General features: G+C 38.7%; 4 protein-coding genes across 16 annotated transcripts in view; 1 reads left to right on the top strand and 3 right to left on the bottom strand.

Moving 5' to 3' along the window:
* The window catches only part of LOC117410769 (cytochrome c oxidase subunit 7A2, mitochondrial-like), an 8,198-nt gene extending 938 nt beyond the window's left edge, over window positions 1-7,260 (bottom strand). The window contains exons 1-3 of the mRNA XM_034017560.3: window positions 7,108-7,260; window positions 6,237-6,326; window positions 5,224-5,308 (exon numbers count right to left, since the gene is read on the bottom strand). Of these exons, the coding sequence (XP_033873451.1) occupies window positions 5,224-5,308; window positions 6,237-6,326; window positions 7,108-7,125 (193 nt within the window). The 5' untranslated portion in view covers window positions 7,126-7,260. The remainder of the gene's footprint in view (window positions 1-5,223; window positions 5,309-6,236; window positions 6,327-7,107) is intronic.
* Window positions 7,261-11,815: 4,555 nt separating this feature from the next.
* On the bottom strand, window positions 11,816-24,022 carry LOC117411362 (cell cycle control protein 50A-like). Its single transcript, XM_034018745.3, has 7 exons — window positions 23,475-24,022; window positions 22,473-22,592; window positions 19,836-19,943; window positions 18,695-18,782; window positions 17,355-17,501; window positions 17,061-17,267; window positions 11,816-13,191 (listed from the first exon to the last, which is right to left on the bottom strand). The coding sequence occupies exons 1-7, from the start codon at window positions 23,721-23,723 to the stop codon at window positions 12,998-13,000; spliced, it is 1,113 nt and encodes a 370-aa protein (XP_033874636.2). The 5' UTR covers window positions 23,724-24,022; the 3' UTR covers window positions 11,816-12,997.
* Window positions 24,023-27,290: 3,268 nt separating this feature from the next.
* On the bottom strand, window positions 27,291-82,041 carry LOC117411310 (filamin-A-interacting protein 1-like). 7 transcript variants are annotated; one of them, XM_034018611.3, is made up of 8 exons: window positions 74,358-74,398; window positions 70,433-70,546; window positions 59,411-59,692; window positions 52,672-52,845; window positions 52,008-52,186; window positions 38,940-41,754; window positions 37,622-37,848; window positions 27,291-29,154 (listed from the first exon to the last, which is right to left on the bottom strand). In XM_034018611.3, the coding sequence occupies exons 2-7, from the start codon at window positions 70,526-70,528 to the stop codon at window positions 37,642-37,644; spliced, it is 3,753 nt and encodes a 1,250-aa protein (XP_033874502.3). In that variant the 5' UTR covers window positions 70,529-70,546; window positions 74,358-74,398; the 3' UTR covers window positions 27,291-29,154; window positions 37,622-37,641. The 7 variants fall into 7 exon arrangements, with proteins under 7 accessions (XP_033874502.3, XP_033874506.3, XP_058881853.1 ...); XM_034018615.3 differs by having other exon boundaries at window positions 37,791-37,848; XM_059025870.1 differs by lacking the exon at window positions 27,291-29,154 and adding an exon at window positions 35,439-37,339 and having other exon boundaries at window positions 37,791-37,848.
* A 72-nt stretch (window positions 82,042-82,113) lies between these two features.
* LOC117411311 (sentrin-specific protease 6-like) lies at window positions 82,114-125,087 on the top strand. Of its 7 annotated transcripts, none has more exons than XM_059025872.1 (24): window positions 82,114-82,560; window positions 97,238-97,331; window positions 99,377-99,443; window positions 99,592-99,728; window positions 100,123-100,269; window positions 100,692-100,709; window positions 101,637-101,707; window positions 102,144-102,214; window positions 102,573-102,990; window positions 104,105-104,346; window positions 104,476-104,631; window positions 107,935-107,968; window positions 108,856-109,044; window positions 109,900-110,099; window positions 110,369-110,493; window positions 110,655-110,771; window positions 112,059-112,181; window positions 112,404-112,496; window positions 112,973-113,373; window positions 115,046-115,137; window positions 115,706-115,797; window positions 117,754-117,822; window positions 118,015-118,165; window positions 124,352-125,087. In XM_059025872.1, the coding sequence occupies exons 1-24, from the start codon at window positions 82,530-82,532 to the stop codon at window positions 124,556-124,558; spliced, it is 3,345 nt and encodes a 1,114-aa protein (XP_058881855.1). In that variant the 5' UTR covers window positions 82,114-82,529; the 3' UTR covers window positions 124,559-125,087. The 7 variants fall into 7 exon arrangements, with proteins under 7 accessions (XP_058881855.1, XP_058881856.1, XP_058881854.1 ...); XM_059025873.1 differs by having other exon boundaries at window positions 82,116-82,560; window positions 99,377-99,434; window positions 110,366-110,493; XM_059025871.1 differs by having other exon boundaries at window positions 82,116-82,560; window positions 110,366-110,493.
* Window positions 125,088-131,273: the final 6,186 nt, after the last annotated feature.

Raw genomic sequence — 131,273 nt, 5'->3', positions numbered from 1 at the left:
TATTTTCAACAGAAGAAGTATTTTAATTCAGAACTATACGATTCTGAAAATATCACTAGCCAAAAGAGAGGACACGTGGACCAGTCCTGCGCGGGTCCGACTTTTTACGGCCCACACCTGCTACTACAGGACTCGACCCGAACCCGCAACAACACCGTCTTCTTACTTGCGACCCAACCTGCTTTAATAAGACGTGCAGTCCAACCCGAACCCGCAAGTGTTTGTCCTTTACCTACTGCCTGTGCCAACTGACTCTCACATTAACACACAGATATCTCTACCATTCTCCACAGATACAGTGTGGTAGTTTTCTCTAGCGGTCTGGATACATTTTAATATTAACTATCTCTACTTACTTTACTACTTTACACATGTTCATTACTTTCCACACTTCTGATTTACCTCTCAGACTATTATCCACTACATGATATAAACCCTGCACAGACATTTTTAATATCACCAAGCAGACGTGATAAAAAGATCTTGCAACGTTTCAAACAAGCAAGAACAACACTGCTTAGTCAGCTGACTCCTCCCTAATCGCCTCCTGCTTCAGTGCTGGAAATACCGGTACATTTACCTTCTAATACAGTATTTGAGAAAGGGTTACAGAAGAGTACGCTGAAAGGACAGAAAATGTTTTTGGTGATTCAAATTCAGACACGAAAAATGACATTTTTTTTGACCCACACCCGAACAGCAAGCCACGAAAAAGTTCACATTCCGACTTGAACCTGACACGCTTTTGCAGGTCACCCGCGGGTACCCGACCTGATGCAGGACTCCAACATGGACTGTAATACAGTACACACTGTAGCGGGGAGGGGGGGGGGGGCAGCTGATTTAAAAGACAATGTGAGAATGGACCAGATTATGGATTGGGGAAGGGGATGGGAGTACTCTAAATAATGTGTGTTTGTAAACTGTTATTCTTGTTCAGATCTGTTAGCATTCTCTGTGGGTCAATTACAGCTGCGTACAAAGCTGTGGACTGGCATTTGTTTAGGTGTCGCCCACATTAAAAGGTGTAAATCACAAGCAGCGACAACAGGTGGGTATTATTTGGGCAGACTGTACTCGCCCAGCATATGAAGGGCTCTCGCAGTGGCTCCACATCATGAAAGCTGGTGTAGACAGTCTGAAAAAGAGATGAGGGACCAGACGACAGGAGAATTGAGAGAGTTGACAGAAGAGGTTGAGTGTGCGAGTGAGAGGAGAGGATTGACAGCCATTGTTCACTAAAAGCTAAAAAAATAATAATAAATACAGCGGTTTCCTACTGCTTTGAACCGCAACTGTTGTCTGTCTCATTATATCCTGGAAACCCCGCAGCTCAGCGCTACAATACTTTTAAATCGGTACGTATTGTAGCAGTCTTTTCAAATAACGAAGACAGAACAACTAAAACAGAGGCCAGAGAACCATTGGCAAAATCAGACCACAACATGGTCTCATTTGAAGTGATTTTTAAAACCCAACAAGTAATGACTAAAGCTAAGGTTTACAATTTTAGAAAAGCAAACTATGACGGTATGAAACAGAGACTAACAGAAGTAGATTGGAGTAAAATAGAGAAAACATCCACAGAAAAAGGATGGCTGTTTTTTAAAAATGTAGTACTAGAGGCGCAAAACAATTACATTCCAAAAGTAGACAAATCTAAAACTCAAAACAAAATGGGCAAAATAGTTTAATAGATCAATTTTAAAAAAGTGTTAAAGGGACTAGGAGCTCTTGAAATAAACAAATCCCCTAGGCCGGATGAGATCCTCCCAATAGTAATCAACGAAATGAAAGAAGTTATTTACAAACCAAGATCATGCAACAGTCTCTTTACACAGGGGTTGTACCGACAGACTGGAGAATTGCAAACGTAATACCGATCCACAAAAAGGGCGACAAAACCGAAGCAGGTAACTACAGACCAATAAGCCTGACTTCTATTATATGTAAACTTATGGAAACTATAATAAGATCCAAAATGGAAAATTACTTATATAGTAACAGTATCCTGGGAGACAGTCAGCATGGTTTCAGGAAAGGGAGATCGTGTCCAACTAACCTGATTGATTTTTTTGAGGATGCAACATTGACAATGGATGATTGCAAAGCATCTGACATGGTTTATTTAGATTTCCAGAAAGCTTCTGACAAAGTCCTGCATAAAAGATTAATTCTCAAACTGAACGCAGTAGGGATTCAAGGAAATGCATGCACATGGATTAGGGAGTGGTTAACATGTAGAAAACAGAAAGTACTGATTAGAGGAGAAACCTCTAAATGGTGTGAGGTAACCAGTGGTGTACCACAGGGATCAGTATTAGGTCCTCTGCTATCTACATTAATGATTTAGATTCTGGTAACGTAAGCAAACTTGTTAAATTTGCAGACGACACAAAAATAGGAGGAGTGGCAAACACTGTTGCAGCAGCAAAGGTCATTCAAAATGATCTAGACAGCATTCAGAATTGAGCAGACACATGGGAAATTAAAATTGAATAGAGAAAAGTGCAAGGTACTGCACGCAGGCAATAAAAATGTGCATTATAAATATCAAGGGAGATACTGAAATTGACGAGACCTAGGAGAAAAGACCTAGGAGTTTATGTTGACTCAGAAATGTCTTCATCTAGACAATGTGGGGAAGCTATAAAAAAGGCCAACAAGATGCTCAGATATATTGTGAAAAATGTTGAATTTAAATCAAGGGAAGTAATGTTAAAACTTTACAACGCATTAGTAAGACCTCATCTAGAATATTGTGTTCAGTTCTGGTCACCTTGTTACAAAAAGGATATTGCTGCTCTAGAAAGAGTGCAAAGAAGAGCAACCAGAATTATCCCGGGTTTAAAAAGCATGAAGTATGCAGACAGGCTAAAAGAATTGAATCAATTCAGTCTTGAACAAAGAAGACGACGCGGTGATCTGATTCAAGCAATCAAAATTCTAAAAGGTATCGACAATGTCGACCCAGGGGATTTTTTTGACCTGAAAAAAGAAACAAGGACCAGGGGTCATAAATGGAGATTAGATAAAGGGGCATTCAGAACAGAAAATAGGAGGCACTTTTACACAGAGAATTGTGAGGGTCTGGAACCAACTCCCCAGTAATGTTGTTGAAGCTGACACCCTGGGATCCTTCAAGAAGCTGCTTGATGAGATTCTGGGATCAATAAGCTACTAACAACCAAATGAGCAAAATGGACCGAATGGCCTCCTCTCATTTGTAAACTTTCTTATGTTCTTATATAAAATTCCCCATTAACGACCCAACAGCAAAATTAAACCAAAATGTTACCCATGGACAGAACTGCAGAAAACGTAAAAGGCAAATGCAATTAAGCAAAAGATTTTAAAAAATACCAGTTTCCAGTATAAAAAGTCAGTATTCAAAATTGCAGAATATAGTGCTGATAAGGCCATAATGTCACAGTTCACTTGCAAATGAAAATGCACAAAAGTAACTGAAGATCACAGATTTAAAAAAAAAAAAAGCATCACAGTATCTAAAACTGTTTAATGATTAACTTTTTTACATTACCGTAGCTTGTCTCGTTTGATTGGTTTTTGCTGCATTTTCGTCATGTGAAATTGGAGGAAGCGCTGTGTAACTGCACAATAAAGACTGATTTGGCATGCGATAAAAAAAAAAACCGCAGGCTGTGACAGATGAAAAAAAAAGTACACTGTAACACTGAAGAGATGGGCTTTGTATCAGAACACTGGTGACGGAGTGGGAAATCGTGTGTGACGGGTAAGTGCATTCATTTGTCATATTATAATGGGAATTGATTTTATTCTTAATACAAGGGTGATAAAAACGCAACTGACATGTATCTGGGCAACTGATATCAGAGTGCCGACTGTATATACAAGTTGTAACTGTTAGAAAATAAACAATAACATCTCCACTCTGGCACATCTCCACTCTGGCACGCACTTGCCGATTCTTCCTGAGCAACATCCGAAGAATCCGACCCTTCCTCACCAACTATGCTACCCAGCTCCTGGTCCAGGCCCTGGTACTCTCCCGCCTAGACTACTGCAACTCCCTCCTGGCTGGCCTCCCTGCGTCCGCCACCCGTCCGCTCCAGCTCATCCAGAACTCTGCTGCCCGCCTGGTGTTCTCTCTGCCTCGCTTCGCCCACGCTACTCCACTACTCCGCTCGCTCCACTGGCTCCCGATAACCACTCGCATCCAGTTCAAGACTCTTGTACTAGCCTACAGATGCCTTGACCAGACTGCACCCAGCTACCTCCAGACCCTCATCTCTCCCTACACCCCCACTCGACCTCTCCGCTCCGCCTGCACTAGAAGACTAGCTCTACCTCCACTACGCTCCCCTGCCTCCAGAGCCCGCTCCTTCTCCACCCTTGCTCCGCAGTGGTGGAATGACCTTCCTACAGATGTCAGGACTGCCCAGTCCCTGACCACATTCCGGCGCCTCCTTAAGACTCACCTCTTCAAACAGCACCTGTAGAACTCCTCTGTTTGTATCCTGGGACACTTCATGTAAATGTGCTTTATTTTGCTCTTATCTGCCCCCTATTTTACTGCATTTAATCCTGTACTTCAGAATACCCTAATCTGCCAAGTGTTTAACCTGTAGTACTTTGTATTTAATCATATCCTGATGTAACTATCACTATTTAATCATATCCTGATGTCACTATCACTATTATCTGCTGTATTATTGAATTGTGGTTTGTCACACTTGTACTTTGCTTGAACAAAAGTTATTGTATTTCTTGCTCTTATTGTATTACTTGTATTGTAACACTTGAAATGTATTTGCTTACGATTGTAAGTCGCCCTGGATAAGGGCGTCTGCTAAGAAATCAATAATAATAATAATAATAATAATAATAATAATAATAAACAGATGTATTCATTTCAAAGCACTACAATATTTTCACTACAAAAATATATTTTGAATAGCCTTGTGCAACTACATCTGCATATCGGAGCTGCAAATTTAAAATATGGCTAGGGAAGAAAGATCTCAATGTTCGTTTCTTCATATCTGCTGTGTGCCAATTACATCAAAACACAGGACACAGAACTGTTCCAGACATTTCTGTCAAATGAAATCCTTAAACCCAGATGTTTCACTATTAGGCACAGTATGTTACTGCACCGTTTAAATCTCATGTGCCAAAAAAAAATATGGAACATATTTTGCTGGTATAACAACCCAAAACTTAAATTTCTGTTTTCCTTACCCAAAACGGTAAGAGCCATTGTAAACCTGTAGAGGACAGCATCGCCAACACCTCCCTTTAAGTGAACCGGGATCCCATTGTCCTCCTGCAACAAAGGATGTTCAGTAACAACTTGCTAACCATTCTCTCACTTCTATTGTGTATTCATTTTCAATGATGTATATACATTCCAAGCAAAAGCAAATACATATCAGGGAATAGAATAAACTTTAAGAAATCGAACAAATCTATTTCAACTATTGGTATGTCTAAAATTCTGGTAAAAAAGCAAAAGTAAACAACCAACACAAACCAAAAAGGTGACCAATCTGCTGTCTGTTGCCATTTTTGTAGCATTTATATTTGCTTGCTATTTGTGCTCTTCTCAAAGTACTGTGACAGCTTTATACAAACATGTTGGTTGCTGGACTTTGCTTCACTTAACTTGCTAGTAATAAGTTTCCTAAAAGTATTTTTTGTCACTGCCTGGTAAGCACTAGTGTACCATAAACAGAAATTGCTTCTGGTTTAAAATTGGTTTTAACTGAATGACAACAACTTGACAATAGTTATTTGTTTTACTACTCAGGAGACTTTGTACTGTGTGTCACAAGCATATTTGTGAAGAATTAAAAGGAGGGAAATGAACAAGATAAGGTACAGATTATCCTTAATGTGTGTTTGCGCTGTACAGTTTAGTAGTGAAATTGTGCAACATAAGCTCTCTAGTGCTTATACTACACCACAAAACAGGAACAGACAGACACATTGTATCCGCTGGTTCAGATGTACTCTGTCATCAGTTCCAGTAACAGGTTAAAATTATCACAAAATCAAATCAGTATACGGGGCATTAAATTGTGCTAGACTCTAAAGGAGTTCAGCCCTCGCTGAATACATGAACCATTGTTGGAATCTGTGGATCCATGCAGTGTATCCACAGATCTTGGCCCGACACGGTGGTCAGTTAGGGTAGGTCCTCTTTGTGGCAGGGCAGGATGTTCCTCCACTACGCACTGTACTTCACTCCTTACCTGGAACATTTTCTGCTTCTCCGGCACCTTGTTCTGAACTTGCCTGCGGGCAGTGCTACTCAGAGTCCTCTGAGATATCTGCCGCAGCGCCTGGAAAGAGCACAACATTCTTTCAAACCTCTATTCATTTTCTTTAAAATATATGCCAGATTAAGTGACAGGATTTAAAATGCCATGCAATTTCAATTTCTACAGAATCTCACAGAAGACCTAAACACCAGGACGAGACTGAGAAGAGTCTGTGGCTTTGTGACACTTACCTACCTACCAAGCTTCAACTATATTGGTCCTTCACACAATATTTTAGCACGCATAATACATCTAATTTAATTTTCTCAAATGTGTTTTTAACTCTCCTACTGACGCTTTTCATTTATTGGTACAGTATTAGGGCGTGTCTCTTTTGCTTTCGACACCGCTTACTGCATTTATGCCTCCCACTGCTACCAACAAATGTGTCAATTTATTTTAAACCACTGCTAGATCTAGGCAATTCGAATTATAATGTATTATATTCAAGTTACTATTAGTACTTTATAATGGTCGCCTACACTTATTCACGTTTATTGGCGTTTATTATTTAGAGACCTTGAAACTGTAAAGGCTCTTGCTAAACTCAGAATCGTATAAATGAATGCCTTAATTATATTTGACCATATGTAATACCTTTCTCCATATGTTAATACATTTCTCGCTGAAAAAGTTTGACCGCTAGCACACAAGCTGACTACTTAAGAAATTACTCATCATTTGAAAGAAAATAAAAGATACAACCGGAAATACGAATCAAAAACGTTTATTTATTTGTACCCAGAATTTAAACAAACAAATGATATATTATGTAAAACATTAGAAAATATAATTAATTTACCAAAAGGTTTCTCATCATCTTCCTGGTTTCGATGCTTCCTCCACAGCACTAGCAACACAAGGACACTGTGAAGATCGAAAAAGGTTACTCTCCTCCAGTATCCCAACCACCACTGCGCCCGGTATCGTTCCTCCACTATCCCGTCAAACCTCGCGGCACACTACTCCGCCAGAATCCCATCATGCATTTAATTACAAAATACGCGGATAGATTTTGTCTATGGTTAACTACCATAAAGTGTTTTGTTTTTTTTTGCATATTCTTTTGTTATTTTTATCACAACTCTAAGGTCACGCCGATTGTTAAAGATCACTCATTTTAGGGGACTTACTGGCTTACATTTTAAGCATTCTCACCTAAACTTTAAATGCAATATTTTTCCAAATCTCAACCAAAAGTAAAAGGACACCAGCAATACTAAAGCAGTGTCATGAACGAATCATTTAAATGAAATACGATTGTTTGTTAAATACCAGAAAATGTGTATTTAGCTGTTTTATTTGGTGGTTCAACGTGCTTATTGCGAATCGCTTTGTCTGCGACTGTGTGACTTTCCAAATCAAGAAACCTACCTACTTACTCCCACTAGGCGGCACTGTACCGGCAAGCACTGAAGTGAGGACGGAAGTTTTGTGGCACCCAAAATAAACCACAACATGGATTTCATTTTAAAAGTAATTGTTTGTCTTTGTTTCGATTGTACAGATCAGCTCAGGGTACAGTAGTTTTTCCCTTTAGAACATATGCTAGAAACTTACAGCCATTGCTCTCTTATCATTTAAGTGTGAAATGTCTGTATTACTGCAGTGTCCTGATCTGCAGTGTCCTGATTTAAGTTGATAGTTATTCAGAAAGTTTTGCAAACAGCACATGAAACCTTAGTGCTCTGCACAGGTGCACATTTTTACGTATGCTCCCTACTAAAGGTGACGAGGGAAATATAGTCAACGCCACAGCTATGGCCATAATATTGATATTTTATTTAACATCATATAATCAAAGAAACTACTAAATGATATCGCAAAAGTCTACCAGAAGCCATAATAGCAGTACAGTATTTCATGTTAAACTTCAAAATGTCACATTTCAATTTTTGTCAGTATATGGAAAACTGCAAAGCGGTGTGTAATTCAGGATGTAATTATGCAGAAGGTTTCATGCAACTTTATGAAGCAGAATTAGTTAATTTTATAGGGTGATGCAAAACCTTTGGCTATGGTCAGTCATTTTGATTTGGCACCTCCATGAGCGTCATAATTTCCAGTTACAACAATCAATGGTTGTGTTGCTGAACTCCCATGGGGGGGGGGGGATTTCACGTTTTTCCTAAATGGGATTTTTCAGTGACATACACATACCTGGATCTGGTGATAATAATGTGGAGATTTACCTTTAAAGTCCCTGGTTGTACCGTCTCTACTGCAACTCATTCAGCGACCATGCAGCGACGACTGTCCTGTTGGGTGACTTCAACATCCATCTCTCCAACCCCAGCCACTCTGCTGGATTCCTCCCTCTCCTTCACTCCTTCGACTTCTGTCTCTCTCCGTCCCCTCCTACCCACAAAGCTGGCCGTCAACTGGACCTCACCTTCTCCAGGGCCTGCTGCCCCTCCAACCTCTCTGTCACCCCCCTGGACCTCTCTGATCACTATTTCATCTCTTTTTCTCTGTCTCTCCCCCCTCTCCCTGCTCCTCCTACCCCCACTGTCACCTCTCGCCGTAACCTCCGCTCTCTCTCCCCCTCTGTCCTTGCCTCCACTGCTCTCTCTCACCTCCCTCCTATTGACTCCTTTTCACAACTCTCCGTAGACTCTGCTACCTCCACCCTCTTCTCCTCACTCACCTCCTCCCTCGACTCCCTCTGTCCCCTCACCTCCCGACCCGCTCGCCCCTCCCCTCCCCATCCCTGGCTCTCCTCTGTGCTCCGCTCGGCAAGAATCACACTGCGATCTGCTGAAAAGAAATGGAAGAGAACCAAACTCCCTGCTGCCCTAGACCTTTACCGCACTCTTCTCTCCTCCTTCTCCTCTACTCTCTCCTCTGCTAAATGTGCTTATTTCCAATCTGTAATCCAAGCCTCCACTAACAACCCACGTAAACTATTCTCTACCTTCTCCTCCCTCCTAAACCCTCCCCCCCCTCCTCCTCCCTCCTCTATCTCCCCTGACGACTTTGCCTCCTTCTTCTCTTCTAAAATCTCAGATATCCGCAAACTCTTTAACACCTCTCCCTCCCCCGCACCCCCTCCTGCTCCAACCCCTACACCCACTACATCCCCTACTAACTCGCCCTCCCTCTCCACCTTCTTGCCCCTCTCAGACTCTGACCTCTCCTCCCTGCTCCAGGGTCACAAACCCACCACGTGTGCCTTGGACCCCCTCCCCACTCACCTCTTTCAAGCTGCTGCTCCTGCTCTACTCCCCTTCATCTCCTCCCTCCTCAACACCTCTCTACTTTCTGGCATCTTCCCCTCTGCCTTCAAAAAAGCCTCTATCACTCCCCTCCTCAAAAAACCTACCCTCGACCCCACCTCCCTCCAGAGCTACCGTCCTGTCTCCCTCCTACCCTTCCTCTCCAAAACCCTCGAGCGGACTGTACACCGCCAGCTCTCTGCTTTCCTGTCCAACCACTCTCTGCTTGACCCTCTCCAATCTGGCTTCCGCTCTGCTCACTCCACTGAAACCGCCCTTCTCTCTGTCACCAACTCACTTAAGTGTGCCCGAGCTGCCTCTCTCTCCTCTGTCCTAATTCTCCTCGACCTCTCTGCTGCCTTTGACACTGTTGATCACTCTATTCTACTATCATCTCTTGCTGACCTGGGGATCTCTGGCACTGCTCTGGCCTGGTTCTCCTCCTACCTCTCCAACCGCACTTACCAGGTAACCTGGCGTGGAGCAACCTCCACACCTCACCCTCTCTTGACTGGAGTCCCCCAAGGGTCAGTCTTGGGTCCTCTCCTGTTCTCTCTCTACACCCGCTCCCTGGGCCCCCTCATCGCATCCTATGGTTTCTCATACCATTTCTATGCTGATGATGCTCAGATTTTCCTCTCCTTCCCCACCTCTGACTCCACCATCTCCTCCCGTATCTCTACCTGTCTGTCTGCTATTTCCTCCTGGATGCACTCGCATCACCTCAAACTCAACCTCTCTAAATCTGACCTCCTTTTCTTTCCCTCCTCCTCCCCCTCCTCTGATCTCTCTATCTCTGTTCCTCTGGAATCTACCACACTCTCTCCCTCTTCCTCAGCTAAAAACCTTGGAGTCACCCTGGACCCCTGCCTCTCTTATTCCCAGCACATCTCCACTCTGGCACGCACTTGCCGATTCTTCCTGAGCAACATCCGAAGAATCCGACCCTTCCTCACCAACTATGCTACCCAGCTCCTGGTCCAGGCCCTGGTACTCTCCCGCCTAGACTACTGCAACTCCCTCCTGGCTGGCCTCCCTGCGTCCGCCACCCGTCCGCTCCAGCTCATCCAGAACTCTGCTGCTCGCCTGGTGTTCTCTCTACCTCGCTTCGCCCACGCTACTCCACTACTCCGCTCGCTCCACTGGCTCCCGATCACCGCTCGCATCCAGTTCAAGACTCTTGTACTAGCCTACAGATGCCTTGATCAGACTGCACCCAGCTACCTCCAGACCCTCATCTCTCCCTACACCCCCACTCGACCTCTCCGCTCCGCCTGCACTAGAAGACTGGCTCTACCTCCGCTACGCTCCCCTGCCTCCCGAGCCCGCTCCTTCTCCACCCTTGCTCCGCAGTGGTGGAACGACCTTCCTACAGATGTCAGGACTGCCCAGTCCCTGACCACATTCCGGCGCCTCCTTAAGACTCACCTCTTCAAACAGCACCTGTAGAACTCCTCTGTTGTATCCTGGGACACTATCACCCTTCATTTAAATATGCTTTATTTTGCTCTTATCTGCCCCCTATTTTACTGCATTTAATCCTGTACCTCAGAATATTGTAATCTCCCAAGTGTTTAATCTGTAGTATTTTGTACTTAATCATATCCTGATGTAACTATCACTACTTAATCATATCCTGATGTAACTTTCACTATTATCTGCTGTATTATTGAATTGTGGTTTGTCACACTTGAGAATTATTGTATTTCTTGTTCTTATTGTATGACTTATATTGTAACACTTGAATGTATTTGTATTTGCTTGCGATTGTAAGTCGCCCTGGATAAGGGCGTCTGCTAAGAAATAAATAATAATAAAATAATAATAATTTGTCAAACATATCTCCAGAGAACCGCTAACCAAATTGTGAGGAATTTTGTAATGTTTAGAAGTTAACAATATCTACATCTAGAGTATATGAAGGTACCCTCACATTTACCCTCGCAATTGAAATATTTTTCTATTGAGTGTATCAGGGGTGGTATGGCGGTATTTGTCCCTCTATACATGAATATGTGTGGAACAGGATGGAGGCTGGGTGCAAACAGGTGGCCATGCACACCACAAGCAAGCATCTTAACCAAGATGCAATACAGCCTGATCTCATCAGCACGAGATAAAATCCACAATAGCATTACAACAGCATATGTCAATGTAGGCATGTCATTTACTTTTTTGTGTGGTGTGGAAGATGCATGTCACTGACACAGTTGTTTTTTATACCTTTTTGTATTCTAAAACCCTATCTCCTATTTCACTTTATTGACGTGAATAATTAGACCGAGTCAAGATTAGTAGTTTTCCCATCTTTTATTAAACGGCATAACTTAAAAGTAATCTCTGCAGGATAAACTACTTTTTATAATATAGTAAACCAACAGCTATACAAAGCAAAGTAAATAATTCCAATTCTCAAATAAATAACAAGGATATTGCATGTTAAGTGACAATTAACTGGTGAATTAAGGTTGTGAGTATGCTTGGTGATGTAGTTTTGAAAATCTTCAACAGTAGTATTACTTAAATTAAACATGAGCCTAAAATCAAAAGCGGTTTCAGTGGTTATATTGGTCCGAGCAATCCTTGCATTCACCTCTATCAGATTGGAATAGTTGCATTAAACTGAGTTGAAAATATCAAGTGTGCAATCATGTTTGTGCCTAAACCTGGTAAACCTACGTAACCTGAAAAAAATGTCACAATTGTTCAAGGCATACTATAGTCTACAGCAACACACTGCATACGTTAGCAGAAGCAGGGTATAATAAAACTGAATAAAAATACAGATGCACCAGATTATCTAAAATTATTAAAAGGTCAGATTCTAACCAGTGCAGTGTATTGGAAAAAAAGCATGGGAAGTAAGTTCATTTAAATTAAAAACACAAAGACTGTATATTCATTCAACAGGTAACATGCTAGATCAGCTTGAAAGCATTTCAACAAGTACATCGTCTTCAAGGAATTAAATATTAACATCTATATTCACATCATTTGTAACACAGGTTTCGTCTGAGTGTCAAATACAATCCAGCGAATCCTTATGATCTAAACTAAAGTTAAACTAGAGATGGATCATGCTCTTTGGAAATACCTTAATATCCAAATTTTGGGCGCTGTTCACAAAGCTTCAACTCAATACAAACTATTTTCAACAGTTTGATATCCTAGACTGTACCGAGTCAATCAGGAAAGGCTTTTGGTATCCTATCAATTAAAGCTTTGTCAATAAATAGACTAAGGATTTAAAGTAAACTAGTTACTTTTAGAGGGTTACGCTACATTACACACATAATCTGAAACATGCCCTTTAGTTACAACTGCTCCATCCATAGGAATAAAATAAACCATTGCATTTAAAGGACAAACAACATGTACAACAAGCGGCGATTCTAAGCTTTATTAGCTAGTGGTCCAAGCTGGGCCCCTCTGGTTGTGCGCATGCAGAACAGGTGCTTTAGGGGTGTCACTCCTCCACTAGTTGGGGATCTCTGCGCTGTTGTTGCGGTTTCCATATTTCTGATGGATAATCAGCAGGACGACGCCCAGGAAGAAGCAGACGGAGCCGACAGTGATGTAGGCAATGCCCAGAAACGGGTTCTTGCCACCCATCCAGGAGATAGTGCTCAGGATCATTCGCTTCCGCCCATCAAATCTACGCACAGGGTAATCTGAACACTGTATAGGAAAACAAGGTGCTACAATATTTGATGCTACCTACAGTTCAGAGATGTGCTCTTCAGAGTTAAATAAACTGAGGATTAATACCTACACCACACTAGCACAGTTGATAATATTCCATTAAAGCTTCAATTTTGTTTTACTCATGGTAAACATAGGCAGCTATCTGGCTGTTCATTTTCTATGTAGCATTCTTCTGACTATCGTTTTAAAATGGCTTATAAAAGCATTCCATGCTATATTTTGAAGACATTACTATAGCCAATGCATGAAAGTATTCGTGCATTTTGGTCATTTCTACAGCCCTGTGTTTTTCACAAATATGAAACAGCACGAAAAAAACAATTTTGTGAGGTTTATACAAAAATACTTTAAATAAATGCTTGCAATCGTAGTTGACAAGGCTCAGCCATTACCATGGACACGGTCTGAAGGGAAACGGAAGCTCTGGTTAGCACTTGCACAAAGCTAGAATCTGGAGCGAGTCGTTTGGGAATTAATAGTGATGGAAGAGAAGAGATGTTTGTTTCTAAAATGCCTAAATCGTGCATAACAATTAAACAACGCTGCAAAGAATCTGAGCATGAGGGAATGTATGCAGCTAATGATGTGCAGATTTTGTAACTGTCGGCTGGAATGGGAGTCGAAAGATACCGTCGTTAAGCATTAGCTGTTTATTCCTTTTAAGGAAAATACGGCTTGTTTGCTTCTATTTTGTATTAGTATGCTAATTCTTTGTTTTATTTCAAATGGTGCAAACTTTGCACTGGAGCAGATGCTGTTTTGGTTTTGAATGAATTTGAATGAACCTGCTTTGCTTAGTGTTTAAATACTGAGAAACCCCAAGTGTGCTGTATACTGCTTCAGTGCACTGGGATTGAAATACAATTTTGCTTTTTTTTAAATGAGTGGGTTGTTGTATGTGCAATTATTATGACAGCCCCACAATAGTAGTGCAGTGTAAATATGCAATTGTAGTCAAAAGTTTACATACCCCAATGAAAATGTATAATTTCTAGAAATTTCTCAAAAACAAATAATTTTAGGAAAAATCTTTTGTAGCAAAAGTTTTGCTTTGTGGATGATGAAAAGAAAAAAAAGTTACAAGAAACAGATGTCTACAAATATTTATTTCCGTTTTTTTTTGGAAAACTCAAAAAATTCTAATTCAAAAGGTATTCATACCTTTTGATTCTATAAAAGTATTGTCTACAAGGAGCTAGAAATTTCAACATGATAATGCAGAACCTAATTCTAGAAAAGCTTAGAAAATGCTGGATTATAGATGAACATCCTTAAGAGTATAAAAGGTTTAGACATAGGATGATTGCTGTCCTTTAGAAACTGTTGCGCAAACGTCGTCTTGCTATCATTGGTTGCGTTCTCGTATCCCAGTCACAGAACTTGCTGCACCGGCTGTTTGTGGCTGCTGTCTGTCTGATGTCACACACAGCTTCTAGAGAAACGCATTCTGCAGACTGTGCAGCGCAGCACACAATTTTAAACGTCCTTTTTTGTCCCTAACGGCACCTCCTATTATACAGTCATGACGCCCAGCATGTTTCATAGAGAAACTATTCACAGTAGATGTGAGATTCAGCTCAGCGATTTTAGTATGTCAGTTAAAATGCCACAATAAACTGTCAACGAAATACAGTATTAAGAACAACTAATTCATAAAAGATAAAAAGGAAAACACGCATGGTATTACGCATGGCGTAGTATTATACCCCTTCGACGTAGCGCCGTAGCAGAACCTCCAAAATCTACGTATAGGGTATGACAGTAAGGACCCCAAGGGTGTCCTTCACAGTGCCATTTAATGTCCCAACCACACTTCAAGATTAACCATCTTGAAAATAAATTAACCATGCTATTTATGAATTAACAACACTGTTCGTAAATTAACCATCTTAAAAAAATAACCAAACTGTTTATAAATTAACCATACTGTATAAATTAACCAATGAATTATTTCCTGAACAGCGCCTCACACAAACCCAGCCTGTTAATTTGCCTTTTCCTTTACTTCTATGTAAATATATTGACTCACTTGTCACACAATCCTTTACCTAGTGCAGTAGTGCACAAACTTTTTACATGCCGCCCCCCTCAATTAGCATACATTTTGTTGCGCATTTATAAATATTGACACATGGTTTTAAAAGGGAGAGGCAGCTTTTTTGTGTTACCAGTGCCAATGCGCCCAACCCCTAAAAAAAATCTTTAGAAGTTATTTATTTTTTGCATTTTAGCGATCATCAACATTAATAACCCGCTTCCGCTCAGCTTCCATTTCACTCAGCTGCCAGCGGACTTGACAAAAACATCCTCAACACAGTGAATGGTAGGTGAGGCTGCTAGACTACATGCTAATAAATAATATTAGCAAATTATCAGTGTAGACACAAATTAATGCCTGCGCATGTTTATATTAGCAGATCAAATTTTACTTAAGAAAAAACAGCGTATCAGTAATCGTACCATCAAGAAAAATATCACCGTTCACCGTGTGAATCGGCATACCCCTACTAAATCAGAACTTTTTTTGGTTAAACCTAGGAAAAAATACACAACTTACATTAAAATATTCGTGGTGGTGTTTTTTTTTTTTTTTTTACACTTCGCATTTCAGCTCTGTTCACTGCAGTTTCACCGACACTCGCCACTTCAAACAATTTCTCCGGATCTACAAGCACTAGCGTGATCGTCAACGGCTCATTTGAAAGGTAATAACTTGGACGAATTAGCCATCATTTCTGTATTTAAAAATGTCTATCCTTTTTTTTCAAAAAATGAAGAAAAAAAACTACATTTTTTACAGAAATGCATCTTTAGTCATCGTCGTGCCCCCCTTATTGACTCTCCGCGCCCCACACTGCGCACAACTGACCAAGTGGACCAGGGTCTAAAGCACAAATCCACTGCATCTGGCGCCAGTTGGCAAATAATGACACTTAAGTCACGAGGCACAATGTTTAAACTGTGGGAATACAAGGACGACTGCTGCAGCAACTATTCTATAGGGCTCTGGGGGTATAGCTGCATACATACTCTCTGTGTTCAAAATCAATACTCAAAAATAGTCTAATTGCTTTAAAAGGGTTTAACTACTGTGTAGACATGGCTGGCCTCCATCTGACATGCACCAGATCAATAATGTACAGCACAGATGAACTGCGGACTCTCTCAGTTCTGGGTAACGGTTTTGCACAGTATTATACTATCAGAGGTTGCGCTAGCTTTTCTGTTCATGCGTTTCTGAAACACACATAGCCAAAATGTTGCATCCCATCCATCAAATGTACATTTTAACACAAAGGCTAAGAAACTCCAGGGATGTGCATTTTGGTACATTTTTATGAATGTTTAAACTCTATGGCATGTAGATATAAACATATACATATAAACACAGAGACACTTTTTTTTCTTTATTATATATACTAACAGACTGTTCGCATGACAACGAGACGGGATTCTAAGCACTGTTTGTTGCCTTCATCTACGTGTGTTTTAATATTTCTGAAAACACTTGAAGAATCCTATCCTATCAGGCAAATGCCTGATTAAGAAGAAGTCTTTTAGCGGCTTCTTACTTAGCTTTCTTTATTTTACAAGGTAGTCTGTTCCAAAGTATGACAAGCAAAAGTTATCAATCAAACCCTTAATAGACAGAACACCCAATATACCAATATAGTGCTACTAGACCCAAGCCATGTAAGGTCAATGGAATCCCTTTTAACCAATTAGAAATAAACTGTTTGTTTGTGTTTGTTATCCGGTGTGGATTACATATGCCCTTAAATGAATTCTAGATTTCATTCCCATCTTTCCCATGTGATTTTGATTGAAAGGATACTGTAGGTGATCTCCAGGGTGTAGTTTCCACGTTGCAGGGTTGGTATCATGTTGTTTTTCTTCTCAATCAGACGGTAGAGTTTGCGGAAGGTGGGCAGGGCAGCAGTGCGCATCCACACAATGAAGTCCTCGTTGATAAACCCGTTGTTCTCAGGGTCTGTGTCCAGCTCATACACAGGCTTTCGCCAGTTCACAGGCTTGGAGGTACCTATAGAAAAATGCATTGGATTAATGGCCCAGAAAGAACTAACTTCAATGCCAAGTAAATTACATTATTACTAGACAGAATAACTACCTTGGAAAACAGCCGTTAGGTTAAAGTTACTTCCACCTGGGTTTCTAAATTTCACATTCTTGTCTGTCCACCAGGCAATTCCTTTCTTTATCAATGGAACTAAACTTTCAGTGCCGTTCGGATTAATGTAGTACAATGTCAGAGTGTCTGGAGGGGGAAAAAAAGCACAAATTATTTTTTAAAAAGTACTGTTTGATTACACCTTTACAAACCACAAATATTCAAAGTCATAGAATTCACTTCACTGCTGGAACAAATATATAAATAAAGAAATATATAGTCAACCTCAGTTATCTCGACATCTCACTGGGATGCCATTTAGTGCTGACTTAGCCAAGGTGTTGAGTTAACCACGGGTGCACATGAGCCATGGCATTAACATGCATGTAAGTAACAGAAATCCAAGGTATTTACAAGTTTATTTTTAGTTAAATGTCTATGAAAACAGTTGAAAGCACTGCAGTGAATGAATCAATTACAGTATACAGTACTGTACAAACTCGGTACAACTCATAGTTCGATTGAAATAAGAATTAATAAAATAACTACAGCGTTATTTTTACGAAAACAATCTAACCATAAACTGTGCACAAACTGTTCATTCTTAGTTATTGGCTTGTACTGTTTAATTTGACAGCTTAAATAGCAAGTTAACAAATGTACATTATACAGAATTAACTCGGTGAACAAAAATAACAAACTACAGTTTCACACAGAAATCGGGCATTGTCGATTGTTTCGCATGCAGAAACACACGCTTTGAAAGTTCTGCTGACAAGCTTGTTATCCCGAATAACCCGAGCTTTACGCCAATTGAACTAGAACTCATTTTTTGCTTCTCACTCATTGTGAACTGATTCTGTAACCAGCTGCACTTGGTAGGTGAATTTATGAACGATCCGCTTCCAGTCAGAGGTCAGTCACGTAAAATGAATGTCGAGTTATGCACGTATTTTATATGAAGAAAATCCGGGACCAAGACTGTCTGTCGATTTAAGTGAAGGTGCAGTTATACACCAGATAACCGAGGTTGACTGTATATAATTGTACTTCTCATAGGAAAATGACTAAAACCTATTGCCAGATAATTGCATTTAACAACTTAAAAAAAAAAAAAAAAAAACAATTAAGACTTTCAGGGTTACACAACAATTGAGCTTAGATGGTGCTTTACCCAAGAAAAGAAATAGTAAGACCTTGAATAGGTATGATGTGCTTCTCCACTCTTAGGAGGGAAGACATATGTAATGAGCCAAAAATCTAATTTAGGAATGCGTTCTTATTTAATTTTGACCCCGACTAACCTTTGTAAACGTGTGTGAATCTAATAGGATTCTTACCGTTGAACAGGCTGTTAGCAATGGCTCCACAGGGGGCTATGGGTTTGTTATCACTGGTGCGGTATGGCTCACATTCCTTGCTTGGGCTCTGTAAAAAGACAAACATGTAAACAGATCACCTCAAGCCTAAGCATTCCTGATTGAATGGAAGTTTTACAACCTGAAAAGGGCTTTACTGCTGCAGGGGGTAGTTCCCCTCTGCAACACATTTCTGTTGATTGCCCAAAGCAAGACACCCTTCAGAAATCAAGTGTCTTGCGATAGACAGTCCATTCAGCACTTTGTTGACGAGATATACACAAACTACTGTAGTACAGTATCTCATTGTGAAAAGCTTTTTAAATGTTCAAAACCCAATGCAAGTTTAACAAAATTCCTAACACACTCTTTCATAAGACGGCCTTAAGTTTTATTTAAAAAACGTTTTTGTTTAAAATTTGCAACTTAAAATATACATGTCTGTTTCTTGGAAAAGGAAAAGTTTAAAAGAGCCGTCAGTTGAGCTCTGAAAAAAAACAAAGGGCATTTAAATATCTTTAAAGTGTAATAATTCTATGGAATTGGGTTTTTACTGTTTAAAAAGCTTTAACTCACAATGTGGTGTGTACATTTACCTACACCACAGGTAAACTCGTTTTGGCTATCACCTGCCTGATGGTCCTCAGAGTGTAAGGAAATCAACAGAAATGTGAAACATTCCTCTGGAGGTTTTAGCAGAGTCCAAGAACAGTAGAAACTAGAGATATTATACAAACGACAATGTTCACACAAATGATTCACTGCTAACTTGAACACAGTTCAGGTGCACTTTAATCCACCAGCAACCACTGAGAACAAACAAAAAAGTACAACATTCTAAAACAGAACAATTCCATTACTAAAGAGAACAGATAGTTTAAGTCTGATTTTTGACCAAAACATCTTACATACATCTCAGTACCCCATGATATGTACATTTCAGTACTGAATAGAACTTTCGAAACTTCTATAAATATAAAGATTTTTTTTTTTTTTTTATGAGGGCAAACTTACTGTAATAAGGGAGTTTGTAACACATGGCAAAATCAGCTGAAATGTATTTTCCAAAGCTGTATAAGTTGGTCTCTGTTGGAGAACAGAAGTATAATGCAGCACCACTTACAGTTAAGGAGGACGTGTCTCCATTCAGCTGGCTGTCATCTCTAGATTTGACGTAACGACGGTGGTTCTGGTAGAAATTGGACAGCCCATAATACATGAAAACATCGCTCTAAACAAAAAAAACAAAACACCTTTGTCAAGCAAAGTCATTCATTTTATGCCTGAAAACTACAGTAAAAATGTTCTTCAATAACACAAATCTCCTAAAGAGAGTAACAGAAAAGATATGCTGAAAGCATGAAATAAATAAAAGAACAGATAGGTGAAATGAGATTCAACTGATAACATAACTAATTACCATACAAAGAGGACACTGTGAAGTGAAATGTTATGCAAACACTGCAAAAAAAGAAAAAAAAACATTAAATGAAATGATGTTTATTTATTTATTTAGCAGACGCCTTTATCCAAGGCCACTTACAGAGACTAGGGTGTGTGAACTATGCATCAGCTGCAGAGTCACATACAATTACGTCTCACCCGAAAGACGGAGCACAAGGAGGTTAAGTGACTTGCTCAGGGCTCAGTGGCTGAGGTGGGATTTGAACCGGGGACCTCCTGGTTACAAGCCCATTTCTTTAACCAGTGGACCATACAGGTCCTGTCAACTACTCAAACACACATTGAGAGATAGCACCAAGTTTAATGATAGATTCGTTGGTGAGGTACCAGTTTAATGTTAACACCTGAGATATGTATCTACGTCATTACAGTACAGAATTATGGTTTACTTATGATTTTTTCACTATGTGCTTAATACATGACAGGCAGTTCCAATATGTACATTATAAAAAAATTAAATCTAATCACTATCATTATATTTACTTAACCTCCCATCCATCCTATTTATAGTAACTTAGCCAAATCACTTAAAAGCTATCCATAACAAAATCACATAGAATTGCTGAAATGTCTCAGTTTCCAAAGACAGGTACATTTAGCCTATATGATCAATACATTTGCTGCTAAAGCAGTCAACTTTAGAATATCCCCATAAACGTAGGGTACAGCCTTTAACAGCAAATGAGTACAGGTATGAAATAGATCTTTTTTTGTTTTGTTTTACTTTCTAGCCTGTGGAGTTCTGAAGAGCCCTTTCATACCTAGTTCATTTGGAGAAATTAATTCCCACTAGAGTTCAGTTAACACCCAATGTTGGTTCAAATATTTGTTTCGCATCACAGTGCGCACCAAATAAGGGGACAAGGATTCACTTGAAAAGGTTGTCTTGGCTTGATTGAGGGGGACTCTAATTCATTTCCCCCTCAAAGTCAGGCAGTGCAAAACCAACCGTATTTGAATTCACAACGCAGCAAAAACCAAACGTAATGCATAACCCCCAGTCCAAATACTCAAGTGTTTTTTGTTCTGTTTTATTATATTTTAGCCACGGGACATGAGCTAAGTTATTAAAAGAAAGTAGGTATAAATATACCGTTTTTCATATGAGGAGACGTTTCAGACAAAAGTGTGTCATGCAGAAACCAAAGCCATTTATATACGGAACATCTAACAACAATAATAAAATACGTACAAAGACTGTACACATACAACGCCTTAATGGTTTTACTGAGTCAGGAATTAACTGAAATAATTGAATATGCACGTGGATTTTGTGCTATATAAATAGGGCTTGAAGTTTTCCAGCACCCACAGAGCCGGTGCCGGTGTAAAATGTGTATGTGTGTAGTCTTTCTACATATTTTATATATATTGTATTATTATTTTTACATGTTACATATACAAATCTCTCAATCTCTCTCTCTCATTGACAGCTAGTACAGCGAGGCTGGGTCTGACACACCTTTGTTTATTATATACAGTGTATACCTTCACTGCATTGAACAGCAGTTTATTATATACAGTATATAGGGCAGCAGTGTGGAGTAGTGGTTAGGGCTCTGGACTCTTGACCGGAAGGTCATGGGTTCAGTCCCAGGTGGGGGACACTGTTGCTGTACCCTTGAGCAAGGTACTTTACCTAGATTGCTCCAGTAAAAACCCAACTGTATAAATAGGTAATTGTATGTAAAAATAATGTGTAAAAAATGATGTAACTGTATGGAAAAATAATGTGATATCTTGTAACAATTGTAATTCGCCCTGGATAAGGGTGTCTGATAATAAATAATAATAAATAATAATAATAATAATAATAATAATAATAATAACCTTCACTGTACTGAACAGTGATTTATTATATACAGTATATACCTTCACTATATTGAACAGCCGTCTGACAGCACATATCCAGACGATCAGGTTCACTTGCAAAAATTGCAGTGGAACGCAAACTAACTCTGGCACGATTACAGTAGTGAAGAACCCAGTAAAGCAAACTTGCATTCACTTGGAGGCGAACTGAAGTTCGTTTGAAATGTTCTGGTCTGAAACCAATCGAAGCAAAATGGCAACATTTCAGTTTGTTTTGAAGTGAATTCTAAATCTAAAACTGTTAAAGCTCTCAAGAATCATGTCTACACTCCAACGAAGCTGGAGCACCAGAGTGGAGCCATTAACCAGCCTCCCTTTGCAACTCAAACGAAAATTTAAGAAGAATACATTACTTAAGATAACAATAATTCACGTCCATGCTACAGTAAGTAGCTCTAAGTCTTGCTCTGGATGGAGGTGTTACCTCAAATGACTGCTCCAGTGTGAAGGGGACTTTACATATACAGGGCTTCGTGCTGTTCCAGGTCAATGTCTGAGAGCAGTTGTAGCACTCACTGGCTGGGTCAATACCAGTATAATCAATCTGTAACATGGAAAACACAGAGATCACACAATTAAATGACAGTACAATGCATTTATAAAAACAGATTGACTGCTGTAATCTCGTTTTGTTTAGATTACATAAATGTATTCATTTGGTAGCCTTCAGGGCCAAGACAGGCACATTTCAATAGTGCAAGTACATCTGTAAACTACAATCCAAATGGATTATACAAACTAAAATAAAAACGTTTCTAATAGCGGTTAGCTTGCATGGTGTATGGTCTACTCTACTGTATGTATGAAACACAGCTGTATCCCTAATGACTCCCACTATAACCCAACTTTGACTGTTGATACATTGGAGAGTGAATTTGCAATATGTAAACATTTCCAAAGCACTACATTTTCAGTATTTTGTGGCCAATGATGTAAGATTTATCGCTTTCTTTTCTTTAAATACTAAAAACAGTGAGTTTCCCTAGAAATGCACAAATGATTCATCGCGTGTAACCTAACTTGCAAAACGTTCAATACCATACTGAACTCTGCTATAGCAATGGGTTTATGTATTTGTGGACCACGGTTACAGTATGAGCAATTCACTGTATGTCTGCATTGCGGATGTTGAATCCTTTGATACACCGCATAACAACACCGTTGATACAGAATCAAAAATAAATAATATAATAAATGTGTGTTTCTCGCTGTAAAAACGGCTAGTGTTATTGTAATTTTTACAGTGCAATATTTGAATATTATTTTTGCAGACTGTCAGACACACAAACATAGTTCACTAAAAATAAAATGAAAAAACAACAACAGGTTGTAAATACGTAGTTCGGGTTCACTATGAAAAGCAACCACTTCATACTTTCTCCTAGAATTCATCTAAACGCGCTAATGAAGGTTCTGTGTACGGTACCTCAAATTCCTTGATGTTATTGGAAGTTACGAAGAGGCCGATTCCGATAGGAATGAATATCAGACCGATCACAAAGAAGGCAGGCAGGACGGTGCCTGCGGTGAGAATGGGCTGCCAGGCGGGCAGTCTCTGCTGCTTGAACGCGGTGTTGTCCGGCTTCTTGCTCTTCCCAGCCCCTACGCCGCCGGACCCCGCGGCACCAGAGAGCTGTCCGTCTTCTTCTTTCGCGTTGTAGCTCGACGCCATCATGTTGTTTGTAGTTTATTTATAATTAGGATACATGGACAGTGCAGCGCGTTATAAAACACAGTCCCACAGGATTCTGACGAACTTCAAAACACACAACACATAAACACATATAAATAAATACCTGCTTGTGTGACAGGGTGTTACTATCAGGAAATACAAACGCTGTTCACCAGAAAACAAGTAAGAAAGAAACACACGGAAGAAACCAAGGGAAGCAGCAACCACTGCACTACTGCGTGCTGACGTCCTCGTGATGTCAGTGCGTAAGTGTTGAAGCTGTGCAGGATGGAGTGATGGAGTGATAAGCACAGTTAGTCATTGCAGTTCAGTTTGAAATACAATATAATATTACAGAAAGCGATATTTCTTTGTAAATGTCTTCACCACTGTAATTTATGAATCAGTCCTTTTTGCATGTGATTGGTTGAAACCAAAAACAGATCCATCTATTGCCCCCGTGATGCTGTTTATGGAAAAACAGTTCTTTTTGTTTATTTGTTGTTTTTTGTTTGTTTGTTTTTATAAACGTCCTCAAATTAAAATCATCTCTCTGAACGTCCTTCCACACAGCAAAGCACAATGGTAGACAACAGAAAATGAATTTTCAAAATATACATGCTGCAAACACTAAAATCGTAATAAAACGTTCGCGTTCAGTCTGTTCTAACATCAATCTCTTTCCTACTTTCACCTGAAGAAGAGACCTTTAGGTCTCAAAAGCTTGTGATTAATTATGATTTAGTTAGTCCAATAAAAGATATCACATCTCCTTCTCTTTGTCTATTTTCTGACTTCCTAAAATCAAACTATTTGCCGCAGTGAGAAAGTCAGACGAGCAGTTCTATCCCCAAAAACGTAATGACTGCGCTGTGGACTTCATGATTTAAAACAAGTCTGGACTGCAGACCTCGGCTCATAGTGTGAAACTGAAGACCTCGGGAAGAACTGTATTTACCAGCCTGTAATCTGGATAACAGAGATCCGGATTTTACTTTTTATCTGGATTGTTTTGATGAGGTTTTTCAGAAATTGTCACTGCTGGATTACATTTATCCAGATTATAAATAATTATGATTACAAAATCTTTTTTTTGTTTGTTTTTTCTTTAAGTAATTTCGATCACAAAATATAGGAGTACAAAACCCAGATCACTGTTATCCAGATTAAACATTTTGAAAAACCGGCCCCAGGCTTCGGGCATTATAGTCCCATGTTGGTAGTTCTTCCCTCGGGAGCCATAGTTTCCCACTATACACCTCCTGTCCAGTCCATATTTACTATATTCTTGGTTTTTGGTTGTTTTTGAGCTGAAGGAATGGTTGGTCTGTATCGTTAAAAAAAAAGGTTGCTGTTGGTGTTAATAATATAGTTAAACAAACAGAACCCACCCCTGTGGATCAGTAGCCCCACGGTCACCCTGAGGAATGCATCTGAATTCTTGTCTGTGTCACGTCCTTCTATGGAAATACTTCCCTCTGGTACCTGTGGCTCTGCTTCCTCCATGATGTTTTATTATATTCTAGTAGTAGGGAAGTACTGTGAAGTGACTGCATTGGCAATGTAAGGGGTTAAAATGTTTTTTTAATATATATATATTTGTGGGGGGATATTTGTGTACCTTTAAGAACTGAAGGGGGAGCAATTAAAGGTGGGACTATAAAAAAAGGGAAGCAGGCAGCAGTAAAGGAGAAGAGAAGAGAAGAGAAGAGAAGAGAAGAGAAGAGAAGAGAAGAGAAGAGAAGAGATCTGTAAGACTTTCCGGGACATTAAATGTCAAAGTATATGATTTATTTATTTTTGTACGAAATGTTTCTGGTGTCCTGTTTTTTTTAAGTCAGAGGTGCGAACCCTACCAGAGTGGCGAGGTAGAGGAACGGGTGCCACCGGCTGTACTACAGAGAGAGAGAGACGAGATGAAAGGAAAGTACTCATTTGTTTGAAAACAAATATTAGTTGCACGCGGTGCCAAAGAGGAAGAATTTTGTGTGTTGACGATTGAAGTAAAGTGCATATTGAAGTTAGTGTGCAGACAGTAATTCTGTGCGTTGCACAGTGTGTTTGTTTTACAGCTCCTCCGTGTGCCGCTGACGACCAGGAGGGAGAAGACGACACACGCAGGAGCGGTGTGTTGCACCTCAAGGCTGGGCTATAAGCTCCATAAGTTAAGTGCTCATGTTTGCTGTTAAAGCATATTTGTGTTTGACTGGGGCTGTAGCCAAACTGAGGTGTAACCGTTTATGAAAGCTGACCGTGTGTAGAACCTGCAGTAAGGGCCGTGCTTTTCCTCTCTGTTCCAGCATAGGCAGCGTCACCAGGGGGAGCTGGACCAGCCAGAGACGGCTGTGACAACAGGAAGTAGAGCCATTCGGAAGTGGATCAGTGGACCAGTGGAGTAAAAGCAAGCCAGGCAGGAGACAGGGCTGTGAAAAGGAATCGGCCGTGTGGAGCCTACAGCTGCAGTGGAGGGGACCCTGAAGGACCAGGTTTCAAGGAGACTGGGGTGCTGGTGCAGCTGTGTTTGGGGGAGTATTATGAGCATTGACATTGTGTGATTAGTATATGAAATTGTGTGTTTATAGTTTTATAGGGTTTTAGTGAAACCAGTGCACCTGGTAGAAACTCAAATTGTATTGTTTTGGTGGTTTTTTTATGGTATTTATTGGGGAACTGTTTTTAGGGTGTCGTTTTGAGGGAGGGATTTTTTTTTCTTTGGGTTTTTATCACCAACCATGTTGGCTGGTAATAGGATTTTTATATTAACTGTTGAAATATTTCTGCACCCAATAAAAACTTGAAACGTGACGGTGTGTGGCATACTGTACCTCCTGCTTCAGTGACTTTGGGATCCGACGGTCAATAGAGTAACTACTGACCAGACAGTAATATTACGGAGAAGAACCCTTTTCAGCAACGTGTGGTGTGTGTGTTTTTTTTTTTTTTTTTTTTTTTTGGTTTAAAAGCTTTTGTACCTTGATTTGCATTTCATGTAGAATGAAAGGTCTCCAGGGATATTCCACTCCATAGTTAACCCTCCTCTTGTGTTGGGGTCAATTTTACCCAACACTGGTTTCCATTAACCTTAAATCTTACTCTTTCTTTCAAGTGCTTGTATATAGTCACAGACTGAACAATTAATACCTTAACTCTTTAAACTCGGCTGCTACGTCCGCCAGTTTTTCACTGTTTTCATTTATGTATGTTTAACTACTGGATAGTTTATACGGCATGCATGTAACATATCAAATGAAAGGCCACAAAACGTCCTTTCATATTATTTAAGTTGCAACAGGCATACTAGATGTGGTAGAGATGAGAATATATGATAATATATAAGATTATGGACAACTGAAGAGAAGTATTTACAATGTGACATGCTCAGGCCATGTCCCCTGACTTTCTGTGCCACTGTGTAAAGCAGTTCCTGTCTGACACAAGACACAATGGATAAAACTCTCTGTCTCAGTAATTATTGGTGGTTACTAATGTTGTATATTGTTCACATTTTAATGAAAGCTTCATATGTTGCCACTAATTTTGGGGGAGGAGGGGGTAAAAGACACAAACATACAGACTTTACAAACTTTTATTGTTTAAAGCATTTTGAGCAAAGAACACTATGAACAAAACATTGTGGTTATGTAATAGCGAGAGTCACGCATCTCCTTCCTGTCAGAGGTGAGTGAGTCAAACCTGTTTGGACATTGTGCTTTACCACAGATCAAAATCAGCCTAAGAAGTCGGCTAGAAAGGGCTAGGGTTCTGCAAAAGAACGGTAGTACTGACAAAACATTTAATAAGTAAATATTTGGTTTATGGATATTGTTTCATTCAGACATTGCAAAGGCATGCTTGCTGTGAGCCTAGCAGCTATTAAAATAGAATAACAATAGTCCAAAAAACGGGCCTGAAATTCAAAGCAGAACATTTGTGACCCGCCCATCTCTGCTCTTGCATTATACGATCTATATTAAAATGTTAAAATAAAAAATGTAGACTTCTTAATATAATTTAAACAGACAATGGTATCATAGTTGTAATAAACCCTGTAAGGATGTTCCTGTGTTAAGCTCATTGGTGTTATTTAATGTGTGTACGTTTTTAAAGGTTGTAATCAGTAGTCAGTGGCGCTGGAACCTTTTTTTATAGTGGGAGTGCTGAAAGCCATTGAACAAAACTGTAACTCCTGTATATGATGGAAGCCACGCTGTCCCACCCCCAGCGCCCTGTCAGCAGTAGCATAAAACTGTGTTGACCATGTTGGCTTGAGGCCTACAGCACGGCTTCATCCCACAGGATGCCAGGTGAAGTACTGGAAACATGGCAGCATCAGCGTCGTTTCATCGTGAGGGCATTTCCATTTGATCTGTAGCAATGCTTCATCGTGAGGGCATTTCCATTTGATCTGTAGCAATGCTTCATCGTGAGGGCATTTCCATTTGATCTATAGCAATGCTTCATCGTGAGGGCATTTCCATTTGATCTATAGCAATGCTTCATCGTGAGGGCATTTCCATTTGATCTATAGCAATGCTTTATCGTGAGGGCATTTCCATTTGATCTATAGCAATGCTTCATCGTGAGGGCATTTCCATTTGATCTGTAGCAATGCTTCATCGTGAGGGCATTTCCATTTGATCTATAGCAATGCTTCATCGTGAGGGCATTTCCATTTGATCTGTAGCAATGCTTCATCGTGAGGGCATTTCCATTTGATCTGTAGCAATGCTTCATCGTGAGGGCATTTCCATTTGATGTATAGCAATGCTTCATCGTGAGGGCATTTCCATTTGATGTATAGCAATGCTTCATCGTGAGGGCATTTCCATTTGATGTATAGCAATGCTTCATCGTGAGGGCATTTCCATTTGATGTATAGCAATGCTTCATCGTGAGGGCATTTCCATTTGATCTATAGCAATGCTTCATCGTGAGGGCATTTCCATTTGATCTGTAGCAATGCTTCATCGTGAGGGCATTTCCATTTGATCTATAGCAATGCTTCATCGTGAGGGCATTTCCATTTGATCTGTAGCAATGCTTCATCGTGAGGGCATTTCCATTTGATCTATAGCAATGCTTCATCGTGAGGGCATTTCCATTTGATCTATAGCAATGCTTCATCGTGAGGGCATTTCCATTTGATCTATAGCAATGCTTCATCGTGAGGGCATTTCCATTTGATCTATAGCAATGCTTCATCGTGAGGGCATTTCCATTTGATCTATAGCAATGCTTCATCGTGAGGGCATTTCCATTTGATGTATAGCAATGCTTCATCGTGAGGGCATTTCCATTTGATGTATAGCAATGCTTCATCGTGAGGGCATTTCCATTTGATCTATAGCAATGCTTCATCGTGAGGGCATTTCCATTTGATCTATAGCAATGCTTCATCGTGAGGGCATTTCCATTTGATGTATAGCAATGCTTTCTAAAATAAACAAATAAATAAACAGTTCAAAAAAGGAATTTGGGAAATACATAACAAACAGTTATCTATCATTGACCAGTTTTGCTCTTGTCAAGCCCCTACTCTTTCTGAATAATCGCAGTACAGTATATTGATTACATTAAAAAATAAATTAATCCTCATAGCCCCCCTCCTACTTTTGACCTAAATTCTGTTAATGGCTCTGTGGGCATAGACAAGAGTAGATCTGGTAACTTTTTCCTCCGATAGATTCTGATAGATGATACATACATTCTGAGATTAGTAGAGAACCATAAAGACAGACTACTAAACCTGGATGGAACTGCACTCCCAGATCAGTGTTGCCTATTCCTGGTCACCTAGGCACACTGCCACTTTACATTTGCATGATCTGAACTATTTTACATGGGATTTACATCAGAAAGACAAATAGACTCAAAGGAAAATTATGTACGAGCATGGAAGGAAAAGCATTCTGTAATTAAATGTTTTTTTTTTGTTACTTTTTTAACGAACACATTTAAGGTTGTGTTTTGTTATATGTTTTCTTAGCAAAGGTGGAACAGTAATTCAGCAGTGATTCCATAACTTCAAACAATCGAGATAGTGTGAGAGACAGAGCGAGAGACAGATAACGAGATTGACTGACAGAGCAACAGAGCGAGTCTGAGGTTACCTAACTTGCGGTGTGACAAATCATTAGAGAGAGAGGCTAGGGGGGGGCTGTGTTAAGGTCGGGCGCACGTAAGGAACGGGGGGGGGGGGGGGGGGGGCTACAAGTTTGTTATTTTGGTGGCATGGTTCTGGCCCAAACAGGGACTCGGTACGGTATTGAGTTCTGTTTAGCCCTGCACACCTTGTCTCCAGTGTCATTCATCCTGTTGAGCGCTCGAGTCGTCATAATATATTATGAGGGGAAAACGTGGATGTTGCAGGATGGATTTTTGTGCCAGAAAAAGAATCCAAGAAAAAGCCAAAAAAGAATAATAGAAACAGTGCTGTTCTGTGCAAAGCGAGGATTGCCGCTACGGGGTCACCTTGATGGTGGTAAACTTACTATTGAAGAACCTGCCGATAACAATGGAAATTTCCGTGCAGCTCTGAAATTACATTTGCAAGCAGGTGATGTAGTTCTGGCACAACATTTGAATATGTGTTGTAGCAGTAACCTGATGCGATAAGCACTTGTAAAGCGTGTAAATAAAGCAGGGTTTTTCGCAATTCCTGCAGACACTACGACTGACAGTGCTACTGTGGTACAATTGTCAATTAGACCTCGTTTCCATGAACCTTCAGCACCGTGCTGGCATTGTTCTGTCCATCTGCCTTTTGTCCTGCTCAACCTGGGTCAAAGCGTGTTGACCCACATCCTGAGTATGACCCAGGTACTTGTGACTCGGGTAAACACAACCCTGGTAGAGTGCCAGTGTAAAAGGGGCTTTAGATAGTGAAGAGTAGACAAGTGATGCTCCCCTTTTAAATAGTGTTAACCTTGGTCAAGGGATTTTTCTTCGCTGTAAATTGTGATTGGTCTGCTTATAATAACTAAAGAAACAGCCACTTAAACACAGACAGCAATGGGGCAGTGTGTATAAAAAAAGAGCCACAAAGTATTGAATAACCAAATGCCAGTCTTAATCATTTTCAGTCCAGCATGTCTTTTGGGTTATCTAAATGATTTTGTCATATGCACTAGTTTATTTAAAGCTGCTGTTCATTAAACAATATCATCGTACCATATTGCATACCTCATGTGCTGCCTTTAAAATCTACATTCCCATGTGTTTTGTGCATGACATGTGCTCCCCACCCTATCATTTACTTTCCTGTACGTATTTTACATGCTGCTACATGACTATCTGTCTTTTTCAAACATCATATATATATATATATATATATATATATATATATACTGTATCTATATATATATATATATATATATATACTGTATCTATATATATATATATATATATATATATATATATATATATATATATATATATATATAAGAAGATATATATACACACACACACACACACACACACACACACACACACACACACACCATGCTATATGTTTCCACTGCCTTCCACACCTGCATCCATATTGTGTGGCTGTTTTATATAAAACACCACTTCACTTAATTCCAATCTGTCACACATTAAAAAACAAAATATACATGAAACGTCAGTCCATTTTTCAACTGCTTAAAGATCCTGTGCATAGAACATTGTTGCTTTTTGTGTCTAACCTTATTAATGGTAAAAGCTTAGCAAAGTGTAGTAAAGCACAGTAAATGCACAGTGCTCTGAAATGACATGCAAGCATGGTAAATCACTGGACTGTGGCTAACATATTAAAACATGGTTATCCATGGGTACAGTCTACATAACAGCAATTAAGACCCCTGGGGCCAGTTTTTCAAAACTTGTATCTGGATAAAATGATCTGGATTTGGTAATCCTATATTTTGTGATCCAGATTACTTAAGAAAAAAAAAGATTTTGTAATCGTAATTATTTATAATCTAGATAGATATAATCCAGATGATCAAAACGATCAAAAAAAGGTAATCTCGATCACAAAATATACAATTCCAAAATCCAGATCACTTTTATCCAGATTACAAGTTTTGAAAAACCATCCCCTGAAGAAATGCGATGCTGTGGAGTTGGCTTGTATATTGGAATGCAAGATTTATATGAACTGAGAAGCAAGTTTATCCATGCTAATCTTGCGATAGATAATGTACCAACCAACTAAGATGCACAAGGTTATCAATGCTGTTCTGAGAAGGTTGGTGAGCAATGCTATATATATATATATATATATATATATATATATATATATATATATATATACACACACACATACACAGTACTGTGCAAAAGTTTTAGGCAGGTGTGAAAAAATGCTGTAAAGTAAGAATGCTTTCAAAAATAGACATGTTAATAGATTATATTTATCAATTAACTAAATGCAAAATGAGTGAACAGAAGAAAAATCTAAATCAAATCCATATTTGGTGTGACCACCCTTTGCCTTCAAAAAAGCATCAATTCTTCTAGGTACATTTGCACAAAGTCAGGGATTTTGTAGGCATATAGTCAGGTGTATGATTAAACAATTATATCAAACAGGTGCTAATGATCATCAATTCAATATGTAGGTTGAAACACAATCATTAACTGAAACAGAAACAGTTGTGTAGGAGGAATAAAACTGGGTGAGGAACAGCCAAACTCAGCTAACAAGGTGAGGTTGCTGAAGACAGTTTACTGTCAAAAGTCATACACCATGGCAAGACTGAGCACAGCAACAAGACACAAGTAGTTATACTGCATCAGCAAGGTCTCTCAGACAGGGGTTTCCAGATGTGCTGTCCAAGCTCTTTTGAAGAAGCACAAAGAAACGGGCAACATTGAGGATCGTAGACGCAGTAGTCGGCCAAGGAAACTTACTGCAGCAGATGAAAGACACATCATGCTTACTTCCCTTCGCAATCGGAAGATGTCCAGCAGTGCCATCAGCTCAGAATTGGCAGAAAACAGTGGGACCCTGGTACACCCATCTACTGTCCGGAGAAGTCTGGTCAGAAGTGGCCTTCATGGAAGACTTGCGGCCAGAAAGCCATACCTCCGACGTGGAAACAAGGCCAAGCGACTCAACTATGCACGAAAACACAGGAACTGGGGTGCAGAAAAATGGCAGCAGGTGCTCTGGACTGATGAGTCAAAATTTGAAATATTTGGCTGTAGCAGAAGGCAGTTTGTTCGCCGAAGGGCTGGAGAGCGGTACACGAATGAGTGTCTGCAGGCAACAGTGAAGCATGGTGGAGGTTCCTTGCAAGTTTGGGGCTGCATTTCTGCAAATGGAGTTGGGGATTTGGTCAGAATTAATGGTCTCCTCAATGCTGAGAAGTACAGGCAGATACTTATCCATCATGCAATACCATCAGGGAGGCATCTGATTGGCCCCAAATTTATTCTGCAGCATGACAACGACCCCAAACATACAGCGAAAGTCATTAAGAACTATCTTCAGCGTAAAGAAGAACAAGGAGTCCTGGAAGTGATGGTATGGCCCCCACAGAGCCCTGATCTCAACATCATCGAGTCTGTCTGGGATTACATGAAGAGAGAGAAGCAACTGAGGCTGCCTAAATCCACAGAAGAACTGTGGTTAGTTCTCCAAGATGTTTGGGCCAACCTACCTGCCGAGTTCCTTCAAAAACTGTGTGCAAGTGTACCTAGAAGAATTGATGCTGTTTTGAAGGCAAAGGGTGGTCACACCAAATATTGATTTGATGTAGATTTTTCTTATGTTCACTCACTTTGCATTTTGTTAATTGATAAATATAAAATATTAACATGTCTGTGTGTGTGTATATATACATATATATATATATATACATACACAGTATATATTATATACACATTTATGCCAGCAAGCGACCAATACATTTTCATTGTTTACACCCTAAATACTACTGTGAGATTAAGCCAGGACACTGGGGTTATATACAGAAGAACTGGATCACAGTCCTCATAACAATAGAGATCAGTGGGGAATGCTGAGCAGCGAGCATGCAAATGGTTCTAGGAATGGAACCAATTTAATCATGCTATGTTCTAATGCAGTACAGCTTTTACCACGTGTCACACGCAGGATAATGAAATATAATGCAATCCTCATCTGCTATTCAGTAATTGGTTTGCTTGAACTTTTTATCGGTCCAGCAAACACATTTGGGATCTGTTTAAAAAAGAAAAGAAAAAGTCCTGATCATACGGTGAGTTGGTTCCAACGCATGACCTGTCTCTTCCTGTTTTTCTACGAATTGGGATTTTAACCCTCTGAGTGTAAAAGTTCCATGACTCAGTGAAGGTACAGGGTGTCCGAAGTATTCAATACATGAATTCATCTTCGTAATGAAGGTGATCTGAATTTAAAACACAAGGCTAAACAATTGCAAACTATAAAGACTTTGCAGCTGCGTTTTCAATGTTTATTGGCAAAACCTCTATAGCCATCATATTAATAAACAAGCTAAAGGCCCTGTACAAAAACACAGTTTATCGTGCAGTTATCGGTCATCATTTATATAAATGCAGTTTTTATCTATGAACCCACAGTTGGGTTGGTTTTTAAATTACTTTGATGGCAGTGGGTCTAAATATTTAATCCAAATCTCTGTTGTTCATAGCATTTGAAAAGCTGAGACACTTACTAAGACCAGAAAGTAACTGAGACAACGATGCTGTGTCTCCTCTCTGGAACAATTGTACTGCTGGACACCAGGATTTGAACCTAAAATGGGTATTTGCATCCCCCAATAAGTACAGATTATAATTTTATTTTATGTTTTATAAAACTGCTCATTTTCTAAAATTGAAATGTTAATACATTTCTGGCCTTTGGTGAGAGAGTGAGGTCAACCTTTATTTTAGGTTGTTTTTTTTACTAGGCACCTCACCAATTGTTGATGAGCGTTACACCTTTTTATGATTAATAACTGCAAAATGAAAGTGTTTTTTTTTTTTTTTAATGAAGATGTCCAAGGATTAAAGAGAACGCCATATAATATCTTTGTTCCATTTAAATATGGAAAGAGCTAATTCTACAGCAGGAGAACACTTATTGGGCACAGATGCCTGGAATCCAATTGACACAGTTCAGTTCTGGCTTATATAGTTTAATGCCCCTCCCCTTCTGAAATAACAGTTCACAGTTACATGCCAGCAAAGCTCGACCAGAACATTTTGAAGAGCCATCAGAGATTACAGGCTGATTCATTGCATCTAACAAATGAAAGTTATGGTTTGCACAAAGTGATTGTGTCATATGTGTTTATGTGTTAAAATTGGGAAAGGAAGTCACAGTTGGGTGCGAAAGTGAATTCCAATTCTTACTATCCCATAACAGTCTAGTGTAGAGTCATACATATAGCCTCTGTGACTATGTGCCTAGTCATTGATAGCAGATCAAATAAAACATCCTGCAATGTGTACTAATGTGTGTATTCCAAGTCTCAAATATTTGTTAACCACACAGGTAATTCTATCAAAAGTATGTGATTTAGAAACATTTGAAGATAAACACTTGAACCAGACAGAACTCTGATGCTGTCAGTGAATGACCCCTGATTAATCGTACAGTCTCTGCTTTCCTCCTTCAGCGATATAAACGAGGCTATGAATGAGGTAGCAGATAACAGAGAGTAGATAATAGAATGATGCACATAAACTCTTCTGATTTCCAAAATAATACAAGCTGCAGTAAAGTTTAACTGCTGAACATGTTCACTTTATTAAGAGATCAATCTAAAATTAGGCCAGTCTGACAATGTTTTGGTATGATTAGATGCCTACAACAGTAAATGCCAAAGTGTGCATTGATCACTAATGCACACAAGGATTAGTTACACAGTACAACAAAATGAAATGCATACACTGAAAAGGTTAGATTTTGGCAGCACAATCAAACATGAAGTCATACAAACATGCTTACAAATAATAAAAACTAACATTAAACACAATTATAAACTAATATATACAGACGTGCTCAAATTTGTTGGTACCCCTCCACAAAAAACGAAGAATGCACAATTTTCTCTGAAATAACTTGAAACTGACAAAAGTAATTGGCATCCACCATTGTTTATTCGATATTTAATAGAAATCAGACTTTGCTTTTGATTTTTTATTCAACATAATATTGTAAATAAGAAAACAAATGAAAATGGCATGGACAAAAATGATGGGACCGCTAACCTAATATTTTGTTGCACAACCTTTAGAGGCAATCACTGCAATCAAACGTTTTCTGTAGCTCTCAATGAGACTTCTGCACCTGTTAACATGTAGTTTGGCCCACTCTTCCTGAGCAAACTGCTCCAGCTGTCTCACGTTTGATGGGTGCCTTCTCCAGACTGCAAGTTTCAGCTCTTTCCATAGATGTTCGATAGGATTCAGATCAGGACTCATAGAAGGCCACTTCAGAATAGTCCAATGTTTTGTTCTTATCCATTCTTGGGTGCTTTTAGCTGTGTGTTTTGGGTCATTATCCTATTGGAGGACCCATGACCTGCGACTGAGACAGAGCTTTCTGACACTGGGCAGTACGTTTCGCTCCAGAATGCCTTGATAGTCTTGAGATTTCATTGTGCCCTGCACAGATTCAAGGCACCCTGTGCCAGGCGCAGCAATGCAGCCCCAAAACATAACCGAGCCTCCTCCATGTTTCACTGTAGGTATGGTGTTCTTTTCTTTGAAAGCTTCATTTTTTCGTCTGTGAACATAGAGCTGATGTGACTTGCCAAAAAGCTCCAGTTTTGACTCATCTGTCCAAAGGACATTCTCCCAGAAGGATTGTGGCTTGTCAATATGCATTTTAGCAAATTCCAGTCTGGCTTTTTTATGTTTTTCTTTCAAAAGTGGAGTCCTCCTGGGTCTTCTTCCATGGAGCCCACTTTCGCTCAAAAAGCGACGGATGGTGCGATCAGAAACTGATGTACCTTCACCTTGGAGTTCAGCTTGTATCTCTTTGGCAGTTATCCTTGTTTCTTTTTCTACCATTCGCACTATCCTTCTGTTCAATCTGGGGTCGATTTTCCTCTTGCGGCCGCGCCCAGGGAGGTTGGCTACAGTTCCATGGACCTTAAACTTCTTAATAATATTTGCAACTGTTGTCACAGGAATATCAAGCTGCTTGGAGATGGTCGTGTAGCCTTTACCTTTACCATGCTTGTCTATTATTTTCTTTCTGATCTCCTCAGACAACTCTCTCCTTTGCTTTCTCTGGTCCATGTTCAGTGTGGTGCACACAATGATACCAAACAGCACAGTGACTACTTTTCTCCATTTAAATAGGCTGAATGACTGATTACAAGATTGGAGACATGTGTGATACTAATTAAAGAAACTAATTAGTTTGAAATATCACTATAATCCGATTATTTATTATCTTTTCTAAGGGGTACCAACAAATGTGTCCAGGCCATTTTAGAATATCTTTGTAGAATAAGCAATAATTCATCTCTTTTCACAGCTTCTTTGCTTTATTCTATGACATACCAAAGGCATGCAAGTATACATGATAAAATAGCTTTTAATTTCATCACTTTTCAGGAGGAATGAAGCATTATTTCAATGAGCTGTAAGGGTACCAACAAATTTGAGCATGTCTGTATATATATATATATATATATATATATATATATATATATATATAGAGAGAGAGAGAGAGAGAGAGAGAGAGAGAGAGAGAGATAGATAGATAATTTATTATAAAACTTTACAATAATATTTTATAGAAATGTGTTATTATTCTAGTTTTCAATAATAATAATAAAAAAAATAAACAACATAGTGGATTGCTCCACATAGGTAGTATGTGTACACTGTACACACAGTGACAGAGGGGGTTGAGGGGGTGGTTTCCATGGTCACAGTAGACCTGCACATACCCCTCCACAGGCTCCATTCCTCAGCCCTTTCCTCCAGCCAGAGGGTTAGAGCTGCTGACTACAGACTTCTTCACTTCAATTTTCATTGACTGGCTATCGGACCGGGACTCTAATTTTGCCATATTTGCTGCTCCCATGGCTCCTAAAACTGGTTTCCCTGCTTTCATACCTTTTGTCATCGGGATGCGTGTGGGTGCAGGGCGAGCTGGTGGCCCTTCCTGCCCTGGCTGAGGAAGGAAGAAAGAGGGAAAAAATCAACTAAAATACAACATGAACTGAGTTTTGGACAAAACTGTGGAGAGTCAGGGCTTCAACAAGGATGATGGTTATTGCCAAGGTGATTTAGTTATCAAGATGTATTGTCCATAAAGGTATATGTTTAAACTGAAATGACGCCAAGGTGATATCTATGTGTAAGGATTGATATTGACCAAGTTGGAATCCCAGTGGTTCTTTCATTTTCAGGTGGGGATGTCTGGTATTGATGTACAACCCATTAGAGCAACACTGTCAGGTGAAAGGAGTCATCTAGAGGTCAGGAGTCTGACTTCAACAGCAGGTTGCAGAAGCTCTGATTAGCACTGGTCGTAGGTAAGGTAGTCCAAGCCTGTTGCTAACCGGGGTCTTAAACACTGTAGGAGTTATCTGCTCAGGTCAAAACACAACTGAGCAAACTGACCCACAGCTATGTGATTAAGGTTTTTGTTAACTAGATGTAGTAAAGTTTGTCTCATGAAGGGTCAGTAAAGCACAGTACTGCATCATACATTTAAATTTAAAAACTTACTTTGAAACAACATCTTAGAAACCAATTAACACATCAATACATTTTAGTGTTAGTGCATTGGAATGTATTCAATTAATCTATATGTTGAAAGTAAACTACCTAGGGAGCACTCGCTATCATTCTGAAACATTTCAGTAGCAACTGAAATACAGAAGGTTTACAATTATTATTATTGTTTTGAATTTGCCAACAACTAATCTTACACTGTACAGTAAAACAGTAAAACAGTACGTAGAGAATACAAATGGACACTGATCTTGGTATTTGGTATCGTAAGTTTCTTAAACGATTCACCAAAATAACAATTAATATTTCATTATCTTTATAAATTACCAAAGTAATACCTTACAAACAGTCAGTTATCTTTTTTCCCCTCAATTTATGTTTTTGATGTACACTTGTGCCAAGTTAGCGCTATAACAAAATTAAGCAGCAGTTATACAGAATGTATTTTAGAATAGCATTTACTGTAACTGTAAAATTACCTGCAGAACTATCTCAGTACCTCCAAAGGTCTGCTCCCATACTTACCACTGACTGCGTAGGTCTGGTAGAGGCAGTGCTAACAGCTGTTATAGTGATGCTGCTTGTCATTTTACTGGTGCCAGTCTTGGGGGCTGTGTTATGACGAGGAGAACGCAAGACAGTACCTGTCGTAACTTCATTGTTTTCAGTTGTCACGGTAACAGGCCGAACAGTGATTGTGGGATTAGGGTTCTCTGAGGAAGCAGTGGAAGATCTTTTGAACTGGGGCCCCAAGTGAATGTGAATTTTGTTGTCCTCTGTAGTTATAATATTGGCATTGGAGCTGTACTTTCTGATTGGTGTGGGCACGGTCTGTTTCTCTGGGGTTACCTTGAAAACAGCGCGTCCCATGGTCATCTCCTGCGGTTCTGGAGACACTGAAACATCGGACGCTGCTGATGTAAACACTGTCATCATCTGGATAGGCGATAAGGGTCTATCGGTAAAAGGTGTTTTGCCTGTTTCTGGGGATTTCCCCTTTGATGTAGTGGTGATTGTAACAGGAGACATAGCACGCTCTGCAGACCAAAGGGTTTCCCCTGTTTTGCTCTTCTGTGAACTCGCACTGGGAGTTGGTATGATTGTGATTCGCGGTTTCTGAAGCCCTAGTGTAGGAATTACAGTGGCACTTGAAAAGAAGTCCTCTGAAGTTGGACTGGTTATCTCCAACGTTGCTGTGCTGTGTTCATGGTTGGGTGTGACACGGATATGTAAGGGCTGGCCTTGTTTTTGTGAAACCACCACTTCAGCCCGTGCCGAGTTCCCATTAGTTTGCGTTGCTTTTTCTGGGACAGACTGAGGACCGTGTTCCTTTTTCTTCATCCAGGGAATCCATGACTTTCTCATGCTAAGCTCACTGGTTGCAGGAGGGTAGCGGTCAAGCACAGCTGGCCGTTCCATCGGCTTCTTCAGGCCCTTTTGGCGCAGGTTGCTCATAATGTGGTTCTCTTCCTGAACTGATTTTCTTATGAATACAGCAGGCGTGTCCTCCTCAGCTGTTTCATTGGCTACTGAATCTGTCTGCACTCCGGTAGATGTCACTGGAACATCTACCATCCTCCTGCCATTCATGCTAGGTCTGAGAGCGCGACTGTAGCGTTTTGTAATCTCCAGCTCTTTGGTCAAGTTCAGAACCTCCACGCTCATGTTTTTCTTTTTGTTTTCTTCTTCTATAAACCTCTTCTGAAGGACAGAATAATCAACCTGTAGCTGAGAAAGCTGATCTTCTTTGTTCATCAGCTCATGAATCTTTTCCTTCAGGGCCTGAACATCTGCCTGCAGATCTCTGGTTTTCACCTCCTCCATCTTGTACCGTTGGCGTAACTCTGCTTCTTGGCTCACCGCTTCTCCCTTTTCTATTGCTTTGTTCCTGGCAATTTGACTTTTCATTTCTTCCAGCTGTTGAGAAAGAAGGTTGGCCTTGTCGTGTTCAGTTCTAAACTTTTTATCCAACAAGTCATATTCATCCTCTGTTTTCATCAGGTCACCTTCTACCACCTCCAACTGTTTTAGACGGTTTTTCAGTCTTTCAATTTCAAGTGTTAGCTCTGTAACCTTGTTGTCTTCTTGTCCAGTTGCTTCGGTATGCCTACCAAACTCTTTCTTAGCCCTGCTTCTAGCTGCCTCCCGTTCAGCTTCTTCAAGAGTGTCAAGTCTCTTTTTCATGAGGCCAACCTTACAGTTCAAGTCGTTTGACTTCTCTTCCTCATTCCTAAGATTGATCTGTAGCTCCTCTTTCTCTTTTGTAAGGCCAGACATCTTTTCTTCCATCTCAGACTTTAATTTCAGTAGCCTTTTGCTTTCTTCTATAAGCTTCTCAGTCACTTCCATAACCTTGCTTTGTTCAGTCTTAACCATTTGGTTTAAACCATTGGCCTTTTTTTCCTCCTGTTTAAGCTTTTCTGACATATTTTTTCTTTCATCTACCAACATGACTGTAAAAGACTTTAGCTTTGTCAGGTCATCCTTTAAGCTTAATTCTGTTTTTTCCAGTCTCAACTCTAAAGCCTCGAGATCTTTCACCTGAGCTTTCACGACTTCTAACTCATTGATCAAATCTTTGCTCAGGCTCTTCTCTTTCTCCAAGCTAGCGTGTAGCTGTGTGCATTCAGATTTGCTAACACTGAAGGCCCCTTCTAATTTTTCAAGTTCCACCATCCTCTTCTGCAGTTTTTCCACTTCATGCTTTAACTCTTTGCTGTGATTCTCTTCCTCTTGCAGTTTTTTCTTCAGCTCCCTGCACTGGGATTCTGTCTTTGTTATCTCTTCATCTTTCCCCTCCATCTCCAGCACTCTCTTGCGGAGGTTCTCCACCTCTGTCATGAGGCTTGAGTTCCCACTTCCTCCCGTGCTTATCTTGTTTCTCAGTTTCTGTAGCTCTTCCTCTGCCTTCTGAAGAACCTTGTTTGTTTCCTCCAGCTCCTCGATCCTGCGTGTCAGTCCGGCCAGCTTCAGCCTCAGCTGATGGTTCTGAGACTCCTGATTGGCTAGCTTGGCCGTCATCTCCTCATGCTCCTGCACAAACTTTATGGACTTGTGCTCCAGGTTGGTTTCAAGCTTCAGGATCTTCTGGCAGTCCTCTTTTGTTTTACTGTTGGCAGCTTTCAGTTTTTGTTCTTTTTCCTGTAGCTTCTGACTCAGGTCCTGCACCTTCTGTGTTTGTTGATCAATCTGCTCGATATGGATCTGCCTTTCGTCCACCAGCATCAGTGCAAAGGACTTGAGCTTCACCAGCTCCTCTCTCACTTTATTGAGTCTCTTGTTGTGCTCCTTTTCTTTGCGCGTCTGGTAGGCTTTTTCTTGTTCTAAAAGCCGTTTTAATCTGAAAAGACAGAGAACAGGGTTTAATAAAACTATTACTTATTAAATCTGGAAACATACATAGATATTAGAAATTCAAATGTAATGTTACTGTACATTATTGAGGTCAAATAATAAGCCCTACACCCTAATTTATAATTGTACAAACTGTACAGTGTGCTCGTACACTTGGAATGTACTTTCCTATAAAAGGCATCTGGGGGCGCTTTCATTGTAACTTATAACGCACAACGGTGGTAGACCACAGCTAATCTTCTTTTCACAAATATGCTAATATAAGAAACAGAACTGATGTAATAGGAACCTGCTTGAACATTCACTACCATGTCCTGGCAAAGGAAGGATTGTTTTTTTTTATTATTTAGAAATTTTAAAAAAAGAGACATGTTAAACTTTTCAACAAAAGACTGCACTGCAAACTATCCTGAAGCCAAGGCATCTTGGATTCTGTTTTGTTCAGACCTTTACCCATCTTGTCAGCGTCCAAGGAACTTGAAATCGGATAGCCTGACTATGGAAGAGATGTATGCAAACAAGTCCATAGAAACGCAATTGTCCATGCAGTGTAATGTCATGCAAATGACCTCTATCATGACTGTGACTCCCCACTCCACCCAGTTTACTTCCACATCATACACGGATGCAAAGTCTGGACACATCAGCAATGGGAATTTCCTCTTGAACACAGATGCGTTTTGTACAATCATCTTCAAGTATCATCTATTTGAGCTCTGTTAGTTTTGTACACACACACGTTTTAATATGTGTGTGTGTGTGTGTGTGTGTGTGTGTGTCTATATATATATATATATATATATATATATATATGTACACCAAAAAAAAGCATTAATTTAGGTCATAACAGAGTTGTACTGCACAGTAAAATGTAAACTGATTGACCACTCACTCAATGACCCACACACAGTGCATATTTGTTCACCATAACACTGCAGAGATCATACTCACTCACTATACTGTACAGGGTAACAGAACACTTGTGACATTTAATAAAAAGCTTGTCTTTTTATTTTCTTGTCAGGACATTGCACATACAGACAAGCACAAGCCCCAACCACCCACTGAGTATATATAGCAACTATCAAGTTAGGGTTAAGACTAAATATCATCTGCTGACAACATTTCTGTGCATTATATTGTATTTCTCTGGGAAGTTCATGGTATAGACAGGGTAAGAAAGCTAAAAAGATGTAGACCTGACCACACAGAAAATATACATCAGCAACAGAATGAAAAATCCACACACAGAGCTGGAAGCCGGGACAGAGAAGCAGAATAAATGAAAAGGGCATGACAGGACAGGGAACAAAGGGAGGGTCAGATTAGAAACTCGACTCTCATGTGATTCTCAGGCTGAGGTTACCACGCTTCATGCACTTCAATGAGCACAGAGTCCAAAACAGCAGAAACATGCCGCAGTGCCAAACGAAAGTTGTCTCCCTGTTTGTCTTCTGCTCAAATCGTCACCTAAACTGAACCACTGTTAAATATTTAACTCACTAGTTTTTCATGTTAAATGCCTGTGTTCACAGTCCTTGACCAGTTTCGTCTGCAGTGCAGTTTCACGATAAGTTAAATACACAGCAGCTTCAAATCCATGCTTTAAAGAAAGTTCAATGCCACAATCAAGCACTCTATTCATAACTGACACTGTGATTTCGACCAGCTTACAGTGCTATAAAAAAAAAAAAAAAAACTTATCAAGAACTCTTAGGTGCTAAAGAAATGTTTTAAACCAGTAATAGCTTTCTCATTCCTTACCTTCAAGCCAGGATGCACTGCAGGTAAATGCATGCTTTGCATTGTACAAAACTGCGCTCAAGAGACTTTGGCCTCCTACTCTACAGGGAATTAGCAATCACATTCAAACGAACAATGAAAGGTGAATGTTGTGTAAAATAGCTGTGGACCACTAGCTAATGATGTCATCCCTCTCCCATATATGGCGTGTAATTGTGCAGATCTGCTTTGGACGGTGAAGAGGTGGGGCCCTCAACAGTGGGAGGAAAGTTTCTTTTATACTCGCTAAGGGAGCGGGGCCTATTTGAGACAAAACCTCCTCTCTATGAGAGGCTCAAACACGAGCTGCAGGTTTCAACCAACCAATGTTTGGAAGATCAGGAGCAGCTACTATCAGAAAAAGAAAAAACAGAGCAGCAAACAGAGCTTAACTCACAAACCTGACTGCTTTCCACAGGGCTAGACAAGGCTTTGCAAACATGTTCTCTTTTTTTATAGGTAGAACGTTTTTTCCAGACTTCTCTACTGTCTTTACTGCACATACAACTTATAAAAGTTTACCCTAGTAAACCAAAGTGTAAAGCATGAAAGCATGCTAAAGCATAGATAAGCACTGTAAAGTCAAGAGAGATATGCTAAAAAATATTGCAAAAAAAAACTTAAAGAATTATAAACTACAGTAAATGCATAGTATAACCATGGGAAGAACACGGGAAACTGCAAAATCATTGTGCAAATATACAATGGTAAAGTTTTCTAAAGGGTGGTGCTAGAATCCTAATACCTGTGAATCTGTAGAGTGGTGTCAAGATAAATGGGTTACACCCAAATCAGATTATGGAACCTGATTCACTGGTAAACAAACATTTTGGCTTATGCTTCTATTAGTGTGCTATATGTTTGCTTGATTTAGTTGAATAGACAGAGACAATACATCTACTGATTTTCTATATCAGTGTCATTAAAACAATAGTGGTTCAAGTAAAAAAAATCAAGTGTGAAAACTCTAGAATGACATGTGGGATTATAACTGATGGAAATGCCAACCAAAAGCCAGATACCCATGTTAAAGGCACAGAGACTGAGATCAGAGGGGTCCGTGATGGTGCAGAAACTAGACATGTACAGATTTGTAGAAACAGGAATTCAGATAAAAAGAAATAGCTTTATGAAGTGCCGAGAGATCCACTGCTGATAAAGTTACCTCAACAACAAAAATACCCTTTATACATTAATAAGGGCGCATCACAATCAGCTGCACTTGTATCAGTTAAACTGTTGAGCTGTTTCTTTTTTCTTCTCCTAGTGATAGTGTGAATAATTCTGCTTGTGACATTCATAGCAAACATGAGGAAAGGATTATTTTACTTTGGAAGAATTACAGAAACACTTGTTACTCCAGGATTAATGAGATGTGATATGACAGGTGTGCGGGGTTGTTTGAGTGCAGCTTTTACAGCCTCTAAGTGTCCATGTATACATGTTTTAAAGCATTAAACAGAAACAGCTGGAAGTGGCAGCAGCACATGTTATTCGTATTTTCCAGTCGTGACACACAACAGTACCAATGTGTTAAATGCATCTTTATTGCAATCTGAATAGAGTGAAGTAGGTATGAAGATTTAAGATCTAATTGGCCAAATTAGTTTTAATCCACTGCTGTGTACATGGCTTGCAACCTTCAGCGAAGAGAAACACTACATCCCAGCGAAAGTTCACAATCATTTACAGCACATTATATATATATATATATATATATATATATATATATATATATATATATATATATATATATATATATATATAGTTAAAACTGGGACATATAGTACTTATAAAGCTCCCGTGCTTGCACTGTGTTTTTTCTAAAAGTAAAAACAAACTGTCCGTTAATGTTACGAAACTTGCAAGTGTGTATTACGTCCTTGGATTCTGTGTAATTTATTTACAGTTTGCAACATTTATTATAAAACAATATACAATTTAAATATGAGTGGTGTAAACTTTGAACTGGTGGAATAGCAGTTTCTATTATACTGTATATATTGTAACGAAGCGGTAAGCGTGCCTCAGCCAGGATTGATTGACGTCCGGGTAGGCGAGGACATGAAAGATCATATCAACGCGGACAGAGCTGACAGCTGAGTCAGACAAACTGCTGTGTGAACGTGCAAGCGAATGTGCACTGTCCCAGTACAATACTCGAGTACCTGCAAATTGTGTGTGTCTCCTTCCTTCAATTTCCACCGCACGCTACAATTCGGCAGACGCCTTTATCCAAGGCGACTTACAGAGACTAGGGTGTGTGAACTATGCATCACCTGCAGAGTCACTTACAACTACGTCTCACCTGAAAGACGGAGCACAAGGAGGTTCAGTGACTTGCTCAGGGTCACATAATGTCTTTGTGTGTGATTACCTCACATATCAGCCCTGCTGCTGCCTTCCCCTGTACACGCTACAATAGAAATAGTCAGGTGGAAATTCTGGCCTGTGGTTGGTTAGAACCTCATCATAGGAGGAAAAATAGATTGAATTATTGCCCTAACATCCTTACACCAGCGGGCAAAAGTCTCCATCTGTCATGTGATTCTGCAAACATTTTGTCGTTAAGCTCTAATAGGTCATTTTAAGAAAAATAAATTGAGGAAAATACAGAAATTCTGAAATTATTTATGAAATAAATTTGAAAATATTACTGCCTATTACCCTTCAGTGCAGGCAGTGAGCGTCGGATGTAGTAGCCACTAGAGGGCGCAAAACAAACGGTGTTAAAATACTAGTAACAGTTTAATAGTGACATTAGGTTTAGGGTTAGGTTTAGGTGTGGGGGTTAGATTTAGGGGTTGAGTTTAGGAGTTAGATGTGAGGTGCATATGACGTGGCACAGACTGAAGTTGTGCATGGACAAGTAAACGGTGTTAGTAATTGTAAATGAGGTAAGGTGAATGATGGAGTAACATGACGTTTAGTTCAATTAGTTCTGTTGAAGGGGAATTTTTTTTTTTTTTTTTTAAATATGATTTGCCACATTTGCGAAAGATATCCTGTTAAGGATGAGAAATTTGGCTGAAGTTTGTGTTAAGTGTACCGTACCCCATATCACTGTCAGTCCCACCCCTTTCAAAGGAACACCCTCCACCTCCACTCCTAACAACAACATAAAATGGGTGAATGAAAAAACTGCTGAACGGAGATTCTGTGACTTAACAGAAAATTAATTACAAAACATACTACAAAAGAAAGAAAAAAACGGTATGAACTTCAAAAACATTTTCTGTTATTTATTTCTGTTATTTAGTTATTTACTTATGCTGTATCAGCTATATTTAAACAAAATACTGTGAAGCCATAAATAGTTGCGAATATTTGGTGAACCACACCCATAAAACCGATTTTGCTCCAGAAATGTTGGTGCCCTGTTGCACTGGTAGGAGTATATTACTTCATATATGTACAGCACTAAGATATTCGTGCCAAAAGTGTTTTTTTCATATGCAAAAAAATGCATAATAAAAGGCTTGCAAATATTTATGGCTTTACAACCTTGCCTCTCATTATTTTAATTGACTCGTATATTAAATATGTACTGCAGACTCGGCTCCATATGGACTGGAGAGGAGGGCTACAGTGGAAAATTATTATTAAATCTTTCTTAATTATAAGTATGTTTTGTAATTCAGTTTCTGTTCAGCCATTTTCTCTTGTTGTGAGGAGTGCAGGGGAGAAAGATGCTCCTTTGAAAAGGGGCAGGACTGACAGGTGGTGTAAGGATGTCAGGGCAATAGTTCAATCTATTTTTGATGAGGTTTTAACCAATCACAGGCCAGAATTTCCAACCACTGATTCATGTATACATATCAGGGGTGTGCAATTCGTATCGCCCGATGCTCCGGACAATTAGATTTGTATGAGGGACAACAAGTTTTGCCGTTACACTTTGCCCGTCTGACAAGTAGTATTTATTTATTTATTTATTTATTTATTTTTCCTATGTTCGTTCTGTTGCTAGAAAGACACTCCGGGTATATTTGTAGAGAGCCACGCAAGTTTCTGAAAACTGAATTACAGAAGTATAGCACCTACACACAAACATTTTAAAAAGGGTTTACGCCCACCCCTATCACTTCTGATTGGCTAGCTGTGGAAGAAGCTGATCTTCTATTGGTTACAAAGAAACCCAGAAATGGCTGCCAAGAGAGCTTCTGGCAATGCACAGACTTATCTTTTAAACTTTTTTTTGTAAATGAGCAAATAAGTGATGCTGCTTTCTTAATATATGAACCTGACATTTAAATGCAGCAAATCTAGTAAAGTTACAACCCACGCTCCCCCTCCCAAAAAAATAACACCATAGTGGCTAAGGTATTAGTGGATGAGAAAACACTGTGTTGTGTAATTTATAACACTTCATGGTCAAGCATGTACTTGTTGGGATGTTTAAAAAAAAAAAAAAAAAAAAAAACTTGAAGTTTACTGTTTAGAAGCATTTGAAGCCAAACTTTCCCTGGCAAAAAATATAATGATTTTTTTTTTCTTTTGATTTTAGTGTTGCTAACCTAGTTTGCCATTTACCATATTTACATATTTTTTTTAAATTTAAAAGCTATATTCAAATTTTTACTAGATTTGAACAGAAGCGATATTGTTATTTATTGGACATGCACAAATCCATTGCTTTGTGAAACTATTAAAACGTGAAGATTGACATATATGTTTATAATGATATAAATTAAATGCTTATATATGAGATTATATGTACAATGTTTAATTTTTAAAAAAATAAAATACAGACTGTAAAGCTCATAGCTATGTGTTTATGTATTAATTAATTAATGTATGTATTTATTTTTCAGTGAGTAGTGCAGGGAAAGAATGTTGCCCTCCCCCCCAAAAAATGCCATCAGTGTGTGAAACCAGGATCCCCCTGCTGCAGCACTGTTCCACGCAGCCATCAAATCAGTGTGTGAAACCAGGATCCCCCTGCTGCAGCACTGTTCCACGCAGCCATCAAATCAGTGTGTGAAACCAGGATCCCCCTGCTGCAGCACTGTTCCACGCAGCCATCAAATCAGTGTGTGAAACCAGGATCCCCCTGCTGCAGCACTGTTCCACGCAGCCATCAAATCAGTGTGTGAAACCAGGATCCCCCTGCTGCAGCACTGTTCCACGCAGCCATCAAATCAGTGTGTGAAACCAGGATCCCCCTGCTGCAGCACTGTTCCACGCAGCCATCAAATCAGTGTGTGAAACCAGGATCCCCCTGCTGCAGCACTGTTCCACGCAGCCACCAAATCAGTGTGTGAAACCAGGATCCCCCTGCTGCAGCACTGTTCCACGCAGCCATCAAATCAGTGTGTGAAACCAGGATCCCCCTGCTGCAGCACTGTTCCACGCAGCCACCAAATCAGTGTGTGAAACCAGGATCCCCCTGCTGCAGCACTGTTCCACGCAGCCATCAAATCAGTGTGTGAAACCAGGATCCCCCTGCTGCAGCACTGTTCCACGCAGCCACCAAATCAGTGTGTGAAACCAGGATCCCCCTGCTGCAGCACTGTTCCACGCAGCCATCAAATCAGTGTGTGAAACCAGGATCCCCCTGCTGCAGCACTGTTCCACGCAGCCACCAAATCAGTGTGTGAAACCAGGATCCCCCTGCTGCAGCACTGTTCCACGCAGCCATCAAATCAGTGTGTGAAACCAGGATCCCCCTGCTGCAGCACTGTTCCAAGCAGCCATCAAATCAATGTGTGAAACCAGGATCCCCCTGCTGCAGCACTGTCGCAGTTAGCCATCATTGGACAAGTCGTTAAATGAGAAAAATAGATGTAAAATGTTGTACTCAAGATACCTTTTGTGTATCTTGAATAATTTAGTGAACCCGTCAAGCTACAAGGCTAGATCAGCCCCTGTTAATCACTAATTGATTTGATTGTGTTCACTGTTAAATAAAACCAGAATCCTACAAGTTATAATCTACTTTTTTATGTGTGTTTTGTGCGACGAGGAGGGGGCAAGTAGATTTTTAAGAAGGACAAGTAGATTTTTCTAGCAATTTTTCCCTTGGAAAACAAGTTTTTTCAAAAATTGCACATCCCTACATATACACCCAGCTTTGTTCATCTGCCAGCACTGTTTCTACTTTTAACTAAATAAACCAATATCTTAACAAGATATACTAGAAGAAATGTCAACATGAATAAAAAGGTTTTCAAATGTTTCATTAACACAGTTTTCTTTCACAGCCAGCCTATGAAATTCATGCTGTCACCACCAATGAATAAAAAAAAATAAATAGCTGACAGCTGTAAAGGTCACATCAGCTCATGAACACATCCTTCATATCAATATATGTGTCAGTGACTGATATTACACATGCAATGCTATAAAAGCAAGTGTTATAAATACAATTTCGGATGAAAAAAGCATTAAGTGCTTATCCTTGGCCTGCACTAAGAATAGTGTCCCTGCTGAAAGCCATGTGTTTCAAGACTGCTACTGTGAAGCCCTTGCTGTGAAAATATCTGTCTGTGTTTTGTGTGTGAAATACACCCCAGCAATATGCAATCCCACTTCATTATGACCCCTCCTGCCACAAGTAAATCCCTTTACTGCATTTCCATTCCCATCATTTCTATTTACTCAAGAGAAATCTCAACTTATCTAATGCAAAACTGATGAATAGATAAAGACCCTTCCACCGAAACTGCAAAACCAAATCCTTTTTTTTTTTTTTTTTTTGAAGGTTGCGTTCTTTATTGTTTGCAGATCGGTTTCCTTTGCAGGTGATTAGGGCCTAACATTACATCACCACGAGGGCAGCCAGGGGTGGTCTGATGCCAGGATGACTGTAGCACAGAGGAATGTATTATCACAGAGTGCTGAAAGACTGGCCAGAGCATTCCTGTAGGGAAGGGGGAAGATTCCACTTGGAAAGCTGAAAATAGCTTTGTGGGAGAGGAGTCCAGGGACGAATCCCTGCTGTTTCAAATAACCATATCTAATCATTGACCTGGACTTTAACTGAAACCAGCCGTAACTCAGCTCTACAAGTTAAAGCCGTGGTTTACAGGTCAAGGATTCCTGTCCTAACCTCTTCAAAATGTTTCTGTTTCCATTCCCTATGGCTCTGTGACTCAATTAATTCAGAGAGGTGGTGCCATGTCTGTCCTACACCTGTAGTAAAAGTAGGGGGCGCTACCAGGTTGTGAAAGGAAGCTAATAAAAATGCTTGCATGGTAAAGATGTTAGGGAAATTAAAAATGGCTGGAAATGGCTGCCAGGTTTTGTTACATAATGTTGTAGAGTACAGTTTTGTTGATGGATACGTCTTTGTTCCAGCCATGTCCAAAAAAAATATTTATTTATGGATTTGATTGTTTGCCTAGTTAGGTATTGTATCTCAATATTCTCCCCAGTTTGTAAAAGCCCAATTTGAATGTCACCACAACTCTACAAACCACATCAACAAACAACCTATATTCCAGCTGCTTAATTAATCGACTCCTTTCAAAATTTGCCTCATTGATAAAAAGGGACACTTACTTGGTTTACTAACAGTACCTTCAGTACAGTACTAGAGCACAGGGAGATGACAGTGTCTATACTGTACATTTCACGTTTATCAGGTTTGTTTGAATGACATGAGGCACACTGAGTAATGTCACACCACATCAGGTTGCTAAAATACCCTGATATGACCTCATGTTGTAGTTTAGAGGAAGAAAAGTCAAATAGAAAAGAAACATGTCAAGACTTTCCAATGTTATAGCACAAGTGGGGAGCAGTGGGTTTACCTGGGGGTGCTCAATACAGGAAGCAAGCCATGGCTCTGCATGGACTAGACTGAGAACACAGGAACTACCTAAACTAAATATAAGCTGGTCCCTATCCATTACTGTATGGACTTTTAAGGCAGACCTTGTGGTCTCACAATGTTTTATGTACTGTGATCAGAATGTTATTTAAATCAATACAATGCTGATGCCATCTTTAAATGGTGGTCCCACTTACTGGGACTCGGCTGTTGCGGTTTTCCATGATCTGCTTACATCACCACATGATACTTTGGTCATTACTGGTATTGGTTTCCATGTTTCTTGTGCTGCTAAGCCTGAGTAACACTGAAGCAAATTTGCAGTCTCTTGCTTTAGAATGCCATTAGCACCATTTTCACTAAAAAAAAAAGGTAAAGAAAAAAAAATACTAAGCAGTTTAAGAACACTTCAGCGTTTATTTTTCGTGCTGTAACATCAATGGCATAGACTGGTCTCTACCAAATATGCATCCAATGCGAAAGTAGTGAGTTGTGGGCTTGTTGCACCAAAAGTAAAGAAACTAGAGCATGGAAATACCGAAGAAGTAGTGCAGATATAAACGCTGTTTATTTCAAGCTTTGTTACATCAGTGGGTGTTTTGGACCTTTTTAAAGTCATGGTGCTGCTGGCTTTGTGAATTGTTCCCCATGGTGTGTTGTTGTGTTGCTGGCGTGCCTCTCACCTCTCTCGCTCCTGCTCCAGGAGGTTGGTGAAGTCGTCACTCTTGTTCATGTAGTCGTTGTGCTTCCGCTTCTCATTCTCCAGTTCGTTCACGGTGCGCCGGTGACACTTCTCTGCCAGCAGGAGCTGCTCCAGCATGCGGCGGTACGTCTCCCTGTGTTTATCCTCCAGCCTGTCCAGCTGGACAGTCAAAGCAACATGAACATACATTATCCCTCCCACGTGAACAGCGCCAAACACGAGCTCGGCTACAGCATACACAGGAACTGAGCACAGGTGCTTGGGTTTATTTTATTGTCTTCACAAAGCAAAATAAATGAATAAATTACAAATATGATTGCTATACATATTCCATTAAAGCATATTTGACTATAGCTTTGACTGTCTGTTTCAGGTTAATATAAGCAATACAGAGAACAACAGTTTGGGGTAGATTCTCAAAGCTCTTCACTCCAAATCAGTATTATTATTTAAGGAAAAACACACCTAGTTAACAATCTAACTCAGCTTTTAAGTAGTTCCTTTGGTTTTAGGAGTCTATTTTAATACATTATATAAGTTCTAGGGTGCTGTCATAGCTATACTCTAGAACAGTTTTATGATTATCAAACGGTATCATAAAAGTAAGCATAAGGTATAATGAGAATATCAATGCGTGTCTGTACCTCTGCCATGGGTGTCTCATACACATCGTCTCCTATGGATGTTGCTTTGGTGAGGACAGCGTCCCTGTGTAACGCACGCAGAGCCTTGTCTGGGACTGAGGAGCCATACTGAGCTTCCAGCACCTCAGGCTTGGTCCTCTCTGTCTTCAGCATGTGAATGATATCCTCTCGTGCCTGCAGTGAAGAATGATGTATTTTAGAAACATCTCGCTTTTTTAAAAGATGATTTGAGCATTTATTGTAACACATGAAGCTGAAAGCACTGTATTAAAGTTCTTTACAAACAATACGAGTAGAAGTTTATTTTAGTATTATTACACACAGTATTGTACCACTGAGTTTAATAGTTATGGATAAAGCACAATAAACGCCACTATATGGATATATGGATATATTCCCTAAGGTTATGTTTAGTACTACTGTAGGTGAGTGTTTGAAGTTTAAATGTCAGGACTGTTACAAACCAAAAAAAAACAAAAAACTGATGGAATAAATCCAGGGTTGAAAGACTTCCCTTAAGCAATAGAATCAGGAATTTCAGAGAGAGAGAGCGAGAGAGAGAGAGAGAGAGAGAGAGAGAGAGAGCGGGGGAGCCCAGGACAGTGTTCTCTTGCACTTCAAGTTCAGACTTACAACAGTATCAAGTGACCTTAACGTAATTCTTACAAAACAGGTGTAGGTCATAAAGTTGGCTTTGCACAAAGGTCACAACATGTCAGGACTAAGATATCCCCTTGCAAGAAGCACATAAAGTACATGATAGCACTATACTTGTGTACCTGTCTGGTTTCATGCATTGCTCTCGTATCCATACAATTGAGCTTATCGAATAGAGTTGGGGAGGAGAAAATAGTGTCACAGTACAGTTCCATCATCAGGAATTCTGGGTCTCAAAGCATCTATTAAACTCTTAAATTACATCCTGTCGCTGTGATGCACTTTCCAGCGCTTCAAGTTTTTATATTTTTCCATTGCTTCTAATACAATCTTTGTATCCTATCTTTTTTTTTTTTTTTTTTACAGTGACAAAGCGCTCTGTTCATGAAATGGGAAGGACTGCTTTAAGGAATGTTTTGTTTACTGTTGTTTTTTTAAAGCCTGTTTTGATTAATTAAATCAAGTTTGCAGTTAAAACGTCTCAATTGTTTTACAAAAGGGTTAGGACACTTGTCATTTTACAAGGTGTTATTATTAGTATACCACTAGGTGGAGCCTGTGTCACAGAAAGTCACTTTCTGTCACTGTAGTTTGCAGTCACTAACTGAATATAACCTGTTTAATTAATTAGACTTCCAAGCCAGAATGGCTGTGAAGCCTCTTCTTCTTCTTCTTCTTCTTCTTCTTCTTCTTCTTCAAACTACTCCTGTTCGCACGCGGTGTAACCAATCAACATGAAACTTGGTAGGTATCATCCAGTGTTGATTACAGTTCAGATGCAAAACAAATTGTACTCCTGTGTCAACCAAGATGGCGGCCTGACGCATTTTTTGGAAAAACCTTTCAAAATCTTCTTGGAAACCGGTGAACCGATTGAAGCAGAAGTTGCTGCGATAAATTTTACTATAAAAATGGCTGCCACCAAATTTGCCAAAACACGCCCAAACATCAAACTGCTTCTTTTTGCAAACCGTTTAACCAACTAACTCCTAACTTGGTAGGCATCATCCTGGGGACAATGGAATTCAAATATGGAAAAATTGTGTTCTTTCGTAAAACAAGATGGCGGCCAGACCTACGTTTTGTTCTTAAATTTAAAACCGCTTCAGTTGAACACAGGTTAGTTGATTAACTCCAAAGTTGACAAGCATCATCCCTCTGTCAATACAATTAACTTTTTCAAAAATGGTCTTCTTGGGAAGCGGTGAACCGATTGATCTGAAACTTCGCATACGTCAACAGCAACCAAGTTTTGCAAAGCAGAAGTTACTGCATTAAATTTTAATATCAAAATGGCTGCCACCAAATTTGCCAAAACGCACCCAACTTCGTAGGCATCATCCCAGTAACAATAGAATGAGGCAAAATGGTGTTGTTTTGTTAAACAAGATGGCCTCCTGACCTACATTTTCTTCTTAAACTTAAAACTGCTTCAGTTACAAAACTGTTTATTTGATTAACTCCAAACCTGAAAACCATCATGCCTGTATCAGTACAATTGACTTTTTCAAAAATGGTATTTGTGCGTGAACCAAGATGGCCGCCCGATGCATTTTTTGGAAAAACTTTCTAAATCTTCTTCTGGAGAACTGGTAAAGTTACTGCTTTCAAACTTGTCTAATATCAAGAACTAAACCCGATTCTTCCAGTAATTGCTTAAGTGTTTGGTATTGGAACTGGGGCTTGGGAGCCGTAAAACTGCCTGGCAGTTCTAGTTATTATTATTATTATTATTATTATTATTATTATTATTATTATTATTATTATTATTAATAATAATATTAATAATAATAATAATAATAATAATAATAATATTATTATTATTATATCATCTTCAAACTGCTCCTGTTTGCACACGTAACCAATCAACATGAAACTTGGTAGGTATCATCCCATGTAGATTACAGTTCAAATGCAAAAAAAATTGCATGCCGCCCTGATGCATTTTTGGGAAAAACCTTTCAAAATCTTCTTCTTGTGAACCAGTGAACCGATTGATCTGAAACTTTGCATATGTCATCAGCAACCAAACCCACTTCAAGTTTGCGAAACAGAAGTTGCTGCAATAGATTTTACTATCAAACTGGCTGCCACCAAATTCACCAAAACACACCCAAACATCAAACTGCTTCTGTTACCAAACCGTTTAATCAACTAACTCCTAACTTGGTAGACGTCGTCCTGGGGACAATGGAAAATGGTTTATTTGATTAACTCCAAAGTTGACAGGCATCATTCCTGTGTCAATACAAATGACTTTTTACAAAAATGGTGTTTGTGCGTAAACCAATATGGCCACCTGACACAATTTCTTTAAAAACCTTCGGTCAAATGTAAACTAGCTTATAACTCCTTACAAAGTGCAGATAGGTTAATGGTTACTATGGAAATCATATAGGAAACCATATGTGCTCTATCCAAAAATGACCTGTGACCTTTGACCACCCTAAGGTCAAATGTAAAACTAGCTTATAACTCCTTACAGTGGACATAGGGTTATGGTTACTATACAACACATTTAGGAACCCATATATGCTCTATTAAAAAATGACTGATCGTGAACTTTGACCTCTCCTTAAGGTTAAATGTAAAATTAGCTTATAACTCCTTACAGTGTGTAGATAGGGTCATGGTTACTATGGTGTTTAAAGTTATAAAGCATCGTGAGATAATGAACTAATGCAGTATTTTGAATTGAAACTGCTCCATGAAACTGATCTGTTGCTGACACTTGTGCTGCAATGCTACATTTTGACAAAATGTCCAACTGGTACTCAGTTTGGAAGCCATAAAACTGCCTGGCAGTTCTAGCTTGAAATGTTTTCTATAAACCTATTTACTGAAGATTTAATAACTAAACAGTTGCTAATAAACTCTTATTCTGCTCTTATTCTTATTTCACACACGTTTAAACCTCATTGTGTATGAATTAGGTGATTAATTTGGAAGGGAATTTTTAATTATGCACATATACTGTGCCTAGAAATATTTAACTCTGTCCAATGTGCTGAAATATCTCTTTCCATACCACCACAGCAGTCATGCATCTGATTTGACATCCACATGTTTACTCACAGCCCGTAATAAAACAATTACAGGAGCATTTAAAAAAAAAAAAAAGCATCATGATTCCACATTCATGGTTGCAAAGGTTTTCCTTTTGATCTTTATAGGACAAAGTAAAATGATTTATTTATTCATAAGCCCCCCTTAGCTGTATAATTATTAGTGTATGTATTGATAGTAGCCCTGGGCTAACAGGTGGGATCATTGGTGTGTATAGGTGGTGGCTGGGCTTGGCCTGCTTACCTGGCTAGAAATGCCTCACTCCTTCCTGTCCCTCTCCTCAAATCTGCTTTTTTTATGTATATCATTTGAATCACGTCAGATAATGTTTCTGTTTTTGAATACCTGTATTATAAATTCATATTGTGCTGCGTATGAGGCAAACTGCTTTGTATCAGTTATGAGCCAAAGTGTGTAGAACTGCTAAAACACTGAGACATTTTACATTTAAAATAGTGACAAAGTCTTCTTGAGCTGATGGTTCACTATAGCGACCAGAGGGGCTGTGTGGGTGTGGACTGATGATCTATGACTAGGCTTTGATAAATAGGAAAATACATCAGCTTTAATATATTGCTGTGTAGGTTTCTAAGCATATTCAGGCTTACACGAGATATCAGTTTCCATGTCTGTGATTAATGGAAAACAAGCACTGTAATGGAGAATCCAGTGAGGCCCCAGGCAACTACACCTTCTCTTCAGGGAAGTGTGTTCATAAATGAAGCCCCATTATACCAAAATTAGCGACTTAATGTCTGGTAAAATTTGTACACATTGTTTCCTGTTTCCGCCAATGCCTGTGATCAGGAAATGTTTAAGAATCTGTGTGTTTTGCTGGAGATTAATGATTGCTGTTTGCAGGGTCTTCAGGGATCACTTCCTTGCCAATACAAACATATACATTGACAGACAGAGGTCTGGGCAGCATAGATAGGATTACACACCATTGGGAAAGAGCCAAGCTTTTCTTAACAGATCCTTTGTGAAATTATTAAAGTCTAATTCTGTTACTTTTTGACGAAATAATGGTACTTTACATAGTAATATGCAAGAATGTGGCCTGATTTTGTTTGTTTGCTAACAGAGGTGGAACGTTTTGTTTTGTTTTATTTGGTTTTATTTGGTTTTTTTCCTGTGGAAGCTAAACTGGCAAATTACGGGTTTTTTTTTAACACAGGAGCCTTACAAGAATTGACAAATGGCTGTAAAATTATGAATGTATTAATATCACTTACTCACAGTAGATTGTAAATAATAAGGAATACTATGAACCTTTATTTATCACTACAAATCTGCTAATTAATTTCACTCCGCTAGGTTACTAGTAAGTCATATTTTTTGTTAATTTCTAATTGGATTCAGATTCCTGCCACTTACTTTAAAGTCCTACTGTACCATATTTTTTATTTTGTTATATTTTGTGTTGAAGGCAGTAAGTGACTGACTGTTGTGTACATTGCATTAACTGTTCTGTAACGAAGGACATTTCTATTTCAGGTTAAACGATAATGCTTTGAATAGTATCTGAAATAACAAGCCCCAATGGACTAACCTTGAAGCAAAGCTGACAGCTGAGGATTCCAATACATGGAGGGAAGATTTGTTGCAAGGCAAAGTGAGCCCAGAATAACTGAGTTAAACAAGAGCCTGGGCATACAATCGCATGGTACAGGGGTCTGATTTTAGTGCACATTCTAATGCAGTCTCAAAAATGGTATAGCTTGAAAAGTCATTTGAATGTTTTTTTTCTTTACCTGTATAATGTTTGCAATAATTCTGAGTGGTCAGAAATCAGAAAACATAGACATTGGTCAAAAGCAAATGATAATCCTTGTAAACTCAAATACAGATGGAGACTTTTACATTTGATTTTAATAACAAAGTATCATCACAGCAACAGAATCACACAGTCGACTCGTACAGAAGAAATTCTTAAGTAGCAGCTTAGAATGTGTATGAAACATCACAGCTATCCTAACTAACACATTCTTCTTGTTCTTAAAATTCACTTTGTGTCTCAGTCATCACGTCCTGGTGACTTTTTTAAAAAGCTTCCTTATCAACACCCAGGAACTCAAGAGAGGATGTCAGCGAGCTACCGGCCTATGGACTACAAAGGCCAACCCTGCAGGTGTCTGCCTGAGCTCACTGGGTACTCCGCTGTAGCGCAAAGAGGAGAAACAGTCCCTGCCGGTTTTGCTTCCCTAACCTGCAGGAACACCAAAGCCAAGGCAACGCTCCCTCCTGAATCCCCAGCAAAGACCGGGGACTTCACACAGCCAGGACACAAACCTGCGCTCCCCTGACTGTATGACTCACCCGGACCACCACACAGCCAGGACACAAACCTGCGCTCCCCTGACTGTATGACTCACCCTGCACACCCCACAGCCAGGACACAAACCTGCACTCCCCTGACTGTATGACTCACCCTGTACACCCCACAGCTAGGACACAAACCTGCGCTCCCCTGACTGTATGACTCACCCGGACCACCACACAGCCAGGACACAAACCTGCGCTCCTCTGACTGTATGACTCACCCGGACCACCACACAGCCATGCTTTTACCAGGTGAGTGACTAGGGGACCCAACATTTCTTACATCTACTGGGGGCAGTGTTGCTCTGGGGCACAGGTAAATGGTTACACAGTCATGTTTGAGAGCTGTAATGAACATGCTGTACTGAGAGATTAGACGTGTTATAAAGCTGTAATGAACATGCTGTACTGAGAGATTAGACATGTTTGAGAGCTGTAATGAGGCCACAGGTGTGCTTTAAACTTTTTTTAAATGTCAGATTATGATGAATGAAATGGAAAATTATATACAAAGGGAATCTAAACAATGAGAAGAATGTCTTTGTTAAGATAACTGTGATATTTATTACCCGTACCAAGCTGCTCTCTACATGACAATAACCAGTTTGCGACGCAGTATTTTTGCTCAATAAAAGAGCAGCAGCCATCTGTTGCAGGCAGCGTCAACTAGAAAGAAACGTTTTCTGCTTCTTACCTGTACTTCTCCTTCCATTATGCCAAGGAGACGAAGAAGATCATCTTTGGAAAGTTCAAGCAACTTGTTGTTTTGGACGCTGTCCTCCAAGGTCTTCAGCTGTCTTTTCACAGTGCCTGAAACCATGACCTCTCCTTCTTTCTGCTGTCGAGATTTGTTCTTCTTCTTCTTGGAGCCCTGGGAACTTCCTTCATCCTCCTCCAAATTCCTGTTTGGCTGGGAGATGCAAATTTGCCCATTGGGTGGACTTTCCACACCATTGCTCCGGGACCTCATCCCTACCTATGTAGACAAAAAGAAACAAGAAACACAGGAAATATAAACAAATATATATAAAATATATATGATAACACTTTCGATCCTATCCTATTGATCTAAACAGTGGTGCATCTAACTAAGCACACTCTCTTACCACTAGAGCACTTTTTAATATCAAACAATCAATCTTTATTTTATATAGCGCCTTTCATAGTGGACCACCATCACAAAGCACTTTACAACAAGAAAATCCATAATACATGATAGTAGCATAATACATGAAATAGTACATTAAATAGTGGAAAGTGCATAATACTTGAAATAGTAGCAGCAACACAGCAGCGAATAGCAGATCTCAGGCTTAAAGAGCATGGAAAGCAAGAGAGAACAGGTGGGTCTTGAGAGTTGATTTAAAGCGAGCGAAGGCGGGAGCATCAAACACCAAAGCTGGGAGAGAGTTCCAAAGCCATGAAGCTAAACAAGCGTGCTACAAGTGTGGTGCACTTTTGCTTGGGGATAACAAGCAAGCCAGAGTCAGAGGACATCAGCTTGCAGGCAGGGACATAGCGGGTCAGCAGGTTGAGGAGGTACTCAGGACCTGTGTGTTGAAGGGCATTGTAGGTGAGCAGGAGAGTTTTTAATCCTTAACTTTACAGGTAGCCAGTGCATCTGGGCAAGACGGGGGGGTGATGTGATCACATTTTTTACATCTGGTAAGGATCCTGGCAGCGGCATTCTGGGCGAGCTGCAGTCGGTTTATGGTGCGTGCCGGGAGACCACCATATAGAGAGTTGCAGTAGTCGAGTTGAGAGGAGACAAATGCATGACAAAGTATCTCCGCATCTGGGAGGGAGAGGTAGGGACAGACTTTGGAGATGTTTCGAAGATGGTAGAAAGAAGATTTGACCACGGAGGAGATGTGGGCATCAAAGGAGAGGTTGCTGTCAAGAAGTACAGCAAGGCTTCGTACTGCGGGGGAAGGCAGCAGCAGACAATAAGGCTTACATGGCAGGTGGTCTTCCCAAGAGGTGTCATGCTTCCACCACACAATCGTCTTGGACTTGGGAAAGGGGGTGCGATGAGGTGACTTGGTGACGTTGCAGAGTATACAGGCTAGGAGACCACACTGCCTTCTGTTGTATATCTGTGCAATATTTCTAGTATACCGTATAATACAGTACCCCAATTCTCCTCATGTCTTAACCTTTTAGAAAATGAAAAACACTGCTGATCAATCTGTGATGGCAGCCCACAGTATTCAGCATAATCTGGGAGGAAACACATGAACAGATTTCACACCAGATGTTTCCTTTTCCAAAGACTACTGTAAAGAGTCTTTACTGTAAACTGAGACGTGGAAAGCATTATGAAATGCGAAAGACTTTGTTCCACTTATTATAATTGTTTTATAATCCCCTTCCAACAAGTGTTTTTTTTTTTTTTGTCACAGGACGTAGGGAAAATACACACAAATGCACTAAATATATTGTAGTGTCAGGGGTGGCACCTACAGCATTGCTGTAGTATCTCAACCGAGGAGCAGACTGTCAGTCGCGATGGGTTCTTTGCCAGTTGAATCCCTGTCTTTATGATCTGCCATGGCTTTGTCACTTTAAGTGAAGCATGTAAGTTGTTCAGACAGGAGGTGGACTAGACGGGGTTGGGATCCTGTCTTTCAGCAGGTAATATTGGTTGCTGTGATGTCTTTCAGCAGGTAATATTGGTTGCTGTAATTAGCAATATAGTGTCATAGTGGCAGTGGAGAGTCCGTTGTTGCAGCAGGGGTTTGAGATACTGGTGACTCTACCGAGACACAGCTGCCAAGTCCTTTAGGCACGTGCAAGGCTGCCTAAAAGACTTCCACCCTTACCTGTTATTGTTGAAGGAACTTGACAATGAGATTGTATTACCCCGGTTCGACATTAGCTTCAGGCATTTGGTTGACTTTTTAGGTCACTGTGGCAAGGCAGGGGAAAAGCCCTGCACATAATGAGAGGGGGTCGGGCAAAGCCCTGCTTGTAAATGCTTGTAAATATTGTATTATAATTTAAAATCATTGTTGTTTAAAATGCATTGGGTGGTTTGTATGTTGGGGTTGGTTAGCAGGGATGGGGTTCATTTCCTATCCCTCCAAATACATGTAAGAATGTGGCTGGAGTCTTAATTGAATGATTAATGGTTAATTAGGCGCCAGCCACATGGTATTTAAGGAGGGGAAATCCTTTGTTTGGGGAGTTGGGGTTTGGGTGTTTGAGAGGAGTGCTGAGTTTGTTTGTTCCTGTAACGATTAGAAAGTGGTCAGTGAAGGCGAATGAATACCCAGCCTGACAACAGAATTGTTTTTGTTTAACCTTTTATTTTGGCCCTTGTGCCAGTTACTTTGTTCCTGGGTGTTGGGTTCACGGTGTTTGTGATTTGTTTTGTTAAGCCTTTTTATTTTGCTCTGTGAGCAGTGTTTTTGATTTACTTTTGTTTAATAAATGTGTGCCCCACCGTTTAAACCCACAGTTACTGTCTCTCTAACTCTTGGCTATCCTGTCGCAGTCACTTAAGCACTTGCTGCAAGAGCTTTGTTACAATGACACATGATGTTCACTATTATAAGTCATTGCAGTCCTAAACTTTTTAGATAAAGAAAGGGTTTGTAAGGGGCTGGAAAGGATGAGGTTCCGATCCCAGTCTGCAGATTCAGAGACCAACATAACGTCTGCTGTGCTGAGACACATCCAGTATATTACTCAAATCAGTCAGCTACCGCAGGGAGTTCATTGTGTCTTCATTGTGCTATAAACATTGCAAATGGATTGTATGTTTGTCATAAAAAAAACAAATCAGTGGTAATATAACAACCACCTCATTTTTAAATGGTTTTGATGAATGGAACAAAAAACACCCTGACAGTGCTCAAGTGGTCTGTTGGTAATCTCGCCTGTGTATCAGGATGACATCATAATTGCTTGCAGATAAATGATAAATCTGCAGCACCTCCCTCGTGATCACAACAAATAATGTGCCTCTGATGAATTTATCCTCTGTTTGGAATGTATTTATGAATGAAGTCATGTTTGTTTTTCGCATGCTATGTTATCCTGACAGGGATTCATCGGTGTGGCTGAAAGAACCGTTTTGACTGGCTCTAAGGAGTTTGCACACATTTCTCTCAAGAACTGAAAGCCATTTCAGACAGAAGAAAAAAAAAAAGTACAAATGTGTGCATGTCTATATAGCAAGAACATGGCACAGGGTTGCAATGTTTAATAGTCTGTTTACCACTAATTACAACCTTAAAGTACAAGCACAAACTGACAGCTGATATTTTTTTTACAGCAGTATATATCCATCAAGTTTCCACGTCTTTGCAATGCGGTATCTTCTAACCATGAACAAGATTACTCATACCATGGTTACCCCAGTTGAAACTGTTAAACCATGGTACACCAAAAGTACAGTGGCTACACCATGGCATGAGGCTATTATATAGTTCAAAACGATGTCACCCATGCAGCTGTCTGACAGATAAGTCCTGGCAGTACTAACACATTTCAGCTAGAGCAAGATACTTTTGCGCCCGCTAGACAAAAAATAAGACTGTTAGATAAAATATACACACACATGACAATAAAACAACATAAAACACAAACAATGTTTATCCACTGTGCCTTGGACGGAAGTATAAATCAGCAATATACACTTACGGCTGGTTTCACACACCTTTGTTAGCACTAATCTTAGACGCCTCATTTTTAATTTAGGTAAGAGGTTCGAGCCAAAAGTTTTGCATCACCTAGAATTTCAGGATTGAAACAATGAAAAATAAAAGAGATATATATATATATATGAACATAATTTAGATATTTTATTTAACATCATGTAATCAAAGAAACTACTAAATGATATTTAGAAAGGTCAGGTTTTTCAACTTTTGTCAGTTTTTCGTTAAGTATACACTCTAGATATCTATAATGTCACTAACAAAAGACTACAATGAAATAAATGGCACTGGGATTGAAAAAGTAAGATGGCACTAATGATCAGTTCAGACTGCGTATCAGAAAGCAATCATTATGACTGCTCTGCAAGACTAGAGGCTTCTTGAGTGGGCTACACAGCTGACTCAATCAGTTTGTAATTTGAACACACTGTAGTGTCCAGTATTAGATTTCATTAGGTAGCAACATATACACTCATGTTACACTGAGGTTAAAATGAACACAAGATTACCAATTTGATATTCTTCAAAGGGAAAAAAGTAAATTAATAAGGGTTTGATATAAAAAATATATACATTAAAAAATATTAAAAACAAATGATAAAACAGTATCTCTGAACCTTTTACTGCAATTTCATTTACAAATAATTGGTTTAAGCAAACAGAAACAACAAAGCTGCTAAATGTTGCAACATGCATTTCATGTTTAAAATGGTAGCAGCAAGATGGTCTGTTTGTTGACTAACAATATATAATAATAATAAACTTTATTTTATATAGCGCCTTTCATGAACAAACATCGCAAAGCACTCTACAGTTCAATAAAAAAGACATAGCAGACAATTTAGAGATGTAAACATCAGGAAACGCAAATGTATAAAAGTACATTTTAAGACATGATTTATGACTTTATGCTTGGCCCTTCTGCCCAGCTGTCCCCTAATGAAATCTCTCCAGATTATTTACAGACTCCCACTTGTATTCAGGGCTTGTCCGGGATAGAGGGGAGGCATATCATGCTATCAGCATGTGAAAACATGCCATTCACAGCAGATCTTTCATTTTACTGCTCTGCTCCACTTTGACCCAGCTCCATCCCAGTTGTAAATAATGAGCGGTCTCATTTCAGATTAGGAACCTTTGATTGAGTTACACAGACACCCTTGCCAACTGCATTCCACAACAGGCTGTTTATATCTCTGGATATGTATTACTGTGCTTTTTATAGCTAGTTACTAAATTGTTGATATAGATATCCATTGGCTAGTCATGTTTTGTTTCAATAGATGTAAACAAACGAAGGCTGGTATATACTAGTTATTAGAACTTCTGTGTCTAGTTAATCTTGTGCGATTCACATAGAGAACAACACAAAGACAGTCTAGGCATAGCTACAATACCATTATTGGCATTATGCAATATACAGATCATCATAATCTTTGCCAAAGTCATCCACTGTTGCTAGAAACGATCATGGATATTTACTTATAAATGTGCATCTAAAGCATCTTTTGGCCTGGGAATTTCCCAACTGTCATACAGCATTTGAAAAATTGTGCAACATGTTCACCTGTAGATCAGTCTGGTCTGACCTTGTTTACTATGTGACGCTAACTATAAGACCTTTTGTTTTAAGAATCTATACAAATACAGGAGTTTATGACACACGCATTTCAGCATTTCCAGACCCCTGGCAGAGCAAGCCACAGTTGCTCAAAACCTGCTCTATAAAATGTTTGGTGCTTTATAGAAATGTAACCGTAGCAACACCCCTTCTCGAGGTTAAATAAACTTGAACGGCCTCTTCACGGTTTTGTTTTTACTTTAGGTTGCCACTTCGATCATACAGAATGGCATTTAGAGGGCTAATTTATACCCTGTTAATGATGTCTTAATGCTTGCAGGAGGTTACACTGAACCATTCTATTTTAGCCACTGTGGTCCAGTCTCTCGGGCATTTAGTTGACTGTAGCTAAACATGGTATGGAGAGGTGGAGGCAGCTGTCCAGATTCCACTGCTTCTTTAGCATTAAAAAATGTCTTTGAAAAATGAGTTAAACCCAACAACAGCTTTAAGTGTGACTATAAAAGGAAAGAAAAATCTATTGGGATGCGGGTTGTGGTGACTGACTGGCTTTTGGCAAGAAAGAGAGTCTGTATATGTGGATTTGATACTGTTGCTGTGGTGTATAACATATACAGCTAGTCTATTTAACAGGAGAACTGTTAGATCGAAGGGTGATTGAATCAAGGCTTTCCAAACCCAGTCCTTGATCACCATTCCCAGTAACGGTACCATATACATGTTTCTATCTAATTACATGGTAGACTCAAGAGGCACAATTACATATAGGATTGTTTTCTTGTCGACTACATCTTCATTAACTGTTGAACATTGTTTTAAGGGAAGTGCAGATTATAATATTTAGGTCCCTGAGGAATGAAGTTAGGAAGTTAGGAACCACAGACTCAAATGAAGCAACTAGTGATAACAGAACGGCTTGATAAAACCAAACGAGAGCCCAGTGATAAATATAATCAAATGGAGAACTGTGTCATGAGAAAGATACAGTCTTTAAGAGTTCCTGTGATGGTGACAGTTCACTTAAGCAGTGCGGGTTTGTCACCACATGGGAATTTGTAACAGCATCATCATCATGGAGCTATACCAACACTGCTTGCTACTGGCCCTCTGTACGTATGATACTGGGCTTTGAAAACATGAAATAAAGGTCACCGGTTGCTCACATGTATGCATGTGCATGAAATCCAAAGTTTCCAATCGCATGCTTTTTATATAGAACAGGCACACTGTGCATATCACGCATGGCTGAGATGCCTTGTGTTATATCCCTATACTGTAACGTGCACCTCTTGTATTACGCCCAATCACAAACACCATGCTGTACTATACTATGAACTGAGAATACAGCGCACCCGCAGAAATATATCTTTTCACGGTAATGTCTAACTGTAGCTGCAGGTAATTACTTATGTTTTTAATGGCAAAAATGTAGTTAAAGAGGACTGGGTTTGTATTTCTGTTTTTATAACTGCAGAAACAAAATACCAGATGGCCCTGTTGTAAAGCACTCCGACCCCTGTGCACAGCATAAGGGCCTGGGCTTTGCCTCTCACACACATGTTCACACATGTCACAGAGGAAACCGTGAAGGTAGCACTGACTCCTGGGCTTTCCCACACACATGCATTTACATGCATGTCACAGAGGAAACCGTGAAGGTAGCACTGACTCCTGGGCTTTCCCACACACATGCATTTACATGCATGTCACAGAGGAAACCGTGAAGGTAGCACTGACTCCTGGGCTTTCCCTCTCACACATGCATTTACATGCATGTCACAGAGGAAACCGTGAAGGTAGCACTGACTCCTGGGCTTCCCCACGCACATGCATTTACATGCATGTCACAGAGGAAACCGTGAAGGTAGCACTGACTCCTGGGCTTTCCCTCTCACACATGCATTTACATGCATGTCACAGAGGAAACCGTGAAGGTAGCACTGACTCCTGGGCTTCCCCACGCACATGCATTTACATGCATGTCACAGAGGAAACCGTGAAGATAGCACTGACTCCTGGGCTTCCCCACGCACACGCATGTCACAGAAAAAACCAAGAAGGCAGAATCGGTATGATTTAGAATGTAGTGTTTATGTTTATTTAAACAGGTGATGTGTCGGTATGATTTAGAATGTATTGTTTATGTTTATTTTAACGGGTGATGTATCGGTATGATTTGAATGTACTTTGTGTTTATTTAAAAACGACTGCTTTGTTTGTTATTGTTTGGCAGCTTGGATGGAGTTAAAGTCCCATCCCACTAAACTTGTGTGGAATGTGACCATCTCTGAATTGATTAATTTATTGTTAATTCGGAGATGGTCACATGTATAAAAACCTGCAGCTTTTGTTGTTCAAGGTGGGTGTTTTGAAAGGAGGAATGAGAGCGGAGGAGAAATATTAAAAAAACGTGAACAAGCTGAAAGTAAAAAGAAAGTAAAACAGACAAGGGCTACTCGTGCTGGAAGGACCAGTACGATAGTGATTACAGGATCAGTGAAGGCAACTGCCCTGCCTGAACTAAGTACTGTTTTGTTTTATACGTTTGAGGCCTTTTTTTGTTTATTTTGCTCTGTGAGCGTTGGTTTTGTTTGTTTACTTTTGTTTAAATATATATGTGCGCCCCAGCGCTTTCAACCCTGCAAGTACCTGCCTCTGTGTGAGCTTTCTGGTCTGGGTACGTCACCACTCAGCCATCATATGCTAACAATGGTTTTGAATGAACTGTTTGTATAACAAAAAAATAATAATCTTGTGCTGGCTCAAATAAAAGGTATCCTAGAAGTAACTCAAAATCTGCAATACATTTTTTTTCTGCATTAAACAAATACATATTGTCCTAACCCATTTTTCAATTGGACTGTTACACAGTGTATATTTACATGCATGTATGTGCTTATGCTTTTTTCTGCAACAGTTTAATATGCACATTATGTATTACCATCATCTAGCCTGCAATAAACCCTAAGGGATGTCCAGTCAAGTATTTTCTGGTACTACAGAACTGCATTTCTAGAATTTCCCCAAAATATTTAGCCTTTATTTATGTATGTATTTGTTTGTTTTCAAAGCAGATTACCAGTGGTGGTTTCTATAATTGTGTGTCCTCTCTCTCTCTCCACACACACACATACTGATGCACAAAAGAAACGCAACACGCAGGTCTAATGGATTTCAAATATTTTAAACATAGATATCAAACAAAATCACAGAAAATGTGAACAACAATACAGATTAAAGAATCATTATAAGTTCTCAGTATGAAACGTGACACACTGTCAAAATGAAAACATTACAAAGTTAGTATCAGGTATGACCTCCCTGTGCATTAAAACAATCCTAGCAGCGTTGATGCATAGACCTGATCAGCCTCTGGACAGACTGCCACTCTTCCTGTGCAGCTGCAGCTAGCTGGCAGAGGTTGGCTGGTCGTAATTGTCTCCTGTGGATGGCACTGGTGATTTGGTCCCACAGATGTTGTATTGGACTCAGGTCTGGAAATAAAGCTGGCCATAGCAAGACCTCGGCATTGTTTTCTTGAAGTCGTGCAATTGTAATCCTAGCTCTGTGTGGTCTTGCATGTCCCGCTGGAAAATCGACAGTTCCAGATTGGCTTGCAGGAACGGAAAAACTGCTCCCTCAAGGACTTCGTCAATGTATCACTGAGCAGTAAGGTTGCCCTCAATCTGTATCAAAGGTGTTCTTGTGTTAAAGGAGATTCCTCCTCACATCATCACACTTCCACCTCCCCACCGGCTTGCTTGAACAACGCAACAGTCAGCATAACGCTCACCATGACGTGGTGGGCCCGTGTGGTGACCCTCTGCCTTCCAGGACGAGGCCTGTCCCTCACAGAGCCGGTTTCCTGGTTTCTCTGGACTAGTCTGCTGATTGTTGAAGCAGAACATCTCATTCTCCGGGCAACTTCTCTCACAGACAGGCCGCCTTCAATCATTTCGATAGCAGCCAGGCGATCTTCATTACTCAAGCAGGGCATGGTCGTATCTTTCTCTGTTCTTGCGTTAATTAAAGTCTTTTCAAATGGCTATTTATACAGATTCTTAATCAACTAATTTTGTCCATTTTAACTCAACTAAAATACCAAACACTGAGCACTTTCTGTTTTTATGAAATCACATGACTTGACCTATCGGCTAACTATTTAAAATGTAAATAACATTATGTATGTGCCCAATGAGCTATTGATGTAAAACTTAGACTGTTGCATTTTCATTGTGCATCAATATATATATATATATATATATATATATATATATATATATATATATATATATATAATATACACACACCCTCAATCTAGTTATTGCTCTCTCCAAGGTGCCATATCTCATTTCAAGTAGTATGACAGAGTCTATCACACACTACAAAGGGGTTTAGAGTAGACAATTGCTTTTAGATGGAACTGGTTTATTAAGACATATAAAGTACTAAAAAGACACAGTTAAAATATCATGGCCAGTCTGCTATAATCTTTGTATTTCATTTATAGGCTAGCCACACATTCACAGAAGGGCTGACTATATATGGATGTATCTAGTTGGGCCAAGGATCCCAACACACAACCTTCAGACCTTGGGTTTAAAGTTCTAATTATCATTGAGGTACTCAGTCCTCCCTTTCAGTGAATGAAATGTATTTCAAAATACCTATTGTAACTAGAAATCCAATCATGTACTATATTACAGCCCTTATTAATATTCCCCTTAGTAAAAGCACAGCAAAATGTAATAAGCATAGTGAACGCACGGTAAAGCATAGGTAAGCATTGTAAAGAATAGCAAGATCTGGTAAAGCATATTAATAAGCATGGCAAGCCATGGTAAACTATGGTAAATGCATAGTATAATCATGGGAAAACTGAAATAATACAGTACAAAAATACAATGGTAAACTTCTATAAGGGAACTTTTTGCTATACAATTCAAAGTATAGCATGAGAGTGATTTCATCTTCACTGAACTGAATGACAAGAAAACTGAGACTTAACAACCTCACTCAATGCCATTTTATGTATATACTGGGGTTGTTTTGTTCCAGTAACTTTATTGGGTGAGTTTTTCTGGACGGTACTCAACACATGTATATTGATGAGTAACTATGTTTTTCTTTCTTCAAATACATTGCCAGTAATCTACGCCATGTTTGGTTTCAGTGCAGACATTCAGAGTATCACTGGACTTTATTAAACTTTGACATCACCTAACTGGCAAATCGAAACGGGTATATTAAGCAAGCTGCTGTTATTGTGAGTGCAAACACACAGGTACAGTGACAGGCAGTGCAAGGGCTTGGCAGAGCCACTCTCTCGCAATTATCTTTCCTTACCATTTATAAAAAACAAAATGTGCCCACGGAAGAGAATTCAGCATGTCAGCTGCAGCTGTCAACACATTGATTATGATGCAGCAGCTGTATCATACAGTTACCTAGGGACTCAAATGAAACTCACAGAGGAGAGGCCTGAGGTTCCCTCCCCAGTGAAATCCCCGACAGACATGACCTTTATTTCCAGTAAGGTTTGAGGAAGTGATAACTTTACTGCCATGGCAATTAGAGAATAGACCTGTTAATATAAAACAGACCTAGATTAGAAGCCAAATAGCAGAATGATGTGTCTTTATAAGAGGCAGAAAGGGCTGGAAAACATTGACCAGAAAATATGCACTGTATGTGTATAGTAAATTAAAAGATTAAAACCCATCTCTTTTGTGGGCTGTCGGTGTAGTCAGATTTTATGTGGAAAACACTTGCAATATCATGGAAACCCACCCAAGTATGCACACGTTCTATAGAGAGTTATGACAGACATGCAAATGAAAGAACATGATGATAAAGAAAGCAATAACACATGACAGGGTGTTGAAATATGGTCCAATATTTAACCGCCTCGGGGTGGGTGTTCGGCACAAGGCTTTTTCAATTCCTGCAGATTTTGGACCATATTTTAACCCCCCTGGAGTGCGTTGTTGCGCTTATAAAATTCTCCCTCACCCTACCACACTCTCCCAAGTGAATCAGGCAAAATGGTTCTAAGTTCTAAGTTGGAAGCCGTGCTGATATGGCGACATATCTGCTCGGGTTGAAACACTTGTTAGCCAATGAGACTGCTCCCTATATACTTGCCATTTTATAGTAGTATAAAATAATTAAAATAAGCGAATTTAAAGTACAAATTACTTTACAAAAAAAGCTAAAAATATTTAAATCAGGCAGAATACATAAACCACTGTTCAATGATATATTGTGCTAAACAAATACATTAAATAATCTGTCGCAAGATCATATGGCAGCTTCCAGGGGTGTATCATGACCAAGTAAAGACTTTGTAACACGTCATGCACTTAAGACACAGCTGTAACTATAACGTACTGAATAACTGCTGGGGCTGCTGTAAAACATTAGAGAAAACAAGAGGGCCCTGTCTCTTTAATAGATGTTTTGCTGTCATAGAAACAGTGATGTTGATTGTAAAAGAACAAAACAGGGTCTGTTATTCCCTATAGTCTGAGATTGCTGTACTGAAATAGCAGTGTGATGTCACTGTTAACTTTCTTTAACTTATCTTTCCTTATCATCTGGCGATTATTGAATTAATGACACAGACGCTAACAAAGCCACAATGAGGAGCGTGTAATGAAGCCAAACATCCAGTTGGTTAAACATTTTCTAAATGATGTCAATCAGTGTTATCAGGACTTTGAGGAAAAAAAACAACTATGAAATGTCCTAATATTTTAAGAAGACAGAAAGTGTTGTACAACTGAAGTTGAAGGAGTCCATTCAACTGATAAGAACAACGACGGATCTAAATACCTTTACTGTATAGATCATTAAAATAGAGACTTTTCTGTACCAAGGCTAAACACACTGAACAGCTAGCAGAGCTTGGGAGTGGATTGCCGACTGTTTCAATGATTTAAATGACAGAGCTATTTACATCTGCCACAGTTTGGATCAACTGAACAGATTTCCAATTCCCTCAAATGACTAAATGTTTAAAATTTGTTCACGCTACCCTAACTGTAAAGAAATATCAAGCATGGTAACAAGTATAAAAATAAAAATAAATCATTATAATCAGTTCAGAATAAACAATAATATTAACAATTTTCTTTTTACCCTCATGTTGTGTTAAAGTGTATATATTTTTAACTTTCGCTGAAAACAATTTGTACAAACTGTAAGATTAGAACTTTATATAGAAGACCTGTATTGGTAGCTCACATTTAACAGCTAACTAATAGTGTGTGGTTAAAGTTAGGTGGTTATATTGTACAACTATATCAGTGTCACCCTTGCCATTAGATCCCTTATAATAATTCCCCAATGAAAGCACAGCAAAATGTAATAAACCACAGTGAAAGCATGGTAAAGCATATTAATAAACATGGCAAACAACAGTATATCCATTGGAAAAGCATGTGAAAACTGCAAAGATACTATGGTAAGCTTTTAAAAGGATACCTGAAATGCATCGTTGTACATGCCTAGTTTTAAACAGCCCCTAGTATTGTTTTAATTTTCTAAAAATAATTAACATGGAGAATTAACAGTTCTTAACATGTATTTTACCAGGCTTATAACATACTATACAAACAGAATGCTTTTTTTTACCATAATATCTTGTTATTATGCACCAAAACAATGTGTAGCTTATTTAACAGTTTGTCACATGCATACTTGTATATTTAAATGTGTCAATAACTGAAATAACAAATAATAGATTATATCGTTATTATTAAGTAAACCACCACTTGGGTTTATTTTTCTGTTTTAATAATTGTGTTCAGATCAATCTGTGTTAAATATGAGGGTTCAAAATATTTTTTTCAGTTTATCTGGCACCCTGTTTCCCCCTACAGAGGAGTGCCACCCCTTTATTGTTTCACTCATTTGTTTAGTTTCCAGCACATAAACAGCCAGGACACAGTACTGACCAACAAAGACAATTCCTGCTCAAATCCACATTCACATCTCAGTCCAAGTCTAAGAACAACATTTCGAAAATACTTTTATACACCCAAAAAAACTAGACTTCCTCCGCTGACAAAAAGAGCACTGCAGATTTCTTTCATCGTTCCTTTTAGCAAAACATTATTTCACACAAGGAGTAAACATTCATATACAACACAATAGCTTTAATGGATTGGACAAGTACAGTACAGTTCTGTATATTCAGATTCGTGTATCTAAGCAGCACCTTTAAGCATGTACCTGTCACATCCACAGCCTATTGTCCAACTGAAGATATTTGTGCCAGCCAGGGTGAGAACTTAAACAGCACAAGAAAACAATTTTGCTTTTCCCATGGTTATACAGTGATTTACCATAGTCTACCCTGGTTTGCCATTTGTATATGCTTTACCATACATCTGGGCTTTACAGTGCTTATCTATGCTTTACCACACTTTCACTTTGCTAATCACACTCTATGCTTTTACTGAGGGAAACTTTTAGAAAGGTCTTAACGTCTTGTGCACCAGAACACCATAAAGGCCATGCAGCTGAGGTAATGTGTAGGTATCTGAACCCGAAACATTCACAGACTGTTATGGCTTGTAACCATCTGCTTTAGAGCTAGTACACTTGAATGTGTGTCATTGCTGCGTCACACAAAGAGTGGAAGTTTATACTAAGCAGTTTTAGTGATCCAGAAGCAGCCCTCAACGAGAGAGCAACAGATGACCTGTCCAAAGGCGAATCATTTCAAGCAACATTTGCGTGAAGCTTTTGGTTTCAAAGTTAAACAGCTACACTCATCTCAAAGTCGGAATACGACCAGTAATCCCTCTTGGTTTATAACAGGATTCTTCCTCCTGGATCTCCTGTATTCCTGCCAGTTTGTGTCTTTAATCTTTGCACTTTAACCTCAAGAGACACAATAAATGTGTTCTTCCTTTGCAAACCAACATGTTTTATTGCCGTTTTGTCATTAGTCATTGTTTTTTTTAATGTTCCAGTTCTAACTTGACATTTACAAGTGACTTCACGCAAGAAATCTTACACACAGCGATTCAGGTCTCAATTGATATGCTATTCCAAGAGCCCTGAGAGTAACCTACAGTAGTTTCTTAAGCATATGAATTAATATGAAAAACCTTCATTAAAAAAGAAAACAAATATGAATATTACGTTCTATGTCTGTTAAATAGTAATAATACAGGGAGTAAATAACAACGTCAACTATGCGTACAAAAATCCATTCAAAACATTCGAAAAACAAGTGTGCTAATAACATCTTTCAGAGAATATTACATGTTTCTGCTTTTCTTCAAAGTAGATATTTACTACACTGCACACCCTTAAGGTGACTGCATTCCCAATTTAACACAACATTATCCAATACAAATGAAAGAGGCAAATTAACTGCTCACCCAGTCCAGTATGAGAATGCTGCTACGACTCACACAGTCTATGCTCCTACCTGATCAGAATGCTGTCAACACAAGGGTACTGTTCCACAGCCAGGGTAATCCTAATGAAAAGACAGGAGCCTTGACCTCAGCAGTTCACTGCCTCCAGCGCAGGGGAACATTGGATGAGAAGTCTTATTCTTCTTCTTCTCCTCCTCCTTTGAGTATAGCAACCACTGATGTCATGCAGGAAATGTTGTACACCAAAAATGAAAGAATGTACTTTCTTCTCACAAAGTTTCAGCCCGAACAGAGAGAGCAAGAGAGAGAGAGAGAGAGAGAGAGAGAGAGAGAGAGAGAGAGAGAGAGAGAGAGAGAGAAGGGGGGGGAGCAGGAGGAGGTCACAGCACCAGAAATATATTCTCAGCCAGGTTTTTAAACTGTTGTTAATTGTTGTTTAGGGGTTTGTAGAATAGATGTCATTGGTTTTTTATTGTTGTTGACAAAATGTTCTCGTCCCTTTTCTTGTTCTGTGTCTGATTTAGGGGTGGGTTTGTGGGACTGAGCAACACGTCTATATTTAAACAGTGTTCTCAGCCAGTCATGCCAAGCAGCAGCTGAGAAGTTTGAGTTTTCAGCGCCTCAACAGCTGAGCTATCAGGCTAGTATGCATCCACACAAACCTACTCTGCTTTATGCTACAGGATAGGAATTCACCAGTCACTTAGCAGCCTGTATTTTATCATCTTCAAGGCTAACTTAAGTCAGTAAAATGCACTGGAAGTAGTGAAGCTGAGCCATTAAAAGCCTTTTTTTTTCAATAATAATTAATGACAATAAGGGGGGTGTCAATAGGATGAACGTAAGTATTAATATAGTACAGTATATATTAATTGTAAATGAGTTATACAGTCAGTAATAAAAGCTGTTTGTAAGGCTTGCTTACATTAAAGCATATTATAATCACAATCCCAAGTACTATATCCGCTTACATTACACTAAAAATTCTAATGATTTCAGGTGACACCGAAATGCTGGGAGGGTGTCCATGGCCGTGATACCGCTGCAGTTAAACACTATTGGTCTATTTCGTTTTACATTTTTAAATACTAAGTAAATACGTGTGGCTTTTGCATTCAATTTAGAAACCCATGTTTACAGGTGGAGAAACCTTTAGTTAATTCTACAGAATATACAAAACAGATACACACAATAGGCAAAGAGAAGTGCTAGCCCCCCCCCCCCCCCCCAATAAAAAGGTGTCATTTTTTAAAAACATTGGGTCTATATGTTCTGTGCAAAATGTGATACCCTTCGATTCTGGTCTTTTAATGCAGTGCTAGCACTGAATAATCACATCAAGTTACTTTACTTAGGGACAGTGGCAAGGTTTCATAGCGAGGGTGAGATTACACTTGAGAAATGTAAACTGATGAAAAGGTCTGCTTGTCAATATGATTGTGTTCACAAAAGGATAAGACGGAAGTCAACAGACCCCAAGGTACCATATTTTAAAATACAATTCAACAAGACACCACAGTTTAAAAATAAATAAATAAATAACTAAAAGAGACATCTTGTATTTGCTAACTACATTCTAGCTAATGTTTAATAGAAGTAAACAGCTGTGGCTGATTACTCCAAACTAAGGTTATAGCAAGTTCTTACTCTATATGTTTTGAATGAATCTACACACCCAGATGAAGTAATGCAGTGGGATTTAGTAAGGAAGACGTTTCTTGTTTTTAGAAGGGGAAGTCTGTGTTTTTAGCCCTGAGCTGGTGGTCTTCCCATCTTCACATTACGAACCAGTGCTGTACTTGCGGTTAAAATGAGTCACATATAATACAGTGGCTACAGTAACCTAAATACTTCCAAGATGGTGCAGTATATAGAACAGACTACCCAGATAGTGGCTGAGTTCTTACTGCATCTTTAATCCTTAAAAGCATAAGGGCCGATTACATAACGTGTTCGAGATTAACCCTGTGCCACATGCAGAAAGCCAAAAACAACAAAAAAGAGACAGCAAATTGACAACTAAATAATATTCAGTCTGAGGCAGGTGTTTTAATAGCTCCAAAAAGTGTCCATGGATTATTTTTTTTATTTAAAATAAGGCCTACAAGAATACACTGGCATCTGACCTTACAACAACCCTAACAATGTGTTTGTGAGCGGATTTTGAAATCCTGTATGACTTGCTGTACAGTACTGCAGTTAGAGAAGACACGTGTGAGAGATCACTAAAAGTCACAGGGGTGCTTGAACTTCAGAGTTTAAAAACTATCCAGGATTTCATGACTAGTAAGATTTACATACTGGACTGTGAAAATCATCGCACTCTAAAAGACTCTTGCCCCAGTCACTGTATGAATCATTTTAATACATTGCAAAGCTCTATTGCATACGCTGAAAAATATATATATATATATATGGAAATGGGAACACAGTATAAAGATAATTTGAATGTTCACAGGGAATTCTGCAATCCAAGATTCATTATCCTCCAAAAGGTTGTTCAAAATAACCACACACAGACTGAAAAAGGAAAATGCACTGGTAGAATTAACAGGTGAAAATGGGCCTAAACTGTATGCTTACCGGTACATGTCAAAATTATAATTTCTGCTGATGGAAGTGGAAACATTAGCCTAAATTCTGAAAAATAATTAAATCCATGAAAGGCTTTCTTCATATTTCCTTATGATTTAGATGGATATCTTGTTATTTATTTATTTATTGCATGTATATAGCGCTTTTTATACAAAAGTATCACAAAGCACTGTACAGTACATAGCAGAAAAAAAAGAACAAACTGCAATACATTTGTATAGCATGTCACACATACAACTGGGGGGGTGTAGGGGGGGAAGGGTTAGGTCGGCCAGGGTGTCCTTGGCTCACCGCGCACCAGCGACCCCTGTAGTCTGACCGGGCGCCTGCGGGCTTGCCTGTAAGCTGCCCAGAGCTGCGTTGTCCTCCGACGCTGTAGCTCTGAGGCGGCTGCACGGTGAGTTCGCAGTGTGTAAAGAAGCGGGCGGCTGACGGCACACGCTTCGGAGGACAGCGTGTGTTCATCTTCGCCCCTCCCAAGTCAGCGCAGGGGTGGTAGCGGTGAGCTGAGCCTAAAAATAATTGGGCATTTCAAATTGGGGAGAAAATAATAAAAACTGATTGGCAACGACTAAATTAAAAAAAAAACAAAAAAAAAACCCTAATTTCCCCCACAGTAATATACTTATCATATACACTCTGCAGTCGGGAGCCATGGAATATTCTACTTAAAAAAAATACAAGGACAGGAGTAAACACTTTGAAAATATGCCCCACACAGCTATACAAAAACGTATAAAAAATGATTTATAGCTAATTTAATAATTCCATAAACCTTAACCGTCATGAACTTCCACTCACCGTGTAGACAAAGCAATTTAAAAGCAAGCTTGTATTTTCTTTGAAGATGAATGATACCTGGTCCCACACTAGCTTAAATAAAGCTCTCGGTGTCCTGCCTTACTCTCAGGTAGGCTTACTATTTCACTTCATTCAATTTACATTTCCCCCTCAAGACTACCTGAAATGAAGGCACGCACAGAGCGTTCTTCAACCTAGTGTAGTAATACCGTAGATATTGTTTTTTTTATGTGAAACCTAGTGAATGGAAGTGCATGACAGGTAGAGTTATGCAATGATTAGCTTTAACCTCTTAATACACTCTCAAATAAATTTACAACAGTACTTGACATTTTTTATACCCCAGTTGTTTGCTAACAAGCTAACATGTAGCTGTGCAAACCGCATTCTCATTACTCAGAGCAGTTCGCTCAATTTCTCTTAACTAAAATAAAAGTAATTTCTGAACTAACAGTGAAGACAGTTACATATCCATGGTTGTGATTGTGAGTATTACATATCCAGTATGCCACCTTCTTGAAATGGGAAGTTGAACAACTGTTAGGCAACTTACACCTAATCTTTGCACAGCAAATCGATATTGAATTTAAACATGTCTTTGTTATGTAGTTCTCGATTTTTGTGAATTACAGTATGCACCTGTGTAAGATGTACAGAAAACCAACAAACAGTGTCCTCCAAAGATTGACACATGCATTTCAGAAGCTTTGTATTTAGACAATATAATGGAAGGCAAATTAGAACAGCCACATAGTCATTGAAACAAATGTTACTTATGAATCAATTTCCTAAAAGTAAAATACACCTGGATCAATTTGATCCCGTCATGAAGTACATGTGTTCATGGTACATGGTATGCTGATTAACCATACTGTATGTTTCTTGCACATAAAATAAATTGAAATTATTCTATACCATAACATAACAGAGCTCTATATACAAAACTACTGTACACAATTTACTATAATCATATTATGTTTTTCTGTTACTTTTGGTAAATAAAATGTATTTCGAATTATGCATAAAACACAATGAAAGTGGTAAGTATATCATATACTGTATAATATTAGAAATCCAACAGTGTTATCACATTCCTTTTGATAACACTGTTGGACAACACTGTACATTATGGATACAAAACAAACTTCACAAAGACAGCATAACACTTAAGCATGTGCTCGAGCTGAATGACTCATTTGATTGAAGTCATACTTTTATAAAATACATTAAAAATCCAGGACCTTCAAAAAGGAGAGTCATATAATAGCTACAACTACAGGCCACACCATGTGTATTGGGAACACTAGTAAATCAAGTTTAAAAATGGAAAGGGGTATATTTAGAAAACAAGTCTTGTAGCAACAATCAGTTGTTAGTAGTTTTTAATGGAAAATGATATCAAATCAATCAATCAATATTTATTTTATATAGCGTCTTTCATAGTGGACCACCATCACAAAGCGCTTGAAAAATGATTTCTGTTTTATGCTGCTGTTTGCTTTATAAAATGCCATCCTTTGGGATTGATGTTATCTCCAGTATAGGATGTTAAAAGGCTGCTGTGATGTCACAATGACCTTTTGCAGTTCCATGTAACTGTTAGAATTGTATAAATAGTGGTAGGTATTTCATAGGAAATAGTTTCAGCTTTTTCTACTCCAGTACACATTCCAGGGTATGAGACAGACATTCTGCACGAATGAGGGTAGGAGACAGACATTCTGCACGAATGAGGGCAGGAGACAGACATTCTGCACGAATGAGGGTAGGAGACAGACATTCTGCACGAATGAGGGCAGGAGACAGACATTCTGCACGAATGAGGGCAGGAGACAGACATTCTGCACGAATGAGGGTAGGAGACAGACATTCTGCACGAATGAGGGTAGGAGACAGACATTCTGCACGAATGAGGGTAGGAGACAGACATTCTGCACGAATGAGGGTAGGAGACAGACATTCTGCACGAATGAGGGCAGGAGACAGACATTCTGCACGAATGAGGGCAGGAGACAGACATTCTGCACGAATGAGGGTAGGAGACAGACATTCTGCACGAATGAGGGTAGGAGACAGACATTCTGCACGAATGAGGGCAGGAGACAGACATTCTGCACGAATGAGGGCAGGAGACAGACATTCTGCACGAATGAGGGCAGGAGACAGACATTCTGCACGAATGAGGGTAGGAGACAGACATTCTGCACGAATGAGGGCAGGAGACAGACATTCTGCACGAATGAGGGCAGGAGACAGACATTCTGCACGAATGAGGGTAGGAGACAGACATTCTGCATGAATGAGGGTAGGAGACAGACATTCTGCATGAATGAGGGTAGGAGACAGACATTCTGCAAGAGGTGGTGCTGCTTTAAATCTCAGATGGTTCTATGGAATGCTTAATAAAGTGGACCACCAATCATTTTAATTAGAACCACTTTTTGTATTTAACATTGTTTTTCTAAACAACAACAAAACTGTATATAGTATGTACAACTAAAACACAAGACAAAAATGCCCACATCTATGTCACTGTTGTTGGCTTTATATTAACCCAATGAAACACTCTTACTCCTTTTATTAAAAGCAGAAAGCTTTTTTTTGAAGATTGTAGATATATATATAGAAAAGTAATGAGTACATTGAATCAGAAATCTGCTGCCAAATTGTATAGTAAGTAATAGAAAGTTTCTTACCACAGCCACAGCTACAGTTTTCCAAAAGTTTCTTGGCATATTAAGCACCCATACGGTAAAGGATCAAGAAGTAATGGCATAAAAAAAAAACTTTCAATCACATCTTATCTGAATTATAACCAACCTAAGATATACATGTCACTGGTGTTATCATTCAAAGAGTAATATGCTAAATGTCTTCCTAGCTGTCTCACAAGTTTAACATTTATCAAATAAGTACATTAAAGTAAGGGGATATTCAGTTTGTAGTGTGGACAGCACTGCCTCTAAACGGTTTAGAAAGCTCCTCAAGACTATAATGAATACTATACACGATAACAGACCATACATACCCCTGTCAGTGGGAGGAAATATCTGCATTGAAGAAATGCCTGCATTCAATTATATTTCAGCAATCTCTGCATTGCCCCTTAGATTATGCAACATGTTCATACAAAGATGTGTGTCTGTCTGTTGGAGTCAATCCATAAGAAAATGAATGAGAATTATTCCAATAAGCAATGCAACAGAAGAGGTTTGTGTTCTTTGGTCTCTTTAGATCCACCAGGACCATCCAGCACCACACAAAATAAGATGTGACATTGAAACTTGTTTTCAAAAAGGGAAAAAAGGAATTCTTCATTTGCCATCCTTATTTAACATGATAAATAACTGCATACATAATTCAACACTTGAGTTTTGATCTACTGTAAGCAAAACTGTACAGATGTAATTGTTGCTTTAATTACAGTAGCATATGATAAAGTGTAACATATTTATTTGTGTATTTACCTTTCCCTTTATTCTGTATATTTCCACTTGAGTTTCTAAGTTGCTGCTTCAGAGTTGAGTATTACCTAGTTTTCAGTTACATTCAGTATTACTGAGGTATAATTACTGCTTGCTATTCCAAAAAACAACTCATTCAAAATCCTATTTCAATGTTCAGTTCCATTGAAATATACACCTAATTAACAGTAACCTTGTTAAATTGGGTAAGGTAGTCCAGGTTTAGTGCTCATCAGGTCCCGTGAAACCAGCCCTCATTTTTCTCCTATTGCTGTGTGCTCTACTCACAATTTTGTTTTTATGGATAGAATTATGTTAAAGACCTAACAACAGTTTGATAATTAGAACATGTATGTATTCAGTTCTATTTATCTCTATAGTAATGTCGCCACCTGGTGTCACGATTTTGAGAAGTCTTGAGTGTTCGGGGCGGTTCTATGACCTGCTGCCGGCCTGAACAAAGTGTAACCAGGTTAAAAAAACAAGATAATATAGCGCCATACAGAAGATCGTTCAATTCTGTATTAACTGTAATTACAAAAGTGCTTTAATAAAGTAGTTTTCAAATAATACAAAAACGTAATACTATTACTGAGTTTGAATGTCATGATATAGCCTGTTTTATTTAAGATTGTTTAAATGCCTACTGTCTCATTTAAAAAAAAAAAGTATATACGTTTATATTTGCTCCTTACCTGTGATAGTGATATATTTTTTATTGTTGAGTTGCACTAAAGTCAGAAGCGATTAGTATGAAAAAAAAGCTGTTCAATAAAGTTTTAAATGCGACCAATACTCAGCTCTGAGGCCTACGCTAACGCAACAAACTGCATCCGGGGGCTTGATTTGAGAAAGTAATCCCGAGGAAGATTGGTTATTATGGGATTGGGAGACGCCCGTAGCACAAGACGTCGGTTAGTCGGAGGGTGACAGTTTAGCTACTTGGCCCCGGAGTTAGATTGAATTTATCCACTTCCACATTTAAAGCGAACACGCACGAATTTTGAGAAAAGCAGCTAATGTCATAGGAGATACTTAGACCGACCGAGACGTAACCGAACACATTAATATAGTGGTAATACATGAAAGCAGTATTGAGAGGCTGTCACTGTCAGCCCCCTTTCCTTATGCATAGCATTAACTATATCAATATAGTGACAAAATAACAGTCAAAACGCAAGAAAGGAAGCCCGGGTCGCGCTGGTGGCAGACAGAAAAACAAGAACCATCGCAAAGTCAGCTGAGGCACGACGAGAGCACCGAGACAGGATTTGGTGTTCAGAATCACTGGACACAACGAAATTGACTAAATATGGCCCACGAACAAAGCCTCTTTTTTCAAGGTAGGCCTGTAGCGACTTATTTACTGTATTATTTTGAAAATGAACATATGGAGACTGAGCGTAATATTTGTTGAAGTGCACAGTAGATGAGTTTTGGATTTGTTTGAGGCTAGAAGGTCTTCTACGGTAAAGAAATAATAGGCCTAGTAGTGGTAGTGGGGCGCATTCTTCTTTATTCCTAAAAAAACTGGGGATTTATTAAATATTAACAGTGTAGATTCTTTTGTTTGGGTACAGTGAAACATTTAGACGGATGTATAACCGCCAATACAACGTTTCATTGAATATCCAAGTAGTTTAAAATGTAAATTATCTTAAAAAAAACAAACAAAAAAAAAACATGTATGTATGTGTTATTAAAAGCACATTACGTTACAAAAAACTAATACTAGTGTTGAAGACAGTTACACTTGGTCTATTTGTGAGGGAGGATTTAAAACGTTTTTAAGAACACATTCGATACATGTTTGTATTCGTGCATGGTCCAGTATTTGATACAGAACAATACATGTAGCTCTTAAATAAGCGAATTATGTTCATACAAGAAAATGAATATGTTTGTTGAAACTGTGCATATACCGTACACGTCTACAGTAAGTATATCATGTATAGTAGGTAATGTAAACATTTCTGAGGGAGACTTCGTTTCTGAGTTGAAGCGGCTATGATCTGAGAAGATTATGGTCAAAAGACAGTCGCAGTCACCAGTATAGGTATAGTACACTGCACTGAATATACGTACCGATAAAATAATTCAGGAAAACATGTTAAATATAAGCATTTAGTGAGCATTAACCACTGATTAATATAACAAAGACCAAAATGCACAATTTCTAATTGTTTAATAAACAATATTTATAGAAAAAATAAATATAAAAAAGAACAAGTAATTACGAATATGTGTTCATGACAAAAGTATTGGTACCTTTACATGTATTAATTGATTGAAAACCATTACACAGTAATTCAGCTACGTTCAATGTTATTAATAATATAGTAACAGTGACATAACATCAAGGTGCTATAATACGGAAACATTTCATTTTGGTGCAGGCTTATTCTGCCAGTTAGATTTTCTGAAAAAAATAAACATTTGGTAATAGAAAATGAAATATTCAGAATTACAGTACTAAGTATCTTAAGTACATTTGCATAATATTTTCAGTTTTCTGTGGCTATAATGGAGTCATTATTTTCAGTTCAAGTTGAGGAATGAGTATCTGTGGCATAGTTTTATACCTGCAAATTATTTTCAGGGGTGGACAAATCATTACTATGTGGTAGACCGATGGGCTACCAAAAGGTAAACTATGGTAGCCCACCACAAATTTTGGTAGCACACATTTTCCAGTAGATAAACATTTCCATATTACGCTTGCACCATTAAAAAAAATGTAGACTGGTAAGGTTTAGTAGGGCCACTAATAAGACACACACACACATATATATATATATATATATATATATAATACAGACGTGCTCAAATTTGTTGGTACCCTTACAGCTCATTGAAATAATGCTTCATTCCTCCTGAAAAGTGATGAAATTAAAAGCTATTTTATCATGTATACTTGCATGCCTTTGGTATGTCATAGAATAAAGCAAAGAAGCTGTGAAAAGAGATGAATTATTGCATATTCTACAAAGACATTCTAAAATGGCCTGGACACATTTGTTGGTACCCCTTAGAAAAGATAATAAATAATTTGATTTATTATTTATTTCTTAGCAGACACCCTTATCCAGGGCAACTTACAATTGTTACAACATATCACATTATACATTATTTCACATTATACAGATAAAACATTATTTTTACATACAATTACCCATTTATACAGTTGGGTTTTTACTGGAGCAATCTAGGTAAAGTACCTTGCTCAAGGGTACAACAGCAGTGTCCCCCACTGGGGATTGAACCCACAACCCTCCGGTCAAGAGTCCAGAACCCTAACCACTACTCCACTAATTAGTTTCTTTAATTAGTATCACACGTCTCCAATCTTGTAATCAGTCATTCAGCCTATTTAAATGGAGAAAAGTAGTCACTGTGCTGTTTGGTATCATTGTGTGCACCACACTGAACATGGACCAGAGAAAGCAAAGGAGAGAGTTGTCTGAGGAGATCAGAAAGAAAATAATAGACAAGCATGGTAAAGGTAAAGGCTACAAGACCATCTCCAAGCAGCTTGATGTTCCTGTGACAACAGTTGCAAATATTATTAAGAAGTTTAAGGTCCATGGAACTGTAGCCAACCTCCGTGGGCGCGGCCGCAAGAGGAAAATCGACCCCAGATTGAACAGAAGGATAGTGCGAATGGTAGATAAAGAACCAAGGATAACTGCCAAAGAGATACAAGCTGAACTCCAAGGTGAAGGTACGTCAGTTTCTGATCGCACCATCCGTCGCTTTTTGAGCGAAAGTGGGCTCCATGGAAGAAGACCCAGGAGGACTCCACTTTTGAAAGAAAAACATAAAAAAGCCAGACTGGTATTTGCTAAAATGCATATTGACAAGCCACAATCCTTCTGGGAGAATGTCCTTTGGACATATGAGTCAAAACTGGAGCTTTTTGGCAAGTCACATCAGCTGTATGTTCACAGACGAAAAAATGAAGCTTTCAAAGAAAAGAACACCATACCTACAGTGAAACATGGAGGAGGCTCGGTTATGTTTTGGGGCTGCTTTGCTGCGCCTGGCACAGGGTGCCTTGAATCTGTGCAGGACACAGTGAAATCTCAAGACTATCTAGGCATTCTGGAGCGAAACGTACTGCCCAGTGTCAGAAAGCTCTGTCTCAGTCGCAGGTCATGGGTCCTCCAACAGGATAATGACCCAAAACACAGCTAAAAGCACCCAAGAATGGATAGAACAAAACATTGGACTATTCTGACGTGGCCTTCTATGAGTCCTGATCTGAATCCTATCGAACATCTATGCAAAGAGCTGAAACTTGCAGTCTGGAGAAGGCACCCATCAAACCTGAGACAGCTGGAGCAGTTTGCTTAGGAAAAGTGGGCCAAACTACCTGTTAACAGGTGCAGAAGTCTCATTGAGAGCTACAGAAAACGTTTGATTGCAGTGATTGCCTCTAAAGGTTGTGCAACAAAATATTAGGTTAGCGGTCCCATCATTTTTGTCCATGCCATTTTCATTTGTTTTCTTATTTACAATATTATGTTGAATAAAAAATCAAAAGCAAAGTCTGATTTCTATTAAATATGGAATAAACAATGGTGGATGCCAATTACTTTTGTCAGTTTCAAGTTATTTCAGAGAAAATTGTGCATTCTTCGTTTTTTGTGGAGGGGTACCAACAAATTTGAGCACGTCTGTATATATATATATATATATATATATATATAATATATATATATATATATATATAATTTTACCATATATAACCAGATACTGCCAAAGTTTGCTAACAACCTAGTTTCTGTTAATATTCCTACCAAACAATAACAAGCTAATAATAGTTTTTATATAGAATGTAGGGGTTTATGTTTGACTGCATCATTTACATTATTTTCTCAGACTTTATAAGAACATAGGAAAGTTTACAAATGAAAGGAGGCCATTTGGCCCATCTTGCTCGTTTGGTTGTTAGTAGCTTATTAATCCCAGAATCACATCAAGCAGCTTCTTGAAGGATCACAGGGTGTCCGCTTCAGCAACATTACTGGGGAGTTGGTTCCAGACCCTCACAATTCTCTATAAAAAAAGTGCCTCCTATTTTCTGTTCTGAATGCCCCTTTATCTAATCTCCATTTGTGACCTCTGGTCCTTGTTTATTTTTTCAGGTCGAAAAAGTCCCTTGGGTCGACATTATCAATACCTTTTAGAATTTTGAATGCTTGAATCAGATCACCGTGTAGTCTTCTTTGTTCAAGACTGAATAGATTCAATTCAAGACTGACTATATTCAATTCTTTTAGCCTGTCTGCATACGACATGCCTTTTAAACCTGGGATAGTTCTGGTCACTCTTCTTTGCACTCTTTCTAGATCAGCAATTTTTGTAACAAGGTGACCAGAACTGAACACAATATTCTAGATGAGGTCTTACTAATGCATTGTAAAGATTTAACATTACTTCCCTTGATTTAAATTCAACAATTTTCACAATATATCCGAGCATCTTGTTGGCCTTTTTTGTAGCTTTCCCACATTGTCTAGATGAAGACATTTCTGAGTCAACATAAACTACTAGGTCTTTTACATAGATCCCTTCTTCAATTTCAGTATCTCCCATATGATATTTATAATGCACATTTTTATTGCCTGCGTGCAGTACCGTGCACTTTTCTATATTAACTGTCATTTGCCATGTGTCTGCCCAGTTCTGAATGCTGTCTAGATCGTTTTGAATGACCTTTTATACCTGCAAATTATTTTCAGGGGTAAAGGTACCAATACTTTTGTCATGAACACATATTTGTAATTACTTATTCTTTTTATATTTATTTTTTCTATAAATATTGTTTATTAAACAATTAGAAATTGTGCATTTTGGTCTTTGTTATTGTGGCAGAGCAGGGCTCTGCCCTTAGAAATACTGTCAGGGAAGGAGTTAAATTCTCCTCCCTGCCCAGGTTGATTGTGTCAGGTGGAAGCAATCGGTTAATTAATTATCCAATTATGGACTTAGCCACCTGGCATAAAAGGAGGCCTCAGCCTCCCAGTTGAGAGAGAGTTCTAGAAAGAGGAAGCAAGTGGTTTTTCTGTGTGTGCTGTGTTTTGTTTTTGCAATCCAGTGAAGGCAACGCCCAGCCTGGAAACCTTATTTTGTAAGTTCCGTTTTGTGTTTATTTTGTGCCTTAAAAACCTTTTTGTTTGGCCCTCGTGCCGATTTATTTTGAATTTTTGTATATTAAAAACTTTATTTTTGAACTTTATACTGTCTCTGAGTCTCAACCTCTGCCAATCCTGTCTGAGTTATATTAATCAGTGGTTAATGCTCACTAAATGCTTATATTTAATATGTTTTCCTAAATTATTTTATCGGTACGTATATTCAGTGCAGTGTACCATACCTATCCAGGGCGACTTACAATTGTTACAAGATACCACATTATTTTTACATACAATTACGTTATCTTTTACACATTATTTCTCAATACAATTACCGGAGCAATCCAGGTAAAGTACCTTGCTCAAGGGTACAGCAACAGTGTCCCCCACCTGGGATTGAACCCACGACACTCTGGTCAAGAGTCCAGAGCCCTAACCACTACTCCACACTGCTGCCCTAATACCAGAATCTAAATCATTAATGTAGATTAGGAATAGCAGAGGACCTAATACCTGATCCCTGTGGTACTCCGCTGGTTACCTCGCTCCATTTTGAGGTTTCTCCTCTAATCAGTACTTTCTGTTTTCTACATGTTAACCACTCCCTAATCCATGCGCATGCATTTCCTTGAATCCCTACTGCGTTCAGTTTGAGAATTAATCTTTTATGCAGGACTTTCTGGAAATCTAAATAAACCATGTCATCTGCTTTGCAATTATCCATTGTCGATGTTGCATCCTCAAAAAAATTAAGTAGGTAAGAACTCAGCTTTATTATGAGTATAGCCCTATTGTGTTTTAAGCAACATATTACATTAACGTTCATTATTGTAGTCGTTTATTTATTAGTTTTAAAATGTTTAGTAAAACGTGGCCTATTTTTTGACCTCGTTAGTACAACCGGGCCCCTTTTGCTAATGAAATCTTCAGTCTTTTTTTTCTTTCTTTTGTGGTGAGGGGTTGCAATCCGGTATAAATCTCCAAATTCTTGTAAAATTACTTTACACTTACTTCAGAGATGCAACTTGTTTCAGTAAAATCAAACGCCCAATAAACTTCGCATCCCGGGCAGAGGGAGAACACAACCGTAAAACCTCATTAAGTGGGGTTGGCATTGCAGGGGAGTTCCGAGTGACTGTTTTGTAAGCATTATGAATGCTTATTCACTGCTACACCCCATTTAGAAAATTTCCTGCATTTTACTCAAGACTATGAACGTGAGAGTATATCTGTACATTTGTTTTAAGTACTCGCCCAGAGAACTACCAAAACACAGACATCAACTAGTCCTCATCAGATTTAATTTGCCAGGGTATCCGTATATGTCCAATATACTTACGCCTCAGCGCGTTGTGCAGGACAAGGCAAAGCTGAGTGCCTCCAACCCCCGAGAAGTCTGTATAGTGGATGTATACGGACACCCTGAAGGGCCTTACTGCATTTATGTTTATGGAAAAAAATGATTTTTTTTTTAAATTAACTATCTGTCCTCCAATAAAGGGACCAAAAAAGTAGTCCCATTTATAACTTTGAACTACACACTAAATTAAGCTGAGTAATTTAATTGAAACATGCAAAAGTAAGTCAATCTTTATTTTTGGTATGTGTTGAATTGTACATTGACATTGAAAAGATTCACCAGGAGGTGGAGTTGAGACAGCACTGAATTCTTTTTTTTCTCTCAGTGCAAGACGCTGTTGTTTCAGCAGAATGGAGGGACGGGAGGAATAGAAATAAATTCAGTGCCGTCTCAGATTTCAATGATTTAAGGTCTGTGTCGGAGAGGGGTGGATAATGTGCAGATGTGTCTTTTTGTGTTTTTCTGTAGCGTTTAGAAAGTGACGAAGTCGACGTGAGCGTGTATATTGACAGTTTCCACAGTTTTGTTTTCATTTACACAGCGGTTTATTCCAGCTTGGAGATGAATGTAGCCTGACGTTATTTTCTTATCCATGGGCATTTCTTACATTTCCATAGAAATCCCTGAGTATTTTTGTAAAGATGTACATTTTCCACAGTTGAGATATGTATTTTAATTTGCTTCTGTTTTAGACAGTCCTGAAAGACGGCAATTGCCCACTTTTTGTAATTGTTTTGGTATTTTTCTCAGTTTTGCTATCTTCCAGTTCATTTAATTGTTATTCATCAAAATCGACATGTCTGCTTACTACTTTTGGGATTTCTTTTGGTGGTTTAGTATCTTCAGAGACATCCGTATTTTCAGGTAATTGGTGACTCGGTTTTATAGTTGCTGTAACTTTAACTGTAAACAAGATGGCTTATGGTACTATAAATTCTATGAGGCAGCGCAGTTATTTCTAATATGTGATAAGGCTCGAACTGTACGTATCCATCCAGTATACAGACAGTTGGAACCTTGCTCAACCAATCATATTGCTTGTTTCACCTTCCATTGCTAGCTGTATATATTTATATATACAGTCAGCACTCGGATACTCAGATACACGTCAGTCGCGTTTTACCAGCCTTGTATTAAGAATAAAATCAATCCCCATTTTATATATTACGTGTGTGTGTGTGTATATATGTATGTGTGTGTATGTGTATATATATATATATATATATATATATATATATATAATATATATATATATGTGTGTGTATATATATATATATATATATATATATATATATATATATATATATATATATATATATATATATGTGTATATATATATATATATATATATATATATGTATATATATATATGTGTATATATATATATATATATATATGTGTATATATATATATATATATATATGTATATATATATATATATATATATATATATATATATATATATATATGTAAAGTTTGAGAAAAAGGAAAACTGCTGTGTACCAAAATGATCAGTAAGAAAAAAGAAAAGGATATTTCAGGTACTTAAAAAGGTAGAATAATTGATTACAAATCAATTATCAAGACGTTTCAGACTACAAGTCCTTCATCAGCTGAATACAGAAAAACAGTGCTTTAAGAAGTTGATAAAAAACAAACAAAACCAAAGTAGTTTTTTATCAACTTCTTAAAGCACTGTTTTTTTGTATTCAGCTGATGAAGGACTTGTAGTCTGAAACGTCTTGATAATTGATTTGTAATCAATTATTCTACCTTTAAGTACCTGAAATATCCTTTTCTTTTTTCTTCTTCTTATATATATATATATATGTGTGTGTGTGTGTGTGTGTGTGTGTGTATATGTATATAATGTATGTATGTAATAAATTAATGCACTTACCCGTCGCACGTGATTTCCATTCTCCATCACCAGTTTTCTGATACAAAGCCCATCTCTTCAATGTTACAATTTAGCTGAATATCCATCACAGTCCGGGTTGTGTTTTGTTTTTGTTTTTTTATTTTTTATTTTTTTTATATAATATAAATTCTCTCTTATGCCAAATCAGTGTGTCTTGTATTGTGCAGTTACACAGCGCTTCCTCCAGTTTCACCTGACAAAAATGCAGCCAAAACAAAGCGAACGAGACAAGCTAGGGTAATGTAACAGTTAATCATTAAACAGTTTTAGATGGGGTCTCCAGAGTGGCGCATCCAGTAAAGGCGCTGTGCTTGGTGTGTAGGATGCGCCCTATAGCCTGGAGATCGCAGGTTCGAATCCAGGCTATGTCACTGCCGACCGTGCCTCGCTCTGGATCCACAATGCGAAAAATGATGGATTGGCAGGAGCACGTTTCGGTGGACGCGTGTTCCAGCCTCCGTTTCCCGAGTCGTCGGGGGTTGCAGCGGTGAACCGGGATAAAAAAAATAATAATTGGGGAAACGCAGAATTGGGATGAAAACCGGGGTAAAAAAAATTGGTGACAACTAAATTAAAAAAATAAAAATAAATAAAAAGTTTGATACTGTGATGTGTGTTTATATATAGTTATAATCTCAAGTTAGTATACTGACTTGAGATACTGTTTTAATTCTGGAAACTGTTTTTTTTTTTTTTTTTGTAAATCTTTTGGTTTTGCTAAATTGCATTGCCTTTTACATTTTACGCAGTTCTGTGCATGGATAACATTTAGATTTCATTTTGCTGTTAGGTCGTTAATGGGAAATTTTACATACCGCTACAATACGTATGCAGTTAACATGTTGTCTCTTTAGTTTTGGCAAGTGTTATTTTCAGAATCATATAGTTCTGAATTAAAATACTACTTCTGTTGAAAATATAGTACTGTACCAACTAAACCAATACAGTACATCTAAATGGAAGCCTACTTTATATATATATATATATATATATATATATATATATATATATATATAATTAATATATTATATATATATATAATCTGTCATGCATTTTCAAGCAGCCTAAAATTACAGGTAGATGAATCCAGTTTTCATTATTGTGCATTTCAATATGTTATAAATGATGATGGTTCTGTGATTTCATATTGCAGTTCAGTAAAATAATTAATGTAGCAGAATGCAGTCTGTTAACGGTAAAGTAATATTTTATGTAAGGACGGGGAATCACCAACCTGCTTAAGTGTAATCTCCATTTAAGTGTATAAATATTTTTGAAAAATCAGTTGTTGTTGTTATTATCAAATCACAGAACCAGCAGTTTATAACATATTTAAATGCACAATAATGAAATCTAGTCTATACCAAATATGTCATTTTTTAATTGCGAGTCTATTAACGAAAGATGTTAAATGTTTATATACAAACAACATATAAATACTGTATACAATTCATGTTAGTACTGCATTTTGAAAGAAACTATTGAAAATGCATATTCTTTATAGTTTTCTTAAAAGGCAAAAAATGAAACTAGAATGGTGTTTACAGAGCAAATCCTGTCGGTGCTCACTCACCGGGGGTGCACAGTAGGGGTCACAAATTCCAAGTATCTGGCACTTATCATTATGTCTTTTTAATTCCTGTGACTGGAGGTGAGGAGTGTGCTCTGTGGTTGCAGATACAGTACATTTTGGTGTGGAAGACCGTTTTTGCATTAGCCACCATGGTTGTTTTGACCGCCAGTATGGCCATGCCTTGCTGTGTTGACGTCTTATGAAAACCCTGAATTCCTGAACCTTAAAATATGTTTACAGAGGCCCAGAACTACTGATGTTGATCACTAAACTAAAACGTTTGTACAGTAAGTCTTTGTTAGGCTACACTGTGGGAGCAGGGAGTCTTGCTTCCGCTGGGCAGGATGTGTTTTATTAAAAATAATGTACATATCACCAGATGTTAGCATTCTCAATAACTTGTGCTGAAGAATGGCATTAGCAGGTTTTATCACAATGGATTAGTGGTTTGAAGTAAATGTAATTTCTATTTCCCCAGTGGTGGATAAAAGCACTGGCCTAAATTAATGGACAAGTAGGCCTATGTCCATTTCTATAGCATTTTAAAACACACTGTATAATGTCATTACATTTTGTGGAAAATCTGGAACACCCCTGCAATTGGGTGAAATAATTGAAATATCTTTAAGGATAGCAACTACACTGAGCTGTATTAATAAGTTCTACATTTAAAACCAGTTTTACTAAATGTTTATATCATCTAGCCTACAGAAAAGCAGAATCTTCATTTCACTAACTGCATAACTTTTAGCTTAAAATCATACCAAACAAATGAGTATTAATTGTATAGAATTTGGCCAAATGTGACTCCTCACTTTTCTCACCTACAGTGGGTCTCAAAAGTATTCACCCCCTTGGACTTTTCCACATTTTATTGTGTTACAACATGGAATCAAAATGGATTTAATTAGGAGTTCTTGCCACTGATCAACACAAAGTCCATAATGTCAAAGTGAAAAATGAAATCTACAAATTGTTCTAAATTAATTACAAATACAAAACAGAAAATAATTGATTGCATAAGTATTCACCCCCTTGAGTCAATATTTGGTAGAGGCACCTTTGGCAGCAATTACAGCCATGAGTCTATATGAGTCTATAAGTCTCTACCAGCTTTGCACATCTGGACACTGCAATTTTTGCCCATTCTTCTTTGCAAAATTGCTCAAGCTCCGTCAAGTTGGATGGGAACCTTTGGTGAACAGCAATTTTCAACTCTCTCTACATATTCTCAATTGGATTGAGGTCCGGGCTTTGACTGGGCCACTCCAGGACATTGACCTTTTTGTTTTTAAGCCACTCCAGTGTGGCTTTGGCTGTGTGTTTGGGGTCATTGTCCTGCTGGAAGATGAATCTTCTCCCAAGTCCCAGGTATCTTGCAGACTTCAGCAGGTTTTCCTCCAAGATTTCTCTGTACTTTGCTGCATCCATTTTGCCCTCTATCTTCACAAGCTTTCCAGGCCCTGATGCAGAGAAGCATCCCCATAGCATGATGCTGCCACCACCATGCTTCACGGTAGGGATGGTGTTCTCAGGATGATGTGCGGGGTTAGGCTTGCGCCAAACATAGCGCTTAGCGTTGAGGCCAAAAAGCTCTATTTTGGTCTCATCAGACCATAGAATCTTCTTCCACTTGGTCTCAGAGTCTCCAGCCGAGATTTGATGTGAGTTTTTTTCAACAATGGCTTTCTTTTTGCCATTCTCCCATAAAGGCCAGTTTTGTGAAGCACCCAGGCTCTTGTTGCCATATGCACAGTGTCTCCCAGTTCAGCCGTGGAAGACTGTAACTCCTTTAGAGTTGCCGTAGGCCTCTTGGTGGCCTCCCTGACTAGTGCCCTTCTCGCCCGAATACTCAGTTTTTGAGGACGGCCTGTTCTAGACAGATTCACAGTTGTGTGATATTCTCTCCATTTCTTAATAATGGACTTTACTGTGCTCCGGGGGATATTCAGTGCCTTGGAAATGTTCTTATATCCTACCCCTGATTGGTGCTTTTGAAGAACCTTATTCCAGATTTGCTTTGAATGTTCCTTCATCTTCGTGATGTAGTTTTTGTTAGGAAATGTACAAACCAACTGTGGGACCTCCCAGAGACAGGTGTATTTAACCTGAAATCATGTGAAACACTTTAATTGCACACAGGTGGACTCCATTCAACTAATTATGTGACTTCTGAAGACAATTGGTTGCACCAGAGCTTATTTAGGTGTGTCATAGCAAAGGGCGTGAATACTTATGCAATCAATTATTTTCTGTTTTATATTTGTAATTAATTTAGAACAATTTGTAGATTTTATTTTTCGCTTTGACATTATGGACTTTTTTGTGTTGATCAGTGGCAAAAACTCCTAATTAAATCCATTTTGATTCCATGTTGTAACACAATAAAATGTGGAAAAGTCCAAGGAGGGGTGAATACTTTTGAGAGCCACTGTAAATATCACTTTTTAGTAAATCGTCAAACGACCTTAAAAAACAATAAGTATGTCCAGTTAAAAAATAATTAGATTATGTCAATTGAGAACTTGCAGTGCCTAGAGAAAGTCTACACCCCCTTGAACTTTTTTCACATTTTGTTGTGTCAGTGCCTCAGTTTCATGCATTTAAATGAGGATTTTTTTCCACTTATCTACACACCATACTCCACACTGTTAAGGGGAATAAAGTTTTTATTGAGAAAAAAAAAATATATATTAAAAATACAAAACTGAAAGATCATATTTGGATAAGTCTGCACCCCCCTGAGTTAATACTTGGTGGAAGCACCTTTTGGCAGCAATTACAGCTGTGAGTCTGTTGGGATAGGTCTCTACCAACTTTGCACACCTAGATTTGGCAATATTTGACCATTCTTCTTTACAAAATTGTTCAAGCTCTGTCAAGTTCCTTGAGGAGCGTTGATGGACAGCAATCTTCAAGTCATGCCACAAATTTTCGATTGGATTTAGGTCAGGGCTCTGACTGGGCCACTCAAGGACATTTACCTTTTTGTTCCTTAGCCACTCCAGTGTAGCTTTTGCTGTGTGCTTTGGGTCATGCTGAAAGGTGAACTTCTGTCCCAGTTTCAGCTTTCTTGCAGAGGGCAGCAGGTTTTCCTCAAGGACTTCTCTGTACTTTGCTCCATTCATTTTCCCATCTATCCTGACCAGTGCCCCAGTCCCTGCCAATGAGAAACATCCCCATAACATACATTTATTTATTTATTTATTTATTTAGTTACATTTTTATAGCGCCTTTAGCCAAGGCGCTTTACAAGTTTAAACAAAGCGGTACAATCAAGGAAAATGGATGAAAAATAATGTAAGTTTATTGGGCTAAGGTGGGGAGACAGAATAGTTGCTTGAATGAAAGCAGAGGGCCAGAGGCTAGGTCAGGGTCAGGAAAGCAGGGTCATAACAGGAGATCAGGGGCCAGGAGTATTAGTAGGATGGGCTAGGGAGAAGAGATGCGTTTTGAGGGAGGAGCGGAAACTACGCAGTGTGGGTGACTGTTTTATGATAAGTGGGAGTCTATTCCAATGAAGGGGAGCAAGAAGGGAAAAGGAACAGAAACAGATTGGGCACAGGGTGAGGGTGGGACAGAGAGGAACAATAGTGATTGGGAGCGTAAGGGACGTGAGGGAATATAGTAGGTAATCAATGCAGCCAGATAAGGTGGGGCAAGACCATGGAGAGATTTATACACAAGGGTACGGAATTTGAACAGGTAGTGATAATAGACAGGGAGCCAGTGAAGCTGGAGGAGGAGAGGGGAAGTATGAAAGGAGTGGGGGCAGTTAAATATGATACGAGCAGAGGCGTTTTGAATTTGTTGTAATGGTGTAAAAGCGTAAGAGGGAAGACCAAGGAGGAGGGAATTACAATAGTCAAGACTGGTGAAGATGAGAGAGTGGACCAGGAGTTTAGTAGCAGAAAGGGAAATGGAGGGGCGTATTTTGCGGATGTTGAATAGATGGAAACATGATGCTGCCACCACTATGCTTCACAGTAGGGATGGTGTTCTTTGGGTTATGCGCTGTGTTGGGTTTGCGCCAAACATAACACTTTGCATTTAGGCCAAAAAGTTCCATTTTAGTTTCGTCAGACCACAAAACTTTTTGCCACATGGCTACAGAATCTCCTGAGTTTTTTTGCATACTTCAAACAGGATTCAAGGTGGGCTTTCTTGAGTAATGGCTTCCTTCTTGCCACCCTACCATACAGGCCAGATTTGTGGAGTGCTTGGGGTATTGTTGTCACATGCACACTTTGACCAGTCTTGGCCATGAAAGCCTGTAGCTCTTGCAAAGTTGCCATTGGCCTCTTGGTAGCCTTTCTGATCAGTCTCCTCCTTGCTCGGTCATCAAGTTTGGATCTAGGCAGGGTCTTGGTGGTGCCATACACCTTCCACTTCTTAATAATCGTCTTGACCATGCTTCAAGGGATATTCAAGGCCTTTAATATTTTTTTTATACCCATCCCCTGATCTGTGCCTTTCAACAACTTTGTCCCGGAGTTCTTTTGAAAGCGCCTTGGTGCTCATGGTTGAGTCAATGCTTTGAAATGCACTACCCAGCAGAGGGAACCTACAGAAACTGCTGAATTTATCCTGAAATCATGTGAATCACTACAGTTTAACACAGCTGGAGGCCACTTAACTTGGTGTGTGATTTTGAAGGCGATTGGTTACACCTGAGCTAATTTAGGATTGCTATTACAAGGGGGTTGGACACTTATCCAACCAAGCTATTTCAGTTTTTATTTTTAATTAATTTTCTACAAATTTCTAGAATTTTTTTTTCACTTGGAAGTTGTGGGGAAAAAAAAACTATTTGAATGCATTTTAATTCCAGGCTATAAGGCAGCAAAAGGTGAACATTTTGAAAGGGGGTGTAGACTTTCTATAGGCACTGTAAGTGAAATGAAAACCAGAAGGCCCTGTGGCCCTCAAGGACTGGAGTTTGACACCCCTGCTCTAGATGATATGTACAGTGTTAACAGTTTGAATTATTTAAATTCTCTTACTGATTGTAAGTTTATATATATTCCAGCTCTGGATAGATCGCAAGCCAAGAAAGATGGAGGTTATAAGCAAAACTGGAGTTTTGCCAATCCAAATGAGAGTGAAGGAGAAACAGAAAATGAGTAAGAATTCTATGAGGATTTTTACCTTCATGTTATTTAATATAAGCCAGTCAGTCTGGGAGTATGCAGGCTGTAGTTTACAAACACACATGATACTGTATCTTGTGAACCATTTTGGGTAACCATAGGCTAATTACTAATGTGTCATTGTTTCCCTATAAGGGAAACTGGTATGCGTTTCAAAATTGACCACTGCTGCCACTACTGTAACTGCTACTGTAATGTCTTGTAAACCATTTCAGATGCCAACTTCATATTTTCATTGAGGATACTCCTCATTCCACATGCATTGACATTGTGTCTATAGTTGGTACACAGCTGTATACTAAGATTCTCTCTTACAGCTGGTAACCAGAAGAAATTAACAATTACAGTGCCGCCACATTTTTTAACCTTTGCACATATCAATGATCTTTTTCATTCAATCTAACATTCCTCATGCCTTTTGTCCCCTGGGATGTTTGATATTCGTAACACAAATCCCAATACATACATTAGCATACAACCGTACGTGGAAAACAATGCACTGTGTTGCGAAGAAAGGGTTGGACAGTGAACAAAATTAAACAAAATGGATCAAATTATCCTTAAGTGGGGGTTTAGTATTTCAAAGTTATTTTTTATTGAACCCAAACCAAGAAAATCTCTGTCTGTTGTATTGGTCTTGAAATGTGAGTATGTTTTCACAAAATTCAAATTGGGTTGGTTAGTTAGTTCACTTTGGCAAGTAGTGAATTAATTTGAAACTTTAGGTCTAATAATAAAAAATAAAAAAATCTACATGCCTAGATTACTACTATTTAAAAATAAACTTTAGAACATGTACGGGTCATTGTGGATCCTTCACTTAAAGGCTGTACATTAAGCAATACATTTCTGGATTGATTTTTTTTTTTCGTGTTCGGCAACACAATTGGAGGCTGTGTGGTCCGGTGGTTAAAGAAAAGGGCTTGTAACCAGGAGGTCTCCGGTTCAAATCCCAGCTCACTCACTGTGTGACTTTGAGCAAGTCACTTAACCTCCTTGTGCTCCGTCTTTCGGGTGAGACGTTGTTGTAAGTGACTCTGCAGCTGATGGATAGTTCACATACCCTAGTCTCTGTAAGTCGCCTTGGATAAAGGTGTCTGCTAAATAAACTAATAATAATAATAATAATAATAATAAAAATAATAATAATAGTGTATGTATGAGAAATTCTGGCTTGTGAGGCCGGATTTAAAACAATGATAATATAGAGAGGTGGCTAAGCATTGTATCATATGGGATACATAAATGGGCACATTACAGGATAATTGCACTCTTATGAATGAGGAATAGGCCTATATTTGATGGAGCAATGCAATTTTTTGAATCCACAATTGAGAAATTCCACTGTTTTACATCCTAAACAATGCAGTTACAACAGTGTGCTAACATATTGCTGTGTAAATAACAATTCCGCAGTACAAGTGGTACAGTATTCGATTTATTTATTTTTTCACTCTATATACCCTGAACCTAGAAAATGCAAAATATACCTGTAATGGGTAAAATCCCACCTGTTTCTGCATGGGAAACTGTAAGTCTAGCGTTAGTTTTGCTGAGACTGAAAGATTTGCCATTTAAATCTCTCAAGATATGCAGCATCAGCCATACCCTGCTGAGTCACTACCTGCTGCCTTTACTCTGTATAATCTGGAACAGACGTGCATACCTGCTTGCAGTATACTAGTAACTGAAATACCAGGACTTTGTGGATATCAAAAACAGGTATACAAAGATACAGCTACTATACAGCTCGAGCCAAAAGTTTTGAATCACCTAGAATTTTAGGATTGAGGTATTAATTCAAACTTTTTTTAAATACATGTACATAATTTAGACCTTTTATTTAACATCATATACAATCAAAGAAACTACACATGTCCCCTTTTCAAACACTGCAGATGTTTATACTGTATTCTATTAAAATTCTTTCTATTTTCAAAGGTTATTACATACACACAAACAAAAAAAACTATTGTTACAGTTGCAATGCTGAGTATTTGTGTTTTTCTGAACTACAGTGAAGCAAACTTGTTGAGTATGGATGACAGCAGTGGGATCGACAGCCCAGAAGAGAAGGTAAGAAAAGTAAGCAGTCTAAACTGTTTTGCCAACAGATGTTCCTTACTTTTTTTTTTTTTAAACCAGGGTGGACCAGTATTTTTTTTTTTTCTTTTTAAAGTAAGCAAAGTGGTGAATGGCTGGAGCTTCTGGGTAATTAGACTTCTCTTTCCAGTGCCAACAGCCTTCCCTGGAATCATTTTGCAACTCTGAGTCTCTGAAGACATACGAAAGAAGAGCCACAAAGCATTTAAGACCTCTCAAAGGAAATGCCCTTGGTCTAAACATGCTAGGACCTGGCAAGAAACTTGGGTAGAGTTTTTTTATATGCGTTTTTATCTATCTATCTATCTATCTATCTATCTATCTATCTATCTATCTATCTGTCTGTTTATTTATTTATTTATTTATTTATTTTCAATAGAAAGCGCAGGTAGGAGAGGTTGCTCATTTGTTGTCTTTCTAATGTGGTTTCTTTTAGCTCTCCTTCATGCTGACCTTAGTATTTCAAGTTTATTTATGTTGTAACTGCTATATTGCTCACTAAAGCTAGTTAGACATCTAGCTACAAATAATATTTGGGGAAAATAACAAAGATTTAGTTTCCGCCTGGTATCCAGATTTCACGATCCACAGTAACTTCCAGGATATGTCTAGTTGAGCTTGGGTTAAACTCCTATGTATGTGTTTTATTTTTTTATATTAGTGAAAATCCCCAGGCTGTAACATCACCAGCAGTCAACAGCAGAACCAAGTTTATCCTTGTAACTCCTCCACCAACTGGCACTGTTGTGCAGGGACGTCGCTTCCAGCATGCTAATGCACAAGCTGTCATAAAAACCCCAGCCCAAAGGTAAGATCTTCTTACAGCAGATTATTTATCAGTAATGGAACACACTTCAAATTGAGGCCCCTGTATCCTGATTTTAAGGTTTCATGGACTAGTTTGTTATGGAAAACACTAGGAAATGTAGTTTACCAATGGACATTTCAGCAGTACCAATACTTATAAATGTACATTTCCATGTGCTCCCAGTCATTGTGTGGAAAACAATCCACAATTTACCATGTGGAACATGGCATGGTTAAAAAATGATTTAGAATAATCCTCTACTACAGTAAGTAACATAAACAAGACATATGTCAGTATTGTAAATCAGTGGTTTAGTTTGACATCCCTACTACTGTAAATTATTTAAAAAGTGCTCGTATAAAATGTCTACAGTTTGTTTGCGGGGTTTAGAGTCTTACATGTTTCTCTTTCCTCCAACGCAGTCTTGATCTGAAGGAAAGGTAAGCCTATTGAAGTGAATTTGCATTCTCTGTAACCTGCTTCATTAACGGCTTGGGGGCATTACCAGTCTTCAGATTTGCTTTAATTCATTATTTTAATACTGGCTATGCTGAAATGTTCTGAAATCAGGAAAGACATTTCTAATGTAACCTGGGAATCTACAATACAAGTTCCAAGTACCTTGTATTGTATTGTATTTTATCCAAATGTATTTGCAAGGCTTGGAAAGCTGCTTTGCCAATTAAGTATAGCATTGCATTGTTTACTACTGGCAAGTGTTGCATGTGTGTCAGATTGTCAAACATAACACAGTTGAAGATTTCTTTATTGTGTGTGTGTGTGTGTGTGTGTGTGTATATATATACACATATATTATATATATTATATGTGTATATATATATATATATATATACACACACACACACACACATACATATATATATATATATATATATATACTGTGTATATATATATATATATATATATATATATATATATATATATTATATAAATAATATGTATATATAAATAATATGTAGATATTTCAAAGACAACACTATACCTGTAGATGAGTAGCTGCTGCTGTTTTCTGCTACCTAATCTCTTGATTTGTTATATTCAAACTCACTCAAATGATCATGTTGCCGTCAGACCTTATGACCTGTATAATAAACGCACCAGAATGCAAAGTTTTTTTTTAATATTTGGATATCCTGATTATTATTTATTTTTTTAAACAATGAAGACCCAGACGACTGTCAAGTGTGTTTGTTTTACAAAACAAGAACAATAAACAACTGAACTCTTGGATTGCGTTAATGGAATAATGCAGGAATACATTATTCCATTAACTTAAGTCTGCATGCATTTAAGAAAGAGGCTACAGCTTACAGCTTTTTCATAAGGAAACATTTCTTTCTTTTCAGAAAAGAATACCCCCCTCATGTCCAAAGACTGGAATTGGACAGCATAATTCTGACTTGTCCAGAGAGTACAGGTGAGTGTTCTGCAGCTTCTATTTATCAATGGCTGGTTAACTAAAAAACAATCTGTAATCTTGTTGCAAAATACAAAACCTGTTATGTAGCAAAAGAAATATATATATATATATATATATATATATATATATATATATTTATTTCTGACTACTGTCATAATAAGGGTAATTAGGCAAACAAATGTCTACTTTTTTTTTTTTTAAATAGTAAACTGTGGATTTTACAATGGCCACTGGCAAAGGTATGTACTGTACAGTAGAATATTTCCATTCAATCCCAAAAGGAAGGGTGTAATTTTGAGGATAATGGCGATTGGAATCTGTTTGTGACAATGCAAGAACTAAGATAAAAAAAAAATGTTGACAGTAAATTGTTTTGGCCTTAGAGGCTGAGCAGTTTGGTTGTTTGTAACTGTCAAATGTTTCCTTTTGTCAGAAAATAGTAACCAGGTATCAGAAGGGGAAATTAAAAGGCGGATTCAGCAAAAGCGACGACCTTCGTCCGAGGTAATGGATTGTTTTTCACCGAGTGTTTCTAAAAAGGTGGAGGTGAGGGTAAAATGAAGCTTTTTAATAAGAATGGCTTTTTCGTGGTGTATTTTTCATTGTTCAGTGTGATATTTATCATATTGTTTAGTGGTTTTTCCTCTTACTTATTTTATCAGCTGCCCTTCATGTAAAAAAAAAAACACACACATAAATATAACATTCTTGATCCAAGTTTCAGTGCAATCAGATTTGGACTAATGGTTAATGATGTAATGTGGAGCCCCTTCATTTTAATATTAATTAAGTATTGATAGTGCACAAAGATATATGAGAATATACATTTAAAAAAAGTATTTACAATTACTTTCTTCTGTAGGAATTAGACCCTGATGTCTACTTAACACTCTGTGGAAATTGTAGCAAGCCAAGTGAAGATCACGTGAACTGTGAAAACTGCGGGCAGTCTCTCTTGCAGAATGCAACAAGTTGCATAAATAATACTGTCAAAGTAACTGAAACTGCAGGACATCTCTCTCGACCGCCAATTCATGCACTTTCTGCAGGACCAAAACATTTACCCCAAGGTATTCCTAGCAGGAGTTTTTACAGTGCAAATATGACTGTGAATTCACCAATGATGGATGTAGTAATGACTCCTCCAGCACGCACTACCAGAGGCAACCTTGTGCATCCCAACGGGAGAGCTGAACTGGCTGGAGGAACAAGCACTTCATCAAAGATGTCAAGAAGCAGAAAGCACCCTGTATCCAAACCACTTGAACCGAACGATCCAAGTAAGTTCCTTGTCTATATCTTGGATTTTAGAACCTTCAGACTCCCACTACCTGCTTGATTTTTATAATAAACATGTACACAATATACGTGCATCTTCTTGGTATTGTCTTCTTGTAAAACCACCTGTTTATCTCATTTATTTTTATTGATTGATTGATTGATTGATTGATTTAAATATAGCCATGTTAGAACCACATGTTGCCAAACCAAGTTTCAAGAACAGCTGCAGAAAAGAGCAGCGGACAAGCACGACATTATTTTTTTATGAAGGGCATATTGTCAACTATCAGTATTGACAGCTGCGGGTCAAAAAAGGTTTTGACTTTATATTGAAGGTATGGCTTCAAGGATGGAAATAATGCCTTGTTTCCTCTGCTTCGGTGTGCTTCGGTGCTTTTCTCCAAACTTTTCCAACCTCGGAAATTCTTGCCGTGCATCAAAAGTCACTACGGGATTGTGGGATAGTACTGTGTTTTGTTTTAAAGAAACTGCCAGGGAGTGATTTCCCTGCTGGTTTCTTCTCTACACGCACATCGAACAAAGCCTGGCCAGATAGCCGTACTCAGCCGCTTTGGTGAGCAGTGGAAACACACTGTTTTGTTGCAGAGGGCTGCCATTGCATAGCAGTTTGAGTTTAATAGAACATATTCACTGTGGCTAATCAGGCTGGTAGTAAAACCTTAAATAGCTTAAATAATATCCGTTTTATGCTCCATTTACATTGAAAACAAAATACTTACAAAATAGTGGATAACGCCCAAAAACTGCAGAGAAGACTAATGGGTGTGGGGACTAGATTGGAACAGTATATAAGTTATTTAAGGAGTGCAAAAACATCTGAGAATTACTGTAAAAATAATTGTATTTCTTTCAATAAAGTGTTTTATGCATATTAATATACAGTAACAGCTACTTAGAAATATTGAATATCAAACTATTGCATTAAAATATATATCTTTGAATGGGTTATATTGTGTCATATGTGCCGCTATGTTTAATTGGTATATTTTCTCATAACAAGGATTAAAAATATTAGCAAAATGTAGGTCTTATACCTATAAAGGGGATACTCGCCTATTTCTAAGTGTGTGTTGTGTTGCGCTTGTACTGTAGTTGTGTTGTCCAGTGATGAGGACGAGGAAACAGACAATGCCAGCACAGGCAGTGTGAGCAGGATGGATAGCGAGTCTCCTCGCCCCGCAGACTCGGCACACTCCTCTCCAGCACCCTCTGGTGGAAAAGTTGAGGCAGCTGTGAAGGACAACACCAAGCAAGCCGAACAGGCAACCAGTGACATCTTTACAGAGATCGACATCAGAATACCAATACCAAGAAAAGCACGAATGAAAGACCAGGTACTTTTACTTATTGTATATGTTCAAGTGAAACCTGTACACCCACAAAACCTAAAGAAACTTCTTAAATGTTTCCACAAGTGTTGTTTATTCAGTGTGTGATTCCAGCATGTTACTGTTTCCTTGTAGTTTGGTAACAATGTCCCTGACAACGTCATGAGCAAACGTCGTAAAGTTGTTCAGATACAACCTGGTGGCCTGCATACCAAATTAGAAAGCATCATTTTGGATTGTCGAAGCATACGGATAGGATCACTGCGCAGAATGGTGACTGAACCAGTCATTGTAAGTAAAACCCTGTTAATGTTTCTATTTGTGCCATCACATCTGATTTATAGTCATTAATACTGCATGTATTGTATAAACCAATAGTCTGTTTCTTTAAACTTTTTACCTGTTTGCATGTTGGGTTATGTTAATATCCTCTGTCTGTAATGCAGTAAAGAATTGGCATACTTCATTACTTAAACTATAATACTCCACTATTCACCTTTTAACTGTGCATTCATTATGGGTAAGGCCCTGTGAAAATCACTCATTCACGACAGTGTCACGGCTAAAGTATTGTATTTTGCGGAATGTACACGGAACTATTTCATAAATTGTGTAAGATGTTTTTATTTTTTAAACAGCAAATAGAGAGAGAAATGCACTATCATCATCAAAGTAATTCAAGCACTTTTACAATAGCTTGTAAAATGGTGTTGTAATTAACAGCCTGTAGGTAAAGTGTATCTGCAAGGAGAGCTTTCAGTTCTACGTCAGATGCATGTTCACCATTTAGGCCATTTAGGCTGGTCTGATAAAGGAATCACTCCACCATTTTCTACACTCAGTCTGAAGAATTTACGTAACTTTTGGTTGTCCCAATTTTTCAAGAGGGATATGTGCGCAAACAAACGCCTCTGTTAGGTCAAAATGTGTTGTGTTTGGTGCTTACCAGTATTCAGTGGACTTGTGGAACATGGGAGTCACTGTTTTTTGTTTCTTTGCAAGTAAAGCGATCGCTGTACTTCTCTGGATTTCCACCTTTCTCTTCGGTCAATACTTGAATCTAAATGCGTGTCAACACAGACGATTTTCGGCAGTGATCTACAGTAACGTTGCAGGATGTACAGAAGAGCTTACCTCCATCGGTGTGTAAAACGCCTGCTGGATACTGCTTTATGTGATCTGCTGCAGACACATACACTTTTTAGAGACATCAGTTTTCTTGTTTACAGTGTGTAGTAATTTAACTTCCTGCCGAGTTTGCATATAGTCACATGACATAATCACTGCACAGCACTGTGTGCATGGCGAATAGTACACGCAGGCACACAGCAGAGCTGTACAGTTTTGTTAATGCGATTTATTTTTTTGAATGAAATACAAATAATTATTACATTTATTTTTATTTCTTAAGAATATTGTATTGTATCATGGTATTGGGCTAATTTCAAGATTTCCGTGCAGTCTATGATTGCGATTTACACAGGGCCTTAATTATGGGGAGGAAAAACATGAACAGTAACACCAGGGACTGATTTCTGTTGTCTATTGTGATTAGGGTTGCCACCTGTCCGGGTTTGACCCGGACAGTCTGGGAACTGGCATCTGTGTCTGGGTGGCAGGAATTAACAAACCCAGACGCCCTAATGCCTGGTTTTAAGGGAAACTCATAAGAAACACCAACTTTCCTTTAATATTTTCTTTGACGTTGTATAACGGGACATTTTGAAGTGGAATTTATTTTGGCTTTATTGGCAGTTTGGATTGGATCTCCAGTAATACTTCCACCAATCAGAGTGTGGCATATAGTGTGTGATCCCGACTTCTGACAGACTGGTGGTGTGTGCAGCACAGGTTGAAGAAGTGTGTGCTTGACAAGGGAAATAATGTGTCTGATGTCAAAGTCAATATGAGAATGGCAGTGAGTGATGAAGCCAGTTTGCTTAAAAAAATTAAAAGCAGACCAGACATTTCCATCAGTGGATTTAGGAAATCTGGAATTTATGATGCGATCAGAAACTCTATGAGGCTGTGTAAACTGCACCTGCTACTGTGGTACCTGTAGGACTGTTCATTTTTAGGTTAAGCAGTTTTGTGTTATATTTTGTATTTTTTTTATTTTACAAGTGGTTAATTAAGTAGCAGCCAAAATTGTTTATACCAGACTTGTTAGAAAATCTGTGACAATGTTGCAAATTTGCTTTGGATTGTTATTGTCGATACGTGTAGATACTACTATCCACCGTGCAGGTATCGCAAAGTCCCTAAACAATGTGCTAAAATAAATTAGTTCTGCGTCATATAAAAAAAGCTGATTTTGCCAGTGCTTGCTAGTCTATTAACCAATTTTAAATTTAAAGTGTTTGTTTTGTCTTTATTGTTAAAGTTTTCACAAGTGCAATACTGTCCTGCAATTACTACATGATACTGTGATCATTCCATTATGTTATGTTAATGAACCATAGCTATAGTTTTAAAACTGAGAGTTAGCAAATGCCTATCGTTAGTGTACTGCAGTTAGTAATCCTTTCCAGTTACTGATATCTTAAAATTGAAGGGCCATGTAACAACGATAAATATTGTAACTCATTTTTAGAAGGCCTTTGTTCTCCAAGTTGCTGCAGTGACACTGTAGATGCTATAACTAGTTACTGTAAATGTGATACTGTTTTAGCAGACACATTTCATTAAGTAATCATGTACTGTATTTAAATGTTTTTTAAATTAAAACTAGAAATGTCAAAATCTACCAAGGTAGCAAATCTGCAAATTTACTACCAGCTACAATTTATTATTATTATTATTATTATTATTTATTTCTTAGCAGACGCCCTTATCCAGGGCGACTTACAATCGTAAGCAAAAACATTTCAAGCGTTACAATACAAGTAATACAATAAGAGCAAGAAATACAATAACTTTTGTTCAAGTAAAGTACAAGTTTGACAAACCACAATTCAATAATACAGCAGGTAATAGTGATAGTTACATCAGGATATGATTAAATAGTGATAGTTACATCAGGATGTGATTAAATACAAAGTACTACAGGTTAAAAACTTGGCAGATTTCCAGTTATATGGTACGTTATATTAGTTGCCATGACACAATGGCTCTAAAATAATTCTGACCGTCACAAACAGGCTTTTCAGGCTCAGAAATTATTTGTATAAAAAAAAAAAAAAAGACAGGATCATTGCTTCAGAAATTGCATTGATTTATACAGCGTTACTCATCACCACAGCTACTTGTCTCAGTTAAGATTAGCCTCTAGCCTGCCATGATATAGCTACTATTTTTCTGGCTTGCAAGTTCGATTGCTAGAAATATAAAGAGCACAATTCTGTGTATACTGCGTGATTATTGCTTTGTACCGAGATCTGGTGGCATTGTGTTAAACTGTATTACAGTTTACTGCAGTTTTGATAGAGCTAGGCTGAAATATGTCCGGGTTTGGTCTGTGGAAAAGGTGGCAACCCTAATTAATGCTTTATGTTTTGAGATTCATGCCTAAATCCTAATTATTCTCATTAAAGACTTTTAAATTCAAGGTATTTGCCTATTTTTTTTTAAAAATTTCCTTTCTGATTTTAACAGTTTACCCTAGAGTACATCAAAATTGATACTGAAGGTAAGCATTGCAGTTTAAACATTTAACCTAGATGTAGTACAGTTGTCGACAGTACTCTGTCACACAGTAGGTAAAATGTCTGTGTTTTATTATGCCCTAACATGTACTGATCTGTGTTTTATAACAAGATGATACATTTTATTACCATTCTATGTAACCTTAAATTCAATTGCATATTCCATGAATGTAATACAGTAATCCGTCACATACTGTGGTGGGACTAGAGCAAGGGTGGATATGTAAAAAGTCAGATAAATTAATCCTGTTTTAAAAACCATTATACACAGCTGTAACAATTACTTTATTAACACAATTATTGTTTTGAGATTCAGCTTTTATTAGGGAGCTGTGCTAAATCCCTTGTTTAGAAAGATACAGGGTATTGCTGCTTGTGACAGAGTAGCCGTGTGGGTGCGTGCATTCGCTGCTGAGTGACAGGCAGGAGATCGAGGATGCAGGCGAACAGGATTTATTTACATATCAACACACTGAACAGCTCATGTGACACTACCAGCAATGGCAGCGCACAGAGCACATACAACACAGTGTATGAAAACTTTGGTGGGAGCTACAATCTCTGAACTAATCTTCTCTGTTCAGTAATAAACTGATGTTGCTGAAGAGGTTGATCATGGCGGATATGTGACAGGCAGATATAATTTATTTATAGTAGAGAGAAATCCAACCCATGAATAAGCTGTTCTACATAAATTGAACCCTAGATAAAGAATGTTTATCAGGGGCATGTAACTTTCCTGGGGCAACTTTCAATAGAAGGAAGAATCCACATTTAGCTGGCGTTTCTCCAGTCTAGGGAATTATACTTGATTATACTTGAATGCAAGATGAATGGAAGTAAATACAATCTTATGTTTCCATTGCAAAAGCTCCTACAGAGGATGGTGTGCAGCAGGTTATGCTGAGAACATCAGAACTCATCCACTGTGAGTGGTGCTCAGCCAAAAAGTTGCCAGTCCTCTTTTTCCAAACCACACCAGGAGCCTGTTTGAGTCTACAGACACATTTGAAAATGTCCAGGGAGAACGGAGGGGTGTGGTATGATTGCAAAGGAGCCAGTAAGTATGATTAGGTGCATTTGTTTTTGAATTCTGAATGCTATATAATGTCTTTCCCTTCACCACAGACGATGAAATCCCTGGCAAAGGGAGTATAGTGGAGGCGGTCGTACGTATGTCATGCCTAAAACTCATTATTCTCCAACATAGTCTAATGAACCTTCTAAGGGTTATTAAATTGTTTATTCAGCCATGAAATATGCCCTCCCTTAATGAGTGCTAGGATGTGACATCAGGATGGTTCATTTCCCTGCCATTCAGAACAGTAAGAACTACAATGGCCTAAAGTGATGTTTTTGCAGTATTATTGTTCTGCACGCCAGTATTGAAATCCCATGCGCAGGGGCTGTAGTGGAAGCGGCCGTCCATCTGTAACTGTACTAGCTGTCATGAAATTTGGTGTTACCGTTATTTACCATAATTTGTTGATAATATCAGATTCTGAAGGAAATTTGGTCATTCATATTCTATGCTCTTATGCACAAACTTTTTCATCATGCCGGTAACAGATTTTGAAATTACAGCCGTGGTGAGGAATGGATGTTACTCACATACTGCTTCAAAAAGAAATCCCCTCTTGCAATGTAATCGTGAGAAAATACAATGGCTTACCACAAGGTGGCAACAGAGTTTAAAAAAAAAAAAAAAAGAAATGTTTCCTCAGCCACCACTGTGTTGCTGACTCAGTCAAGAGTTTTTTTTATTTCTTTATTTTTTTGTTTAACCCTTGAATGTCTAGGCACATATGCTAAATAACAGAGTGGCATGGTTAGAATAGGTTTGAGTTGTCTCTAGTTTCTCCAAATTTTAGGTTTTGTAGAGGTGAAAATGATGTACATCCCCATTGTTTTGTAGGTCCTGATGAACAATACATTGTCTTGATTTTTGAGAATGGGTTATCTGCACAGGAGCACACTATATTGGAAGAAATACTTCAAGCAATTGGCACAGCTAATAAAATAAGTGACTTTTTGGTGAAATTAAAATTTGAAGAAGCAAACAGAAGGCTAGTGCGATTTAATAAAAGCTATGTGGAAAATTCTCAAAAGGACAAGGTAAGGAAGCCAACAAATGGCTAATGCATGACCTTTCTATGACTCTGAATACTGTATGAATCCAGACAATGGCAGAAGTACTCATTATTGGGGGTTTAACAAAGAGGAAATGTCCCATCCCATTATGTGTTTGTAGTTTATGTGGAGTGTGTGTGTGTGTGTGTTTATATATATATATATATATATATATATATATATATATATATATATATATATATATATATATATATATATAAAACAATGGATGCATTTCTTTTGTCATGTAGCAGGCTCCTGACTCGAGCGTGCAGCCACGCACCATTGCAACACGTCTTCAAACTTCAGCACACCAATTCTTTGAGGATGATGAAGAAATGGCAGATATGCACACTGTCTTTACAGGCCCAGTTCAAAAGTAAGATGTTATGAATATTTTGGATCATTAAGGTAATGAAGGCGCTAGAGGAAACTGTTTGTCTATTTGACTTCATATTTGACTTGTGTCTCAATCACAGCGATTTAGCTTTTCCCCCATTTTCACAGCATATTCGTTGTGTTTTCTGTTTTATTTTCCAGATTAATAGTGTATCCGCCGGCCCCTGCCAAAGGTGGTATTTCTGTCACAAACGAGGATCTCCACTGTTTAAATGAAGGAGAATTTTTAAACGATGTCATCATTGATTTTTATTTGAAGTAAGTTTTATATAAATATTTTTAGTTTGATGTGAAGACCTGAATCATCACAGATCCCAGTTCCCCTCCCAACTGTCAACAAAGAAGTTCCCCTTTTGCATTTAAGTGTATGGTCATAACCGCCTTGTAATGTGTGAAGTGCAAAATGGGTATTTGTATTACCATATTGTGAATAAGGATGCACCGAATCCAGGATTCGGTTTCGGATTTGGCCGGAAATACGTACTTTATTGGGTATGGTTCGGATTCAGACGAATACTTAGGATTCAGTAAACCAAATCTGAATCCTGTATCCGCCCAGACGCACTCACCTCTCTAAACTGCAATGTATTCGACATGTAAAGTGAGTGTGAATTGCTTGAGCACATTAGTAAATGTATTTAATTGTGCAATTGTGGTGGTGATTCTATCTGGAGAGCCTCGTAACAACGATTAACCGTAGTAAACAATATCTATCAAAATAGTGCAACACCATTATTATAGATAACTTTGCACTCACCTGCACTCTTTCATTTAACCTTGTGGCAGCAGGTAAAGTTTCTATTTGTTTAATATTTCTTGCTTCACACAGTCCCACCCAGTCAGAGACTCAGAAAGCCAGTCAGCTGCTGTATAGGTCTGATTGACGGAAACAATCCTGGCAGGCATGTGTGTGCTTTTGGTAACAACTAAGTTTAAACAATTCAATTAATTTAGCAACAGTTCGCACAATTCACACTCACGTTACTGAATACATTGCAGTTTAGAGAGGTGAGTTACAAAACCTGACTTTCCTTAAAGTGTCCAGAGATTCTGGAGCCTGTTGGCAACCGTGTCAGGTGACACAGGTTGAAACGTTATTAAAGAAAATAGTGGGTTATGGCAAAGATGCAGCTCTCCTTTCTTGTAAAGATAAAGCAAACAGTGCTGAATTTTGACGTTTCTATTGTGGGGGGAGGGGGACTAGCAGTAAATTGTGTAAGTTTCAAACTGAAATCTTATTCAGTGGTATATTTCCATTTGGTAATAAAAATACTATGAACTAAAAGGCTCAAAACAATAGATTGTGTGCGTCCCTTGTTAGTAGCTGCTAGTCTGTTTTTTAACAGTTTTTTTAGATTCCGTATGCGGTTCGGTATTCAGCCGAATCTCAAAAACTTGGATTCGGTGCATCCCAAATTGTGAACTTTTTCTGTTCCCATCGAACAATACTGTGTATTTTAAAGATGCACTGACCTAGAAGACTCCTTTGCAGTTTGCTAAGAGCTGTTTTGTTTTTGTTTGTTTTATTGGCCTGTGCTACCTCAGATATCTGGTCCTTGAGAAGTTAAAGAAAGAAGATGCCCAGAGGAGTCATGTGTTCAGCTCGTTCTTCTACAAGAGGCTCAATCAGAGAGAGAGAAGAAACGTTCAGGACACGGCTAACCTCACGTGAGTTTAAAGAGTTGCTGTTCCGCTTGCTTTGTACCTTTGGCTTTGACAAATCCCATACACCTCACTGTGAAAATAAAGGTGCTTGGTTATACTGTACGTGTATCTTTCTTGTTATAAATATCTAATCTGTAATTGTGGTATCCCTGTAGGCCATTTGATGAAGCTTTACCTGTAAAACCGCAGTTGCCAAATGATAAAACATGTCTCATTGCATTACAGAATACAGCAGAGAAAACACAAGAGAGTGAAAACCTGGACTCGCCATGTGGACCTTTTTCAAAAGGATTTCATTTTCGTCCCTATAAATGAATCGTGAGTTCTAAGCATGGCATGCACACAGTGCATTAATATTACTGTAACTGTGAAACAGCGCTTCTTTCTAAGCATGGCATGCACACAGTGCATTAATATTACTGTAACTGTGAAACAGCGCTTCTTTCTAAGCATGGCATGCACACAGTGCATTAATATTACTGTAACTGTGAAACAGCGCTTCTTTTTTTTTCTAAAAAGGGCCATGCCTTTTTGTACTAACACTGAAAACACTTTTCCAATTGTGATGACGTTTGTTTAAGACATTCTTTAGCGCAAGCTATTGAGAGCATCAGATTCAGTGGTATATGGAGGCTGTCTGTCCATCTACATGTGTCTAGATAAAATGTACTAGCCATTCTTTAATTTGGTTATTGAGAATAGAATCATTCTGGGGGTATAATTGCACTACTTGCAAGCCCTGTTATATGAAGTACCTGTACATACTAATATATAGATATTTTTATTTTATTTAGAGCCCATTGGTTTTTGGCTGTCATTTGTTATCCTGGTTTAAGTAGCCCTCAGCATGAACCAAATCCTTTGTACAAGTGTCCACCGATAATGATGAACAGTTCCACAACAGAAGAGAGCAATGTTTCATCTCCAGATGAACCGGATAATACAGCAGGAAGACTTCATTCCACGCAGGTGTTTAACCCTCCAAAGACACCCAGTAAAGCACCTGTCCTAGCTGCTATAGACACAAGTACAGACAGTGACTCTAATAGAGGTATTTTCAAAGAAGGAAACTGCAGTGGCAATATGTCGGAGGAAGACAAGACTGTGACCGACGAACCAGAAATGGCAGAGAACAGCACTAAAGGAGTAAACGGGGCACTGGTTGAACAAGCAAAAACTTGTCTACATTATAAAGGTAAGAACATATCTCTTTCACATAACTGTAATTCATGTATGGGCAAATGTTTCAACTAGAAGTTTAACTTAATGGGTTCAATAGAAACCAAGCCGAAAAACCGACAGAGCAGACCATCGTTGACATTGTTTTCCGTGAACAAATGCAAAAGGAAAATGAAAACTCAAAACCACCACCAGAAAATGGCAGACCCCACTACACAACCGTGTTCATATCAGTCTTGAATGCTACTAAAGTACTGCAGGAGAGAAAGACAAGAGCGCACCAGTCAATAGCACAGCTAATAACAGATATCCCATCGAGAATCAAGTCGAATCCTTGTCATTTTAAATGTATTGTGTTTCTTTTAGTATTTCTATATTTAGCACTATTACATGTTAAATAGTTACGGATAAACAAAAGCTGAAATCTGTACTTAATTCAGGTACTCAAGCAAAGATCATCTGTTGTAAGCAAGTATAATTTAGAGAATATTTGAAAAATGTTGGGCTTACTGAGCACATGCCTTTGACAAATCATTTACATTTTTCATTGCACATCCAAAGCGTCACTTATATTCCCATAATATTATACCTATCATGGAAGAAGACGGCTACAGAATGATCTTTGTTTCTGGATCATGATCTGCAATGACCCACTGTACAGAACAGAAAGGAAATGCTGCCATGTTGAAGGGTGCAGTGCTGCACCCACTGCCCAGCCACACCCGGATATCCCTGTATGCAGTATTTGTGCTAATGCTCCTCCAGGTTGCTGCTATTGTAGTGCTTGCTGTGTGTGTTTTCTATTGTTCCTTGGCACATCTGGATGCATTTTCCTTAGTCAACTCGCTGGCTGTACCACCAGGGTCATTTTCGGGATGTTTGCATACATAGGTGGCAACAAGGCTCCTGCTTGATACCCCAATATACAGAAGTTTGGATAATGTTGCTGTTCCATACGGTGGTTGTCGTTGTTTTTTTGCAAGCTAAAGTACAGTTTCCAGGGTGAAACTAGGGTGAGGTGACCGGTTACATGTTTTATAACTAAAAACTCAAGCCTTGGTCTAGTAGAATTTTTTCTTGTAAGGTAATATATGAATAAATACAGTACAAATGTATTTTTATAAAAATGTTCATTATTGTGCCAATGGTCATTTATGACAATAAAATATGTTCATATTGGTCCAAAACCTGTAAACTTGACCAGTAATTTCTGCCAGCTGTATATAAACTAAACAATAAAAAAACTTTACTGAGGTGTTTTGGTAATTGTCAAAAAGTGTAAAATGTATATGTCAATGCTTTTTCCAACATCTTTTAACAAATGTTTACTTTTACTTTGACTGTCAAACTTGTTGCAAATAGTCCTATTAATGGAGATGACAAGTCTAGTAATCAAAATACAGATACCGTTTTTCTATCTACTGTAACTGAAAATGTGACCGAAACGGCATTACACAAATACATGTATTGAGTTTGTTAACCTGGATAAGACTGTAGAGATGTAGCATAACATTTACAATGCTGTCACGGAGAAGGCTCATTACAGACGGATCAGTCAGTCATTCCTTTCAAATGTAACTTTAAAATTGAAGGTGTGTAAGGCTTAGCAATGAGTTAGTATAGGTATGTCTTTATATTAACATGATCTTCTTCTCCACCGTGACTTTGTATGATGTGTTTCTTTTAAGATGGCTTGCAAAGGATCAGGGTTAGTTACAGTCCTGCAATAAACAGAGATGATGACACGTTCGCATTTTCTGATGATCAGGACTCCAGCCAGGTAAATAAAGTTCCTGATGCCATTGTTGCAACATTTAATTATTTTATTTGTGTTAATATACGTTTTATCAGACCAGTCATTAAAATTGCAGATTTCAGGACCAGCAATCAAGACTAATGGCATTTAAACATGTTTCGTTTACCTTCCTGACTGTTTTATGATGTTTGCAATGATTCTCAATAGTTCTGAATTGTGATGCTTTAAAAATCTAGATTTGTATTATTTTTCTGTTAGTCAGACACTGAATTCCTGATCTTGAAGTCATGTGACAGTTACCTTTCAAATATGTTGACTCCACCGGTATTGTACAGAAGCACATACTGTACGATATCACATGATTTCTCAAGACCAGGAAGAAAAATAATATAACACCACCAGTCTGCACGCACGAATGCAGACAGTAAGATGGTATGTAATACACTGTAGTTTATCAGAATAGTACAGAAATATGGATATTTAAAATGTTACTTTTTTATTATCAGCTTATTGACATTTGTGCAGCTTAATGCATTTTTTGCCCACAACTACCTCTGCAAAGTGAGCAAGCATGATCATGTTGATTTTACAGGAGGAAGGCAGTGATGATGGTGCTTTTGCTGATGACCCAATGAATTCTGCAGAAAGTAGACACTGGCACTTGAGGCCCACCATTTGTAAGCAGTGAGTATGGAAATCAGCATTGTTCTTATTCAGCTATCAGTAACGATGTTAGTCCAGTATCCCCCATGAGGGGAGATTCTAGGTTTTTGTAAATCTGATAATATCTTATAAACCATTTTAGATTTCGACTTTTTATTTTCAGTTTTATGCCATATTGGGCTCATGTAACTTTTTGGTCCTAACATTTTGAGATTTGTTATAACTAGGGCCGCGGAAAATTCACTGTACTTTTTCAAGAAATTCACGAATGACAATAATTAAAAAAAAGAAATACATTTCACGGATTGTCACAGAAGTGCCATTTTATCTTAAAACAAAGTTTTTTTTTTAATAAAAAGTTTCTATTGTAAGTTGTCTAAAATTAATAGCACATCAAAGAAAATCACCGAGGTTTAAACATTTTAACATTTAATGGTAGCTACTGAGTCAACATTTACATTGTAACGCTTAAAACAATCTTTTAAAATGTAACAAACAAGGGTCATTTAAATGTGTTGTAAAAAGTAACAAGCAGACAAAACTGATTAAAACAAAACAAGTTTGAATGACAAATTTGGCAACATTGGCTATGTTCATACAGTAATTAAACAGACTGTGTTGTACAGCGTTATGCTGACTTTGAAAAACAAAATGTTAAACAGGGTTAAGTGCAAGTGACAAAACTGAAATTCTGTTTTTCTTTACACACACTAAATTTATATATGACGTTTTAAAACCACATAACATTGTGCTACTTGAGCGAATCAACCTATACAAAATAATCTGAAGAACAAGAACAGGAAAAACAAGAAGAAGAAATCGTATGCGACTTTTTATCCATCTAGCGTGTTGTGCGCACACACACACACACATGCATGCAAGCATGCTCGCACACGCACGCACACACACACACACACACACACACACAAAATAATTATCTGGCCCGTGAGCAGAAAACTAGTTATTTGTTGAAGGCCAGCGTTGTGCATCTTGTTGCAGTTTCCACACTCATGGTTTGTCTTTGTGGTGTAAAAACCTGTCCATATGCGGAAACTGCTCGTTCTGCATCCTTGGAGTTTGGTGGAATTGACACAAAGCAGCATGCAATTTTGGGCATTTTTGGGAATCTGGTTTCAGACCTCACACAGAAATGAACAATATTGACATTTTTGTCACTTTCAGCAGCATGGTGCTTGTAAGATTCAATTTCATCTCTACAGCTTGTGAAATCAGGGGTTGCATCTAGTGGCAAAGATGTGACATCCAAGACTGACACCATGATAAATATAAGACCTTTTATTAGTCATAGTTTTATTATTGCTGCAGGCATTTCTATGTAGTTGTCTATGGTTTCTACATGATAAAAGCTGTTGAAGAGTAATGTAAAAAAAAAAAAAAAAAAAAAAGTTTTTTACTGTAGGCAGTCAAATACACGATTTCCGTGAAATCGTGCTTTTTCAGTGGCCCTAGTTCTAACGCCTGGCTATATAAATGATACAGAACACACACATTTGGTAAACCGCTCATGATTTTCTCAGTAAAGTTCCATTACAGAGGGTGTCCACAACTGTCCAGTAAAAAGGAACTATTTTACTGGTGTAACCGCTAGATATTTTTCCTCAATCCATTTTACATCATGTATTTAACCTGAAAAGTTATCAGTTTTCATGTAATTTTAAAGGCCCTACCAGCAGAGCGCCACACTGGCACTTAGTTAAAATCAGGCATGCTAAATATAGTATACTGTTTGGTGGCATTGGTCTTTGGACTAAAACCACTGGGGCTGACTGTTTCATAACCACACTTCCTTAGGTGTCTTAATTAGAAAATATGAAAATGATCAACAAACTATACCTGTTTTAAGGTTTTTAATACTGAAGTTTGTATGTCTTGGCATGGTGAGAAATGCAATGAAAATGAGAAAGCTCTGCATGTCTTTAGCAGCAGCAGTACAATCCTGTCTCTCCTGTTTTTCAGACCATGTATTCTGATTATGGATTCGTTAAGAGGCCCTACCAGATCAAATGTGGTGAAGACATTACGAGAGTAAGTGCTTTTATTCTAATTTATACCACTGCTGGCGAAGCTATGCTTCCCCTGATTTACTGTAATAATGCAGGGCTGCATACACAGAAAATGAGTCTATATTTTCAACAACAATGTCTGTAGAACACAAGATATAGTACATTTTTTTCAGAATTACTAAGATTCACACATATATATATTTTTGTATTGTAGGTATTTGGAAGTTGAATGGGAAGCAAGAAAGGGAAGTAAAAGAAGTTTTCCTAAGGAGTTAATGAGGGGTTCCAGTCCTCGAGTCCCACAGCAAGACAACTTCAGTGACTGTGGTGTTTATATCCTGCAGTATGTGGAGAGTTTCTTTGAGGTGAGTTCTTAACTTCAGTGACTGTGGTGTTTATATCCTGCAGTATGTGGAGAGTTTCTTTGAGGTGAGTTCTTAACTTCAGTGACTGTGGTGTTTATATCCTGCAGTATGTGGAGAGTTTCTTTGAGGTGAGTTCTTAACTTCAGTGACTGTGGTGTTTATATCCTGCAGTATGTGGAGAGTTTCTTTGAGGTGAGTTCTTAACTTCAGTGACTGTGGTGTTTATATCCTGCAGTATGTGGAGAGTTTCTTTGAGGTGAGTTCTTAACTTCAGTGACTGTGGTGTTTATATCCTGCAGTATGTGGAGAGTTTCTTTGAGGTGAGTTCTTAACTTCAGTGACTGTGGTGTTTATATCCTGCAGTATGTGGAGAGTTTCTTTGAGGTGAGTTCTTAACTTCAGTGACTGTGGTGTTTATATCCTGCAGTATGTGGAGAGTTTCTTTGAGGTGAGTTCTTAACTTCAGTGACTGTGGTGTTTATATCCTGCAGTATGTGGAGAGTTTCTTTGAGGTGAGTTCTTAACTTCAGTGACTGTGGTGTTTATATCCTGCAGTATGTGGAGAGTTTCTTTGAGGTGAGTTCTTAACTTCAGTGACTGTGGTGTTTATATCCTGCAGTATGTGGAGAGTTTCTTTGAGGTGAGTTCTTAACTTCAGTGACTGTGGTGTTTATATCCTGCAGTATGTGGAGAGTTTCTTTGAGGTGAGTTCTTAACTTCAGTGACTGTGGTGTTTATATCCTGCAGTATGTGGAGAGTTTCTTTTGAGGTGAGTTCTTAACTTCAGTGACTGTGGTGTTTATATCCTGCAGTATGTGGAGAGTTTCTTTGAGGCGAGTTCTTGCTTTTATTTTACACGCTTGTGTCGTTCTCAAACATTTTCCACTTACCTGCCTAGGTATCAATGAAGCAAAATAGTTGTATCATATAAAAATAGCATGCTCACCTGTTTATAAAGGGTGGGCAGAGCCAGTGTTGTCTAGTGCAAAGCTTTTCAAATTGTTTTGTTTTGAGGACTTTGAGTTTTGTTTTGAGTTTTGAATAGGGACCCTCAACTGAAAACACAAACAAGAAAGAAGAGCTTTGCTGCAGTGAGAGGAAGGACAACACATACCATATTTAGTGGCTTCATCACAAGGCCTGTCATGCACTGCCACTACCAAAACACTGTTTTTGGACATACGATGTTTCTACAAAAGAAAATTCTGGAAACCTTTCTGGGGCCCAAATGGGCAACCTGTGCAGACCCCGGGGGCCACTGGACCCCAGTTTGAGAACCACTGATCTATTGCCTCTAATAGAGTTCTGCAACCTATGAGTTAATAATTATATATGAATATAAATGGGTGGAAAATAGTCTCGCACTATAAACCTAAATGTACCAAACTCATTTGAAACCATGAATACCTACATACAGCAGTTTGGTGCCTTAACAGACACAATTTTTAATGTCTAATAAAGAAGTAGGACTAGACTAAAACAAAGCAAGGTAGAGTTTTTATTTTTTATTTTAATACTTATGACCATAACTGTTAGTAAATAATGTTAGGTTATTATCATAACCCTGGTTCCCTGAAATAGAAATGTAACCATTACCGTATGAGTATTTACCTCCTAAAGACCTGAATCCTCAATATTGTATACCAAAGCTGCTCCATGAGCCTGTGACACAGTAATGACTTGCCCCCGAGGGCACAAAATGACTGCGCTCACAGATCTTGGCTTAATTTTTCATTCACGCCTGCTGCAATTGTGGACACAGCAGCCTTGAAGGTTAATGGTTACATTTCAATTTCTAGAAACAAGTACAAAATGTGGATGAGTGTACCAAAGCCATTGAAAGGGCAAGATTGCAGAACGACTGGAATGCTACAAGGCTAAGCCAAGAGGCTGCCTTGTGCTTTACCATACAGAACCCCAGTAACAAGTAGCTAGGGTGAAAAATGCAGCTGTTCAGGGGCCAGACCCAGAGTTGCAGGCACTTTGGCTCGGTCCTGCCTGATTTTCTCCAGACACAGCAGGAGCAGGGCGAGTGGTGGGAAGGCATATAACAGTTGCCTCAACCACTGCTGTGGTTAGGCATCTATTCCCAGCGGGTCCCCCCACCTCCTATTATGGAGAACCAGAGGGGGACAGTGGGTTGATTCCTGGGAGGCAAAGAGATCTATCTCTGCTCCCAAATGAGGCTCACCACCTCGGGGTGAAGCCTTTACTCTGAACTGCTGGGGACTCTCCTTGAGAGGAGGTCTGCTGCCCAGTTTGTCACCCCGGGCAAATGTACTGTCTGCAGTGAGAGGAGCTTCTCGTGTGCGCAGAGCAAAAGCTTGCGGGCCATGCAATGGAGATTGGGCGACCTGATGTAAGCCACCACTGTTGTGTTGTCTGTACGGACAAGCACATGTCTTCCCTCAAACTTGCAAAAAATTCTGCAAGGCCAGCTAAACTCCCTGCAGTTCCAAAACATTGATGTGGAGACCCTGCCATGGGGGTTCCACACACCTTGCACAACCCTGCCATTCCACACAGTGCACCAGCCCAGACTGGACGCGTCCGTGGTGACGACCTCCCTTCAGGTGACATTGCCCAGAGTGTCTTTAGACAGTGTTGGGACACTGTGTCAATCGGCGGTCGCGGTTCAACGTGGGCTGAAAACCCCTGCTGTTGAACCAGGCTTGTAGAGGGCACATGCGCAGGATACCTAATGGAAGGGTCTGGGAAGCTGCTGCCATCAGGCCTAGGTCTCTAGAACGTCACTACCGTGAGCGCTCTGTTGATCTGAAAGAGCTCTAAGCAGGCGGTTATTCTGTGCACTTTGACCAGTTATGTGTGGACCTCTGCCTTTGCTGGAAACTGTCGTCTAGATAATTGAGCTTTCTGATGCTTTGCGTCTCAATGGGGCCTGGATAGCTTCCATGCACTTCGAGAAGGCACAAGAAGCTGGGGAGAGGCTAAATGGCAAGACACGAAACTCGTACGCTGTTCCCTGAAAGGCGAACCGCAGGTACTTCCTGTGTGCTGGTTTTATGAGGATCTGGAAATAGGCATCTTTGAGGTCCACCGTGGTGAACCAGTCGCCTGGCCTGAATAACTGCAACAGCTGTTGTATTGTCAACATTTTGAACATCCTTCGGCTGAGATACAGGTTGACCTGTCTGTCGAGGATCGGTCTGAGGCCACCATCCCGCTTGAGCACTTGGAAGTACCTGGAGTAGAACCCTTCCTCCCACTGGAGGGGGTCTATCATGCGAATAGCACATTTTTGCAGCAGAGCTGCTACCTCCTAAGACATCACAGCGGTGTCCTGTGGGTCCGTGACTGATGTTGTAGTCACACCCCGAAATGGAGGGGGCCCGTGTTTGAACTGCAATTAATAGCCGGTTTGAATGGTAGTAAGCACCCAGACATCTGTGGTGCACTGACACCAATAGTCCAGATGGCTCCCTGAGAAAGGGCCCTGGGCCTGTGGCAGCAAATTCCTAGGGTTGCTGCTTGGCCTGAGGCTTCTGTCTCTGTGTAGGGTGGTGGAACCTATTAAAGCCTCTGCAGCGAACAGCCGCAGGCTGGTTCCGAACATCACCTCGCCAGTTGTGCCGGTCTTTGAGGCTGCTGAGGACTCGGGCACCAGTTTGCCGCTGGTTTAAGTGCTGGAGGTGGTCACTTGGGAAGCTGGTGAACCACGATGAGAGCACTGCAGCATCTTGTCCACCACAGGACCAAACATCCAACAGTGGTGCTTTGTCCCTGTCAGGCACGTGTGCCTGGGAAAGCCAAAGCTGCCTACGTGCAGATGCCAGTGCAGCCAGGTTTCTGCCTATAGCCGGTCCATTGAGCTTGGACACACGGAGCAGGTTCTTGTTAACCAGGCGCAGCTCAGCTGTTGTGATGAGGGCCTGTGGTTCCCAGAAAGGGGACTGGTAAGCTACCAGGATGCTTTTATAATTGCCTAGCCATGCAGCAAATGCACTAGCTGAATAAGCTCTCTGGAGGATCACCTCAGAGACCCAGCACTGCTTGTTAGGGCAGGCAACATCCTTAGAAAGGAGCGCTAATTGAGGTGCCTGGACCAAGGTGGCAATAGAAGCCTCAACCGGCGAAAAATGGGCCAGGCCCAGCTTCTCCGCATCATGCACCCTATATAGAGTGTCTCATTGACTGGGAAACAGCAAGAGCTGTTGCCAGATGGTCCCAGGAAGACTGGATTTCAAAAAGAAAATCCAGATGAACTAGGGGAATATGGGAGAGGCGGTAGGCTTGTCGTCGAAAAACGACTGCCTTGTTTCCCCTCCTGTAGGCCAGGCCACTTGCAGTATTGCAGTGGCCCTCTTGATTAGCGGTGTAAGCTCTGCCGACAGGGAGACCTTAACCGCAGGGGACGAGCTGTCAGACTCCACGTCTTCAGATGACAATGGTGCATGAGGCACCAAATGTTCCCACAGTAATTCAGCGAGAAACCTTCTTTGATGGGAAACAGCTGCTGAGAGCTTTTCCATCTGCCCTGAGCCTGCCAATTGGCGACTCTTCTTCCTCTTCCGCAGGGAAGGAGAAGGAGGAAGACTGCAGATCTTCTGCGTGGGCTACTTTCCAGGGTGCGTCGTCCGCTCTCCCTTGGCATAGAGTCATGGGGTGAGGACACAGCCATATCTTTGAGAGGGTGATGAGGAAGAGTGCTTAACAGGAGTAAGGGACACAGAGCTCTCCTTAGAGGTGTGGGATAGCCACTTCACAAAGCGTGCGCTTGGAAAAAGGGACAGAAGATAATCAGAAGCTGCAATTAGCTAGTGCCTCCTTGATGTGCTCTGGTGCCAGGCAGGGAGAGCACCTGTTGTGCTTGTCCTTAATAGGCAGACTGGCCTTGCATATCTCACAAGGATAGAACCCGGGCATGATGCAAGGAGCAAGCAGTGCAGTGTACAGATACAATTGTGCAGGTGCTGCCTCAGTCTGCTTATAAATATCGACCGGGCTGGTCAAGACCCAAGCAGGACCGGTTTGATACAGGTTTCTGAGGGGGTACTGAATTGGTTACTACACCAGCAAACTCATGACGTAACTCGGAAATGACTTCAGATAAAACTTGCACCAACTGGCTGTTTGCATAAATTCCGCTTGCCTCTAAATTAATCAAAATACTTTGAAGCCACTCTAAAATGTACTAAATGGTATCATCACTGGTATTATTTTCTAGCATATTTCTCGCTAGATTATTTTTTTGTCGAGCGTAGTTCTGTAGCTGGGTTGCTATGTCGGGCCTAGCAGCTCAGCCATGTGAACCTAATAAAATAAAATAAAAACCGTTGTAAAAAAAAACATTTTACATACAAAACAGGTAAAACAACAAGACCCTTTTTAATTTCTACAGACAGCACAAGACAGCTACCGTATTTCAGTTTGAAAATCAAAGCCTCTCATTGGCTGAACATGTTAACAGGTAACAAGGAGGAACACCGATCTCCCCGATGTGGAAGGGGTGGGATTGATTGACAGTTTGCAAGTGCATGTATCGAATGGATAAAAAGCACATCACATGGATAAAAGGCACAGTGAATGTATAAAGCACATATTTAATGTTTTGATGCTAGTTTTTAACCTTCGACTATTGCATTTAACATTCGATGGTAGTATTTAACATTCAATACTTGCATTTTATTATTATTATTATTATTATTATTATTATTTATTTCTTAGCAGACACCCTTATCCAGGGCGACTTACAATTGTTACAAGATATCACATTATTATTATTTTTTTTTTTATATACAATTACATTATTTTTTATACATTATTTTTACATACAATTACCCATTTATACAGTTGGGTTTTTACTGGAGCAATCTAGGTAAAGTACCTTGCTCAAGGGTACAGCAGCAGTGTCCCCCAGCTGGGATTGAACCCACGACCCTCCGGTCAAGAGTCCAGAGCCCTAACCATTACTCCACACTGCTGCTGCATTTAATATTCAATGTTGAATTTATTATTTGATGTTAAAGTTCAATATTTAATACTTGCTTAAATTAAACATTTTAATGAGTTGTCATTCATTATTTAATTTGTTACTTTCACCTCCCATAGTATATTAGTTTAGAACATGTATATTAAAACAACATTTCTCTTTGTACAACAGATTATATCGACTAATACTGAACCTTTTCAATGTGAATTTGAATGTTTGTTATTTTTTTCATCCAGAATTTAATCCCGAGTTTTGATCTGCCGATGAACCTGACCGATTGGTTTCCCCAGCACCGAATGAAGAAAAAACGGGAAGAGATCAAAGAGCTAATTCTGAAACTACAGGAACAGCAGCAAACAGACAGGATGGGGCAGACAGATCCTGGAACAGAAGCATTATCAGAACTAGTTCCAGAGAACACCAGTGCTAGCTGCTCTGACTGAAATCTGCTTGTACACGTGCTATTGCTACCCAAGCATGTGGAACTCTTCTCATCTTTAATTACAGCAGCAGAGTCCTCCTGGAAGCTGCATGGGAGTACATGTGCTAGTGCTGCCCAAGCATGTGAAACTCTTCTCATCTTTAATCACAGCAGCAGAGTCCTCCTGGAAGCTGCATGGGAGTACATGTTCTAGTGCTGCCCAAGCATGCGGAACTCTTCTCGTCTTTAATCACAGCAGCAGAGTCCTCCTGGAAGCTGCATGGGAGTACATGTTCTAGTGCTGCCCAAGCATGTGGAACTCTTCTCATCTTTAATCACAGCAGCAGAGTCCTCCTGGAAGCTGCATGGGAGTACATGTTCTAGTGCTGCCCAAGCATGCGGAACTCTTCTCATCTTTAATCACAGCAGCAGAGTCCTCCTGGAAGCTGCATGGGAGTACACATGCTAGTGCTGCTGGGTCTTTTCTTTTTTAAATAGTTTTGTCAAATTCCAAAATATTGTTAAATAAAGTATGTACATATGTTAATGTTGCCGGTCGTGCAGCGTTTGTAATTTAGTTTTTCACTTGTTAGATTAATTAGTTAAGTATTCTCTGTTGATAGGAGTAAAATAGTGAAGTACTTTTATGATCAAATAAAAAGGTTTATGGACCATATCATTTTCCTTTTTTGGTTTTTTAAGATGGTTGCAGCTTCCATTTTGGAGTTGATAACATTAATTAAATTACCAGTAGTTACTGACTGCACAGTATAAGTAGTCCCTATTCACAAACTTCAAAATCAATGTTTTTATTTATGAATAAAATAGGTTCATGTTTAAGAAGCTTGTGTTGGCTTCTTTGAGTAGTCAGTAACCGCTCAATACAATACAATTCACATTTCTATCGCGGCTTTCATCACAAAGATCCCCAAATGCTTCACACACACAGACACACACACACACAAGAACAATTAAACCATTACATTAAAAACAGTCTAATAGTCAGCATTAGATTTCTAACTTTATTTTATACATTTAAGTAGACTTTATACAATGAATGAGTTCAATCTTTGTGAATAGGGTACAATTTAACTCTTGCATGTGTTCAAATTTGATCCCAAGTGGTATGTGTAGGTTTAAAAAGTAAAGACAAAATCACACACAAAGACGTTTACATAGTGTGACCGTGAGTCTTTTACTGCATTAATAAATGTTCTTTTGCATTCTAGAAAAAGATGAGGACAAATGTGTTACAGACAGCTTATAGGGAACGATAATGATCATTACGCAGACCTGACCACTTCAGACAGACTGGAACTGCTTCAGTTTTTTTCTGCTGTAGCGCTGTAGAGACAGGATTTTGAATTGGAATTTTATGGTAGTGTCTGTGTACAAGTGTTATTGAAGGAGAACACAATACAAAATAATAAATATCAGAAATGTGTTTGTTTACCTTATACACCTTTATGTTGACAGGCTGACAGACTTGGCTTAGCAAGTCTAAGCATGCATGCTTTCAGGAATGGGTTTAACTTGGCATTAACACAGTGGGAATTCTTGGAACATCTACATATACCAAGTGTATGAGGCAATGGGCCTTAGAACTATTTTGCTTCCAAACCATTATTTTTGGAGTCATGGTCAAAATCGCATTCTCTGTTAGGTCTGAATCGGGAGAAAGATTAGAATGGCAATTGTAAGAATATAGTTATCAGTTCATTACTGGTTGGTAAGAAAGTTTCTCTTTTTCTTTTCTTTTTTTTCATTTGAGCTTGATGCTTGTTTTATTTTAACCATCTGGAATTAATATTATTATATTACATCAGTAGTTTATTGATCAGTCATTAATATTGCTACAGTATTTGAAGTCAGTGAAACCAGCCGTAATAAACTGCATCCAAGCACAGCAGGGGTATATAATAATACAGAATAAAATGTAAATGTTGTTATCAAAGTACAAGAATGAATCTGCCATTTAAAGATGTTATACTGTATCTACAAAAATCTTACTAAAGAACATTGAAAAATGGACAAGGTGAATAGGACACAACTGGAACTAACTTGGCCTCTTTTTAATACATGCTTGTATACAGTACAGTTGTTAAAATGAGGCTTTGTTAGTAGCAAATCTTGTCTACTTTTAATTCTATATATCACATCATTATTAAAACTCCCTTTAGTATTTTGTAATGAATAAATGGCTACATTAAAAACTGAAACCTACAGAGTTGTCAGGAATATTAGTTCTTTATCTGTATCCATTTAAACCTGTCTCCACCCTTGATTACTCCACAGCGGCACAACAGCTCCAGGAATAAGCCCACACAGTGTGCAACCTTTCAGGACAGGAAAACAACCCAATTAACCAACACAAAAGAAAGGACTTTATCTCCCTAAAGACTAATCATATGCAATTCCCTACTATATTACATATGTGCCAGCCAGGCAAATATAAAGTTCCCCACACAGCAGGTAATCACAAAATCCTAAACTTTATTTTCCACGCTAAATACTGTATGCATGGTTAGGTTCCATCTGCTCCATCTGAAAACGTGTTTGCAGGTATGGGGTTATCTAGCCAACGTACTGTGATGAGTTGTATGGTTAATTAACTACAAGCGTTCATATGGTGCTTTATTGCATTATTGTGTGTGTGTGTGTGTGTATGTGTCCTGGCCTCTGCCAGTACCACTGTCATGCACCCTACTGTATGTTGGCTAGAGAAGCCACACCTCGTCTTTACACTAGCCCTGCACATCTGATTGCATAGCTTCCTCACAAGTTCATTTTAGACATGAGGAAGAAGAAAACAGCAGCCCAGCATTGTATATTATTGTGTGGGCTCTGCAGCTTCCCCACTGACAAAGCTTATTGTTGAGTCCTTGGGCCCCCTTAGCAATTCTTCCATTATTGAAGAACAGGTATACAAAGATTATTCTCAACACCAGCATTCTTACAGATTGTGTTGCATTCTTACTCTACATGAGGTTACATGAACTGGCAATGGTACTCCTTATAACCCATCTGCCCACTCTTACTATCCCCTTGCCACAAAGAATAGACTCCCTCATGGTTCAACCTCTACAGTACTTAAAAGCAACCTGCTTTATTTAGAGTTCATCTTTTTAAAATTACATTTTCGAAACTCAAAATACATTGGTTTATAGAGGTCTGTTTTTTCCCGCAACATCCGCAACCAAGTAGAGATAGGAGAATAATAGGGAGCTACTAAGTAATGCAAATATTGTAGGGGTGTGAAAGGTCACTGAATAATAACCCAGGCCATATAATAAGAGGGATAAAAAAGGTGGTTAGTGCCAGATCACAAGGTTTAAAGGTATAACACACAAGGCTTTGAAAATATTAGCTTTACATGCAGAATGTTGGGCTACACCCAGCTTTTTTTTACAATAAAATATGGGAAATAAAAGGTTCAACTACAAAGCAAAAAGGGGGTTTGTGAGAATTTTGCAAATGAGATTTAAAGATTTTTTTCCCAAAGATTCTACAGCTGATCCTATTAAAAGTATCACCAAAAAAAAAAGTGTGATCCAAACTGATAGATCAATAGATCAAATAATTAGTAATAAGACGAGAAAACACTGCTTGTGTGCAATATCTTAACTCCTGATTGCTGTGCAGTATATCTTGTAAAAGCTTATTTGGGTCTGGTCTTGAATTTGGAATAGAATAAAGCTTCTGTCTTAAAACAACAGTATGTAAATATTTAAATAGTCTGTGCGGGATCACTGCACCACAGTGCATGTCTCCTCTGACTTACAATGCCTTTGTGGTCCATTCGAATCCTATGTGACATACAGTGTATTCATAGTCCCTCATTGTAATTTTAAGAACATTTTCCAAATTTAGAAAACAATTGATGCACAACATTTTACTAATGTAGAAAACAATTGATGCACAACATTTTACTAATGTAGAAAACAATTGATGCACAACATAGCCCTGGGCTAATTACTGTGCAATTAATAAGGACTAACCTAAATTCTGCAGTGACCTCTGTAGTTGTATACTGTAATTTCCCCTTTAAAGTAATTGTAGCTAACAAAATAATTACATAAGATCCCTCCGCCATGCACATCCATTCATTATATAGGTTTCAAACATGCAGCTTTGAATGAAGCACACGTGTGTTTCATGTCTGCCCTGGTTTAAAGAAATTGTTCACATGTGTTTTCATATCTGGTACGACACTGGGTTAAAGAAACTCGGTTCACCAGTCGTGATTTTGGACCTGATTCCAGCTCCAAACTGGTTTACATGCAGGACATGAAGAGGATTTTGAATATGATTCCTTAAATAGGTAGCTTCAATACAATTAAACTGCATGTAAACGGGGCAACTATTGAGATATAAAATACTGTCCCAGGGGACACTCAAGTTGGCATTCCATGCCATTTTAGCTCAAGCAGGAGTACGTCATTTAGCCCATCTGCATAGCGTTTTCAGATGGAGCCTAACCATGCATGCAGTATATATTGTGGAAATGAAGTATAGGTGCAAAGGTAGAGTCGTCACATCAACATTAACAAAACAATTCAATGCCAATGAGCTTGGGGGAGGGGGGAGTCAGCTTAATCATTGTTGGGACATTTTATTTAAGAAACTATCACAATGAAACTCATTTTCCAAACACTTGATGCTCACGGTCTTGCTATTATTAAAAAGCCTTCTTAACAATCCCAAACACAGCAACTACTGACTTAACATCCTATTTCAATGGCATCTATCATCCTTTATAAAGGCACGTGTGACCCAGCAGCTGCTGCCCAGAATATTAAACAAAATAAATAAATAAATGACATGTAAACATTTCAGGAGACATGTTTTAGCGTCTTTGTCCTTGTTAAGAAATACGATACAATAGCATGTCTAAAGCTATCAGGTGTCTGCCTAATTAGATTTGCTCACTCTGTATTATCTTTCAGTCTGAGGTAGAATGACTTCTTTAAAAAATACTTGAAAAAGCTTTGGGTTACCACACAGTTAAAAGATTCATGAAGCCCAGGTTGACATTTGTTGTATGTCTGTGGAAACCATGGTTACGTTGCAGTTTACCTTACAACGCTCTATTTGAGAATTAGCAAACAACAGCCCCAGCCCTGAACATCCAACAACAGCACTGTTCATTTTACAAACCCAAAGGATTGCTTACCATTGCACACAGTGTCATAAAATCTTTACAGTTTCATAAGTTACTAAAAGACAAGGCAATCAAAAGTTTACTGATTTACATATTTCTCAAACCTTCCTAGCCATTTCCCCTCTTTATAAAGTGGAAAACCTACATAACATGTTACAGCTTTTTGAATGTTGACTGCAATTCAAATTTGAAATAGAATTTAACCAAGTCAGATGACAAATCATTCAACATTATTATTATCATTTTTATTTATTTTTTCTTAGCCTTATCCAGGGCGACTTACAATTGTTACAAGTTATCATGTTATTTTTTACATACAATTTCCCATTTATACAGTTGGGTTTTTACTGGAGCAATCTAGGTAAAGTACCTTGCTCAAGGGTACAACAGCAGTGTCCCCACCTGGGATTGAACCCACGACCCTCCGGTCAAGAGTCCAGAGCCCTAACCATTACTCCACACTGCTGCCCTAAACTTCAACATGGGTGAGCATTTAAAGAGAACACACTGCATTAAGACCACTAATCTTAATAGGCTACCAACTCAACTACTACTGACCACCGCCATTCAGGTAACTTTACAACCATTCCAGCAACCTGAACGTGGCAGGGGTTGGTCGAGACCATTTAAGCACTTTATGTTATCAGGTGACATCCCATGCAGGGAGAGTAGTTTCAAAGTCCAATTTCCTAGGCCCCCACATACAGCTCTGTTAAGCTTTATATAAAAAAGAAATGAGTAACTTTTAAAAACAGACCTTTCAACTTCATGAGCTATAGCATAGGACAGGGCACAGAACAAGCAGAAAGACCAGAGTGTCACATGCCAGTGGGCAGAAAGCTGGCGTAAGCAGACAGCAGACCGGGGACAAATATAGTTGTATTTTATTTGTAAACACCAGCTATTTCAAATAGTTGAAATATTTAAATACATATGCTTGAATAAATCAATTTTGTTTTTAAATATTCAAAAATTAATTGCACAAAGTCAAATATTATTTGAAAATATTTCATTTTTTTTGCAGAAAACAAATACTATTTGAAAATATTTAAATATATGTGTTATTTGAAGAAAAAATAGTTGAAGTATCTTCAACTATTCCCAAATAGTTAATGAATAATCAAAAAACTAAAACCTAATTATTACCCTAAATGTATAATTATGTACCAAGTCTTGCAATTACCACATGGTGGTTGAGGAGGATTTCTGACGAGGAAAATGCTAAACATGTTCAATTCAATAACTTCAAAACAGGCCATTAAACCAGTGGTTAACGCTATTTCATTGTTTTCAGATATTTACCCACTGAAATAAAATATTCAAATATTTTAATTAATTGATCAAATTAAATCTAATTGAAACACAGCAGTTTCCAAAAGATAACTGAGTGGTTAACAAGACTTAACCTGCTTAGAATGCAGGATAACAATTAGGCTGCTGTATGTTACAGTTACATAGTTATGAAGAGTTGAATGTATTTCAATGTGTTTCAACTACTTTACTCAAATATTTTCAAATAATAATTGCTTTCCACGAACCATATTTAAATATTTTCAAATAATAGTTACTTTCTGCA

The sequence above is a fragment of the Acipenser ruthenus genome, chromosome 6, assembly GCF_902713425.1.
Source record: "Acipenser ruthenus chromosome 6, fAciRut3.2 maternal haplotype, whole genome shotgun sequence".
NCBI classification, from domain to species: Eukaryota; Metazoa; Chordata; class Actinopteri; order Acipenseriformes; family Acipenseridae; genus Acipenser; species Acipenser ruthenus.
The sequence above is the reverse complement of the archived record's forward strand: the minus strand, read 5'-3'. Positions and strand labels throughout refer to the sequence as shown.

What these genes read in the sequence shown, in the direction of transcription:
- LOC117411362 (XM_034018745.3), bottom strand. Translation starts at nt 23,723, where the DNA reads ATGATGGCGTCGAGCTACAACGCGAAAGAAGAAGACGGACAGCTCTCT. An exon ending in TGCTAACAGCCTGTTCAACG is followed by an intron (nt 17,502 to 18,694) that starts GTAAGAATCCTA and finishes TTCCCCCTCCAG; the next exon opens with ACACTCTGACATTGTACTAC. An exon ending in CCTAACGGCTGTTTTCCAAG is followed by an intron (nt 17,268 to 17,354) that starts GTAGTTATTCTG and finishes ATTTTTCTATAG; the next exon opens with GTACCTCCAAGCCTGTGAAC.
- LOC117411310 (XM_034018611.3), bottom strand. Translation starts at nt 70,528, where the DNA reads ATGGCAGTAAAGTTATCACTTCCTCAAACCTTACTGGAAATAAAGGTC. An exon ending in GAACCTCAGGCCTCTCCTCT is followed by an intron (nt 59,693 to 70,432) that starts GTGAGTTTCATT and finishes TTGTCTACATAG; the next exon opens with GTAGGGATGAGGTCCCGGAG. An exon ending in TAATGGAAGGAGAAGTACAG is followed by an intron (nt 52,846 to 59,410) that starts GTAAGAAGCAGA and finishes TCTTCACTGCAG; the next exon opens with GCACGAGAGGATATCATTCA.
- LOC117411311 (XM_059025871.1), top strand. Translation starts at nt 82,530, where the DNA reads ATGGCCCACGAACAAAGCCTCTTTTTTCAAG. An exon ending in ACAAAGCCTCTTTTTTCAAG is followed by an intron (nt 82,561 to 97,237) that starts GTAGGCCTGTAG and finishes TATATATTCCAG; the next exon opens with CTCTGGATAGATCGCAAGCC. An exon ending in TGGTGACTGAACCAGTCATT is followed by an intron (nt 104,632 to 107,934) that starts GTAAGTAAAACC and finishes TGATTTTAACAG; the next exon opens with TTTACCCTAGAGTACATCAA.